Source organism: Glycine max, chromosome 7 (assembly GCF_000004515.6).
Source record: "Glycine max cultivar Williams 82 chromosome 7, Glycine_max_v4.0, whole genome shotgun sequence".
NCBI classification, from domain to species: domain Eukaryota; kingdom Viridiplantae; phylum Streptophyta; class Magnoliopsida; order Fabales; family Fabaceae; genus Glycine; species Glycine max.
The window spans coordinates 44,276,683-44,418,627 of NC_038243.2; the positions used below are offsets into that span (position 1 = coordinate 44,276,683).

General features: G+C 33.6%; 19 protein-coding genes and 1 pseudogene across 34 annotated transcripts in view; 11 read left to right on the forward strand and 9 right to left on the reverse strand.

The window, feature by feature from the left end:
- The window catches only part of LOC100789233 (E3 ubiquitin-protein ligase UPL5), a 5,737-nt gene extending 3,614 nt beyond the window's left edge, over positions 1-2,123 (reverse strand). The window contains exon 1 of one of the 2 annotated variants that reach the window (XM_006584028.4): positions 178-2,123. In XM_006584028.4, the coding sequence (XP_006584091.1) occupies positions 178-1,927 (1,750 nt within the window). In that variant the 5' untranslated portion in view covers positions 1,928-2,123. The remainder of the gene's footprint in view (positions 1-177) is intronic. The other variant, XM_003529614.5, reaches the window with a different exon arrangement.
- A 4,027-nt stretch (positions 2,124-6,150) lies between these two features.
- LOC100801584 (E3 ubiquitin-protein ligase UPL5) lies at positions 6,151-10,336 on the reverse strand. Its single transcript, XM_003528656.5, has 2 exons — positions 8,622-10,336; positions 6,151-6,793 (listed from the first exon to the last, which is right to left on the reverse strand). The coding sequence occupies exons 1-2, from the start codon at positions 10,192-10,194 to the stop codon at positions 6,273-6,275; spliced, it is 2,094 nt and encodes a 697-aa protein (XP_003528704.3). The 5' UTR covers positions 10,195-10,336; the 3' UTR covers positions 6,151-6,272.
- A 1,410-nt stretch (positions 10,337-11,746) lies between these two features.
- Positions 11,747-16,653, reverse strand: LOC100789763 (F-box protein CPR1). Of its 2 annotated transcripts, XM_003529615.4 has the most exons (3): positions 12,866-16,653; positions 12,257-12,319; positions 11,747-12,065 (listed from the first exon to the last, which is right to left on the reverse strand). In XM_003529615.4, exons 1-2 carry the CDS (start codon positions 13,981-13,983, stop codon positions 12,280-12,282), a joined length of 1,158 nt encoding a protein of 385 aa, XP_003529663.1. In that variant the 5' UTR covers positions 13,984-16,653; the 3' UTR covers positions 11,747-12,065; positions 12,257-12,279. The 2 variants fall into 2 exon arrangements, with proteins under 2 accessions (XP_003529663.1, XP_014633755.1); XM_014778269.2 differs by having other exon boundaries at positions 11,747-12,319.
- Positions 16,654-17,809: 1,156 nt separating this feature from the next.
- Positions 17,810-19,163, forward strand: LOC100802110 (tonoplast dicarboxylate transporter). The gene is given in 5 exon segments (XM_041017554.1): positions 17,810-17,981; positions 18,069-18,113; positions 18,116-18,243; positions 18,326-18,839; positions 18,937-19,163. Coding segments are annotated over 5 exon segments (933 nt in total). The 3' UTR covers positions 19,011-19,163.
- Positions 19,164-19,903: 740 nt separating this feature from the next.
- Positions 19,904-20,393, forward strand: LOC100306670 (cysteine proteinase inhibitor 1). Its single transcript, XM_003529616.5, has one exon. It carries the CDS (start codon positions 19,968-19,970, stop codon positions 20,310-20,312), a length of 345 nt encoding a protein of 114 aa, XP_003529664.1. The 5' UTR covers positions 19,904-19,967; the 3' UTR covers positions 20,313-20,393.
- A 5,850-nt stretch (positions 20,394-26,243) lies between these two features.
- LOC102663402 (putative MO25-like protein At5g47540) lies at positions 26,244-28,462 on the forward strand. Its single transcript, XM_041017555.1, is given in 6 exon segments — positions 26,244-26,351; positions 27,015-27,083; positions 27,368-27,463; positions 27,817-27,861; positions 27,961-28,063; positions 28,162-28,462. Coding segments are annotated over 6 exon segments (498 nt in total). The 3' UTR covers positions 28,239-28,462.
- Positions 28,463-30,026: 1,564 nt separating this feature from the next.
- On the forward strand, positions 30,027-33,571 carry LOC100790820 (inositol monophosphatase). Of its 2 annotated transcripts, none has more exons than XM_014777349.3 (12): positions 30,027-30,372; positions 30,465-30,515; positions 30,597-30,647; positions 30,737-30,817; positions 30,907-31,010; positions 31,095-31,179; positions 31,522-31,576; positions 31,659-31,702; positions 32,567-32,635; positions 32,721-32,821; positions 32,915-32,971; positions 33,224-33,571. In XM_014777349.3, the coding sequence occupies exons 1-12, from the start codon at positions 30,370-30,372 to the stop codon at positions 33,318-33,320; spliced, it is 798 nt and encodes a 265-aa protein (XP_014632835.1). In that variant the 5' UTR covers positions 30,027-30,369; the 3' UTR covers positions 33,321-33,571. The 2 variants fall into 2 exon arrangements, with proteins under 2 accessions (XP_014632835.1, NP_001242017.2); NM_001255088.3 differs by having other exon boundaries at positions 30,131-30,372; positions 30,465-30,520; positions 33,224-33,515.
- A 936-nt stretch (positions 33,572-34,507) lies between these two features.
- LOC100791878 (cytochrome b561 and DOMON domain-containing protein At5g47530) lies at positions 34,508-36,674 on the reverse strand. The gene is made up of 3 exons (XM_003529619.5): positions 35,862-36,674; positions 35,230-35,484; positions 34,508-35,112 (listed from the first exon to the last, which is right to left on the reverse strand). Exons 1-3 carry the CDS (start codon positions 36,486-36,488, stop codon positions 34,786-34,788), a joined length of 1,209 nt encoding a protein of 402 aa, XP_003529667.1. The 5' UTR covers positions 36,489-36,674; the 3' UTR covers positions 34,508-34,785.
- A 14,158-nt stretch (positions 36,675-50,832) lies between these two features.
- Positions 50,833-53,261, forward strand: LOC100792402 (U-box domain-containing protein 4). 2 transcript variants are annotated; one of them, XM_003529620.5, is made up of 2 exons: positions 50,833-52,239; positions 52,991-53,261. In XM_003529620.5, exons 1-2 carry the CDS (start codon positions 51,016-51,018, stop codon positions 53,051-53,053), a joined length of 1,287 nt encoding a protein of 428 aa, XP_003529668.1. In that variant the 5' UTR covers positions 50,833-51,015; the 3' UTR covers positions 53,054-53,261. The 2 variants fall into 2 exon arrangements, with proteins under 2 accessions (XP_003529668.1, XP_006584093.1); XM_006584030.4 differs by having other exon boundaries at positions 50,886-52,239; positions 52,805-53,261.
- A 7,709-nt stretch (positions 53,262-60,970) lies between these two features.
- LOC100792931 (scarecrow-like protein 13-like) lies at positions 60,971-64,577 on the reverse strand. 2 transcript variants are annotated; one of them, XM_014777351.3, is made up of 2 exons: positions 63,903-64,577; positions 60,971-63,142 (listed from the first exon to the last, which is right to left on the reverse strand). In XM_014777351.3, the coding sequence occupies exon 2, from the start codon at positions 62,911-62,913 to the stop codon at positions 61,285-61,287; it is 1,629 nt and encodes a 542-aa protein (XP_014632837.1). In that variant the 5' UTR covers positions 62,914-63,142; positions 63,903-64,577; the 3' UTR covers positions 60,971-61,284.
- A 15,656-nt stretch (positions 64,578-80,233) lies between these two features.
- On the forward strand, positions 80,234-81,363 carry LOC100802644 (PLASMODESMATA CALLOSE-BINDING PROTEIN 5). The gene is made up of 3 exons (XM_006584031.4): positions 80,234-80,395; positions 80,584-80,832; positions 81,105-81,363. The coding sequence occupies exons 1-3, from the start codon at positions 80,329-80,331 to the stop codon at positions 81,137-81,139; spliced, it is 351 nt and encodes a 116-aa protein (XP_006584094.1). The 5' UTR covers positions 80,234-80,328; the 3' UTR covers positions 81,140-81,363.
- Positions 81,364-83,312: 1,949 nt separating this feature from the next.
- LOC100793447 (CASP-like protein 2B1) lies at positions 83,313-86,043 on the forward strand. Its single transcript, XM_003529622.5, has 3 exons — positions 83,313-84,014; positions 84,095-84,227; positions 85,629-86,043. The coding sequence occupies exons 1-3, from the start codon at positions 83,791-83,793 to the stop codon at positions 85,875-85,877; spliced, it is 606 nt and encodes a 201-aa protein (XP_003529670.1). The 5' UTR covers positions 83,313-83,790; the 3' UTR covers positions 85,878-86,043.
- A 1,916-nt stretch (positions 86,044-87,959) lies between these two features.
- LOC100793974 (protein NAR1) lies at positions 87,960-93,916 on the forward strand. 2 transcript variants are annotated; one of them, XM_006584032.4, is made up of 11 exons: positions 87,960-88,442; positions 88,525-88,595; positions 88,828-88,981; positions 90,026-90,212; positions 90,678-90,804; positions 90,995-91,175; positions 91,271-91,320; positions 91,404-91,575; positions 92,544-92,670; positions 92,796-92,887; positions 93,338-93,916. In XM_006584032.4, exons 1-11 carry the CDS (start codon positions 88,329-88,331, stop codon positions 93,488-93,490), a joined length of 1,428 nt encoding a protein of 475 aa, XP_006584095.1. In that variant the 5' UTR covers positions 87,960-88,328; the 3' UTR covers positions 93,491-93,916. The 2 variants fall into 2 exon arrangements, with proteins under 2 accessions (XP_006584095.1, XP_003529671.1); XM_003529623.5 differs by having other exon boundaries at positions 87,962-88,442; positions 90,998-91,175.
- Positions 93,917-94,400: 484 nt separating this feature from the next.
- LOC100803698 (cytochrome P450 71D8-like) lies at positions 94,401-97,072 on the reverse strand (annotated as a pseudogene).
- Positions 97,073-97,624: 552 nt separating this feature from the next.
- LOC100794503 (cytochrome P450 71D8-like) lies at positions 97,625-99,804 on the reverse strand. Its single transcript, XM_003529624.5, has 2 exons — positions 98,685-99,804; positions 97,625-98,520 (listed from the first exon to the last, which is right to left on the reverse strand). The coding sequence occupies exons 1-2, from the start codon at positions 99,615-99,617 to the stop codon at positions 97,885-97,887; spliced, it is 1,569 nt and encodes a 522-aa protein (XP_003529672.2). The 5' UTR covers positions 99,618-99,804; the 3' UTR covers positions 97,625-97,884.
- Positions 99,805-101,331: 1,527 nt separating this feature from the next.
- On the forward strand, positions 101,332-102,571 carry LOC100795024 (uncharacterized). The gene has a single exon (XM_003529625.5). The coding sequence runs from the start codon at positions 101,351-101,353 to the stop codon at positions 101,933-101,935; it is 585 nt and encodes a 194-aa protein (XP_003529673.4). The 5' UTR covers positions 101,332-101,350; the 3' UTR covers positions 101,936-102,571.
- Positions 102,572-113,349: 10,778 nt separating this feature from the next.
- LOC100804225 (microtubule-associated protein 70-5) lies at positions 113,350-118,125 on the forward strand. 5 transcript variants are annotated; one of them, XM_041017448.1, is made up of 11 exons: positions 113,350-113,505; positions 114,157-114,361; positions 114,815-114,900; positions 115,353-115,418; positions 115,524-115,694; positions 115,807-115,977; positions 116,064-116,219; positions 116,315-116,461; positions 116,787-116,858; positions 116,944-117,540; positions 117,617-118,125. In XM_041017448.1, exons 2-11 carry the CDS (start codon positions 114,265-114,267, stop codon positions 117,833-117,835), a joined length of 1,782 nt encoding a protein of 593 aa, XP_040873382.1. In that variant the 5' UTR covers positions 113,350-113,505; positions 114,157-114,264; the 3' UTR covers positions 117,836-118,125. The 5 variants fall into 5 exon arrangements, with proteins under 5 accessions (XP_040873382.1, XP_040873383.1, XP_006584097.1 ...); XM_041017449.1 differs by having other exon boundaries at positions 113,489-113,505; positions 114,160-114,361; XM_006584034.4 differs by lacking the exon at positions 113,350-113,505 and having other exon boundaries at positions 113,970-114,361; positions 117,617-117,765; positions 117,871-118,125.
- An 883-nt stretch (positions 118,126-119,008) lies between these two features.
- On the reverse strand, positions 119,009-121,299 carry LOC100795559 (pentatricopeptide repeat-containing protein At4g16390, chloroplastic). The gene has a single exon (XM_006584036.4). It carries the CDS (start codon positions 121,220-121,222, stop codon positions 119,165-119,167), a length of 2,058 nt encoding a protein of 685 aa, XP_006584099.1. The 5' UTR covers positions 121,223-121,299; the 3' UTR covers positions 119,009-119,164.
- A 2,881-nt stretch (positions 121,300-124,180) lies between these two features.
- Positions 124,181-125,639, reverse strand: LOC102666282 (protein PYRICULARIA ORYZAE RESISTANCE 21). Of its 2 annotated transcripts, none has more exons than XR_005892415.1 (3): positions 125,295-125,639; positions 125,019-125,100; positions 124,181-124,806 (listed from the first exon to the last, which is right to left on the reverse strand). XR_005892415.1 is itself a non-coding variant. In XM_006584037.4 (3 exons), the coding sequence occupies exons 1-3, from the start codon at positions 125,304-125,306 to the stop codon at positions 124,671-124,673; spliced, it is 234 nt and encodes a 77-aa protein (XP_006584100.1). In that variant the 5' UTR covers positions 125,307-125,639; the 3' UTR covers positions 124,181-124,670. The 2 variants fall into 2 exon arrangements, 1 of the variants encoding a protein (XP_006584100.1); XM_006584037.4 differs by having other exon boundaries at positions 125,015-125,100.
- A 5,385-nt stretch (positions 125,640-131,024) lies between these two features.
- On the forward strand, positions 131,025-135,966 carry LOC100796083 (heavy metal-associated isoprenylated plant protein 7). 5 transcript variants are annotated; one of them, XR_001389290.2, is made up of 6 exons: positions 131,025-131,359; positions 131,505-131,658; positions 132,016-132,215; positions 133,413-133,503; positions 134,273-135,069; positions 135,348-135,480. XR_001389290.2 is itself a non-coding variant. In XM_041017475.1 (5 exons), the coding sequence occupies exons 1-5, from the start codon at positions 131,351-131,353 to the stop codon at positions 135,665-135,667; spliced, it is 792 nt and encodes a 263-aa protein (XP_040873409.1). In that variant the 5' UTR covers positions 131,025-131,350; the 3' UTR covers positions 135,668-135,966. The 5 variants fall into 5 exon arrangements, 4 of the variants coding, with proteins under 4 accessions (XP_040873409.1, XP_003529675.1, XP_040873410.1 ...); XM_041017475.1 differs by lacking the exon at positions 134,273-135,069 and having other exon boundaries at positions 135,330-135,966; XM_003529627.5 differs by lacking the exon at positions 134,273-135,069 and having other exon boundaries at positions 135,348-135,966.
- Positions 135,967-141,945: the final 5,979 nt, after the last annotated feature.

Here is a 141,945-nt window from a genome sequence, read left to right on the forward strand (position 1 = left end):
CAACATGTTTTATAATCCTAATGAAGATTATTTTGTAAATATTGTACAAGTATTTTCATATAAGAAAAATGCAAGCCTTGGTCAAACATTTTCCACTCAATAGCATTCCAAATACATAGCAAACAGCAGAGGTATTGAAAAAAAAAAAAATCAATCAGAATTCCAGGAGAAACTTACCAGGATTAGGGAAAAATCTCCTTCGATCATTTGGGCAAGCGACGAAAAGAGCATTTTGTGGATTGAATATTGCTTGGCATACCAGAAGAAACCACTCCCTTAATACACCTGGGCCAGTAGCTTCCTCATTTTTGAATTCCATAAACAGGCCAGCATGCAGGGAGTCAGGCTCAGCACGTGCGATGTATTCAAAAGACTCAGTCAATAACTGAGACCTGTCAATAAGCATCTCATGTAACTCCTCATAGTCCTCTTTTACCTCTGGGAACATCATCATGGCCAAATGCCTTCTAGACTCAAAATTGGTTACATACCTATGCTCCAGAATCCACTGATGCTCATCAGTTCTCTTCGCATATCGAACTATCAGCAGACATAGCACACTTCTTTGCCGCGTCAAAACACCCCAAAGCTTTTCTTCAGCACCATCATAAAGCTTTGAAATTTGATACAACTCCTTCAAGATGGAAAGATAATGAGACCAAGCAGGATAAAGATTATCCCCCTCCATCATTTCCTGGCCAGCCAAACTCTGGTCCATTTTTTGAAGGCACTGATCAATTTTGTTCAACAACTGAACGTACAAACCATGAAGATATTCAATCTCTTCTGTGAGCTTGTGGTGTTTGTCTTGAGCCATAGAATCCTTGACAGCCTGTTGCTCCTTAATTCCAGTCCTCAAAGGCAGTAAGAATGCAGAAAAATCCCCAACATCGTTTGACAAAGGCCCTGCGGCCGAGGGGGACACAATACTCAAGTCCAGATCCCTCAACAAGCTGTTAGCAAGCTCACAAACAAAGGGGAAAATATCCTGAATCAAAACCAGCCCCTTAACATTATCCGAACCGGAACCATAGGAAACTCCAGCAGTTTCCAACAAGGACCCAAAAGTACTACGACAAAAGAGATACAAAGGGTCGTGAGACCCCACTCTCCTAAGCAATTTACAAAACTCCAACACCACACGCGCACACTGGCCGTGCAATGCCTTGGACAAAATATTGCGACAGGAACTCAAAAAGTGTCTAACAGAGGAATCAGCACAGTCCTTGTTACCTGCGTAAGGGGACACATAGAGCATAACAAGCACAGCGGGGGCAGAAGAAGACATGAAAATCTGAAAGTAGCCAGAGGCAGAGTCGTTGTCAATTCTGGGAGTCATGTTCAAGTAACTGGTCATCAAACCCTTGACGGTTTTCAAGGCATCGTGAACCGTCTCGCCGCGGCAAAGACGGTAAACGAGAGAAACCATGTCGTTGATAACTTGCCAGGCTTGAGGGTGTTCGGTACTGCGCATACGGCCAACTAATTGAAGGTTGGCGTCGTTTTGAATGAAACACTCGGCAAGAGTCTGTTCCCACTGGAGCTGTTTCCCGCGATAAATTAACCTCTGCTCGAACAATGGGATTCCCTTCATGCTTTGGATACGCTCGTGAATCGATTTGACCGTGTCTTCGGGGAAGGCTTGCATCACAATCGTGTTTCCGGCAGACATCATTCGCACGAAGAACTGGATGTGCGATCGCTGCTGCTGCTGCAAGGAGGAGCAGCCGCCGGCGTCGGAGGAGGAGGAGGAGGAGGAGGCGGACCAGGAATTCACCGCCTTGGCCTCGTCTTTCCGCATCCTCACGCAGACTAAGTCCGAGAAATCCTCGTCGTCTTCATCGTCGAATTTGCGCTTGGACGGGTGACGGTGATCGGTGGCGCCCCCGCTGCGGTGGTGAACGGCGGGGGTGTCGATGACAGACATTTAGGAGGCGCCGTGGGCGCGGCGAGTGGATCAGAGAAGAGGCGAAGAAGGCATCGGAAGGGTGTGCGCGTGGTGCTGTGAAGCTGAGGCGAGCCCCGAGAGAGAGTTTGGGTTTTTGTTTAGGCGTGTTCTAATTCCCTTGTAGTTGTTGCTTTATTACATACGAGTGTGTGTGTTTTTTTAATTCCCTGCGAAACGGTGTCGTGTTCCGCTGTGCCGAGGCGCAAATGGTTGGAACTATCCAACGGTGAGTCTCACGCTTCTCCTTTCACGAATAAGGTGATGGTGGGGCCTTCTGCCTTTCGGAAGCAGCGGATGCTTATTTGGAATTTTTGCAGGAAAAAGGTTATATCATAAAGATTATAACATTAATATATTATATTTATTCACTCGAGGAGAGAGAATGCCTATGCTCCATACAGTATTCTTAGCATAGAAGCTGTCAGACTTTCTCTATTTTATTTTATTCTTAGGTTAAAAGAATAAAATAAACAAATAATCTTTTTACTAAAGCCGTTCAAACGTTTCCTTTCACTTTTTTCTATCTTAACACTTCTTTTATACTATATTTGGTTGCGGTGTAAGGGTGAGAAAAAAAAATTAAATATGTGAAAAGAAACTCAAATACAAGTAAAAATATAAAAGTAAAATTATTTGATGAAAATAAAATCGATTTAAAAGTTTTTTTAAATATAAAAATATAAATGTATCAATTATTACAATTTTATTTAAATTATAATAATTAATTATAATTTATTATAAATAAAAATAAGTATATCTCATATATATTAGGACTATTGAGTCGTCAAGATATGAAAAAGTAAAATATGATACATGTTTATTTTTTATTTGTAGTAGATTGTAATTAATTATTATAATTTGTATAAATTTGTAATAATTAGTACAATGTTATCATGTTTATTTTGGTAAATTGGTAGAATATTTATCTTAGATAATTTCTATTGTGACACACAAATTATGGTTGTTAATCAATATTATGTTTATTATTATGTTTGTCAAAATATTTTTTTAAGTTATTATTGTAATGTTATGCATGTAACGATAAAAAATAATGAAAATTTATCTTAAAATTATATTTTACTCTTAAATGAAACAAATTTTGGAGTCTGACAAATTATTTCGATAGAAACATACTGATATTTAGATTTGAAATGAAATGGAAAATTACTGATATTTTGGTCCAATAATAGTAATTTATTAACATTTTGATCTAATGTAAACGCATTGACATTTTGATCCAAAAAAAAGTTACTGGCATTTTTCTCCAAAAAAATTACTGTCATTTTCGTGCAATAAAAAATTATTGACATTTAGGTTTAATAATGGTAACTTACTGACACTTTCGTCTAATATATTCAGTATAGTCATGTTGACAATCAGTTATGTGACAAATTCGTCTTTCTATTCTACTTAGGCTAGACAAACATTAACAGTCAAATCAATTTATCGCATTTGTATATTTCATGGATTAAATTTTGATTTTAATCTTTTAAGGATAAACTTATCTACAAATTGCATATTTAGAGATAAAAAAGAATTATTTATCCTAAAAAATTATAATTTTACAAAACAATAAATATAGTACAAATGAGATGAAATGTACATAAAGAAATAACAATGAAGTAATTTTTGGATAAAAGTCAACTTTTATTATTTTTATCTATCAACCAACTTTAATATAAATATTTTTTTATTTTATATTTTATTTCACTTCAACTAAATAACTTTTTTTATTCTCTTGTACTTTATTTCACTTTTTCATTCATTTCTTTTTATCCCTGGTAATCAAACACAATATTAAAGCAGTGAAATCTCAAGAAAATATAGCGAAAAGAGATGAAAAAAGTGAAAAAATAAAATGAAATATGCTGTTAAAAGAAGAATAATAGAGGAAAGAAATAAAAAAGTGTAAATTTTACACTTTTTTATTTATTGGCACAACCAAATGAAAATAAATAATAATAATTTTTTTAAAAAAGAATGATCGATTAAGAAATAATAAAATTGTACATGATACATGATATACGAGTATATGACTTTTAATTTTTTACATTATATGTAAAAAAACTTATAAAAAGAATTTCACATAATTATAGGCATTAAGTTATTTTGTCGCACTTATGTCCTTCAAATCAACATAACTTACATGTTTATATTTATTTTAAGCTCGTTTTTGCATTTCATTATATATATAAATTTTAATTTGAGATCTTACCTTGAAAGAATCGAGTCAGGTACACAAAGTGAATATGAATGGTATCTTTTTTCTCTTCTAATGAAATTTTCGTATAACACCTAGGATAACACTTAGGATGATTATGGGGTTAGGGACTTAAGCGAGAAAGTCTTTGGAACTAGGCCAAGTACCTGAAATTATGGGCATGTTAGATCAAAACACTATTATCATTCCTTGACTGCTTCTCGCACGCACTTATCCACAGCAATCTTTGACAAATAAAACATGAAACAATGCATCTTTCTTTTTTAACTCTTTTGCTTTTTTATTATCTTTTCTATTTTTTCAGTATTATTTTTACTTGTTTTTTTTTTCCAGTATTTGAAACACAAATTTATATTTTGTCGTATATTTATCCCAAACTTAAAATCGTTGTTTGTCTTGGAGCAAACACACAACCCCGTCTTAGAATCTGGACACAAATGTTTCGTAAGAAGAGAAAATTCCTTAATCCTTGATTCCAATAAAGAGAGATAATTATGTAGGGTGCTCAATGACTCATTGTTTGGCCCTGGCTTGAAAAAAAAAAAGAATGTGCAATGAAGGAACACACTGAAGCAAACAACTCTGCTCTGCTTAAATTTTTAGTATTCATTTACATCTAATATTGTGTATTATACCCTTTAATATTTCTATATTTGAAGTTTGCTGCCACTGAAAATATAAGATGTGCAGTATGTATAGGTTGGTTACTAGGTTTAAAAAAGGAAAGGATGTGTAATGGGTGCACACTCCAACGACAAGGAGCATTATTCGGAAAGGAAAGCAGTGTCGGTAATATTATGAAGAAAAGAATGGATTGAATTTTGAAGAAAAAAAAATGATGAGGAATTCGAATTCTTCTCACTTATCACTTGTCAGATCGAGAGCACATTCATTCCGTCGGTGTTTCTTCATAAACTCGGTTCTGCACTTTTTTTCTCCAACGCGCGTACGCCACCTTCCGGTTCGGTCCCAGTGGTTACGCGTTCACACTCTCATCTCATCTCACCTAATAATAGCCTTTATTCATAGCTGTATAATTGTAATTTTTTTTTATACGTCTGAATCAAAGAGAAATGTCAGTAGTTTATATCGACTCATGTATTGTTGTTTGAATGACGGTCCCTTGTTTGTTGTTATAAATAATCATCATTTATCATTTGCTTGACCAAAGAAAAAGTAAAATAAGGATAAATTACATTAAATTAAAATCAGAGAATACAAAAACAAAAAAAATAGATAAACTTTTTCTCTCTCTTTCTTTTATATCATCAACTACATATATAAGTAAAATTCTACTTTTCTCCTTTGTTTCTTTTTCTCTATTTAATTTCAACTTATTTTCTCATACACTTCTATATAATTATCTTCCATATAACATTTTTCATATATTATTTTATAAAACTCATGGATCATATACTAAGCATTAACATGCCACTAAAATTAGATTTTCCATGAAAATTAATCATCAATAGTGAATATTTCACATTGATGATAAAAAATATTAAAAATTGATATATTATTTTCCTAAATTATTTTTAATTTAATATTTTAAAGCCTAAAGATTAAATTTATAAATTCTGTTTCTAAAGGTTGAAATCTTTATTCATTTTACATCATGTTAAATTCTTAGTAAGGAATGACAATAAATACAACCAAAAATGACTAAACAAAAAGATTTTGTATAGTTGAGAAGAAATATTGGGATGCTTTGAAATATTTAGGGATCAAAATGTTTGGCTTATACAATTTTGATGACTATGTTAAGAGTTTACGCATCTAGAAAACTTTTGTTCATATGTGTAAGAATCAAATCTCGATTAATATACCTAAGATACTGAATCATTTGCCAATTGTGATTGAATTTAATTGGTTCCTATACTCACCTGCAAGTGGGTCATTCATAAATTTTTAAGTTATTGCTAACACTGGCAACAAAACTCAAAAAATCTACCATTTCCTAACCTATAAGCTAAAATTATTGTTATTCTCAAACCCCTTAAGTTAGGTAACGGCTTAAGGTCTTCTAACGGTCCAATAGTTAATAAATCAGCATTAAAAAGAAAGAGAACACGTGTGAAGCAAAAAAGAAGATCGAGAAATATCCTACAACGAAAACATGGCAACACTCCCATGCAACATCGTATCAAGGTCTTCAAGGTCTAAACTTTGGAAGAAGTACTGCTGGAGCTTTGAGTTTGAGAGAATATCTGCAAAACCTTTCGCAAAATGTGATACCTGCTCAGATATGGATGTTACGAAGTGATCCTGTATAAGAAGATCAACATACTTGTCCCTGTTCTTACTATTAACTGCAAGATTTTTTCCACCAGGGCAGAGCTCAACCACTTTCCTCTGTCCTAATTCCTCCACCTCCCTAACAAATGTCAGTCCTAATGCATCTGAATCAATCAAATCAGCATCCATATCCAATATTTGCTTGCAGCTAGTATACAGATAAGGATCTGCATCCCTTATATCTTTTATAGCAATATAGTTTCCCGCCAATTGCAAGAAAAACGCACGATCAAAAGCAATACCAACTTGCACCTTATGCATCAAAGCTAATGCAATAACTCGACCAGCGAAGCTGAAGTACTCAAGGTGCAGAGGATGTACCTTAGATGCTACAAACAAGTACACAAAGTATAAGCTAAAATCAATTATCCAGACATGCTATAATAATGATTGCAACTAATACAGGATATACAGAAACATAAAAAAATATTTAACACCAACCATGCAACTAGCTGGGAACACAGGTTTAGAACTAAAGCATTCATGGTTGGACAGGTTACATAATGTAAATTTGAATATGTTAGTTTGAAAACCCTTTGACCTATGTATTTACATGTGATAATCAAATATGTGAATTTTTGAGTAATAGGCAAGCAAAGAGCGATTGCATCATACTCCCAAAGGTGATAAAAGGAAGCATAGATACTACAACAATAGCAACACCTTATTGCACTAGATGAGATCGATTACATGGATCACACAACATCATCTAGTTTGGTTAAAGACCAAGGTTTCAAAGATATTATTTACCATAAGATCCCTCTCAAAAACTTCCGAGTTCCAATGTTCTTCTTGGTCTCCTTCTCCTCTTCATAGGACTAAGACTCATGCAATCTACTTCCAAGTTCCAATGTTCCTCCGATGCCTCCTTTCTACATGTCCAAACCACCTTAATCAATTTTTTGTCATTTTTCCTTCAATTGGGGCTACACCAAGCTCTAACTTCGTACATAATCATTTCATAGGTTGTCTTTTCGTGTATGACCACACATTCATCTTAACATTCTCATTTTTGCCATAAAGTCTAACATTCACTACCAAGTTAATTGTATAGATGTATGATAAAATTTGCCTTTAAGTTTAACCCCCAATGCATTTCTACATTTTAACCATCTTGCTTGTATCCTACGTGTGGCATTCTCATTAATTTCTCCATCATTTTGTAGTATTATCCCAAATACTTAAACTTAGAAACACATGACATCTTCTCTCATTTATACCTCCAAGTCATATTTCTCATCTCTTACTATAATTGAATGCATATACTCCATCTTACTCCTACTTAAGTGAAAACCCTTTGTTTTCAATGTCTGTCTCCAAAGTTTAAGATTGACTACTCCCCTTGATTCCTCAAGAAAAACTATATCATCCACAAAAAACATGCAATTAGGGATAGTCTTTTTTATGTCCCTAGTAAAAGCACATGCAAGACCAGATTAAACAATTAAAGACTTAAGGCTAAGCCTTGATGTAGTTCTATCCCTAAAGGAAAATCATTAGTCTTGCCTCTTAGACTCACACTAGTAGTTACCCCATAATACATGTCTTGTATAGCCCAAATATAATTCATGTGAACACCTTGTTTTCCAAAGTCTTCCACAACACTTGTGTTGGCACTCAATCATAAGATTTTTCCAAGTCAATATATGTAAAGTTTCTTTCTTTGCTTCAGTACCTTTGTCTGTGTTGTATGTGTGCTGTCCTGTCCTATATTTTTTTAAGACATTAGCTATGTTGTGTCATGTTTAGTGTCTACGTCAATGTCCACACTAAAGTATAGTCCCCTGCAAAGCCAAATAAATTGAAGCATAGTGGGCCTACATTACAAGCCAATGGAAATCATCCAAGGATTTTGAAAATAGCAGAATATTTAATTTATGAAAAACTAATAAGATTCATAAATAAATAACATGAACTTAATCTAAACTGTGTGGGTGTTAACACTAGGATCATTTTGGAAAAACAAGATCATATTAAGCCTCAACATGTTTTATAATCCTAATGAAGATTATTTTGTAAATATTGTACAAGTATTTTCATATAAGAAAAATGCAAGCCTTGGTCAAACATTTTCCACTCAATAGCATTCCAAATACATAGCAAACAGCAGAGGTATTGAAAAAAAAAAAATCAATCAGAATTCCAGGAGAAACTTACCAGGATTAGGGAAAAATCTCCTTCGATCATTTGGGCAAGCTACGAAAAGAGCATTTTGTGGATTGAATATTGCTTGGCATACCAGAAGAAACCACTCCCTTAATACACCTGGGCCAGTAGCTTCCTCGTTTTTGAATTCCATAAACAGGCCAGCATGCAGGGAGTCAGGCTCAGCACGTGCGATGTATTCAAAAGACTCAGTCAATAACTGAGACCTGTCAATAAGCATCTCATGTAACTCCTCATAGTCCTCTTTTACCTCTGGGAACATCATCATGGCCAAATGCCTTCTAGACTCAAAATTGGTTACATACCTATGCTCCAGAATCCACTGATGCTCATCAGTTCTCTTCGCATATCGAACTATCAGCAGACATAGCACACTTCTTTGCCGCGTCAAAACACCCCAAAGCTTTTCTTCAGCACCATCATAAAGCTTTGAAATTTGATACAACTCCTTCAAGATGGAAAGATAATGAGACCAGGCAGGATAAAGATTATCCCCCTCCATCATTTCCTGGCCAGCCAAACTCTGGTCCATTTTTTGAAGGCACTGATCAATTTTGTTCAACAACTGAACGTACAAACCATGAAGATATTCAATCTCTTCTGCGAGCTTGTGGTGTTTGTCTTGAGCCATAGAATCCTTGACAGCCTGTTGCTCCTTAATTCCAGTCCTCAAAGGCAGTAAGAATGCAGAAAAATCCCCAACATCGTTTGACAAAGGCCCTGCGGCCGAGGGGGACACAATACTCAAGTCCAGATCCCTCAACAAGCTGTTAGCAAGCTCACAAACAAAGGGGAAAATATCCTGAATCAAAACCAGCCCCTTAACATTATCCGAACCGGAACCATAGGAAACTCCAGCAGTTTCCAACAAGGACCCAAAAGTACTACGACAAAAGAGATACAAAGGGTCGTGAGACCCCACTCTCCTAAGCAATTTACAAAACTCCAACACCACACGCGCACACTGGCCGTGCAATGCCTTGGACAAAATATTGCGACAGGAACTCAAAAAGTGTCTAACAGAGGAATCAGCACAGTCCTTGTTACCTGCGTAAGGGGACACATAGAGCATAACAAGCACAGCGGGGGCAGAAGAAGACATGAAAATCTGAAAGTAGCCAGAGGCAGAGTCGTTGTCAATTCTGGGAGTCATGTTCAAGTAACTGGTCATCAAACCCTTGACGGTTTTCAAGGCATCGTGAACCGTCTCGCCGCGGCAAAGACGGTAAACGAGAGAAACCATGTCGTTGATAACTTGCCAGGCTTGAGGGTGTTCGGTACTGCGCATACGGCCAACTAATTGAAGGTTGGCGTCGTTTTGAATGAAACACTCGGCAAGAGTCTGTTCCCACTGGAGCTGTTTCCCGCGATAAATTAACCTCTGCTCGAACAATGGGATTCCCTTCATGCTTTGGATACGCTCGTGAATCGATTTGACCGTGTCTTCGGGGAAGGCTTGCATCACAATCGTGTTTCCGGCAGACATCATTCGCACGAAGAACTGGATGTGCGATCGCTGCTGCTGCGGCATGGCGCCGGGGGCCTTGGCTTCGTCCTTACGCATTCTCGTCGAATTTACGCTTAAACCTCCGCTGTGTGAGAAACTGTTTGGGTTTTGGTTCAGGGCAATTACACTAAACAAACTTATCGATTGGAGGAAGAAGGGAAGAAAATAAATATGAAAATTAGTTGCACGATCGGGGCGATGCATACACAACTCACAAGACTATTTATCGTCTATTAATGTTTTTGGAATAAAATGAAACATATGTATTAGATGAAAATTTTAAAAGATTTTTTTAACATATAAAATTATGGATTTTTAAAATATTTTTTGAAAGTATAACAACTTTTAATTTATTTTTTTAAAAAAATTGATTTAAATTTTGTAATTTAGATTTTAATAGATTTATAAAACATAAATTTTTGAGATTTAAAATGATCGTATGGACTTACAAAATTTTAAATGACTTCATAAATTTTTAAAATATATTTAAAATTAGGTTTAATTATTTATTTAGTTTTTCTGATTTTTAAACTTATCTCTTTTATTTCTTATATTTAATACATGAATTTTTTAGTTTATAAAAAAATTAAAGACTAAATGGATAATTAAACTTTAAAATTATAAGAATTTATAAATAAAATAATTATTCATATGCAAATTCTTCTTTCACTCTAAAAAAAACTTATGAACCTTTAATAACTTAATTTTTCCATGAAAAATAAATAAATGAGTCATGTAACATTTTTTTTACTCTATGTAATTCAACTCTTCAATATAATAAATTCTATTTATGTCATTTAAAAGTCAATATTTTTCTTCCTTAACCTATGCACATGTCATTTCCTTCTACACCTAACATATTTTTTATAATTCCAACATTGTCCTTACCTATTTTGTTATTAGCACATCATCCTAACCAATTATACTAATAGGTAAATTATGTTAAACAATAAATAATATCATTATATGTAACAATAAATTTTCTAATGATACTTAATACACATATAAATTTACATAATAAATTTTGTAACAATTAATACATATATAACCTGTGATTTTCTAATATATTTTGTTTTACATATATAAATTTTAAATAAAAATCATAAGTTTAAGAAAAAATTATATATATATATATATAAAATATATTATTAAATCAAAATTAATTATGTAAACTTATATCGTGTTATATTTCACGATATTAATTGTTGTAAACTAGAAATTTTCACTAGTGTATACCAACAACAATATAACAACATTAATTGTTGCAACTTCTAATCTTCAAAATTGAAAGTAATGACAAAGTTATGCGTACAACAGAATATTGAATACTCCGTTATTGATCAACGATCACCCAATTCAACGCTCCACTAGAACGAACTCAAATCACTTTTATTCATTTCCCATCCCTCCACCTATGACTCTCATCCAATTCAAAATATCCTTAACATCATGCACACGTCTGCTGTTAACAGTTCTTGATATGCCAAAGGGTGATTTGCGAAGAAACTAAATTTGAAGTCTATCACGGTGGTGTGTCCGCAGACGATATACTTTCTTCCATTTATCAATCGAGAGCGAATAGAACTTACTTTCTTTCAACAGATAACCATTCATGTAAAACTGTATAGATTCACCTATTCCAATGGCTTGTATAAGGGTGGCTACAACCATAAAATATAAAGATGCATAAACCACCCCGATGGGGCAAAGAACTCAAGTTTGTAGCAGCCTATAGGAGTATAAAATATAAATACAAATTTATTACAAACAAAACGGGAGATGGCGCATTAGTTTTCTCCTTGTTGGGATGAACAGCTTCTAACGTAAGGAAAAGAATCAAGCAGCATCCACCCGGGATCTTTTATCATCGTTTTCTTGGTATTGAAAATTGTGAACTGTAGCACTTTGGTTCCCCTTCAAATTCAATCCTGAGAAAAACATGAGCAAACTCAAGCCAGTAAAGGGTGGGGTAATTGAAAGTCCCCAAAATTTAACAATAAAAAGAGTGGTTTTGTAACTGATGATTCCAATTCCAACTGTTTCCCATGAACCAGGGCGTCCAATTTCAGAACAAGATCACAACTCAATTCACAGGATAAACCAGTTTCAGCTTATATACCATTTCCTCTTGTTTTGCTCGCTTTACAAGGTCAATTTGAACCCCTGAGAGAGGAAGTCATCCCTGCCAAAAAAGCTAGAGTAAGCACAACAACATCACACAAAGATAAGGAGCGTTGAACAATCAAGATTGGCCCACTAATCCAAATAGGAATTAGATTAAATTTGGGGTAATTATTAAAGTAAAAGAGCTCAAGAGACTGGGTATTTTACTTACTTTATATTAATTAAGAAGATAAAATACCAACCAAAAAATGCTTACCTTAGAAAAATTAATTCTAACAAAGAGAACACAACACTAGCATGCATGCTGGGATTTAATTAAAATTGAACAACACAGTGACACAGCCTACATTGACTTGACATTGACTTGTCATTAACATAAAATCTGCCGCTAACCCTTTACTTTATCAATCATTTCACTTGCCAGTAGAGAGGGGTGGACTTGGTTCAAGTTTATGGTCAACTCACAACTAGACAGAGCCAGAGCCACACGGTATACTAAAATCAAAATTAGAAAAATTCGAGTACGACCATGAAACTCCATCGTCCCTCATTTATTTAAGGTGACAAGAGAGAAGAGAAACAATCAACATTGCATAATTGGTACCTTTTCTTCCCATTTTTCTCCTGGCTCTGGCTCTCATCACGCAGATTCAGTAAAGTTGGCGGAACAAGGCTTTCTACACAAACCGTGCCTTCAATCGTGTTTCCAATTGCAGCAGTTATTTTAACGCAACTCACGTCACCAGTTTTGAGGTTATACCAACAGAGCTTGCTACGGTTGTGTTCGAACAAAACCCTGTCCCCATCCAAAGCCAAAGGCCTCACATATTTCAATTTCCCTGATCCCATCATCTCATGATGGTCGTTGTTCTCTAATAGCGTAAACAGTTTCTCCCATGAATTTCTAGATCCGTACACTCTCATGACCCAAACATCAAATCCAGTTCCCCTATGCTCCACCACGCAGAGACATCCTCCTAATAAAGCAACTTGCATGTCGAAATCTCCGTTGACGGTTACAGGGAGAGGCACTTCATGGAATGTCTCGCGCGTGAGGTCAAAGGAGACGATGAGATCGGGTTCGTGGGGTTGGAGTTTTCTGGTGACGAGCCAGTGGAGGGAGCCGGAGACGAAGACGCCCATGGTGCGGGCGCAGCAGAGGGCGTAGGGCATGCTGGGGAGGTTCTTCCAGGAGTCGGATTTGAGGGTGTAGAGCTGGACCTGGGAATCGAAGGTGCGTTTCTGGAGATCCACGAAGTAGGTAATGCTCAGGAGCTTGTAGTCGTTGGAGGGGGAGTGGTGGCCGAAGCCGTAGACGCGGGCGGCGAAGAGGGAGGATTGGGGGCGGTGGAAGCGGTCGGCGGGGAGAATACGGTGCTTGCGGAGGAAAGGGTTCCAGAGGGCGATGTCGTCAGCAACGTTGGAGATGCAGAGGAGGCCGTTGGAGGAGCCGAGGACCTTGATGCTGTTGCTGTAGCACATCAGGGGGTGGCTCAGTTCCACGGGATTCTGTTCCGGAGATTTGAGGTCCAAGGAGTAGAGGTGGGAGCGGTGGCGGAGAATGAGGCTGGAGTGGGATTTGTTGAGGTGGAAGAGGACGAAGTGCCTGCTGTCGATGATGGACCGCCACCACTTGCAGGTAGACCGCAGCCGGATCACCGACTTCACCGGTAGACGGGACAGGATTTCGGTCACTACTTCCACCGGAAGGTTTGCCATCATCACTACTGTGATTCGATTTCTGATTGATTCTATTCCTCCCACTTCCTCCTGCAGATTCCCATTGATTTCGTTTTTTTTTTCTGCTAGGGTTTGCTTCCGGAGAAATCCAGATTGTGAGTATTACCAACTGCAACTCGCCTTTCGACAAACTGGTACCACATTTTTTACTTTTAATTTCTTTAACTTTTTTTTATTGAATTATCTCTATATTAGACCACTCTTCAGACCATAATTTATTAAATTATAAGTATATGGTAATATTAGTTATTAAAAAATATTAAATGATAAAAATAATAAAATTATAATTTATTTAAAATAATAATAAAAAATTAAATAAATATAAAAAGAAAAAGAAAAATTTAATATTTTTTAAAAAATTATTAATCTAATAATAAAACAAATTTTTTGGTTAATATAAAAAAGTTAAAACTAACGGAAAAAAATAACCTATGTTAATTCCAAGAAAGTTTTGTTTACCAAATTGTTATTCTCTCCCCGATGAATTTTCCCAGTTTATATTTTAATTATATATTTTATTCCAACATTAATTATTTTATATATAATTTTTTCTTACTTTTTGCTTTTTATGTAACTAAATTAGAAAAAAGAAATTTGAATATTTTTATTTGATTTTCTCTTATACAAATCACTTAAGAAATATAAAAATATAAAAATATAAAAATTAAGAATTAGAAATTAACATTAAAAAAATCTTATTAACTTAATAATCAAATAATTTTTTCAGGTATTAAATAAAGTTAAAAATTACCTGCAATACGCTGTGAAAGATATAACCTATGTTCATTTCAAGTAATTTTTTCTTACTTTTTACTTTCTATATAACTAAATTAGAAAAAAAAATTAATATTTTTATTTGATTTTCTCTTCTACAAAATCACTTGAGAAATTAGATAAAATCAGCTTTTTTTTCTTTTCTTTCAACTTTTTTTTCGCTCTCTCTAAACCAATCATATCTTAAAAGGAGGGTATTTTATTTTTGCATGCCAATTGCGTGTAGTTTAATTAACTAGACTCGACGGTGGGAATCATGCAAGTAAAACTAGTGAAGACATGCAAAATCAACTCCTCGAAATCATCGAAAGGCTTTTTCCACTTGTTGAAGAAATCTTCACGGGGCAGAAGAACGTATCTTTCTGTTTCTGGTGTAAAAGTTTGGGTTCTGATTCCTAGGTTTTACATTTTCCATTTTTCTAAAAGGTATTTGGACTGGATCAGCAAAAGCAGTTTACAAAGAGAACATGGTAGGTGCACCTAGCAAATGCATTTAATAATTAGGTAAATGAGTAAAATTGCTCTTATGTTAAAAAAATAATTTTTTTTTAAAAGAAGGTTTTTTTGATAGAACAATTTATATTATCAGAGAAATTTGTTCTATCAGAAGAATTTTCTTCCCCTAATTTTTTCAAAAAAAGATTCTTCTGATAGAAAGAAGAAATTATTTTTTTTTAATACAAGAGAGCAATTTTACTTATTCTGCTGGGTGCACCTGCACCCATAGCATGTCCCTTTACAGAGACTCATGTGGGCTCGAAGAGGTCAGTCTAAGGCTCAATTCAGTTGAGCTGCTAAGCTTGAGCTCTTTATCAACCTGGGCCTGCAAAAAATGCTAAAGCTCTTTGGACCCCAGATTCTCTCGCTCAAAATAAAATAAAGCACACCCTAGAAGTTCTGGACAATGCTTAGGAATGGCAAAATGGTACAAAAATCAAGCTATTAATTACCTACTGAGTCACAAAAAGTAAACAACAAAAACAACAGCTTATCTCTTATGTATTTGTTGTAATGAAATCCCATATTCTTATAATTGAATCGGAAATCCATTTGATTACTTTTGAGAAGGCATGCTAGTGGCAGTTGTAGTGATGTTGTTTGCATGGTTGCTACAAAATAATTAGTCATTTTCTATTCTTGTTTCCTGATTTGAGGACCACCGCTGTCCACTGGGTAGTACTTTAAAACCAACATGAAATTAACCTAGAGGCCACCTCACCATTTTTCATTTTCTGTCTCCAAGTGGATGATTATATTTTGAACGAATCAAAAGTGCAATAAACGATTGTCTCTTCACCGTATCCATTTGCACATAACAATAGTTACGCAAACATGAGCAAGAGTATTTTCAATTTACTTCATGGTCCCCAATTCATCAAAATAATTTATAAGAAAACATATTTTTTGTCCACCGCATAAACAATTTAATTTGTTCCTCTTATTATCAGCATAACAATATTGCAAGTAGCATTTGTGTTTTGGCAGACCTGCACTTTTTATCATTATGACGCAGACCTGCACTTTTGTGGGTTAGACAAAGTTTATTTGCTTACAAGATCACTAGATACGAACCAGTCACGGATAAGAAAATGCTGAGTAATCAGGTATGCAAACCTTATCCAAGGTGACACCGACCCTGCATGCCTCCAAATTACAAACAGTTAGGTGGAATAACCACAATTAGTTTTTAAAAAGAACTTAGCAAAGCGAATACGATGCCATTTCATGGTAATTTGCCAAAGACAAAAACATCATGATTTTTCAGTTCAATTTCTACATTATTGATTTGCATAAGGGAATATTTTCTTGTAACGAGGGATGTTTCTTCAAATATGTATATTTGAATTTTGAGTTCGTTATGTTAATGTTTTTTGTTGTGTTGTTAATTGTTTCTTAAATTTATTTATGTATAATACATTTAAGTGATGTGGAATACTCTCTTAATGTATATGATTACATGTATTTTTCATTTTATTTTACGTATACTTTATTCAGTTTTTTTCCTGATCATGCTCCTTTGTTCAGCTTTTATATAAACAAAGAAAAATCCTTCAAAAATTAGTTCTTGAATTTAAAAGTATATATATATATATATATATATATATATATATATATATATATATATCATGCACCAACTATTTGTTAGATTTTAGTAAACCCTCGCCGTATGATTGATAACTAATGACATTGAACATCCTATATCTTAGCTAATAGTAAGAAAAACTAATATGATAATCTGAATAGTGTGTTCAATTTTGTGTTGGGAATTTCCTTTTAGGAGCCGAGCCAGTTCAGACTCAAACTTATCGTCAATTTTTGTCGTTGTCTTTGATTGCGCATTTTTTGTTGGCCAATTGCAAACTTGTTCAGTTTTTCTATTTGCCTGCGAAAAACAGTCTTTGCGGTTTTGAAGAGCCATTTTCACTATACGTTCACCCCCTATATATATATATATATATATTGCTGGATACGTAATCATTATAAAAAAAAATTCAAAGAAGAAAATATTAGTAGACACTTTTTGAGTGTAGATTTTGGTGATATATCTGGTTAGGGAGGAACAAAATAAAGAAGAAAGAATTTACGGACGATGATATAATTTTTCTTCCTTGGTTAGAGAGAAAATGGAAAAAAAAGACAAATTATTACTTAAACTAAAAATTTTAAAGTTTTTAATTTTATTTTTTTAACTCAAAATTTAATTTTCTTCTTTCATCCAATCAAACAGACCCTCGTGCTCTGTTTGGTAGTAGTGAAGTGAGAGAGTGAATTGCTAGATTTTGTCGATTTGATAGAAACAAATGAATATATATAAAGAAGCAAGTTTGGGCACTCCTTCTGGTGTTTTAGTTTATGGAAAAAAAATCATCGATAAAAGGGCAGCACTCAGTCTTTACTTCTTCCAGCCTAAAGTCCCCCCTTCTTCCAATTCACCAACAAACACAGAGCTCCTCCCCCTTCACCCTGAAATCCCTTTTGTATGTGATCATAGGACCCTTCTTGTCCCTCGTAATATGTCTCTTTGTCAACCTCGATGCTTGCCGTGATTGCTTGGGTCTATTCTTGGTGGGTCACCGCCGCCGTGCCTCTTCCGGTGACCTCCATGTGTCCCAAGTTCAACAGAGCGGTGGTTCTGACGGTGGTGTACGCCACCCCCATTGGAGGGATCAGCACTTCACAATTTGCTCTGATACAATTTTTAGAATGTAAGTTTAGGCCTAATTCAACCCAAAAGCTAGCTCTAAGTATTCTAACTTGGCTTTACTTTTAGCGGATGTGACTTGGGTTTTTCTCAACATGGTTCTTCTTCGGTTTTCCTGTTGCCATTCTCTTCCTCTTCTCTTTTGGTGCATCGTCTGTTTCCTCTATGTTCCAAAGGACTCCTCTCGGGCCTTGTCTTCTTTATCATTTGACATTCCCGGATGGGGAGCTTGCTTCCATGGTCTTGTTGGTGATGGAAGTGTTAGTGTGAGTATTGCATCCCCTTTGAGGTTTTATGGTTATTACTGTCTCCAATCAGAGCAAGAATTAATCCTTTTATATGATGTAGGTTATGGTGGCTGTGTTATTGTTCATAATCCCAAACAAGAAACAAGAGGGGGAGAAGCTAATGGATTGGAATGAACGCAAGAAGTTACCTTGGAACCTTATTTTGCTTCTTGGAGCAGGGTTTGCTTTAGCTGATGGAGTCCAATCTAGTGGCCTAGCAGACGTGCTTTCCAGAGCCTTGGATTTCTTGGAAGATACACCATACTGGGCCATTGCTCCTGCTGTTAGTCTTATGAGTAGCATTATTACAGAGTTCATCACATCTAACGATGCCACTGCCACTGCCACACTTCTAATCCCACTTCTATATAACATAGCCAAGACTATGCATGTGCATCCTCTTCTTCTTATGGTACCTGGAGCAGTGGCAACTGCTTTCTTACTTCCAACTTCAACTCCATCAAATGTAGTGGGATTTGCCACTGGCCATATTGAAATCCTAGACATGCTCAAAATTGGCGTGCCACTTAAGGTTGCAGGGATAGCTGTGCTCTCAATTTTCATGCCAACTCTAGGTAATTAATTTAGTGTCTATAATCTGGCAGATATTTGTTTAGAGAAAATCAATCTGATTGAAAAAGGGTCCTAACGTATTAAGTTTTGGTGTTGCAGGAGCTATTGTTTTTGGAACAGATGACTATATTCAATGGATGCCAAACATAAACTCTCCTTGGTTGAGAAATTGATTTCTTCTCCAAATTCCACCCTGCTTTACAAATTCCTGGTGTTCTCTATCATTGACAATCCACACGACCTCCCTTATTACTATGTAGATCAATACATGGCAATTGTGGAAACCCATAATATATATAATAATATAAGCAAAATTGTAAATTTCATCAGTCATCTTATCTTTAATTTCAGATTTTATCTTCCGATCAACCACCTTCTTTTGTAACGATCAACGTCCGCTTGTACACTGGGACAATCCGTAATTGAAAACAAAATAAAAGATAAAAATACAATTTTATCAATAATATATGGATATCAACAGGCAAAGGAGGAGGAGATAGAAATATCTCCCTGTTTACTGGCGGAAAAGATTTTATCAATTTTCTGTTGTAATCTTTTCTTCCACCAATTATTGAAGGAAAAATGGATTGGAGATTTTGTTGCTAATTAGTTAGTTTCCGTGCGAAATTGTCTATAATTTATTAGTTTTTACGTTTTAGCTACAGTTTTGCAAGCGCTCACGCTTTCACGTTTTTCAATCTTGATTACTTTTTCGAATGATCATTGTAATCTTCTTAATTTTAGTAGCAGATCTAATAATTATCTAAAAAAGTTGTAAATTGGTATAAATAAATTATTTATTTGTTTTATTACTATATTTGTTGCATGGTACTTCTTTTCTAAATGTGGATTAACAAAAACAAAAATTATGCCTAATTATTATATTAGAAAAGAAGAATGATGTTGATATATATATATATATATTATTTTAAATAAATAGTTACTTTTTTTTTTATTTCCTTAGGGGGAGAAAGAATAAAAAAGAAAAAAACTTCCCACCGACAGTGAATAATGAATACTCTAACATGCGTTTATATGTTTGTGGCCCAAGCCCATCCACTGAACTATAAATTAGAAGCAGTAGCATGCACAAGTCATAACTGAGGAGGAAAAAAGACCAGCGGTTGACGATGAAACAGAAGTGTCTTGTTGTTCTGGTCTTTGTTGTTCTCTTGGCTTGTGCGGTTGGTTGGGATGAGGGTATACCCGGCGGATGGAACCCCATCAAGAACATTAACGATCCTCACGTGACGGAGATCGCGAATTTCGCCGTGACGGAATACGATAAGCAATCCGGTGAGAAGCTAAAGTTGGTGAAGGTTATCAAAGGCGACCTTCAGGTAGTAGCAGGCCTCAACTACCGCCTCAGCCTCACCGCCAGCGACTCCAACAATTACCAAGCAATTGTCTATGAGAAGGCGTGGGCCCGGGAGCATTACAGAAACCTTACCTCCTTTACCCCTCTTCATGCTTAACCTCTTTTGTCTTATCTTCTCTACTGTATTATTTTAACCAATAAAAAGGTTAAGTGAATGAGAATGGCCTCTTTATCTTAATTTATTTTTATTAATTATGCGTGTACCAATAGTAGGCAGAAAGGATGGTTGATTGACTGAACGAGAAAACGATCAAACTTGAAGATGTCAAATAAGCAACAAGGCGTAATGCATTTAATCGGTTTTGTTTTTGTTTGTTTTTTTCTCTTGTCCATCGTAACGTGTGCATTTCACCTCTGAGAGTGGCCGCGAATTTCGTTTTGTTTTTATTTCTGGGAGTAAATATTTACCCCATTTTGCAAGTGAATGACCAACAGTCTTGTAATTAATTGATAGCATCAAAAGGTCAAATCAAATTTTGGCTCCTTTGAACCATGTTCTGGTTTGTCCGTTCATTTCCATAAAAGCTCTTTGCCTAGGAATGATGGGGGTTTGGCATTAACATTAGTCTCTTGTCAAGATGTATTGTCACCCATCCCAATGGTGGAGAGATATACAACATATCTCAAACTACTACAGTGCAAGATACGGCTGGTTCGAGGATCTTGTAACAAGGAAAGTCAGAGGAGGTCAACAAACCACATTCTGGGTCTCACAGATGAAGACTCACTCCCGACTTTCATGGTCAAAAACATCGCAGATCTGGTATTATGTCTTTAGGTGGATGGTGGTTTTGCCGCAGAGGAACCAAGTCTCGTAGATGGAAATGCCTGCGGTAGTATGTGGCTTTGGAGGAACAACATTGTCTTTAAAGATCAACCTTTTATTCGTAGTGATAGTTCATTGTTTCACATTTTTTGAAAGGTATCTAGCCTGAGATTTCTGTGGCCAGACTCAATCTCTTTTTGAATGTAAGCATTACCTGTACTACTTGTACAGCTGTATATTTTATAAAAAATAATCTTAAAAAAGGGTCATATCATATACAGTATGATATTTGAGACTAAATAAATTATTAAAAACGTTTATACCACAAAAATAAAATAAAAAAGGTATTACTGTGCGCGTGTCAATTAGCATTATCATCCCAAATTATTTACGATTATTGTGTGGAGTGTGGACTGCGGAAATTTTAATTTCTAAAGTAAGTACAGTATATAATTATTAAATGTTTGATTTTTAATGTTTTTTATATGTTAAAATAATTATTAAATAAACTTAATTGTTATTAAATTTAATAATTAAATTTATATATGTATTAAAATATACATTAATTTTTTAATTTAAAAATGACATATAAAATATGTTTCAAAATATTTTATTTTAAGATTATATATAGATAAATTCATAAATATATAAGTACACAATAATTCGTGTCTTAATATTTTATAATGCGGTATGTTTATGAGTTAATTATACTTTTTGTTCCTGTTTTGACTATTTTAAGTTTTTTATTTCTCCATCAATATCAGTTCACAAAATTTAATCTCTTAAAAACTAATATCGATGAATAAAATTAAATGAAGGATTAAAAATATTGAAAAAATTTATAATTACTAAAAATAAAAATCTAAAGTTTAAGAGAAACTAAAAATTTAGTTAACCTTATGAAATTATTATAAATTTTAATACCTGAATATCCATATATATATAGTTTGAAAAATTTGTTTATAAAATTTGTTTTAACATACAATTATTTTACTTTATATTAATATTATATATACATTGATAAAAATGTATATATAACAAACCATTGTGTTTAAATAATTTTTTGTTCATTGAATCAGTCAAAGTTCTGGTTAAAAGATTAATCAAGTTTGATTTTTTTTAAAATTAGGACTTTTCTATTGTATTTTTAGTTACTTTTATTTATTTATTTTCTTATATAATTCTTGAACTCCCATAAGATTTGGTCCTTATCAATTCCATCCGTGTTTTTTTTTTTCAAAAATATACTTTATGAATTAATTTAAAATTAATGGCCAAACAAGAGTTAAACATGTGACTTTTAGGTTATTAACACGATACTCTAACCAATGAGTTAATAGGTTAATTATGTTATAAAATAAATAATGTTACTATATATAACACTAAATTTTTTAATATATATTTAATGCACATGTAAATTAAAATAATAAATTTTGTAATAATTAATTTTGATATAACTCATACGGATTATTTAATTTGTATATTTTTTTTTATAAATAAAAAACATTTACTATTAAAAAATTAATAAATTAAAAAATCATATGAATTAGGTAATCATATGAGTTATATTAAAATTAATTATTACAAAATTTGTTATTTAAATTTACATAAGCATTAAATATACATTAAAAAAATTAGTATTAAATATAACAATATTATTTATTTTATAACATAATTAACTTCATAGATTCGACTCTACTCCTAAGTATAGGAGGCTTACAACAACAACAACAACAACAACAACGCCTTATCCCACTAGGTGGGGTCGGCTACATGGATCAACTTCCGCCATAATGTTCTATCAAGTACCATACTTCTATCCAAACCATTAATTTCGAGATCCTTTTTTATAACCTCTCTTATAGTCTTTTTGGGTCTTCCTCTGCCTCGAATTGTTTGTCTTCTCTCCATCTGGTCTACTCTCCTCACTACAGAGTCTACCGGTCTTCTCTCTACATGCCCAAACCACCTAAGTCTATTTTCCACCATCTTCTCTACAATAGGCGCTACTCCAACCCTCTCTCTAATAGCTTCGTTTCTAATTTTATCCTGTCGAGTCTTACCACACATCCACCGCAACATCCTTATCTCCGCTACACCGACTTTATTCTCATGTTGGCTCTTGACCGCCCAACATTCTGTTCCGTACAAAATCGCCGGTCTTACCGCAGTCCGATAAAACTTTCCCTTTAGCTTGATCGGTACCTTTGCATCACATAACACCCCCGATGCTTTTCTCCATTTCATCCATCCTGCTTGAATGCGATGATTCACATCCCCTTCAATTTCCCCATCATCCTGTATTACAGACCCAAGATATTTAAACCGTGTGACTTGAGGGATAATATGGTCTCCTATTTTCACCTCTGAGTTAGAAACCCTCCTTCTTTTGTTGAACTTACATTCCATATACTCCGATTTGCTTCTGCTTAGGCGAAAGCCATGTGTTTCTAGAGCTCGTCTCCAAGTTTCCAACCTCTCATTCAACTCCTCCCTCGACTCTCCAAGGAGGACTATGTCATCTGCAAAAAGCATGCATCTCGGCACTATCTCTTGGATTTGTTCCGTGAGGACATCCAGAATTAAGGTAAAAAGGTAGGGGCTAAGGGTTGACCCTTGATGTAAACCAATTGTGATGGGAAAATCATCTGACTCTCCATCCTGTGTCCTAACACTAGTCGATACCCTATCATACATATCTTGGATAGCTCGAATATATGCAACCCTAACCCCTTTCTTCTCTAGAGCTTTCCACAAAATCTCTCTAGGCACTCTATCATACGCTTTCTCCAAGTCAATAAAAATCAAGTGCAAGTCTTGTTGGGCCATGCGATATTGCTCCATCACCCGCCGTAATAAATAAATCACTTCCATGGTCGACCTTCCCGGCATGAAACCAAATTGATTCTCAGTAACTTGAGTCTCCTTTCTTAATCTCCGTTCGATCACTCTTTCCCATAATTTCATGGTATGACTCATGAGCTTGATTCCCCTATAATTTGCACAATTTTGTATATCCCCCTTGTTCTTATAGATTGGCACTAACGTGCTTCTCCTCCATTCCTCCGGCATGCGTTTTGACCTCATAATTTCGTTAAAGAGTTCGGTGAGCCACTCAAGACCTCTATCTCCAAGAGTTTTCCACACTTCAATAGGTATGTTGTCTGGCCCCACCGCCTTACCATTACTCATTCTTTTCAACGCTTCCTTTACTTCCTGTTTCTGAATCCGACGATAGTACTTATAGTTCCGGTCCTCTTCTCTTGTGTCTAGACTGCTAGAGTCATATCCATATCCATCATTAAATAAGTTGTGGAAATACGCCTTCCACCTTTCCTTGATATCTTTTTCATGCACTAAGACTTTGCCTTCTTCATCCTTAACACACTTTACTTGATCCAAATCTCTAGTCTTCCTCTCTCTACCCTTAGCAAGCCTATATATAGATCTTTCTCCGTCCCTGGTTCCTAGAGCTTGGTATAGTCCGTCAAAAGCTTGGGCTCTTGCCTCACTCACCGCCTTTTTGGTTTCATTTCTAGCTATCTTATACTTATCCCAAGTTTCAGAATTTCTACACCTAGACCACTCCTTGAAACACTCCTTTTTTACTCTAACTTTGCTCTGAACATTTTCATTCCACCACCACGATTCTTTACCCCTAGGTCCAAAACCTCTAGATTCACCCAACGTCTCTTTAGCCACTTTAATAATCTCTTGGGACATCTTGTTCCACATATCATTTGCACTTCCTTGTGATTGTCCACACCAACCCTCCCATATCTTTTGTTGGAAGATTCCTTGTTTCTCACCCTTCAAGTGCCACCATTTGATCCTTGGTGCTACCAGAGGACTTCTTCTTTTTGTCCTATCTCTAATTCTTACATCCATAACCAAAACTCTATGTTGGGTAGTCAAGCTCTCTCCCGGGATAACTTTACAGTTCAAGCAATACTTCCTATCAGACTTCCTGATAAGGAAGAAATCTATCTGAGAACATGTCCCTCCACTTTTGTAAGTGATAAGATGTTCCTCTCTTTTCTTAAACCATGTATTGGCTATAGAAAGATCCAAAGCCTCCGAAAACTCCAAGATGGATTTACCCTCCCCATTCATCTCCCCTAGGCCAAAACCCTCATGCACCCCCTCAAAACCTCTAGCCACGCTACCTACATGTCCATTGAGATCCCCTCCTAGGAAAACTTTCTCTCCTTGGGGTATATCCTGAAGTACCCCTTCTAGATCCTCCCAAAATTTTACCTTAAAGTGTTCTGCTAACCCAACCTGAGGTGCGTACCCACTAATAACATTAAAGGTGTCCTGTCCCACTACCAATTTTAAGACTATGATACGATCTCCTACTCTTCTTACATCCACGACATCCTTCTTCCACTCCTTGTCCACAATAATCCCTACCCCATTTCTTGATCTGATTTTTCCCGTATACCACAGCTTAAATCCCGAGTTGTCTAATTCTTTCGCATTTTCTCCTGTCCACTTAGTTTCTTGTAGGCACATAAAATTGATCTTCCTCCTCACCATAACATCCACTATTTCCATAGATTTTCCAGTAAGTGTGCCTATATTCCATGTACCAAAGCGAATCCTCCTGTCATGAACTAGCTTCTTTACCCACACCCGTTCACGAAAATGTGGGAACCCTTGCTTACTTTTCACTACATCCGGGCGGCGATGCAGCGGCTCTTGCTCTTTTGACACTGTACTCGAGCCATACAGCGCGTTGCTTCCGGGCAACGACCTAGCATTCACATTATTACGTAATTGATCCATGTCATAGAGATTCGACAAAGTTTAACGTTGGCTGTCGAAAGCCTAACACAACCCTCTCCTTTTATCCGGGCTTGGGACCGGCTAAGAATAGCAAAGCTACCCTAGGCAGGATTGTATAGGAGGCTTACGGATTAACTAATTAATACCTATTCCTTTTAGCACTTAGTAATGTCGATCTATTACGCATGCTTTAGGCCCATTTTTTTCATAAGCTCGTTTATTAGGACCCTTTTTCAAAAAGTTAAAAACAATAATACACAAACACATTATCATATCTACGTATTGCAATTATCTCTTTTCTCTCCCTTTGTTGCTCAAAGGGTTAAATAACATGTCGTATCTATGCATCTTTATCCAAAAAATAATTTCACTCCAACTTAAACTATAAATTGAAAGCCAACAATAGAAACATAACTCATATCTTGTCACAAGTTAGAATAAGAAAAAAGAGGTAAATTAGTGGTTACAAGCAAAATGAAATTGGAGTGCATTCTTCTGGTCTTTGTTCTATTTGGTTTTGCGATTGATCAGGGTGAAGTTAAAATGAATGATCCCCACGTGATAGAGATCGCGAATTTTGCTGTGACAGAGTTTAATAAGGAAGCCGGTGAGGGGTTAAACTGTTCAAGTTGCAAAAGGTGATAAGGGGTGACATTCAGGGAAAAATAGTATCAGGGGTGGCGGAATTTCAAGAACCTCATTTCCTTTATGCCTGATAATAATGCTTAATGTTTCCATTCTTATTAGTTGATATTTTATAAATAGATATATCTCTTTTTGTTTCTTTGCTTTCATAGATTAAAACATTGCACTTAGTGCTTGTTTGATTCAACTTATTTTGTAGAAATAATGACTTATTTTTGTTAGTTTTCTTAGAGGGATTTTGAAAAAAAGTGATTATTTCTTCAAATTTAAGTTGTACCAAACTCAATTTTAGAAAAAATAATTCTTAAAATATGGTGGAATAAAATTTTTTTCCAGGATAATGTGGATGGGCACATTTTCTGTTTAGTACAGCTGTAGTTGCATAATCACATTTTTTAGTGATTATTAACCTAAGTGTGTTTACCCATTTAAGACAATCGCTTTTTTACGGTTTTTTTTTTTTGGGGGGGGGGGGGTACTTTGTGTTGCATATATTTTATTAGTGAGCCTATCAATTTATCTTGTCGTACGTTATTTTTTATTGGGTTTATCTCATTATAGTTGGTTACCATCCATTACTCATTGTCTTTGTCTTTTCAGTTTTTTGATGAATATAACTCTAAACTGTTGGAATCTTCCAACTATATTACAAGGCGCCAAGCTGTCAAGGTATGATTTAAGTTTTGGTATTTATCTTAACTGTAAGATTATTGGATGATGCAAAAATGGAGAAGTCTGGGCTTCTGAGATTGTCCTCTTGAAAATGTTTTCATAAATCTTTGCTTGTTTGTTTAAAGTAGATTTGGATTTATTTGACTTAAAAATAAACAAGCCATCCCAAGCAGTCTTTGCAATAATATGTCCATGCGCTATTATTGCTACTTTTATTATAGTTCTATAGTTGAATTAATGCATGCATATTTGTTGAGTGGTTTTTGGTCCCTTTTTTACAGTTGCTGGGAGATATGTTACTTGATCTCAAATTCAGCCGTAATGACAAATATGTCAGCTCATGAGACAACTTAAGGATTTTAATGAATCTTCTACGAGTATGGTCCTTTCTGTAAAACTTAATGGCATGTTTTCTCACCTGCCTTTCTCGTGTCCTCCCCCACACAAAAACTAAAAATGGGGGGAGGGGGGGTGGGAAATGATATGAACTTTGATAATGTTGAACTATTCAGTTGTTGTTTTTGTGCTGGAAAATGTATTAGCTTTGCTAAAATACTTAAGCGCCTTGTTATTGTTCCCCACCCGTTTAAACATACGGAATTGCTGAACACTGATATGTTCAATGTTGAGTTTCTGATGAGCATACATTTTAATGTTGAACAGAAAACTCAGAAGTTAGAGTTATGTTGATACAAGCATTTGATGGGTCATTGCTGATATTTTTCTGCAGGAGTCAAGCAAGAGCATACAGATAGAAGCATTTCATGTTTTCGAGGTATTATAGTTACATAATGGCCCACATTTTAAAATGTTATTCTTAACCTTATACATCCCAAACTTTGCTTCTTTATATTGATTTTATCTTGTCATGCAGCCGTTTGCTGCTAACCAAAAGAAAGCAGCTGATATCATCAGCATATTTGTTGCAAACAGAAGCAAGCTTCTTAGACTTTTGGGTGACTTAAAAATCGATAAAGGTAGGGAGGTGATGCTATTTCTTAAGAATTTGTACTTGGTTTTTTTTTTTTTTCCTGGTATTATGTTCCCATGATCTCATTTTGTTGGGATCGTGCAGAGGATGAACAGTTCGAAGCTGATAAAGCTCAAGTTATAAAAGAAATTGCTGCTCTTGAACCTAGGGACATCGCTTGAGCTTCTTCAGACTCTGTCAGGTAGCAAGTTGCATTGTGGTATTTTACATTATTTAATTGTCTATTGTTATAGTTCTTTTAGTCTTAATCAAAATGAGACTAACCTTCAACACAAATTCCAATGTTTCCTTACTGAAATTTCATTTCGGTTCTGTAATTCCCAGATGAATAAATTGCTGAAAAGAGCTATAACATGCAGTGGCAGTATTCGGCTTTCCTTGTGTTAGAAAGCTTTGCTTGCCTAGCAGCTAGTTTATAAATTATACGATGCCATGTTATATTCTTACTGTCTAGAATTTGTATGTCAATTTTTTTTCTATTACTTCTTCATGATGGCTAACATGACTGGTGTGTTTTAATTTTTACCCGTGTTCTGAAAAATTAACTAAATTCGCCAGTTGGACTAGAAAATCAGTAAACTAATCAAATGTTCGGTTCAAATAAACCACATAATCAACCCGGAGAAGAACTGGACAAAGACCTGGAAAATTGGTAAAAACCGGCAACATATCAATCTATAGCGAAACAATGAAAAACGCTTAATACGTCATTTTGAATTTTTTTTGTTAGGAAAACGAATGTTTTACTGTTAATGAATATTGTTGTGTATTATTAAAACTTAGACCTAAGTATTATGATATTTGATTTAAACTTGTGTAAATACTTTGAATGTTAAAAGCTTATAAACTTATGTTTTATTTTTAGTTTTTAGTGTTACAAAGTCATGATTTTTAGTATCACAAAGTTATGATATGTATTATTATTATTATTGGTTCGAAAACGGCTGAACTATTGAATTTCGAACAGTTGCCTTGATCGGTCATTTGGTCTTAAAAACATTGATTTTTACTATTTTCACTATTATAAATAAAAAAACGGACTAATTTTGAACCCATACATAAAGACTCCTTCGCTACAATTTGCACAAGAATTCTTCAAGGTGGCACGCCTCTTCTCCTTTGCAACGTATAATCAAACAGACATTTCACGCTATAAAAGAAAAATACAAAAATAACATTAATGAGTCTTATACAAATAATAGTGAGTCTTTTTTGTTTTTGGTAAAAGTGAGTGAGTCTTGTTATAATTAGTTGAGTAAATAATTTATATACTGAAAATGAAAAAGTATTTACATTGTTATTTAATAACAAATTATTATATATGATAAGTTTATTAATTTTTATAATTATTAAATTAAGATATATATTAATGATGATTTTTTGTTAGTATAATTTTTTTTATAATTATGATATAATATATAGAAATTAAACTCTAATTAATTAGTTTTGTGTTTTTCTATTGTGACATGCTTTTCTTATTCTTACCTAACATTGACAGAATTCAAATCTTCTTTTTACACACCCTTGTTAAGATGGAATTCCTGACTATGGGCCCCTAAATGGATAACTTTTTTGTTTCGTTCGTTTGAAACAGTAGGCTTTGGACTTCCGGTTCTACTAACATTTGGATTGAGAGAGAAAATAAAGCGGCAATTTCATTTTTTGTCTTTAACTATTTTAAAAAACTTATAGTCTTTCACTCAACTAAAACTGTTTTTGTCTGGTAATGGACAATAAAATGAGAAAGAAAATAAAAAAAAAGTAAGTAGTTTTTATGTTATTTAGTGCAAGAGATAAAGAAAAGAAAATGGAGAAAAATAAATTTCCAATTTTCTCGTATTCATTTGATTATTATGTAGAAAAATGAGTTTCAACATTTGTCTCTAATTTCCCCGAAACTCTTGTTTCCTAATTGAGGAGGCATTTTTGTAATTAAAAAAGGGATTTCCTTCTTGATTTATGTTGTGTTGCTGACAGGAAGCTTCGTTAGAGAGAAAGTTGGTATATGCTGGAAGCATTATTCCTGAACGAACCCAGCCAAATGTGGAGTAGAGTAGAAATTACATAAGAGAGAATGGGGTTCGGGAAGGACTTGTACTAGTAATGCACATTGCACAAGCATCTTTGTCTCCGCATATTCCAATTCCATGCACAAACCCAAGGACTTGTATTCTATTCAACTCGTGTTACACGGTATATAAGTTGACTTCTGAACCCTGATTTGAGAGTGAGAGCAGGGTGCGCTTCAAGTTGAAGTTCTCAATCTGATTGCAAAGGAGAAAATGGGTGATAATGGTAGGAGTAGGATCCAATCATTTCATTTCAATAATGTTTTTGCTATTGTTAAATGGTATTCTACTTGTTTTTGGTTTTGATCACAAACACAGATTCGCTCTCCGAATTCCTCGCATCTGCAGTCGACGCTGCTTGCAAGGCTGGTGAGGTTGTGTCCCCACTCCACTCTCTCTCTCTCTCTCTTTTCTTTTGTTTTGAACGTAAAATATATTTTTTCATTGCAGATTATTCGGAAAGGTTTCTATCAGACCAAGAACGTGCAGCACAAAGGACTGGTATCCATTCATTCTTTCTCTCCTCTTTTCTGCTTCATTTCTTTCCAATAACTCTCTTCACCTTCATTGGTATGCACATACATGCACAGGTTGATTTGGTCACTGAAACTGATCAAGCATGTGAAGATCTCATATTTACTCATCTCAAGCAACTTTACTCCACTCATAAGGTTCATTCACCTCTCCCTTAACTTTACACACAATTAATATTGAGTTGGTTGGCCATTGTAAGGTCATTTTATGTTGGTTTTCTTTTTAGTTCATTGGGGAGGAAACCACAGCTGCTGGTGGCAATGCAGAACTTACAGATGAACCCACGTGGATAGTTGATCCTCTCGATGGAACTACTAATTTTGTGCATGGGTAAATCAAATATCCATCTAATGTTTTCATTGATACATTCATATTTTCATATCATATGGATTGACTATTGGTCTGCCTTCTTAGGTTCCCCTTTGTTTGTGTCTCCATCGGTCTTACAATTGGGAAAGTTCCTACAGTTGGCGTTGTTTACAATCCAATAATTAATGAGGTGAGAATCTTTCCTTTTGCATGACTGGGTGACCCCCAAACTATTCCAAATTCCCTGACGTTTTAATTATTTTTGGTTACCATGCAAATTCAGATTGTTTGTGAAAGCGGTCAATTGATTTATTCTCTTCTTTTATCAACATTATTTTCAGTGACCTTGAGTATTTGTAATGGTTTGTTGAGGACTACATACAGACATTGAAGTAATTAATTTAGGACTATGACAGTCTATAATTTAATTTTCTATTAGCAATATTGGTATGAAGACGTGGATTGTTTTGATTTATTTTCCTCCCTTGCTTATCTTAGTATGCAAACTGAAATTTTAGATTGCCATGTGTAGCTTTTCACTGGAATTCGTGGGAAAGGTGCTTTTCTAAATGGGAACCCTATAAAAGGTGGGTCTTTTGTTCTCTGTCTTTTGATTGTTATTGTTAATTGAGTTTGGTCACCTCATGGATATGCCTTGAAATTTTGCAGTATCATCACAAACTGAACTAATGAGCGCTCTTCTTGTGACTGAGGTATGTCCCCTCCTCTTATTGTGCATTAGTGAAGCATTAAGTTGCGAGAATAAGTTGCTCCAGAGTATCAATGACAAATATCAATGTAATGGTGAAGTAGCAACCCTCTGACCTATGTGAAGAGTTCCTGATTTAAAAAATAATTAGTATACTCATAAAATTCACACGGCAAAGATGCTCAAATCTTGTACATTTGTAACTTGATCATTTTGGATTTATAAATTTTGTATGCTCAGTTTTTTTTTATATGCTTTGGAAGCATGCTCTGGTTATGTTTTATTTTGCTACTTGCCTCTCAAGGATTCCAACTTCTAAACACATGCCTGATATATTTGAAACCTTTGTATTCATGAGCTTGTGCAAACTTAGAAGGTACAAAATCTAAACATTTTCCTTTTCTTCAGGTAATAACTGTGACATGTTGAAGAAAATATAAGAAAGTAATAAATGAATTAAAGTTTGTCTTTTCTGGGAGACAGATTATACCTTAATTGCAAATATGATCACTTAACAGATTGTGACGCCAATGTCATTGCTAAGTTTGCTTTAAATTGTATCCCCGGTAATCCACTAGTGTAGGCCTAGTGGGATGGGCGTAGGGGTACAGGTAGTTTGCATGATGTGTTAAATTCAAATTTCATTGCTGCCTATTGTACAAAAATAAATAAAAAATTGCATGCCCAATGACTTGCCTCTTTTGTTCCTGCACTATTGTATTTTCTGGAATACTAACTTGAGATGGGATGACCCAAACTCATCAATTCACATTCATGAGTACTTGGGTCAGTTTCACTGTAAATGTTTTAAATAAAGATTGATTTGAAATTCATCAAGGCTTTTCATTTTTAATTTCTGAAAGAGCAGGTTGGAACAAAACGTGACAAGTTAACAATAGATGCCTGTACAAATAGGATCAATAGCTTGCTTTTCAAGGTAAAACTAGGTCTTCTTCCTATTGGAATCAATCGGACTAAAGTTTGATATGGTTGTGCCATAACCATGCCTTTAATATGATTAGGTGAGATCCCTTCGAATGACTGGCTCCTGTGCTTTAAACCTTTGCGGAATTGCATGTGGAAGGCTGGATGTATGCTTTGAACTTGGCTTTGGAGGTCCTTGGTAGGAATTTAACATCCCTCTAAATGGTGGGCATTATGATAATATGATACGTTCCTAGATTGACATTTGACACAGTCTCTTCCTTTTTATCAGGGATGTGGCAGGCGGTGCTGTCATTGTTAGAGAAGCCGGAGGTGTTATATTTGATCCGTAAGTGACTTGAATTAGATGCTCTACAAGATAATATGTTATGCTGTTCTAGAGTGTTTGAATTGTTAGGTAGTAGGTATGCTATTTTTTTACCTGCATGGATCTTCATCTTGTGGGCATTTATGTAGATATCGTTGTATAAACATGCAATGTGGGAAGAAATTTATGCCCTATTGGCAGTCCTTTTTATTCATTATGCATATGCTTCAAAGATTTATACGTCAAAATCTAATGTTTGTTCGTCTGCTTCAGGTCTGGTGCAGATTTTGACATCACATCTCAGCGGGTGGCAGCTTCCAACCCTTTCTTGAAGGATGCCCTTGTTGATGTTCTGCACCAAATCGTGTGAGAAGCTTACTATTAATCAATGACAAGGAGAAATTGAGTCAGCCTTATGTTAATTCATTTCCCTTTTGTTAAAATGCTTTGAATTGTGGGATTCATGGCGTCAATTATTTTTCTAATTCTCTTGTGACCTTACCAAAATATTAGTATTTATTCTTTATTTTTTTTCTCCAAAAATCTCACATAGGTAACGATGCAACTTGCTTTAAAATAATTCCATCGCATAGCCTATGAGCTGCTGCTTCAACTTGTCAATGCTCTGTTTATTCTCATCCGTAACTCCTTTTTGAATTTCATGTTATTTAATTATTAGATGGCTGAGTCTTTTGTGGTTGGTATTTTTTGGGTAGTTGGTACTTGGTATGATCTTACAAATAAAAAAAATTGTCAGAAATATGAGAATATTACAAGCGATAAATTATAAACTATTATAAAGGGAGTTGGCGTGCGTGTCTGCTTCCCGGTGGACCGTGTTTGGTTTACAATTTCATAATATATGAACACCGATGATTATATAATACAAAATAATTGGTTTGGTACAGAGAAAAGACAAGTTTGAAGAGAATTATGTTGAGAGAAGAAAGAATTACAAAAATCCAGTTTTCTTGATGGACGGGGAGGGGAAATAGGATAAAAGAACTCAATGCTCTGCTTTAGTCTGACCAAGTCTATTCTAATTGAGGATGGGTCAATCATTGTGCCCCTAAATGTGCCATGTTCAAGGAATCTGAGCTGTATGCTATAACGTTTGAACTTTTTTTTACAGCTATAATTAAATTTAAAGCTTAAGCAACTTTTAGTAAAATTGGGTCAGAAGAGTTGTTTCAATCAGTTAGTTACATCTTTATATTTTTTGCTTCGGCCATTTCTTATTATGTTGTTCGGTTATTTCTGACGCTTTATCAAAGTGAGTTGAACCAATAAATTTATAGCCTGAGTTTTTATGATTTGATGAGTCCCTGACTTAGTTTTTAATATTCGAGTCCATGTTCCGGGGGAAATAATTTTAAATTACTGCAATTTATTAGTAGTTTGCAGAAATACTTTAATACCAAATTCATGGTCAGATTTCCTTCATTTGCTTAGCCACAAGCTGAAAAAAGAAAGAGAAAGGTTGTTCCCCTAGTAGAACGTAAAAGATATTTGAAACTCAAGATATCTAGAAAAAGTAATATATAAGTAAAAAAATAATTAATAATAAATACAAATATTCTTCAAACAGAAACCAATACAATGTATAACCTGAACCTGAAGTAACAGTATGGATTAAACCAGACTCTGAGTCACTTCCCTAAGAAAGAATTGCCTCAAAACTGAGACTCTGAGCAGCTGGAGTATCCTTAAATTAAATACCCTCAACATTATACAAAGGAGAGCAACAATAAAATGCACACGTATAGGAGTAAAAATGCATAAAATTACAAAAGAAACCAATATATCTATCTGGCTACACGTCATATATTCATATCCTACACCTGTTGTGGCCTAGAACCGTAGCCATTAACACCATTTGCTCCGTGTGGAATTTTGTTCTCTGACTTCCTCCTCTTGAAGACAATGATCCATGTGAAAGCTTCCAAAAAGACAGCAATGCCACCCAATGCTCCAATAATGCCAATGTACGCATGCTTCCAGCTATTGTAGCGATCCCCTACGTAAATTTCTATGGTGTCGAACCCTTTGAAAACGTTGACGACACTGATGATTATGGTGGCGTATCCGACCAAGTGGTGGTACACATTCCAGTACACTCTGTATCTGTGGTCCTTGTTGGGCCTCAAGAACAGCGCAAACACCTGAATGAACCCAATCACATACATAGGTTTCTGTCAGTACCATCACACTAGTAGAGCATAACATTAATTAAGAAAACAGAAAATGGCATAACTAAACAAAACACGAAAACCTCGTACCTGAAGAGTTCCAAGGCAGACGAGGACAATACCAAGTGCTCTGTGAGTGTCATACTCAACACCCTCGGAGTCACTGCCGAGTTTGAGACCGGTGCCGAATCCAGAAACACCAACTATGTAGGCAGAGGCTTGGCAGGTGATGTGAAGATAAAACCAAGCAGGGTCTGCAGATTTGAACACCTTCAAGTACCTTGCGATTATGGCACCCGTTGGCATCAATATGCCCCAGCTCACCGCATTTAGCACTCCATGGGTCTGAAATTAATAATCTCCACACTCAATCTATCTCTTCAATCTTAACTTAAACAACAAAATACAATACTATAGGAGCTTGTTTGATTCCCTCGCACAAAAAAAAGTGCTTTCTAACAATCTATTACAAATTGTAAATTGTTTCCAAAATTGAAAGATGCTTTCATCAACCTCTTCTTCTGATTTCTTTAAGCGTTCTGTTAAAATGCTCATGAGCAAAATTTTAGAAAACAGAATGTGCCCAGAAGACGTTTACTTTTAAAATTTAAAAAACAGAAAGGTGCCATGTATGTTATGATGGAAAGCATGAAGCAAAGAGAGGCATAGTTATAGATATTGACGTTGAAGGAAAGCATAAGAAAAGATTAATTGGTGCTTACGTTTCTTCTTTTCTGGCGTGAATTTCCGGTTGCCTGAGTGGAGGAACCAGAGAGAAGGTCCAAGATTTCTTTGGAGTTTTGGTGGGAAGTCTCGTGGCTATGCTCTTGAGGGGTAGTGCCAGAGAGAGGACCATCTTGCCAGACGTGGACCAAGGAGGAGGTCCCGTTTGGAAGTGTGAGAGTGGCGAAAATGGTGACCTGGTTGCTCTCAAACGTGGCACTCAACCCGGACACCGGATAACTGATAGCTCCCTCTTCCAACGTTGTGCTGGTGCTGGCTATGGACGAGGTATAAGCCCGTGGGCTTCCATTTGACTGAGGAATAGCCACCAGGGCCTGGGCACCGATCATGGCTGGGTCGAGGGTGTTTCTGGGATTGATGGCCCATGCAACCCACCTGTTGGTCGAGGTGATTCCGGCGTGTTTGAATGCTATGTCCAACCTGCCACTCGCCTGGTCGTACGTCCAGTGCAGGTAAGCTGTCAACTGTGGAAGATCACGACATGTGGCAAACACCCTGTTTGAGAATGTTTGGTTTCTGCACGTTTGAGCTGAGGATGTCACTAGCACACAACTCAAAACAGACAAGCCCAACACTACCCTCAACATGCTGCTGCTGCCCATCATATCCCTTGCTGCTGCTGTGCTTGAGAATCTGTATTGGCTTGGGATTTCAAAACTCAAAAGAATAGTTTAGCGTAGCCTTGTTTCTTGTGATGTAAACAATAGCTTTTAGTTGAAGAATGGAGCAGGTGGTAGAGGGAATGAGAGGGATTGAGAGGGACGGAGAAGGGAGGATTAGTTTACTTATAAGAAGATAAGAGTTGGTGGGTTTTGGTGGGCGAGTTGTTGATGTGAAAGGATGAGATTAGAAAATTCTTCCAATTTCTTTTTTATAGCTTTTAATTCACAAAGAAAATGTTTATTAAACAACCATCGTGAGTGCGAGAAAGGAAGAAAATAATAATAAATAATTAATTTGATCGATGACTTAGTGTAATGAAAAAATAATTTTTTTTGCTAAAATATAATCAGTTGTTAACCGATTAAACACTTAATAAATTTAATGAGTTATGAAATCTTGGACGCCAATCATAAGAATTAACTATCCCCGCCCAGCGTGCGGAAGCTTCCGTTTGGTTTGATTTTTTCCAAGGAGAATCTGTATTCCTACTTCCCCTGGTTGACAACGTTTGTCTATCATTTTTTAAAACCAACCAGTGCTTCTAAATAAATAATAATTGATTTGGCAAAGTAAATGGAGTATTATGCAACTTTTACGTCATTTTAACATGCTTGATTTTTATGAGTGGAGCCTTTTGACGACCAGAGTTTTTAGCCGCTTTACCCAAACGTTTGAGCGTAAAGTGCACGACGTGCCTCCATAATCTGAACCTCAAGACAAATACGAATTAATGCCTTTTATTTCTCTTCATTGAATTTCATTAGAAAATTTGCTTGCAAAATATTAAACTTTCCTCTTATAGTCTACTCTTAATTAAATTTTTCTTCTTATAGTCAACTCTTAGGGACGTTTGTTACAATTTTCATGGTTGAAAATTGTATTTCTGGAAATCATTTCATATATTTTAGAAATAACTAAAATCTGTTTAGTTTGAAAAAAATATTCTCAAGATATTTAGATAAGTCTAGGAAGTCAAAGAGTACTTATTTATCCCATTCAATAATCTAATAAAAGAATAATGTAATATTTTATTATAATAACTTTTTTTTTCAAACTCGTGAAAGATAAATTCTCAAATTTTCATGAAAATAATTTTGTAAAAAAATAGATAAAAAAATTCATAATAAATATTATTTAATGGAAATGTTATCTTTTACAAAGCAACCAAAGCATGAGAAACTCTTTATTTCCCAACATCAAAATTTTGGAAAAATAAATGTTTTCCTTGTATCAAACAACCCCTTAGTTAAAACTTTTGAAAACTTAGTGGATTAGAGATAAGGTCTATGATTTTGTAATTACTCTTTTTGAGTTCAAGAGTTTTTCCTACTTTAAACTGGGACTTCCTTTCCTTCCTCTAATTTTTTTTAAACCATAAATAAAAAATCTTTTGATCAATAATATAAAAGTAGATAACTGTTAGTATTGTTCAATGAATACATATTATCTTTGGTTAATGGGAAATGAAAGCAATGGTGGATAAATAAATTTGTAAAAATTGACAAATAATGAAAAATAAAATAAAAATAATAAAAACACCAATAATATAAAGGTTTAATACATTAGTAGGTCACTGACTTTTTAAATTAAGTTCTTAAATTAAAAAATTGTAATTGAGTCATTGATTTTTTACAATATTTTAGTTAGGTCCTTGAAATTATTTATGATAGCTTGAAACTGCCACAAGAATAATAATTTGTTGTGATTTTACTAACACTCATTCAAAAATAAATTCTAAAGATTCTCTTATTCAGTAATGAGATCGAATCCAGATTTATAATATAGGAATAAATTTAATTGTTAACATGTTTTAATGCAAAATAAGATAATTAGTGAACAATTAACAAGAATAAGTAAACTAAAAATGACGTGGAAAAGTTCGGTAGTGTTTTCCTCAAAGTTTAGTCTTATGTTGTGAATTTAAATTAACTCATTTTTCTTAAGAACATTTTTAGAAATTATTCTTGAATGAGTGGATTTTAGTTAGTTATTCCTAAACAACAACATTTTAAAGAGTTATTCTTACTTTCTTAAATAATGTTTCAATATTTAATGAAAGTAAGAATAACTCTTTTTAAAACATTATTGTTGTATTCGACAACATGTTGTATCCTAATTTTATATATTGAACATTTAGTTATTTATTTATTTTTAAATATTTATTAATTTTGATTTTAGATTTAATTTGATTTAATAATTAGTCAAAAATATTTTTCAATTATCTTAAACCACTCTGTTGTAATATTTTTATGGCATACTTGATTTTCTCAATTGCTTATATGTTTGAATCTACCTTTTCATTTTTTTATAAATTGAATTTCAATAATTTTTAAAATAAAATGCAATGATTAAAAAAATATTGTATCAAAATATAAATTTTTTATTGGAAATTTAAAATATAATTTATATATTTAAGAATATTTATTTATTATGAAATTTAATTATAACATAACTTATGTATTTAAAAATATTGATATATTATAAATTCTAATTATATATAAAATAAATATTTATCTTATATATAAGCTAAAATGCTTGTTAGATGATATATAAATATCTCAATCATTATTTTGAGTTTTCAAATATACATTTTATATTTTTTTAGATGATGTAATTATTGTATGCGTTATTGGCTTTATGATATAGCCAGCATAGCTGGCTAGGTACCCCGATGCAAAAGACTCCAGTCGCGTATCGGTATGCTTAGAGACCAAGGGATTGAAATTTTTTCTTTCGATCATTGATGTCATATACGGTGTGGTAGTGGAAGTTTATCACTTATGTTAAAAATCAGTGATCTAATATATATGATTATTTTGTTGAAAAGTAGGAGCATTATTACTTATTAGCTTATGCTTCAGTTTCAAGTCTCAGTTCAAATCATATACAGTTTATGGGAGGTAATGCTTGTATTTTTCAAATGAACAACCACGATAAAAGTGAAGTGGACCTCAATAAAAGTAATCTCTTAAGAATAAGTCTGCGGAACAATGGCAAATAACCAATGATTACATGGTTTTAAAAAATGGATAGTTATATCCATACATCTCGTTTTCTTGTAATTCACTTCTATCTCATTTTTTTTTATATTTTTTTATCACGTCACATGTTATATCTATCTTTTTTTTTTCTTCCTATTTTTTTTTTATTCCTCTATCCCAATTCACCTTAAAGTTAACCCACCCTAAAGTGGGGTGGACATTTATAACTTTCCTAAAATATTACTCTATTTGAATTTGGTATTTTGGTCGCTCAGAGAGTGTCAAGAATCATCCAATGCTATACCATCCTTACACCTAAAATTTTTCTATTTGATCCACATGTTGTATTCCTGTTATTTTAGTGTTATTATGTTGCTGCCAAAACTTAAGTAACATATGATTTTTTTTTTAATGGGTAGACTTGAGTAGCATGAAATATTGGTAGTTTGATGTTGGGAGGACCAAATGCCTAATATAAATGAATGTTAAGATGAACATGCAAGAACACGAGGAATAAAAGACGAAACGAGGTGTGTTTGATGCATGTTGGGTGTGCGTGCGACGTGTGTGGGAACATGTTAGTAAATTATTTTGTTTTCTAAGTAATAAACATGGAAGAATATCTCCAAAAAAATGGAAGAATGAGAATACAAATGTATTAGAATAATTATTATAAATAATTAAGCTACTTTTATGAATAAAAAATGCGGTCTCAATTTATTTTGTGAACTAATAAATTAGTTGTACATGAAAAATTCAAGTAAGGACCCTCCTAGATCTCAATCACGTTTTTATAAAAATAAAGAAGCTAAATTCTATTTCTTTCTTGATAAATATCACGGTTAATTATAAATAATATAGATTAAATATTTTCAAGTAATTAGTTAGTTTAGTTAGTGATTATTTCTCTTAAAAATCATTATTTTATATGAAATGTTTATTAATCGTTAAAGAGAGGGTCAAAACTCGAAACACGCTGGCGTACGTGTGGAATAGGATCCACCCTGAGTCAAACTGGTTGATCTTTTCGTTGTGGGACCCAGGTACACACTCGCCACCAGTCGTTACGCTGCCGTTTCTTCTTATTTTTTCATTACTACTTATATTTCACACGTGAGCTTAAATTATGAAGAAGTCATTTGTGGTGTACAGTTTTGATACATTTTTAAATATATTTTTATTATTTGATGAACACCGTATAAAATAAATATTATATTAATCATAAAATATAATTTATTGCACCTCATTCCAAATTTCCAATCCCAACAACACGAATTACATTTATATTAATATACAACAACGCATGTTAGTTAGTAAAGAAAACAAAATGACAGCAAATATGTATAAATCGGTGAATATGTCTTAAAATAACTAAACTTACAAAAAAAAATTATAAAAAAATGCTCCTTGCTGGTGTTATTTTTAAATATAATTACTATAAGAATTTTAAACAAGTAATAATAAAAAGTTATAGTAACTCAATTGATTTTTTTTATTATTATATGAAGTGTAAACACACGGTGTGGTCTTCAATAGAAAAAATGCAATGCCTTCATAAAGAGATGCTGAAGAAATATAAATGCAATGCAGAATGAAGAAGAAACATATTTATGTTTTTTAAAATAAAAAAACAATTCACACCAAATGAGAAATGTACGGTTTAATAAAGATGTGACGGGGCATCTTATAATCTTATTATATATTTATAACGTGTTAATATATACAAGATCAAGTAACATCATATGTTAAATTTAGTAAAATAGTATTTTCAATATTTTTTATTAAAAGTAAATTTATCAATAAAATAATTTAAATGTTTGTAAATATGCAATTGAATAAAAACAGCTATATTTTAAATCACATGTAATACTTTTAAACAAAATGAAATAATAGCATATCGATTATTTTTTTATTTATGTGAAATTTTGTGAACTTAATTTGTTTCATGCAATTTCGAATTCAATAGATTGAGAAAACTTCCTTTTAATAAAAATTTATTGAATGTGTGTGATTTTACTAAGTTTGATACTTAGTATCATTTGATTCTCTCTCCCAGGCACACACTTATGCAGAATTTGTTAGTGTATATCCCCTTTTTTTTCTTAAGATTACTTTAACAACTTATACCGAAGTGTATTTTAAGAAAATTAAAATCATGACTTATGAACATATTGTTTTTAGAAAGAAAAGATAGAGGAGAGAAAAAGAAAGTGAGGGAAGAGCAATGGCAAGAAGAGAAAGATGAAGTTGCATACTTACATCATTAGACTATTAATTTAACATTATTTTTAGTCCGCAAATTGGTTACTGAATCAGTTACTTTGGTTCCTAAAAATACAATGGTACAATTACCGAAAATCATTGTGAAAGCATCCTGAAATCTTCATTTTGATTATTGTGAATATGTCTACCGGAGTTTTGTTTTTTTAAAAATAAAAAATAAAAAAAACATGTTTATACTGGGCAACCATGTTGCTGCCAAAGTTGCAGAGCTCAAGACATATGATACAGTTGCTAATGGAAAAAGTGAATTGTTAACGACAAAAACTAACTTATTAATGAAGTTCAGATTTAAGAATTTGTTGGTCATTTTTTTATATTTTAAAAACTACTAGATAACAGGACAAGCTATAGAAGGGATTGCAAAACAATCAAAGGCGGAAGAAAAAATATAAGATATTGTGTCACAATTTCAAGGATCAAATTAAAATAAAACAATGATTTATACAAAGAAAAAATAAATATCGAATTATGCTAGTTTAAGTTATATTCAATTTTACACTATTTATTAATTCTTCAGTGAACAAATTTTTATCTCAAAACCCAATAGTGTAAAAATAGTTATAACGCATTGTAATTTTTTATATTTGTAGATTAATCATTAATCTTTCATCACACACATATTAGTGTAAATTGATATCTCACTCTCATCACCCACATTTATTGATGTAGCACATTTAAAGGTTAAAAATTTATAATATGTTTAAAAATCATGTGAAAAATGACCTTTGAAAAAAAAATACTTTTATAAAAGAATCAAAATTCTTGTTTCTATTTTTATTTTATTTCTATTCATTAGATTTGTGTTTAATATGCTTTGTAATAGTTTCAATTACAAACCAAAATCAAACATGCCATTAGTACTTGAGGCTTTGGCAGGTGCAGCCATGTAGGGTAGTGTACAAGTTTGACTGCTTAAGAAGGTTTTGTACTCGCTCGACACTGGTGGTAGGATAGTACAAGTCTGAGGAAAATCTTTTAAAATAATATGCTTACAGCATACTAGTAATATTCTTTTATAAATAATACAAACAATTAAAAGCCCTCGTTGCAGTCAAGTCACCAGTTTTTTTTTTTCACATGTATTTTTATTCCGAGATAATTCTATTCAAGTTATTATTGAATATTAAATGTGAAAATCTCTTTTTAGTAAAAATTTAAACCTTAATTCATCGTAATATATGGAAGACTAATTCATTTTCTTAAGTTTTATTTTTATATAATTAAAATTTATAATAAATATATATATATATATATATTTAAATAATAATTAGATATATAATTTGAAAAGTGAGGTTTTCATACTTTTAAATTTTCACTTTCTTAATCAAATGTTTTTAATATTTTCCCCTTTCTAGTACGAATCACATATTATCTCCACCACTAGTAAAATTTATGTTATTGTTTCATTCTCCTCAAACTACTCTTTTTTATCTACATATATGATTTGTACCAAAAAAAAAATCTACATAAAAAAATCTACATATTTGATCTTCTTAATTATTTTCTTTGAATGTACCATGTTTTATCTCCATCCTAAATTAAATTTATATATTAAAATATGTTTATATAATATAAACTTGAATTATAAAATAATATCAAACCCAAATAAAAATCTCATACTCTCCTCTCTTTTTTTTCGTTTGAACTGCGAATTTCAAATCAGGTGTTCCGTTGCAAAGTATCGTATGGGTTCAAGGTTCGCCTAACATCTTCATCTATCCATTTCCATAGTTGTTGCCCGATTGCTAATCATATTTGAAACAGTCAAGGCCTTTTTTTTAATCACTAATAGTTTTTTTCTGTTAAAAGAGTTTTGTAAGGGAAAGATAAAGAAGGGTAGAATTTTTGTTTTAAACTAATATTTACTAATTTGATTATTCTTTTACTTATAAAAATAAAATAATAGATCAATATAAATTTAACATTCCAATATTTTGTTTATTTTTATAAATAAATTCCCCTCCCCTCTTTTTCCTATATAAGTTTTAGTTTTAATCAGTATCCTTGTTTCCTAGAGGTTTCAATCCACAATTTAGAAAAATGCATTATACTTTTATAAGAACTTGATTTACGTTTCCTATTCAATTTATTAACAATTTTTATTGTTAAAACATTATTGGGCCTATATGTAGGTGCATATGGGTTACAATTTACATTACGGGCTAAGTCAATAAAAAGAAAACAAGTATCCTAAAAAAAAAATATAAAACAAGTAATTAGCATGATAAAAAAAAACGCAACACCATTGTGATTTGGACTCGTTCACGCTAAGACTTGGCATGAGAGGCACTCTGCATGAAGTTTTCAAAGAGGTCTGATAAACACAACATTCACAACTTACAAGCAAGCTTTTCGGCTTATTACTTCAATCGATCGTGTAAGCAACGAAAGCTTCGCATTCTTTTATCAGTACACAGACAATGCTGACTTCATTTTGTTTTGTTAAAACTGGGATATATACATGATTAATTAAAAGTTATAAGATTTGTTTGATGATTCAAAAGTGTCAAGGAGATCTAAGGGTTGAAAGGAAAAGTTGGAGAGAATTTCACATTAACATTCTAATAAAAACTAACAATTAATGTTGACTATTGATTAAAAAATAATTTATTAAAAATAATATTATTTATAGGCTTTGTCGATATTATAGGATGCAAATTTTTTGTGTGAGATTTGTTTTAAATAATCTTGTTTCATAAGTTATACCAGCTGATTCACAAAAATTATATTTCAATTATGGATAATAGTTGGACAACCTCACTAAATCTTGCAACAACTCAAAAAAGAAGAAAAACGAGAGGCAAGTAGAAGAAGTGAGAAGACAAAGAGACAACTAGGTTTTATAATTCTCGAAAAATCCAAGCAAAATCTATTGATTTCCCACCATGAGCTATGACCTTGAAGGTTATGAACCCATCATGAGAGTCGCAAACACCGAAATGATGTGAAGAACGAAACATTGCCCTTGGGGTTTAACTCTGCCACTCTTTGGGGTTTTATGACCAGACATGAAAAGACACGTGTATTCCCTCCACACATGACTTACCATGAGGCATTGTCCAAATTTTTCTTTTTAGGATCCCACAACCTAAATGAAAAGTCATATTTCATCTTGTGGAAAAAACAATGACCTCGTCTGACCACATGCATTACATTAATTGATTGAAATCGTAACCCTAAGGTCTAACTTTTCGCACACCTTGTTCATAAAGACAAGTTGATCATGACACTCATTTCTATAAAATCACATCAGTAATAAAATCAAGTCAACTACAACAAAACGCGCTTCAATGAGACAAATTGGAACACCTCTCAAGAGCTTATCCATAACTTATGTTTGATGTGAAGCTCTTTTGTCCATTTTTGACTTAGTACTTGAAGGGCTTGTGTATTGTAAAGGTCCTACTACAAGTCAGTTACAAGTAGACCCCCGATCATCACTGTCATCGTGGCAATCGACCACCAATATCTAATATTGGCCTTAGTGGGTTATGTGGATAACTATCAACTTGGTAATGGTCCTGAACTATTAATAGGTGCATGGCAACAAAGACAAGTAAGTTACATTCATTATCTCACTAGAACTCATAAAATATACACTAACTTGAACGTTAAAGTCATTTTTCAGATATTCACTCTCACCATAAGAAAATAAGCTTACACTAGGGCGAGGAAGACATCGGTCAAATCAAAACCACCTGAAAAGTGGTTAGAACACATTTTAATAAAAACTCAATTAACATTGATTGCTGATGAAATAAATGATTAATTAACAAAATATTACTTTTTTATAGACTTTGTCAATATTGTAATAAATAATTTGTGTTAGACTTATTTTAAATAATCTTGCTCTCTGATATATATATATATATATATATATATATTTGTTATATATTTGTGTTTGTGTTAGACTTATTTTAAATAATTTTGCTCTCTGATGCGTGTGTGTGTGTTTTTCAAACCATGTATTTATATTTTGTATAATGATTAGTACTTTACTAGTAGTACTCTCGACCCTAACTTAGTCCAGCTTGATTGATTTCTCTTTTTGTACTTCTTCCTCTGCTTCCTCTCATCCATGATGTTACCCTGATCCATGGCTTAAGAGCTCAAGATGGTCCATAACAGCCCGACCTGGAGATTTTCCTAAAATGTGATTTGCTTACTTAAATCCTGCCTAGGGTAGCTTTGCTATTCTTAGCCGGTCCCAAGCCCGGATAAAAGGAGAGGGTTGTGTTAGGCTTTCGACAGCCAACGTTAAACTTTGTCGAATCTCTATGACATGGATCAATTACGTAATAATGTGAATGCTAGGTCGTTGCCCGGAAGCAACGCGCTGTATGGCTCGAGTACAGTGTTAAAAGAGTAAGGGCCGCTGCATCGCCGCCCGGATGTAGTGAAAAGTAAGCAAGGGTTCCCACATTTTCGTGAACGGGTGTGGGTAAAGAAGCTAGTTCATGACAGGAGGATTCGCTTTGGTACATGGAATATAGGCACACTTACTGGAAAATCTATGGAAATAGTGGATGTTATGGTGAGGAGGAAGATCAATTTTATGTGTCTACAAGAAACTAAGTGGACAGGTGAAAAAGCGAAAGAATTAGACAACTCGGGATTTAAGCTGTGGTATACGGGAAAAATCAGATCAAGAAATGGGGTAGGGATTATTGTGGACAAGGAGTGGAAGAAGGATGTCGTGGATGTAAGAAGAGTAGGAGATCGTATCATAGTCTTAAAATTGGTAGTGGGACAGGACACCTTTAATGTTATTAGTGGGTACGCACCTCAGGTTGGGTTAGCAGAACACTTTAAGGTAAAATTTTGGGAGGATCTAGAAGGGGTACTTCAGGATATACCCCAAGGAGAGAAAGTTTTCCTAGGAGGGGATCTCAATGGACATGTAGGTAGCGTGGCTAGAGGTTTTGAGGGGGTGCATGGGGGTTTTGGCCTAGGGGAGATGAATGGGGAGGGTAAATCCATCTTGGAGTTTTCGGAGGCTTTGGATCTTTCTATAGCCAATACATGGTTTAAGAAAAGAGAGGAACATCTTATCACTTACAAAAGTGGAGGGACATGTTCTCAGATAGATTTCTTCCTTATCAGGAAGTCTGATAGGAAGTATTGCTTGAACTGTAAAGTTATCCCGGGAGAGAGCTTGACTATCCAACATAGAGTTTTGGTTATGGATGTAAGAATTAGAGATAGGGCAAAGAGAAGAAGTCCTCTGGTAGCACCAAGGATCAAATGGTGGCACTTGAAGGGTGAGAAACAAGGAATCTTCCAACAAAAGATATGGGAGAGTTGGTGTGGACAATCACAAGGAAGTGCAAATGATATGTGGAACAAGATGTCCCAAGAGATTATTAAAGTGGCTAAAGAGACGTTGGGTGAATCTAGAGGTTTTGGACCTAGGGGTAAAGAATCGTGGTGGTGGAATGAAAATGTTCAGAGCAAAATTAGAGTAAAAAATGAGTGTTTCAAGGAGTGGTCTAGGTGTAGAAATTCTGAAACTTGGGATAAGTATAGGATAGCTAGAAATGAAACCAAAAAGGCGGTGAGTGAGGCAAGAACCCAAGCTTTTGACGGACTATACCAAGCTCTAGGAACCAGGGACGGAGAAAGATCTATATATAGGCTTGCTAAGGGTAGAGAGAGGAAGACTAGAGATTTGGATCAAGTAAAGTGTGTTAAGGATGAAGAAGGCAAAGTCTTAGTGCATGAAAAAGATATCAAGGAAAGGTGGAAGGCGTATTTCCACAACTTATTTAATGATGGATATGGATATGACTCTAGCAATCTAGACACAAGAGAAGAGGACCGGAACTATAAGTACTATCGTCGGATTCAGAAACAGGAAGTAAAGGAAGCGTTGAAAAGAATGAGTAATGGTAAGGCGGTGGGGCCAGACAACATACCTATTGAAGTGTGGAAAACTCTTGGAGATAGAGGTCTTGAGTGGCTCACCGAACTCTTTAACGAAATTATGAAGTCAAAACGCATGCCGGAGGAATGGAGGAGAAGCACGTTAGTGCCAATCTATAAGAACAAGGGGGATATACAAAATTGTGCAAATTATAGGGGAATCAAGCTCATGAGTCATACCATGAAATTATGGGAAAGAGTGATCGAACGGAGATTAAGAAAGGAGACTCAAGTTACTGAGAATCAATTTGGTTTCATGCCGGGAAGGTCGACCATGGAAGCGATTTATTTATTACGGCGGGTGATGGAGCAATATCGCATGGCCCAACAAGACTTGCACTTGATTTTTATTGACTTGGAGAAAGCGTATGATAGAGTGCCTAGAGAGATTTTGTGGAAAGCTCTAGAGAAGAAAGGGGTTAGGGTTGCATATATTCGAGCTATCCAAGATATGTATGATAGGGTATCGACTAGTGTTAGGACACAGGGTGGAGAGTCAGACGATTTTTCCATCACAATTGGTTTACATCAAGGGTCAACCCTTAGCCCATACCTTTTTACCTTAATTCTGGATGTCCTCACGGAACAAATCCAAGAGATAGCGCCGAGATGCATGCTTTTTGCAGATGACATAGTCCTCCTTGGAGAGTCGAGGGAGGAGTTGAATGAGAGGTTGGAAACTTGGAGACGAGCTCTAGAAACACATGGCTTTCGCCTAAGCAGAAGCAAATCGGAGTATATGGAATGTAAGTTCAACAAAAGAAGGAGGGTTTCTAACTCAGAGGTGAAAATAGGAGACCATATTATCCCTCAAGTCACACGGTTTAAATATCTTGGGTCTGTAATACAGGATGATGGGGAAATTGAAGGGGATGTGAATCATCGCATTCAAGCAGGATGGATGAAATGGAGAAAAGCATCGGGGGTGTTATGTGATGCAAAGGTACCGATCAAGCTAAAGGGAAAGTTTTATCGGACTGCGGTAAGACCGACGATTTTGTACGGAACAGAATGTTGGGCGGTCAAGAGCCAACATGAGAATAAAGTAGGTGTAGCGGAGATGAGGATGTTGCGGTGGATATGTGGTAAGACTCGACAGGATAAAATTAGAAACGAAGCTATTAGAGAGAGGGTTGGAGTAGCGCCTATTGTAGAGAAGATGGTGGAAAATAGACTTAGGTGGTTTGGGCATGTAGAGAGAAGACCGGTAGACTCTGTAGTAAGGAGAGTAGACCAGATGGAGAGAAGACAAACAATTCGAGGCAGAGGAAGACCCAAAAAGACTATAAGAGAGGTTATCAAAAAGGATCTCGAAATTAATGGTTTGGATAGAAGTATGGTACTTGATAGAACATTATGGCGGAAGTTGATCCATGTAGCCGACCCCACCTAGTGGAATAAGGCGTTGTTGTTGTTGTTGTGATTTGCTTACTTAATTATTGGCATTAGACTTGAGAGTTGAGATTAACCCAAATGTTAAACACTCTATCAAAGGTTGGGATTCAAACCATAATAAGCTGAAATTAAATATCCAATCTAGAGTCTAAACATGGTTTAATGATAAAACTGGAATCAGCTATGCACATCCCGATTAACAGAACATATACCGCATTCCTTGACAAGATGTTGTTAGTCTTGTCTCGCACTCCCAATGCTCCGCACTTGATTTAATCATAATTTCCTTTTCGTCAAATGTTATTCTTTTGTGTTCAAATTGACATCTAATTAGATATTAATTTCTTTAATCTGTAACGTAAAGATATAAATCTATTCACCCAATAAAAAAAGAAGAGAGTATAGATATAAATCTTTTTTTAAAAAAAAAGTGAGAAGAGACAAGATACATGCAAGTAGGAACATACCCAATCTTTAAGAGACCTATATATAATTATATAGCTAATAGCGGTGCTGTTGGGGCTGTGTACAGCTCATAATGTTATAGACTGTTATATCGTTACACAACATAATAATTAAATTATTGCATTTTAGTCAACAGAAATGTCAATTACACATTACAAATAAGTTTGTATATGGTGCAAGATCTTTCTTATCCACTAAAATTAGACTCTATAATATTATTATATATTTATTTTGATGGTAGTATATATTAATTGTACATGCAAATCATCAACGTTGTAACTCGATCAACTACGTAATGCGAAAGCAGTACTCTATGGCCTTTTTTTTAATTAATCTTTTGGTCTTTGTATCTTTTGTAAATTTCTTGTTTTAGTTTCCAAGTATAATTTTTTTACCTTTTATTCTTTACATAAACATTTATTTTGTATTTTTATCATTATTTCTTCAATTTATAGCAGTTTCATACACCAGAATATAAAAAATTATTCGTATACGAATTAAAACTTAAACTTTTTAATTATAAAGACCAAAAAAATGGTATAAATATTATAAAGACCAGAAGATTAATTGATTCAACCTTTTTATTTTAGACTTTTAATGTAAAATATGTTTGTCTAGAAAACTACCTACTACTTTCATATAATAATAAATACCAACCTCCGCCTAACCCGACCAAGTAAAATCCGTTAGCTATAAGAGCACCCAGACACAACAAATTCAATTTAATATTTCTGCATTCTTTTGTTGAGCACGTTTCGAAACTTACTGCACTTAATAATAATCCATTAACTGTTAATGCAAAGCTACATTCTTTCTACTTACTGTATTTTTTATAATTAAGTGAACTATGTATGAAATTTATTAAATAGGAAATGAAACAAAAATATCTAGCAAACCGCTAAAATTTACAACCAATTATTTCAACTAGTATTCCTTGGCATTAAGTTTTGCATAGACAGAACTCGCTACGCAGTGATGCACATGCATGGTGTGCTACTGACTTGAAGAAAATTTATAAAAAGAATTATTAGTCATAATTAATTACGCTTTAAATCTTATTACCTTAAAAATAATAGAACTACTCCAACTACAAAGTAATGTAGTAGATGTTTTGGGTGAGAAAGGTAACGGGATAGTGGACGACGGGTCATTTTCGACCTGTGTGATTCATAAACGCTATTTTGACTTTCTATAATAAAAAATAATAGAGATAGATAGGGTACGGCAACACGTGGCTCTCACTCAAATCTGAACCAGACTTTATTCATTCATTTTGAATTAAATTATTGGCTTCTATAAAACCATTCGCTCTTCTTCTTCTTCACCCTCTTTCTCTTTCTCTGCGTGCGTGCCTGCACATATCAAATATCAGTTCAAGTATTAAAGAGGCTCATCCATAAAATCTACTCTCTCATCCGTGAGAATGGTTTCTGCGGAGAAAGATTCCAATGAAACAACCAATACTCATCCAACCATCATCGGGAAGTCCATGCGAACGGTGCGCTCCAAACTATTCCAACACGACCGCGCTGCGTGCGTCTCCGACAACTTAACCGGTTCGCTAATGGAGCTCGCCTCGCGAAACAACAAATCCGTTAAATCTTCCATTACGGAGGAGCAACTCCTCGAGCTCTCTCAAGCTCTGAGCGATTTCTCCGCCTGTAGTAGCGATATCTCCGGCGAGCTCCAGAGGCTCGCCACCGTTTCCTCCTCCCAACCTCCTCCTGCTGCTCCTCACGTCGACGGCCAACCCCAACCTGAGCACGAGCCCTGCCTAGGGTTTCTCCAGAGGGAGAGCTTCTCCACCGAGATCATAGAGAGCATCTCGCCGGAGGATCTTCAGCCGACGGTCAAGATCTGCGTCGACGGACTGCACTCGCCGTCTGTGGCCGTGAAGCGATCGGCGGCGGCCAAGCTGAGGCTGTTGGCGAAGAACCGAGCCGACAACCGCGCTCTGATCGGCGAGTCCGGCGCGGTGGCTGCTCTGGTTCCGCTGCTCCGGTGCAGCGATCCGTGGACGCAAGAACACGCGGTGACGGCGTTGCTGAACCTGTCTCTTCTGGAAGAGAACAAGGCGCTTATAACGAATGCCGGTGCGGTGAAGGCGCTGATTTACGTGCTGAAAACAGGCACAGAGACTTCAAAGCAGAACGCGGCGTGCGCGCTAATGAGTTTGGCGTTGGTGGAGGAGAACAAGAGCTCAATCGGGGCTTGCGGGGCAATACCGCCGCTGGTAGCGCTGCTGCTGAGTGGGTCCCAGAGAGGGAAGAAGGACGCGCTGACGACGCTGTACAAGCTGTGTTCGGTGAGGCAGAACAAGGAGAGGGCGGTGAGTGCCGGGGCGGTGAGGCCGCTGGTGGAGCTGGTGGCGGAGGAGGGGAGCGGAATGGCGGAGAAGGCGATGGTGGTGCTGAACAGCTTGGCGGGCATTGAGGAGGGGAAGGAGGCCATTGTGGAAGAAGGTGGGATTGGTGCGCTTCTGGAGGCGATTGAGGATGGGTCGGTGAAGGGGAAGGAGTTCGCTGTTTTGACTCTTGTTCAGCTCTGTGCTCACAGCGTTGCCAACAGAGCCTTGCTTGTCAGGGAGGGAGGGATTCCGCCTCTCGTTGCTCTTTCCCAGAACGCCTCTGTTCGAGCTAAGCTCAAGGTATATCTATATATCTTGCTTCCTAAATCTCAATGCTTATTGTTGTATATACATAATGGTTAAATGCTTTTAGAATGCAAATTGGCAAAGGTCTAGGAGAACATTTCGGAGGGGCTGCTTGGTGTCATAAAAAGAAGAAGAAGAGGGGATTGAGGGAGTCATCACTTCCTTTGTTTGGCGACATGCATTGCTTAAGAAGTGTCGCTCCCTCCCCTTTTTTTGTTTGGTTTGATCTACCATTAAAATGATCTGATTGCCCTTTATCTAGTAGAGTAGATTTATCTGAAATATTTACATTATGGGTATGTAAATTGGGGGGAAATGTAGGACGCATGAACCATTTTATCCCCTCCCGATACTTCCTATAAGGGAGTCATGCAAAATATGTGCTTTCCACAGAAAATGTATCCTACCTTCCAACTCTTCCAAGGGATGATGAATGCAGTCCTTTTCCCGTTCCTTTTATTTTCACCCAAAACAAAGTACAATAAACAGACTATTAGGCATTATTATACATGTTTTTTTTTTATCTATTTATAGATGCCTTTGTTTGCTTCAAATGTAGGTTTTACATTCATCGACAGTAGACATGCTGTTGGATTAAGGAAAATCAATTTTAATTCTAGCAACTCCAGGAAGCTCAAACATTTGCTGTTTACAAGATTGCATTCTCTGCTGTTTTTTTTCCTCAAACACTGTAGTATTTTCTTGGTTGACTACCTTTTATTGAAGTTTCTTGTTGGTTTTGCAGGCCGAGACACTCCTTGGATATTTGAGAGAATCAAGACATGAAGCATCATGTTCAAGTCCTTAGATAAGTAATTTATACTTAACTAGGTAATTATATAATGTAATTGGTTGTTGTACATATAGTGTTTTTTTGGTTTGTAACTTTGTACAGTGTGGATTTTTTAAATTAGAAGCTAGCCAGCACAGCTGTAGTCTGACCCTTGATGATTAGTCTTTTTAAGCTAGGTTCAGCGATTTTGCTTTTCCTTGTTCAATGTGTTATGTTTCCAGGAGTTGTGTTGTAGTGTTAGTTTCTGTTTATTTGTCTTTTTTTTTTTTTTTTCTTTCTCTTAATCTATTTGTTTTGAAAACTTCCAGTTTTTGTAGAAAAGCCTTGCTGAGTTTTTTGTGGTTTTGCCTCTCTTGTAGTGACTGTGAAAGTAGAGGTTGTACTGCACTACCACTCGGAATATGTTAGGTCATAATTTTTTATTTTGGTCTTGGAATTTTGATTTGGTTACTTTGATACTGTTAAATGTATTGCATTGGCCATAGGCCGTTAAACCACTTCATCTGTTTCCATTGAAATACCCTTTCGGAGTCTAGCACCCGCCAACCGGGACATAACTGTCGACCGAGATGACTTTCACATAACTTTTGTACCTTAGAATTCTTAGATTACTTCTTGTTCTTTACCAGCAAATCTTAAAAAGTACATTGTCTTAGCTAAAAAAAAGAAGTATCTTTTCGTTCTAAGATTGACATGTTATTTCCGTGGAATTTTTTATATATTGCTTGCTTACCGGCAAATCCTGAAAGTACATATTGTATCTTTTCTTTCTAAGACATGCTATTGGCTGGAATGAAGTTGCGGAAAAGATATAATATCCGTTCTTGCTAAGATTTGATGCATGTTGGTTATTCGTTTGGGATTCAAGTTTTGTGCAAAATTATACATAACAGATAAGCAGTACGCAGTTTTGGGAAACCAAAGACACTATTAAAATAGATGTGTATTGTATACCATTGATAATTCTGTGTAAAGACCAAGGTGGTGATCATTGGTAATATTCAAAGAAATTATCAGATGTAGCAGAAAATTGGAAGATTTTTTTTTTCTTTCTAAAATATAATGTTTGGTTTAATTATAATTGGGTCCATTTAAAATGGAAGCTTAAAAAATATACGTGAGTTTTATGTCTTTACACTTTATTTTAATTCAAATATTTCACTTTTTTTTTTTACTTCAGTTCACTGAGACCTCTTTGATTGTTTTAAATCAAACGGATACAGTATGCTAGAAAACTGATCTGATCCCCCATACCTTTTTCCTGAGAAGAGTAGAGCACGTATCTCGATAAATTAAATTAAGATAGGCATTGTAATTTGTAAGATGCATTTATCTTTATATTTTTCCCCAGTTGTTTAATGGCTGTTTAGATTGTTCTTAAGGCATAAAATGGCAGATATAGAGGAATGTTGGGTGGGTGTGAATTTATGTGCATAGGAATTAGGATGAGTTAGAAGGGGGTTGGTTCATTTGAATAAAATGTGATGATGGTGTGGGCCCGTGAAGCTGCTTCTCCTTGTTGCAAAGCGGCTCGCCGGTCTCATGCTTTCATGTGCGGTATCAAGTTGCATCAGTGTGCCCCACAGCCACAGGCTCCTACATCTCTGTGGTACCAATTTTCCTCAAATATCTTCATTTTTATTTTTTCTTCCTTTTCAAATCATCTTGTTGCCTATAATAAATTAATAATCGCCAATTAGCTGGCACAGCAGGTATTTTCCGTGTCTCTGTTTATTTGGATAATTTGAAGTTTGGAATAATCAGCTGTCGGTGTTCTCATCTTAAGTTCACTCATAACCATTAACCAAAGGTTTTGTACACATTAGGTTGATTCTTGAATCCAAAGGTGAAGAGCTGTTTGGTGTGAGGGACAGTGCTTTCTCTCACACAAAAGTATGAGTTGCTGAGATGTACAGAAACCTACAAAAGCTAGTGGTTGAATTTTCTCTTCTTCCATGTACTAGGCTGTGCGATTAAACAAATTTCTACTAAACATTCAAACTGATTTTTCTTTTTCTTTTTTAATATACACGATCAGAAGGAAAGAGGGGCAGCGGTTTAAATTTGGTTTAACTTTTATTGTATGATATATAGATTTGATCAAATACGATGTGTGATTATCTTATCACCACAGTATATTTTTAGTAAATTAAATGCATTTAAAGTTACACAAGAACTCTGCTATGTTTTTTTTTATATAGTTTATCTCAAAAATCAATTGTTTTTTTTTATTACAATCCCTAATGCTCATTTTTTTAAAGGCAAAGGCAATTTTATTGCATTCCCTAATGCTCATTAAATACGAAAACAACACAGATAATCAATCATGTCCTAGAATAATCTAGTATTTGCCAAGATTTATCAATTTACGTGGCATGATCAACCAATTATGCATAATATTTATTTTTTATTGATCACAGCAATCAATATCAAGAATTTTAACATATTATTATTTACATGGAATAAAGAGAGAATAATGGGCAATATTTATCTAATTTAATTATTGCATGATCATGATATTGTTAAATAATCTTAATTTGTCCTGTAAAAAAAATCTTAATTTGACACATTACAATTAAGTAGCCAAGCAGCACAATCAACCAACCAAGCAGTACGATCAAATAATCTTAATTTACCAAACCACAATATATGATCAATGAAGGATGTGATAAATATGAAAATATTTAAGTCATAATTATTGTGCAATGTTGGGCCATAAACCGTGTTAGCAAGAAATTCAACCAAGTTTTTTAACCTTTATTTTAGAAAAAAACGTAGGATTTTTTGTTGATGAATTAATTATACCAATGCAACCTAAATGCAAATTCCCTAAAAACATGATTACTTAAGAATGATTATTCTAATGTGAGTGATTTTCAGATGGGGCACACAGGTAGAAATAATTTGAAAAGGATAGAAAAAAATCATCTAATAAGAATTTTCAAATATGAAGTGAATCCTAGTCAAAAGTATAGTCAAGCTGTGAATTTCAAGGGTTAGTATAACAGTTAATCTAATTAGAGATTTAAGTCCCTTAAAAATTAATTTCATTACCAATTAGATACTCATCTTTCTTTTCTCTCAAAGTATTTAAGGGTTAAATTTGAGAAACTCCCAATTTTTTGTTAGCAAACGTCTTACCATAAACTTGAAAGGTAACATAATTTATACTATTTATTGAATACCTACAAGGTCTTTTCTATTGGACGAACAATTTAGAATGTCATTTTAAAGCATTAATGGAAAAGTGAAGTTTATAACAAAATAGACAAATTCACTTCTCTCTTTTGTTTTTTTCTATTCTTTTTATTTTCCTTTTTCATTCTTTTGCTTTCCATTTTTTTCTTCATCCTTTTTTTGGTCATTTCCTTTTGGTTTCTTTTTCCCTTAATAACTTTCTTTTCCTTTTTCAGCGGCATTTCACAATATCATAAACAGAGAAACTAAACCATTTACAGTACCATAAAAAATATAATTAAAATAAATATAATAATGTAGTTTCATTTATTATGTGCAGCAGAGAAGAAGAGAAGAAATGATGTTTTTTCTTGAAGAAGAAGAAAAAAGCCTGTAGCATTAATGCTATTCTTGATCTTCTTACTTGGTGTCATCGTCCTTATTCTTCTTGTTAAATGGGAAAGGTCAGAAGGCCTTTGGTTCACTAATAAAAAGATTGTTACGAGTGCCAGCAAAGAGGAGGAATGTGCCAGCCGCGCCTAAAGACTCTGTCATGCTTAAGAATGAGATCAGCTATACCTCCACCAAAACCGAGGGTGTCCTGCTTACTAATACCATGCATTAAATATGTTGTTTGATTTTATGTTAAAAAATTGATTTTAGATCTAAAATGATTTTAGATCAATTTTTATATGTTTGATTTCACCACAGTTTTGCTTGAGAAAAATAAATTATCATTGAGGAATATGTTGTGTAAGTTGCAGAATGTATGTATGCATGCATTGCATTGAGTAACGTGACATAAGTGACAGCTGTTAATTCCACTAGACACAGATTCTATCCATTGAGATTTCAAATGTAAGCGTAAATTGAATTGATGTCATCCAATCCATCCATGATTTATAAACATTAGTTTATAATATCTTTATACAAAATGGAGTTTACAATCAATGTTTATATTCTAAGCTGCAATATCCCCCCTAAGAAAAACTATTGTAAGCTACGAGATAATTTTCCATTTTGTATAAAGATGTAACGCCCAACATTAGCTTATATTATGAGGCTGCATCGTTGGGTTGCTTGTAACTCCTATAACAATTATCTCAAATTACCATTTTTATATATTTATTTTCTTAATAATTTTTTTTTCTTTCAATCAGGGACAAAACTAAAGTTACATTATATAAAAAGCTAATTATAAAAACTAAAGTTTATCAAACAAATATATAAGTATCAATTTGATACAATATATTTATAGTCATATACTCATATATTTTCTAAAACAATTAACAAATATATTTACACAATATACACAAATTAAATATTTTTTGTTTGTGTTTATGTGAACTAAAGATATCACTCAATTGATAGTGGGAGAATAATTCCTTTTAAGATATTAAGAACATGTTAATTTTAAAATGTTAGGTAAAAAAACATTAATCTATTGTGTCTTTTTTTCACTAGAAACAAGGTATTTCCATAATCGGAAGTTATAGATAGGACTAACCCTCAATACACAGATAGTAGGAAAGTAAGTTTTGTATTTTTCAACAAAATCTTCTTTACACACTATAAAAAATTCGAACTCTTATTAATATACTTAAGAAAAAAGTTTGATTCTACGGGACGATGTTAAGTGATAATTCTATATTCATTTTTTTAAAATAATTTAATTAATTAATGTATATTTTATATTTATTGTATTTTATTTTATTAGGTTGATTTAATTATTCCATTAAATCTTAAATTAATTGATAATATATATATATATATATATATATATATATATATATATATATATATATATATTAACTGCTATATATTACTATGATTTATGTTTATGATTGCATGCTAATAAATTAAAAATTCATTCTGTTTTTTTTTTACAGCAAACAATTCGTTTTGTTATTTTATTATTGTAACAGCATTAAAAAAAACAGAATGAATTTGGGTTGATTTTGTAAATTCTAGATAAATAATCCACAATTAATTGTAAGTTTAAACAAATTAAATTAGTCCTGTATAACTTTTGTTCTTTCTATTTCTAATGAGGCAAAAAACTATAATAATGCATATAATGTGTTTTAAAAAAAAGTATAAATTATAGTAATAATATTTTTTAAATTAAAAAATAATTAAAAATGCAATATAAAGTATAATATTATAAAAATTATAAATTTAATATCATTGCAGGACTTTATTAAGGTAATACATATAAAATAATATTTTATTTTATGAGATGATATCACCTGATATCTCATAATCATTCTTTTCAAATAATTTAATTAATCTAAATTTTATGTTTATTTTATTTCTAATAAAATCTTAAATTAATTGTGAAATTTTAAATCAATTCTGAGATGTATGTGAATAAAATATATTTAAATATTTATTTGCTATCTACTATTACTAACATGTTTATTAAAATTTAAACTGAATAAAATATATTAAAAATTCAAATAATATAAAAAAATTACTCCTATAAACTGAATTTAATATTTTTGCAAAACCGGGTAACTAAGCTAGTTTAATTATAATGTACGTATAATGTAATATCTTTTATATTAACGCTCACATAATATAATTAAACAAAGAGAAAAATAAATAATACTTTTATCTATAATTTTACTAATTCAGAGTCCTCATGAAAACACGTGTAAAAAAATCATGAATCACATTTCCTGCTATGCTCTGCACTTTCATATATATGAAGGCATTACCAGATGAATGCAATTAACCTACCTTCTTTCATATATATATACGTGTAATGATGTATGTAATACTAATGTGATGATGATGAGAAGGAGCAAAAAGGTTATGAAATCAGATATTGAATTTCTTACTAATTAAGGAGGAGAAGCGGAACTTTCTTATGTAGTTAATTATGTTTTTTGTTTCCTCTTCTCACCGCTGATGCTTGAATTGACTTGGGTTTACTTCCCAAAACTCATTATTTTTTCTCCGCTTCCATTCTTTAATAAATATAATTAATTGGTTGCGTTTGGGACACAATTAACTCGCTAAGGCATCACATAGCTAGTTGCCTTTGTGGAATTCTAACTAGTAACCACAGATACAGTTTTAAAACTAATTTGAATATTCATCAAATCAGTATAAATATTGCCAGATTTTTTAATTTGAATTTGCTATAAATTTAAACTAATTTGAATATTCAAATCTTGAAAATCACACTGATCATCATAATTAATTACCAACTTTTTATATTTTAATAAAATAAATAAATAAAAGCATTTACATTTTGGCAAAACAAAAATAAATGAAATAATGTCACTTGATATTTGCTCACGTGTATATTTTAAGATAATCTCTGATTTATTAGTTTGGCACTGTAACAAAAAAATGAATTGAATAAGGACATTAGAACGAAAGAGGTTAACAACAAAAAGATAAACCAAGTAAAATGAAAGAAAAATAAATAATGTATTGCATGCTTTTTTTAGCGTTTGTGTTGATTTTTAGCTTTTAGGATTTTGGACACTTGGTTGGGCCAACGGAACATTGTATTTATTAATAGAAGGCATTTGCATTCTGCACCTTCCAAATATGAATTCCACACCTCCCAAAAAGCCTTAATGGTAAAAAATTATCTTAAGCCTTAACACTTCCTCTCCCTCTTCCATGTGCCGCCCAAGTATCTGATGGCACCCTCATCCAAATCAGCAACTTCAACAACAACTAAAAGGAAATCTGCACCTTCTTCCCCTACCCCACCACCGCGGCCACATGCGACTGGCTCAAACTCCCCTTCGCCCACCGTTGGTACTCCACCAACCACCTCCTCCTCAATGGCTGCCAAATCATCATCGGGCTTCCCTACCATTCCACGTGGCGACCCCAGGTTGATGTGAGAAGGTAGTGCATGATGACACAATGACTTAGCGACATAAGTTCGAGTTTGAAAAAGACAAAGAGGGTTTGGTGCCTATTCTAGAACGATTATTCTGGAATATATGTTTCCAAAATAACTATTCTAAAATATGGAAATCTACATTCAAAAATAGTTATTTCAAAATATGAAAACTATATTCCGAAAGAACTATTCTAGAAATATATCTTATTATGGAATAGTTATTCCAAAATAGAATCACTTCGAAAACCTATCCTAGAATAGGTATTTTGGAATATGAAAAATTATATTCTGGAATAGTTATTTCGGAAGGGTATCCTATCCTCAAACAGTCATTTAATGGGGGAGCCTGATAAAGGGGTATTTTTGTTCGCTGAAGTCTTGGGGGAGGTACAGAATGTAAAATAGAAGGTGCAGAATATAAATGCCTTAATTGAATGGTCAGCATGAGAGGGTTGATTTCAGCCATCAGATCCATAAAATCGTGTTTTCGGTTTCTTCCCACTGTCACAGTTGAACAACGTGTCTGCTACGTGACTTTAAAGTCCAACTTTAGGGGTATCTAAGTAAGCGCATTTCAAGAGACTAAATTAAATAGACAAGTCAGGACTTCAAAACTTGTCGCTTGGTGAAGGAGATTAATTAACTCTAAGTTTTGAACTATGTTAGAGTTAAGCAATTTCCTTTGCCGCTGTAACTACTTCATGCTTAATTATATGAACAGTCTTTCGAATTCACGACTTACACAATACGTTCAGGTAAATGTTACTTCTACAAAGCAAATAAACTCAAGAAGAAGTAAATTCATTATGCATGCGTAGAATTATGTATCTATTATGACTACAGGGTGATATATAGTAGAGTAGTAGACCAACAAAACCTTGAGCTTAATGTAAATCTGTAGTGTAAGGTTTCTCATTTGAGTCAGTACAAGGAACTAAACGAGTATCCAACTCATATCACATTAGTTAAAATAACACTACAGCCAGCGGAAGAGGGCAGGAAAATAATGCTAGAGTCATAACAGACGTTTCTTTTCTTTCGTTTCAGTATTAGCATTTACAACGAGCTTTGAGATTCTACAGAAAGCATTTTAGAACAGAGGTAAATCTCAAGTCCTATGGAGAGACTACTACGGATATATGGTGAATTATGCTCAATTAAAGGTCAAAAAGGAGGCAAACTCTCGAATCAGTGAGTTTCACCTCCAAGCAGAAGAGGTGGCCATATGTCTGTTCATCCAACCAAGATAAAGAGCACCATCTCTATGTTCAAGCCTATAATTTTGACTGAACTCCTTTAGGAGATTTTGTATAGCAACCATCACTGAAGAACTCAATTGACACTGTTTAAATCCAGCCATGGAAAGTCTTGACCTCCACTTTCCCAAAAGTTCATGCCTCTCCACCCTCTCAACCCCCTCACAAGCTATCATGTTGACGATGTCTCGTGCCACGCAATGCTGCTCTGCGCTAATCCGCTTCTTGTCATCTCTGGGGCAAGCCACATCTATAGATTCAAACATTGCAGTATAATAATCCAGGGTCTCAACAAACCTGTGAAAGAATGGGGACGTGTTGGTGTTGGATTCTTGCTCAACAATGGTAACAACCTTGGGAGACAACCTCTTAACCAACCTCAGCAATCTATCTCTGTGATTCTCAGTGCTCACACTCTCATCAGGCATGTGGTGCAAAACATAGGGAAAACTTACAGCCAGAGCTTCTCCGGGTAGAACTTCAATATTTCCTCGTACAACCTCACAGCCAGATATTGCAGCACTGCGGAATTCAAATGGAACTCCACAAGACCTGGCAAAATCTGAAAGCCTTTCTCCTACAATCTGAAGTCCTCCACCACGTGCATGAATCGACTGCGAATCATCAACACCTGTCACACGAAGGGAGGGGGGTCCCCCAGGCCTATGTGCAAGAGCCTGGATAAGTAAATGCCACTGCGTGCCCTGCGCAATTTGGAAATCAATTATGTGAATCCTGGACTCATTTGCCATTGCTTCTTCAATGACAGCATTTGCAGATATGTATGCAAACTTCCAGTACGGGCAAATCTGGTACAAAATGTGCATGTAACTCATTAGTTCTTTGCTTGTTGGTTGTTCACAATTCAAGGATTTGTAGATGAGATTCCCTGATGATTCCAACCTTGCTCTAAGCCCCTCCAATAAGTAAGCACCCAGCCTCTGGATTGGATCACCAGAGACTGATACCATTTTCCCCAATACATTATCCATCCAGCCTCTTGCTGTTGGAACATCATCATCAGACACAGCCTGTGCACATACCCTGAGGACTCCTTTCAAGTCAAATTGTGCAACGTTCTCTGCAATCTGATCCCAGTTATGTTTAGCCAACTGAGATGATCCCTGGAGGCCACCCTTGACGACGCAGCAGCCGCAACTGTCTGATTGTTCAGGCCCCAACAATGAAATCTCCAGTTCTCTAAGCTTGTGCTTCAGTTCATGCCCGTCATCAACACTGGACAAGCCGCTTATTGGCGAACCGTAGGTGTTGTCAGAGGACTGCTGGTGATCTGAATAGCATGACTGAGAACCCTGTGGAGAAAATGGAGTCCTTTTAGATGATACACTGGCATAGGAAGGAGAATCATCACAATCCACGAAACAAGTAGTGGGTGCTGGGCATGATTCTAGAGTAAAGTATTGCTCCTTGCAGGTTTCAAAAGAAACACTTGTTCCCTGGCTGCTGCTATCATGGCATAGATTGCTTTGCAACATTTGGTAAATGCCTTGCACAGGCTGGTGATAGAAATGGACACCAGCTGAACTTGGGTGTTTCTGAGACGTTTGCATCTACAAAATAACTATTAACTCCACCAATGAGAATAACAAGTAGTCAATCTTTGTAATTCGGAAGGTTCTTTCCAACCGCACCGGATCACTTGATGGTCATTCAGAGACACAGAGTATAGCATTAAAATTTTGCAGATTACTCATAGTCACCGTCTTTATGGGTTGCTAGATGCAATAATTATCTGCCAAGTGCCAACAACAGTTCATAGATGTTTTAAAGACACACAACCTGCATATTAAAATAAGATAGAATTATTAAGAACAGTTAACGTTGATTAAACAAAGCAAAGAAATACGTTCAAACGGGTTGACAGATGAAGATCTAAAAATAATTAAGATGAGCTAAACAAAAGTAAATTCAAACTTCAAATGTCTATCAAAGGAAAAAAAAAGGCTACTGAAGAGATTCTCGCATGAATCCATGTAATTAAAAATATTTGATTAGTACGAATCCTGAGAGCTATACACCTTCTCCAGAGTCATGAGATGCAAACTCACTCTCATATGGAAATAGGATTTCTTTTAAGGTGGAAGGAGGTGGTGTTAATTTTTAGAATCTGACTGATCAATCAAGGAGCTTAAATAAATCTCCCAATACTTATAGATAGGCATCAATAGATTCAATACACTTTAAATTACCATCCACTAGTATTTAGTTAAATTTCCCAACTGAGACTTCATCAAATAATAAAAGATCATAGAAGAAATCCTGACAATAATAAGGCAACCAGAAACCACAGAAAAAAAAAGTATATATTTACTCGTGTCATGTTCCCGAGGAAAAGAACTTTTGATCGGATACGCTAGCAGTAGCGCGTAATTTAAAATTGCGGAAACATACACACAAATTATACATAACCGAAAGGCTCTGTTCTGTAAAAATAGAAAGCATTTGACTCAACGATTCAACAAGGGAAGAAGAATAAATGCACAAGGAAAGACCACTGCTGACACTCGAGGAAGGAAAAAATAAATAAAATCAACCATACATGCCAGGAAATTCAACCCCTTGGGTGCCAAAACCGAAAATCGTCAACCTCTGAGGAAAGTTAGAGGCTTTGAGATCACCACAAGACTGACTAGTAACAGAAGAGAGACTTAGACGTAAAAAAGAAAGTAGTTTTCTTCATTTTTTTGGGGGGGGGTTCTCTTAACTAATAAAAAAAGTGGAAGTCGTTGCTGAAACCCGACGAAATTGAATGGTAAGGAGGTCGGTTGGCCAACGGGTATTCTATGTGGGGATTGTCGATAAAACCGGAAAATTGAAAATGAGACAGAAGTGGGAGTTTGAGCTGAATGATCCAACAGATGAGACAGCAATTAGAGGCATTCCCCACAAGGCATGAACACATGTAGTTGAAAACTAGGAAGTGTCCAGCGAGAGCATACCTGTGTCTGTGACTGCTCAGTTTGAGTTGTGGGGTGCAGTGCAGAGAGGAGAGAGAAACCAGATTGCTTGCCAATGCCAGCAACTAACCTAAAAAACTATGGATTTGTAGCCACTGAGTTATGATTTTATAATTAAAAGTTGGGTAGTGAATACTAGTATTTATTAAGAAGTGAAAATTACACGTTGTTTGTAGATTGATTCACTATCCTATCACTCGGTCGGGTTGAGTTGAACACTGCTAAGGAAGGAACTAGGAAAGTCAGCTTTGCTGGGAATACCGAGTAGTGCAATGTACGGTACAATTCAACATATAGAATCTTCTTCTCCACCGTTAAAGTTTAAACCAACCTCTCTCTCTCATCCATGTGCCCTCTGACAAACCAGAAATTATTATTTACTCCTTCATTGCCACCTCAGGGGTTCTCTTAACCAATATGCCTTTGACACGTAAAGCATTTTCTTTACTCACTAATTCTTTAATTGTTTGGTTAGAAATATAGTGAAAAGAAAAACATATAAAATAAAAAATACAAATATAAGGAATAGGGAAACGAGCACTCAAACATTTTAAGGTTACTATTATTTTAAAAAAATCTTGAATTTCAATTTATCTCTTTTATTCACCGACATAAAAACGGATCAGACCAGTTAGTTATACTGGTTGAATTCCCACTCGATATAGGATGGTTCAGTTAAGCTGTAGGACCGAAAATATAATTGATTTTTTTTCTTCTTAATAATCAAATCAATTTTATAACTCCTATTAACATAATATTAATAAATAATGATAAAACGATCTCAACTATTTATTTATCTTAATTCTCAACAATTTTGATATGTCAAGAGTGTCCTGAGCCTTCAATCCAATCTGAAATGTAATAGCAATCCATTTGAAACGGATTGAATTGGAATTGCATGAAGAACAAGGTATCATTAACAAAAAAAAATAGCAATGGAGATTCCCTCCACACAATTGGGTTAAATGCAATGGTTCAATTAGACATGGAGGGCAACATGCTAGTTGTGCTAGTGTTTTAAGGGATGCCTCGGGGAGATTGGGTGTGAGGATTCTGTTGAAAGTTGGAAAATTGTAGTACTATGGGAGGTTTTCACCAATTTTCTAGTATAACCTATCTACAAATACCTCTGAGGTTGCAGAAAAAATTCCTATTCATTTACTGGAATTTTACGGTAGAAGAGAAAAAAACACAAAGAACTTGTGGGAAAGTCCTTTGTTTGTTTCTCTCTTGTACTAGAAAATCCATTAATCCAAGAGAATCCAAACCCATGTGTGGTACCAATTGTGCTCCAACTTCACATTATCTTGTATGGCACTTTATTGCTTCAATCCACATAAATGATTCAACAACAATCTATATAAATTGTTTAAGCTGACTTAAAAGGTGCTGACATTGTGCTAAGCAAGGATGGGCGTTTGTGGAATGGGTTGGGAAATGTTTACTTATGTCTTAAGATCTAAAATTTTGATAAGATTATTTGTTTGAACTTGATAAGGTTTTGTTGGTAATGGAAATAAAAAAAAATATTTTGATGGAGAAAATGCGAATAAGTTGGTTAAGATTATGATAAAAGTCTATATCAATGAGTAACGACATCATAAGTATTAAAAGAAAAAAATCATGATTAAATCATAATTTGATAGGAGGATGTATCACAACTTTATAAAATGTTCATTAACTTTAAGATGTAATAAGATTTATTAGTTTATAAATAAGTATTGCATTTTAAATTTTAAATAAATCAGTCCAATACAAATCTATTTTACTTAATATTTTATCTTTTTGTCTTTTATGTCTTTACATTACTTTATTATTTTCATTTATAAGCTTTCATTTACAATCTTTCATTATTTTTTACCTTTATTTTCATTCAAATCTTCTCCTTCATTTTATTTTTCTTTATTTATCTACACTATAAACACTATTTAGAAAAGCTTAAGAACACATTATCAACGAACATATTATTTTTCTTGATATACATTATTTGATCATTATTGGAGATCACATTAAAATAAGACTCACCCAAACATATTATGGTTAATTTTACAATTTATTTATAAATCAACAAACGTAAATTAACATTTCACCCGTCCAATAACTAATTCAATTTTTAAAATTGATAAATTTATAAAACTGCTTTTAGTCACCTCACCTTATCTCTGCAGGTGCAAACTTTAATATATAGTAATGAAACAATGGCCCACTTAATCACTACTATATAGATTCAGAGATTAACAAGGATGTTCATGAAAAGAATGTGGGGAAAGTAGCGAATCTTGGTACCTTCTTTCATGCTTCCAAGAAAGAACTAGTTATGTCACTTTTTTTTTTTTTAATAATCAAATCCATCATCACCCCTTAATTAGTGTTAGTTTTTTTTCTTTGGAAAATTAGTGTTCGTTTAACAAAAAATTTAAATAATTCCTCTTATATATATTATGACCCATAATATAATATAAAATTTATAATTAAAATTATGATAAAATTTGTTTGGTTTGTGTGAAAATAAAATATATCTTTGTTTGTTTTCACTAGCCAGTAATCTAAAGTGGTTAACTGACTTTGATCATAAATTAATCAAATAATTTGTGGTGGTTAAAATTTTTCAAAATGAATTTAAAATTTTCACCCAAAAAATTATAATTTTTTGTCACTTTTTATATGATTTTCTCATTTTGGTGAGATTTGGAGAAAGATCAGGCAACAATAAATTTTAATATTTTCTAAGTATACTTAAAAAGATATAGAAAGATAATAATTAAGTTTTAGCTATGTCAAAAAATTATTTAATAGAATAACCACTAATAACCAATAAAAATATATTTTACTTTATTTTATTTGTATAGGATCAAATTAACACAATTTTTTTATATGAACAAAATTAATAATTTTTAAATTTTACAAAAAACCAAACATAGTTTACCCTTGAAATTAACTTGAGCATATATTTAAATTATACATATTATTCTGAATACAAATTTATTAGAATAGATTTTGTTTAAATATAAAATAAATGTATCCTTAATAATGCCACCCAATTAGTAATTAGTAATTACTATCACTAAAACAAAACTCATGGAATGATTGAATCAATTGTTGTGGATAATACATGTGTTCTCTATGAAAGAAAAGTTGATTATAGTATATCTAAATCTAGATGAACATTAAAAGTGAGATTACATGAAAAAAAAATCTAGACCAACACTACTCCAACCGATCAAGTCGTTCTGTCATTTACATATCATTATGTATGTGTGTGTGTGTGTTTTTTTTTTTACTTACAAATTACAACAGCATGAATCCCAAGACTACTTGGCTGCAAAAGTATTAAAATGTTGTTGTCTTTCCAACCTCCATTTCGGATTTTCTCACCGACGATCCAAACACAGGCTACAACCATCAAACAGAAGCAGCGTAGGCAGTAGAATTGTGCGATTCTATTGCACGTTACATCCACCAATCTAAAATGAACAGAAAAAGAAAAAGAAAATATTATCGCACGTCACACAAAAGGTGGGTCGGGCCAAACAACGTCAGCAAGGACTGGGACATCACGTGGGGGAGACCAAATCAACATTTCTTTCTTTATGTAGCATTTTTTACCCTAATCATAATGATCGTTAACCAGACATGGAAAAATATATAGTATAGTCAAATGGAAAGAAAAATTGTTATAATAAGTGACATGATAAAAGAGAAAAAAATATGAAAATAAAATAAAAATAAGATATAAAGAGAAAATAAATACTCTATATTTATAAAAAAAAAAAAAAAGTTGGGAGTGATTTATTAAAGGACAGAGAGTGGGACAATACATTGATAAAAAAAGATTTGTGGTAAAAAGAAAGATTTGTGGTGATCTTATCCTTCCCAACTAAACAAAAGAGACTTTTCTATTGGGCCCGTGGTTGCAAAATATTAGTATTTGTCTCACTCTCAATCTCCGGCTTCACCGACTTTGATCTTTCCCTGTACCTTCAGTGCTTTGTGGAATCACCTTTCCCTTTTTCTTTCATCGAATGAAACACATTCTATTCCAATTCCAACTCGGACAAGCTGATATTGGTGTGGCTATCTCTTCCCTGCTTTCTTTCTTCTTTCCTATTTCTACGAAACATTCTTCAATTCGCTTTTCTCACCAAAACTATTTTTTCTACGAATAAATTTAGTAGTGTAAAAGTATATATTAGAGGTGTACGTATTGTATTTCTGTGCAATGCAGTTACACAATATAATATTGAATCATATTGCTGAAAAATCTCACATATTGTCTGCCTCAATTACTGGGATGCAATGTTTTGTGAAAGACCTTAACATTGTTTCAGAATATATAGTTGATTAGAAAAAGTTTATAGTGATACAAGAAGAGTTGTCCTAAAAGTAACGGTGTAAAATTATGGTTGGGTACTGAATTTACACGGTCATTTAATAATAAAAGTTTATAGTGATACAAGAAGTATTGTCCTAAAAGTTTATAGTTTCAGAATTTAGACGGTGATTTGATAATGAATTATTATGTATAATATGATAATTAAATCTATTGATTTTTATAATATTTATGTTAAAAGTTTATATTAATAATAAATTATGATTAGTTAATCATGTAAAATTACTTAAAAAAATGTTTTAAAATTATAATTTTACAATAAATGATTTCTTATTTTAATTCCGCACTAACCTCTTTTTATGACTGGATTGGAAAGGTCTTAGACGCACTGATTCCAGTGAAAATGAATGTAGTTTATCAGAAAGTTTTCAAACAGCAGAACGCACTAAGCAATTCTCTCTATCTTGTGTGAGACAAAAAGGAAAAGCAGAAGTTACGGTAATGGCTGAGAAGGAAGGACATTTTTATTTAATTATTTTAGTTTTATCCCTCAATTCAAGTCGCTTGCACGTTGACATGAGTCATGAGTGTACAAAAGCTTGACATAATTAAAATGAATGTGATTCTACTTCTGTTTACATTAATTTGCCAAGGAATTGTAGTTCTGATTTTGATCTCCTCTCATTTTACATTTTAGGATTGCAAGTTACAAGGGCCGGTCAATAGTTTAAATCATCCAAAGAAGGAAAAAATACATTTAAATTGAAAATTTATTTATTTTAGTTGAGATTAATTAATCCTCTGGATTCGTGACATGGCGTGTAAATATAGTATAGATAAAGTAAGTTTAAAATGGAAAAATTGTTGCTGTCAATCGTGCAACTCAAGCTACTAATTAATTAAACCTCACATGGATCACTCTTTAGTTGCAATTGTTGGACCATACGAATATGAAATTGAAAGAATAATGTATTTGTTGAGGTCGTCCACTTGAGTCCACACCCCGGGGAAAGAGTGGTTTCTACATTCTACAGTTTCATCCAGGGAGACGGGCATATAGATACATAGTTGAAAAATGTAAGGAGTCGGGTCGATATTTCCTTAGTTTTACCCTTTCATGTAAGATGAGTGATAAAGTTTAAGATAGAGAGATGAAAATAAAAGAAAATAGAGATTGAATATTATTTTAGATAATACTCAAAATAAGTAAATCAATTTTTACACGAGTACATTGAGTTTTATCTAACTAAACTAAATGGTAACTAACTAAACTAACTTATAACTAACTAAACTAATAACTAATTTGTAACCAATTAAATTAATTTTTATCTCTAATACGCCCGCAAGCTAGAAGGTGTGAAAAACATTTTTAGCTTGAAGAAGACAATACATCTATATCAAAGAAAATGAAAATAAAGTCTGGAAAATTGGAATATAGCTAAACATGACGGAAATACATCGGCCAAAACAAAAATTTAAAAACAAATCAAAATGTAAGTGCGGCCAAAGTGCATATCTTCTAGAAATCTTCGACCATCATCCACTTTCTCAATCTTTTTCCAAGAATCCAAAGAAAGTATCAAAGTTTAACCATCAAACGAAATCAACAGCAAGGACATTTGACAAAAGCTTAAATCATCAATCTAGAAAATTATCAAAGCTTAACCACCAACCAAAAACTATACCTCAAAGTTTAACTACTTGGCAAAAGCAACAAGGCTTAACTATCAAGAGAAGAAACTAAATCAATGCTTAACCACTCAAGACAGAAACAAAATAATAATTCAATGTTTAACCATCACACATGACACAACTAAAATCATCAAAACAAGCCTAAAAAGCTAAAAACCATAAGCCAAAATCTTCATAAACATTTAATCAAACACCTTGTAGGAAAACTGAAAGAATTCGTATTTGATCCATTCCATGACATATTTTCAAATTCAAGGCCATCATCTTCCTTATTACCGGTGGGTGCTTCAATCACGCTAAGAGCATTCCTTTGTAGCTGCACTTCAATACCATTTGTAAGAACCAACCAATGCTATCCACCTAGCATTTTCCAATCCCAATTGACCAACAAAGTCATGAAAGAATTCAACACAAAGTACATTAACAAGTTGAATTGATCTTCCAGCCCAACAAGGAAGTAGAAGACTAGACTCAAAGAAATGGAGATGAGAAAAAGAAATGGGATGCTGGATAGGTGTTGCACGAGTAAAAAAAAAACTAATGTGATGAAGTGCTGGTTTGATTCTTCACAGACATATATTTTGATTTCTTTCATAAGTGCAAACACCCTGACAATGTTTAGAAGGGAACAGACTAATACAAATACAAAAATTGCTCCAACTCTTGTCACAACAAAAGACAGAGAATTCCCCATACCAGAAAATACAATACCAAATCACAGTGTGAGAAGCATGTAAAGAATAAGATGCAGCCAGTAATATTTCCATTCCCTTGACACAACTAATAATGATCTCCATGTCAAAACTGCTATCCGAGTGGCATTGTTAACTTTACCTTTGCTTTTGAGAACTGGACCTTCCATGATAAAGTTCAAGGATGCTTTAAAGTCTCCAAAAGTTAACATCCAACACTAACTGCCTTCTAAAGCAGTAGAGCAGATCAAAATAAAGCCTGAAACAAATTTCTAAGTAGGCTATCTGGTAGGAATCTTCAGTTTAGGAAGAAAAGAAAAGTAAAATAGAAAAAAAGATGGATATGTTTTATTGAAAGGATAGGGAACACACAAAGGAGCAATCCTCCTTTCACACAAGGGAAAGTCCATGTTCAACTATGGATACAATTTGATTAGATCCATCGTTAAAAAAAAATGAATGAAGCAGCGGAAAAAAGATATGGGTGGAGGTCGATATTGCTCTGATACCATGATAAAGTTCAAGGTAGAGAGATGGAAAGAAGAGAAAAGAGAGATTGAATATTATTTTGGATAATGCTCAAAATGAGCAAATCAATTTTTACATGAATACATTGAGTCTTATATAGCTAAACTTGTGACTAACTAAACTAAATGGTAACTAACTAAACTAACTTGTAACTAACTAAACTAATAATTAACTTGTAACCAACTAAACTAATCTTTATCTCTAATAATGAGGTTCATCCATTGGTGGCAGTTCAAGTGGATTTCTACAAACTCTTTGTTGGATATTAAATGTAGTTAATGAATTAATAAGGACATTTCCCCAAACAGAAGAAAGCCTAATAATTAAGAGAATTAATGCACAACTATAGATATACTCTCACCATCCCATTCCAAAACAGGTCAATGTTATGTTGAACCTGATAATTGCTATTCAAGAGTACAAAATGCATTAAAAAGTAGATAAAAAGTAGAAATGTGTCTCTAATTTTATGGTTTCTTGTGTGAGAGTTATAAATAACTGATTTTGTTTGAGTTTTACATAGTAGAGACTTCATTTTGATGATTGATATTGTTATTATTTGGATTTTCAGGTTTAAGAAAGGAAGATTTGGAAGTGCTACTGAAGAGCTCGCTCAGCGAGTCAGATTAGCCAAGTGAGGCTAATACGCTTAGCGAGGAAGCCAACTCCCCCAGCGAGAGAAGAACCCTAGAGAATGTAAAGTCAAAGAGCAGCGCGCTAAGCGTGCAACTAACCCGCCCAGGGAAGCCTTTGTTGCTTCTTGCGCTTAGTGCATCCACATCTGCTAAGCGCTCAGTCACTAACTCTCACTCAGCGAAACATGCTCGCTGAGTGTGCATTCGTAATCTGAGAAGCCCAAAAGTCTTTAAAGTTGGAAGAAAAAGGGAAACCAAGAGACATGTAGCATGGGGGTGAGAAGAAAAACAGAGCATCAAAGCTGAAGGAAAGAAAGGAAGTTGCTTTCTTCATACTTTCACTTCATCATTCCATTTCTATCTTGTTTCTAGCCTTGTAATGAGCTCTCCATGCTAATGGAGGGCTAAACACTTCATTGTTGGGGAGTTTTTCCACTGAGCACTCTTGATGTAAAAAATCTAACTATCTATTTAATATTATTTGTTAGTGTTCTCTGCTTTTATCTGTGGTTATTTTTCATATTTGTGGCTTGATCTTCCATTTATATGCTTTGTTAGGATTTAAGTGTTGGGAAATGCTTTTAGTCCTTATAACTTGATAGAGCAGGTAGAAGCCTTCATTTCTAGGAATAGTGTGAAGTAATCTAGTAGAAATAATATCTAATTCGTAATGCGGCTCACTTAGACTAATTTTGTTGAGGGATCAAGAATGAAACTAGGAGAGCTAGGCTCTTTCATGTGAGGGATTGCAGTTAGAGTTAATTTGACAATGCAAAGAACATTAGGATAATGTTAAATAGAGAAAAACTTCATTAATCACATCAAGAGAAAGTTCAATAGAATACTCCTCGACATATTCACCTTGATATTTGTTTCATCTCACAACTCAGCGTATATTTCTAGCATTTGTTCTTAAGTTGAGAAAAATTGTTACAATTTACTTGATGACATGAATGAGTGGCTTCATTTCACTTTACTGCCATTAAACATTGTTTACAAATTGAATATGCATCATTGAAGTACAAAACATTTCTTGTGGATAAGATACTTGGTCTTACCGTTTTAATTACTACTTGAACGAATTAGTACACTTATCAATCTTCTAATAGAACCTAAAGCAATAATACCTGCTACAATTTTGAACTAGACATGTCTTCTATCCTAAATAAAGGGGAGAAATTAAACACAAACAATGTTTCAACTTGCAGAGAGAAATATTTGTAACTGAAGTGTCAAGTTACCCATTAAAAAATGAGCATTGGTAACTAGGATAAACCACTCAGCAGAACCAACTTAAAATTATGCTAGAAGCCTTATTGCAGAAAAATGAATTTATAATGGTTTTCAAATGCCATTGTCAGATAAAAAGAGAAGCGAGATCCAACCAAAGGTACAATTATAGGTATTAGAAAATACCATAAGACATTATGAGCAGAGAGAGAAGCTAATTAATAATCAATTGCTTTTACTAGCAAGAAGCAGATCCTCATTCCTCAATAAGCTAGGCCAGAGCTGAACGAGGTCTCAACTGTAGAATTCTTTAATCAAAATTTCCTAAAAACTGATCTCTTTTTTATGCGACTGTATTTTTTAAACAAACAGAATTCAGAAGTGCTTTTATCTTAACGAACTATGATGCATTCCTCTCCACGAATACAGGATTCATTTTGTACCCTCCAAAATTGCAACGTTCGCATCCTCCAATGTGATTGATAATTCTGAATTTTCAAAGAGTGAAATTGAGCTTGGAAATTTAGATGAGCTAATGACACAACAAAGAGAAGTATCAAGATTTTCAAAATCTGTTTTTAGTTTTTAAAAATTATTACATGTGGCAGTTATTAAATTTTTTTTTATAAATTAAAAAATATGGTTATATGTCACATGGAGGTTGATAGAACGAACCACATAATCATGAACAATGTAATAATTTCTCACTTGTAAGAGCATCCGGTGCGAAGGGCATAGTCCTAATAAGCTCTTGATGATGCCCTGCTGGTGCCAATATGGCAATATGTCAACCATATTCTCGTAGTGTTCAATCTTTGAAGTAACTTCGTAAACATAAAGACTACTAATTGATATGATTAATGATCATTCGAAGCATTGGCATCCCATGTCAACCAAAAATCCAATATGGCTGCATACATGCAGTACTTATATAAATCATTCATATATAGCCATGACATGACCAATGGTGTTCCCAGAAAAACAATTCTCTCTCAGGCATACTACTGTTGAACATTCAAACACACTCAACTCAACCATCAGCACATGGGTATGTATCTTTCTGTCATTTTCCCAAATCCAAAAATCTCTTTCCCGCGTGCCTGAAAAACCAATGAGAGGCCGAAACGTTATCATTACGGAAGAAAAGGGTGACGGATCCTCGTGGCTTTTGAGCATTTGCGTGAACGTGTCGGGCAGGGAATGAAAAACTACCAAGTATATATAGAGTGGATCAATGGATTGGTGGACATGAACGTTAACGTGCCTAATAGCTTGGCTTGGAGGAACTTGTTATGTCAAACAAATTTTGATATAAAAGTCGAGGAGTATCCCAAGCTTGTGAAAAATTATTATATAGTTCAGGATAATAATAATAATCTGTCAATATTAACGTGACATATAATTGAGTTTAATTAACTCTTTCTAATAAAATAATTAAAATCTGACTATACATTATATGAATTTCGATTGGCATCATGAACACAGTAATTTTAGTAGTTGCCATTTTGATGCGTTGTTAGGCACACATCCTCGTCCTAAGCACGTTGGAATTTGGGTGTAGCAGAGTTGGATATTGTTACGAATAAAGGACCTTGTGAGTCTTGTTTCGAGGACAAGGGACCTCCTTCTACTCTAAAGCATTCAGACTCAAATTCATTCCCCTATTGCCTTATTGTTGCATCCTTATATAGGCTATTACCTTCACACATTACCACTAACAGAATTGCAAGTGACACTACTAACAGCTAAGACCACTACTAACAAACTTTGGCATTTAGTGAAACTTAAAAGCACTATTAACAGACTGATATTCTTCTACCCCGCGTCCCTAAGGTAAACTAGTTTGCTTGTGTTCCTAATTCCTAACAGATATAATAGATAGAATTAATTTTTGAAAAAGTTGAGAAAGATCAATTTTGTATTGAAATGAATGTTCAAGTTCTACTCAATTTTAGTCATAATTTTTGTATTTGAATCTATGTATACGTGAGAAGAATTAATTTTAGAAATGAAAAAAAAACACGCCCTTAATGTCGGTCTCATGCTTGTGTTGTGTGACTGCACATTATGTTGGCACAAGTATGTCTTTACAACTCATCCCATTTCCTCAAACCATCTTTAATATCAAAATGACAAAGTTTGGCACCTTGACCAAAACTCATTCAAGCAAGTTCTCTGGGCGATTTATCCCATTATCAATAATTTTAAAATCTGGCATGTTATTGAAGCCATGAACATTGAAGTGTTAGGTTTAATAGTTTAATTATGATTGTATTGAGAAGATTTTGTAAGACTAGTATACGAGGTCACATTCGTAAACTAGTGGGAAACAATCAAACTGAGTCAAGTAAATATTTGTTCTTTGTTAATTATTTCGAATAGTCAGTATTGGTTGTTTCACCAAGTGATAAATACAGCAAAATTTTATTTACTAATGTGCATTTATGACATGAAAATGAGTCTGCTATAATTAAAACAATGTAAAAATTGATGTAAATAAAAAAGACAGCTGCAAAGAATGACAACACTTTTCTATGATCATTATCATTTGAAATGAAACACACATATCTGACAATGTAACTAATCATTGGATTCAGAACAGTGAACTGGCGGTAACACATTTGACTGCATGTGTGGACATGAACTAAAAGAGACACATTCCAATGATGCACTAAAATGTGCATCATGAGCTGTGGAAACTTTGAATAACTGGTTGTTTGACTGCAAGTGTAGCATGCTTTTGTTAAACTTATCACATTTTTCTGACAAATTTTGAAGTCATTTAACCTCTTCTGAAGCCGTTACGTTACGTCCATTCAAACTGAGACCCAAGTGCCTTTTGCTTTATTGGCCAGTGACCACAGCGCGGCACTAGTTACAGTAACACACTAGTACTGACTAGCCAGCACTTATTGTTATCGTTATGGCTCATAGCTTTTTTATCCTTGTTTGTTGTTAATTTGGCGTGATTCCTTTCTCCAAACAAAAACTGTTATATTTAACTTAATGGGCAAAGAAATATAATAGGATTTATAGTGCACGCCTTGCCTAATACTAGTATATTTGAGCCTAATATAATCTCAATTGGCCAATACATGTTTCAAACTTCAAGGACTTAAAGACGAAAAATATGATACGGGGCGGGGGGTTATGCTGCATAAAAGAAGCATCAATCCGAGCAATAGTAGCATCTGCAGCTTTCATTTCTGCATGCCATTCGCATCCAACCACTTGAAGACAAAGAAGTTGCATAGAGATGGTTGAGAGAAGAATGTTGGTATGTTTGTCCTTGTCATGTACAATTGTTTGATCAAAGCATGCTATGACCAGACAAGATCATTAATTCCTCCCTCCTAGCTAATAGCCCTTGTCCTTATTGCCCAATTGTTCAATTTCCCCTTCTCCCAACAAAAGGAAAAGGTTAGTAGAGTTACTAGAGTATTACAAAGAAAGAAATAAAATATACATTATATACCAACAAAGCCCACCAAAAAGACTCCACTAACCCCAAAGCACAAACCTGAAGAATAGGGCTTTTGGACATATTGACAAACTGACAAAGCATCAACCGACTTATTATTCCTCCAAACACACCCTTCCATGTGCTAGTTTCGACATTCTCTTGGACTATCTGTGAGTCATTTTCTGCTTTACCAATGCTTTTGCCTCTTTGTACTGAAAACAAAAAGAAGAAAAAGATATGCTTATGCAATTCCCCTACTTAGGCACATTCACAGGCTACAAAAACGGTTATATTGGCCAATCAACATCTTCTTTTTGGATTTTGCAGCTTAGTTGCCGATTCTCATTTCTTATTTAATCATTAAGAATTTTATTGAGGGAATAAAATTGAATACTTTTATTGCATTAGAAAATCCTAACCATGCCATCACTCTATAAATAGTACACACGTAAAGCAATTCATTCCTCCTCACTCTTCAGAGCTCCTTCCTATTGCCGAATAAAAGTGTTGCCACAACCACATACTTCTACATAGCAACCCATAATGAGAAGGAAAATCCATAACCCCACTGTGTTCCGCTCTTCCATTGTTTTGCTACAAGAGAGATTTAGACAGTTGCATAGAGTGAAAGAAATGAGGAAGAAGAAAGAACTGCTGAAAATGCTCACTACTAGTGAACCTAAACCTTTCAATTCTAACCCCACTATGAGGCAGTTTTTCCACCCTGAGTTGATCATCCCATCTAGGTCATCTCCTCCTCATGTTTCTCTTTCTCTAGGGCCTACTTCACAGCCCATGCAAGAGTACACCAAAAGCACTATTGATGCCCCAGTCGCAAACAACATGCTCTCCATAGATTCTACACACAACCAGGTTTCATGCAAGAACATCTATGATTGGGATTCGGGCACTGACTCTATTGTTGATACTTCCCTTCACCTGTAACATTAACATATATATATATATATATACTTCTCTTTTCTTGGCACTTAGTTATTAATTAATAAAGCATATTATCACTATTTTTAATTGTTGTTCTGAAGGAGATAAATACCAGATAAATTTATATCAATGAGCCATGAGTAACATATAAGTACACCTAACATCATACATTAACCCAAAACTTTAAGTCTTAATTAGTTTTATGGATCTTGTCTTCACTTATACGATACTCAACCTTTTCATTCATACTTTAACTCACACTTATATTCCAACACTAACTATGACTAGCTAGTAGATTCCACGGTTAGGTTTCAAATAACATGGTACTTGGTAGTGAGTCCTTGAATATCTATGAACCATCTGTCTCGTTTGCTATGTTGGTTATAGGTTTCTTTGATTCGGTCATTGACATGTTATCAATCTATGAAGCATCCTTGAATATCTATAATCCAGTTTAGTGCACCTTTTAGTTAGCATCAGTCCTTAACATGTGTTATCAATCAGCTTAGTAACCTTTTTTTACAGGGAATCAATATATGTTTAATGTAACAAAAATATGCTTAACTCCAGGAAAGTGGAAATTTTTGCACTAGAGCTAAATGATCATGTACTTGGCTCAAAGGAGGAAATTAGTCGCTGATTATTGTGAATTTGTCATGCCTCGGGAAAATACTGAAGGAACGAGAAGAAAAATAGTGCTTGTGAGTGAATATAATAAATACATACAAGAATGTATCACGCTGAACTAGTAAACGGTTTTCATGCAACCAGGTTTACCAAATTATAACAACAGAAGATAACTTCAAAGTTGAACCAATCGAAATTGTCTTTTCTGTATGTTTGTGACTTTGTGTACCGTATGAGACAAACTCACGATATTGAACTGAATACACTATATAACAGAATCGAATAAACCATGAAATTCATCCTTAAAGCTTTACCTTTTCTCCTAAATAATTCATAAAGTAAATATGTATATTAAATGAGAAATCACGCTAAGTAGTCACTTAAATGTTGATTTTTTTAAAATTAGTCTATCATATATTAATAAAATATGTCAACTCAGAGACTAAACTAATGAATATTCAATACTTTGAAGACTAGTTTTATGATTTTATTATTTTAGGGACTACTTAGGAGAAAGAATAATATTTGAGAGATGAAATTGATTATTTGTTTGTATAGTATCATAATTATCATTAGCATATACTAACTTATGAGATAGATGGTCTTTCTTTTTTGCATATTAACATATATAAATTCATTTTATTATTTTAGACAGGATGTGGTGTACTATTAATCCAATCTCCAATACTGATGCCAGGATTTACTGCAAAAAATGCAGAGTTCTGCTCCAGAAAAATTCGAAAGAAATTCAAACCAAAAAATAAAAATGAAGTAATTAACAAAAAGTTGATATTGGTAAGCAAAAAGTTCCTGTGTTAAAACATAATGGATTGAAATAGGTATTAAGAAATTGAAAATCCTTTCTGACATGAAGAATGCTAATATATATTCATGTTATGTGATGTATTATCAAGTTTCAACTATTGAAAATTCTTTCTTGCTGTTATCCATCTAGTATTATATTTTATTATTGCATTAATTCCATGGCATTTTATCACAAAACAAGAGCAAACATTTGCTGCAACGGTTTGTGCATTATTCAAAAAAGAAATCCCTCCTCGTGGAACTTTATTCCTAATCCTAATCATTTTGGAGTTATTGTTAATCCTTTAGGCAACAAGGGTCCCAGGATGGAAATGAGACAAATAATTGAACTAGATGGAGTGGCTTGGTAAGAACTCTATTGGGTCTATTGAGAAGGCATAAATAATGAAAAGAAACCAGTTCTTTATTTACAATGCCTTTAGGGATCCTGACTTCTGCTTTATGGCCTGATAGCTTGCTTGGAAAATTGGTCATCTAGATTCCTCATTGCAAAAGAAAATATGCTTGGAATGGACCTACTGAACTGTTTGTTCTTCATATTTTGTACAATGAAAGCTGAGAACAGTATCTTAACCAAAACTAGAATTGCATAAGATAATTTTTGTCCTACACCCCAGAATTATTGATCCCTATAAGTACTGCTGTGAAGGTCCTCTTAGTATACTTTCTCTAGCATCTACATTTGTCTACTCTTATAAGGCAAGTTATCAGGGGATTTAAAATATATCAAAATACCATATTTGGAATGTCCATATCTAACATCCCGGCTATAAGAAAAGGGAAAATTTTGTATGACGGTGATAGAGACATTCTAAAGAAAAGAAAAGTTTGAAGATATCGTGACAACGAAGACATGGAAGTAGGACCATATAGCTTGGTGTCTCTGTCGTTGAAGAAAGAGAGTGTATCTATATTATATTCTGAGACTCTGAGCCTTTCCCTCTTCAGAATGAAACTTTATAAAGAGAGTAGCACTTATAAGAATATTTTTCAGCCATTACATGAAACATAAATCAAGGTTAGATAAGAAGCTCCTGAAGAGCAATGACTTCAACAATGCTCAAAATTTTGATGGCTCTGCTCCTTTTGTCTCTATCTTTTCAAGCATATGGTAAAATCAGCATTACCTCTACATGAGTTCTGCTAAGTTTATTGATTTTTGCCTTATTAAAAGGAAAGAATTCATTGTGCCTTATATGTGGCCATTGTTATGGAAACTAAACTAAAACCACTAATTTATTTTTTTGTTAGAAGCCAAAGACTAGTGTAGTGTCTTATTGAGTTATTGGAAAATTTCAGGACAATTTGAGGAATGGTGCATAGCAGATGAGCAGACCCCAGATGACGAGTTACAGAGGGCCATGGAGTGGGCTTGTGGAAAGGGTGGAGCAGATTGCAGCAAGATACAAGTGAATCAACCCTGTTACCTTCCAAATACCTTGAAGGACCATGCCTCTTATGCTTTCAACAACTACTATCAAAGGTTCAAAAACAAAGGAGGCTCTTGCTATTTCAATTCTGCTGCAATCACCACTGATCTTGACCCAAGTAAGATCTCTAAATAACCTCTCATAACTCATGTCGATATAACAGTTATTTAGTATATACAATTGTCTGAATGTCAAAAAAAAAAAATTGTCTGAATGCTTTATCCTTTCATTCATAGTAACAACTACTAAGACATTGAATACCCAATGCCCAATGGGGCATAAGTAGCTTGAATTTGATTATTGGACCATATCAATTGATTTTACAGAATCTTATTTGCATTTTGTAGTACCAATGGTAAATGATATTATCGTATTTTTGTCCAATGGCAGGTCATGGCTCATGCAAGTATGAGATTGTTCCTTGAATAAAGTTTGAAGTAACATATTTTCTTACATCAAAGACAGTAAGACCATATTTTGCGGTTGAACTTTGGAGGGAGTAAAGGAGTCGGTGCTTTTTTCTGTCCACGTTTCTTAAATTCTTATTGTTCCATCTCTTGATGTCAAAGTAAAACTGTACCGTGGCGAAATGACGTTGAATTCTTCTATTTCTGTAGTTTAAATGATCAAATTATAATTTCTCTCTTTTTATAATAATGAGATTTTTTTAATTTTACATTTTTCATCATTCACATAAAATTAAATTATTAAAATTTACTCATTTTATGTCTCATAATAAAGATAAACAGTGTTGTTACTAATGAAATCACACTTGTTCATGATGATGTACAAGGGTGTTATTACAAGATATTTACAATGTTGAGAAGTAACTGTAATAACAGAAAAATGACAGTCAAGTTACAGCTATGTTGAAACTAACAACTAACTAATGAGTCAAGTTAACTAACTAATCTGTCAAGACTTACCTTCTTTTAGAAGAGTGTTCTTACTTGATCGTTGCCCATATTTTATTTGTGTTTGGGTTTTTTTTTTTAATCACTTTGCAACAGCGAGTTACTTTACTACAAGTTCTTTTTTTATTTTTTGTTTTGTCTTAACCTTCTTGTTTATAAGGAAAATAGATTCAATTAATCTAGAGTTTGATCAAGAAGTAAGTAGAGTTTAATCGAGAAATAAATAAAATTTGATTAAAAGTTATTTTCGTCGAGGATCGAATTTGGATATTATATATAAATTCAATTTTAACTTCAAACACTAATGACTTGTGTTTAATTAGTTGGACCTAAGTGGATGGAGTAACCAGTTTTTTTTTTTTTTTAACACAAATTAGCAAATTGGTAAATAGTCAAATTCTGTGGTCCTTTGCTTTGTTACAATTTACAAAAGAAGTTTTTTTTTTTCACAGACAAATATCTCTTTATGAATTATATCCCCGAAGGCTGTATGACCCCACTGCCGAGAGGCACACTCATCATTCATATGTTTTAAATTCCCATAAGAGTAATGCATAGGTAGATAGATATTGAGTAAACAAAATTTAATAATGAAAATTTTGGTGAAAGAGATTATAAAAAGATGTTACTTAAAGAGTCTTCTGTTTTTTTTAGTCATTATAGCTAAATTTATTCTTAAAACAAAAATGGAGCTTAACCAAACATGATCTGAGATTACTACCGATACCATTGTACTAGGGCAAAGAACCAGCCATTAAGTTCTTAAGAATTATAATTTGATCGCTTATATTGATTAAATCATGCTGATAGACTGACTGACATCAGAAGAAACATAAGAGGAAAAATTATGCATTTTGGATTGAAATTATAAAAGACTTGAAATAACTCCTGTTCACACATAGGAGAGCAAACCAACCACTTTTAAAAGTTAGGCTAGAGAGTGCTGTGCTTAGTGGAATGAAGTGTTGCTACCTAGTGGGTCATCTCATTGGACACACATGATTTATCCTCCTTTAATACACTTGGCAATGCGCGTGTGGACTCTCATTTTATGAGCCTAATGATAATGTACAAATTTTGGTGATATGTGAACATGTGAACTCAAAAAAACCACAAACACATACTTGCCAGCACATGGTCCACCATAACATACATACAAATAAATCAATCATCTAGATATCGTTAATGATTGTTTCTTCAACTTCGTGCCTTTTTATGCTCTTAAAATTTCAACAATCAAGTTTACACTCACTCACTTTTACTTCAGCCATTTCCACGAAAGGAGAATTATATTTGGCTTGACACCATTATTTGCAACCTCCAAAACAAACTTTAAAGTAAATTAAATTGTAGTTATGATACATAACTCATTAAAGTATACAAAGTATTGGGAGGCATGTTATTACAATAATGATACATAAACATTCATCTATTTCAAATACTTCATTAACATTCATTATTTTTTTTTATCATATCATATCACTTAGTAATTATTATATTTCCATTTTTTTTCTTTTCTATCCCTTACTTTTACTAGTTTACTAGTATTAAATTAAATTGATTCGTGGTGTCCACAAATTATGTTTGATTCGGTATTCGCTAACCATGTGTTTGTTAAGGGCTAGGCAAAAGAAATGGGACAATGGACACCATAAAACTCAACCATACGGTCCTTAAATGACCAGAATTAAAGGCACTCCTTACCTTACCTTGTCAGACACAAATATTGGGACGAGAAACTGTTGCTCATTTCTAGAAAGGAGAAAAGAGCTCTAAAAACCACATTTTTCTTGACATGTAGTAGTCTATAAATAAATGCAAGAACTAGAAATGACAGACTCCTTAATAAATGACCCCATCTTTTGTATGATAGGATAGCTGAGTTTCCTTTGTGTTTGTGAATACGTGTTCTCTGTCTTCTCAGCTTTGACCAGTTGGCACGCACGCTACGCTACGTTGCGTTTTGTTTTGTTTTTTTTTTTTTCTTTCCATCATCACTCTTTTGGAAATTTAAGGCCAGATTTTGTGTTGTATATAATAGTGGAGACCTCAGGGTTGTTCATCTCTTTTTCTCACTTGTTTGTTTCCTCATATTTCTTGGTGTTTTTTAGGCTTTCTTGTTCTGTTTTGTCCTATCTAAGTGTTGATCTTAAAGGGGGAAAATGAGTTACTTGGGTTTGGGTGTTAGTCCTGGTACAGTTCCAGTGTACCATGGAACAAAACTCAAAGTGTTGGATAGGAGGGTGAGGATAACAGAGCTGGTGTTAAGGTGTGTGAGCCTTGGTCTAGGAGCTGTTGCAATTGTTCTTGTGGTGACTGATTCCCAAGTCAAGGAATTTTTCTCCTTTCAGAAGAAAGCTAAATTTACAGACATGAAGGCTTTAGTGTGAGCTCTTCTTTTTTCTCTTTCAGTCTGAAAATGGTTTTCTTCTCTCCTAATCCTAATCCTAATCCTAAACTTTGCAGGTTCCTGGTAGTTGCCAACGGACTAACTGTTGGGTACTCCTTAATCCAAGGATTGCGCTGTGTTGTGAGTATGATTAGAGGAAATGTACTCTTCAACAAGCCCTTTGCTTGGCTCATTTTCTCTGGTGATCAGGTACCTATATAATCTCACTCTTCTCTCTGCCATAGAATAAGTGTGTGGTTGGTTTCACGGCTAAAAGTATCAGAATTGATTTTCTATTCCATCATTTTTTTTTTGGGTAAGCCTATTCCGTCATATGTAATCTTAAACTTCATAAAAATGCAAATGTTTCGTTATTGGAGGTAAAATTGATTTTGCATTAGATTGAAAAGTTTTACATCAAAGTTACTCTCAAGATAAAAGCATATAAGCATAAATAATTTCAATTCATAATCAATTTTATTCAGTATGTTTAATTGTGCTGTCGTTTAAAGAAAATTGATTCACTTTTCTACATTAATAATGGAACAGCTCTTGAAAATCAATGAAACAAGTCTGTATAGCTTTAACTTTGTCACATTTATTTTTGTGGTTTCAACGTGAAACCATACACATAAACGTTCACTCAAGTACACACTAAGTGTATATATTTCCTCGGCACTGCACCATGCCCAAAAGCCAAGAATGAATACTTTTTGCTTTTTGGGTTCTTGTTCTTGGTAGCTAATTTAGCAACTGCCCAAAGCTGAACCTCGACCATGTGGTACTTCTCATTTTTTTTTCAATGAGTTCATCCCAAGTTCCAAACTTTTTTAAATTAATGCATCAAATTGATCAATGAATGGATATAAAACTAATTAGGCAAATCCACCAAAGGAGGGAGTCATCGACTTTCCATTCAAACATTTGATCCTGTCCTAAGCATTTTGCTCTTCACATAAATACCTGTGTCAGAATCTGAGAGTGGGGTCGGGTTTTTGTTTTGTTGAAGTCGGGGTTCAAATAGCCAAATTTGTATAGCAATTCATAATTATCTCAATTTTGCCCCATGAAGCATGAGAAACTGGTACACTACTGCGGGATCCCATGGAAACCGTCGTACAGGGGAGACACTCACCACATATATCATAGATTCTTACTTAATCCCCTTTGGGATCCCATATGTAGTTGTTGAGAATTAATTTTTTGTCTGAAATCATCCAAGCACTTATAGGACCACGCGTTATAGTATTATTGGAAAAAACTTGTATTGACCTTCTTCTGTTCTTTGGGGGGGACACAAACAGACCTTCCTTAAAGACAGTTTTATTTATTTATTTCAGTTTAAAGAAATGAATTCTGGATCCTAAAGAAACATTAAAAAAAAAAAAAATCATAGTTGATAAGTTTAATAAGGAGTACTTTTACTACACAACATGATAACAATAACATGTTTGGTTTGCCTTCACTTTTACCAAAGTCAATTATGGCTTTTCATGTTGAAGGAAAAACAATACTGAGTTGTTTCCAGTTTTTCATGGTGTCACTGTGCTTCACAGTGAATGTAAACACACTACAGGTGTAGTTGAACGTTGCTACCATCTATTTGTACAGGTGATGGCATATGTGACTGTGGCTGCAGTGGTGGCTGCATTGCAATCTGGGGTGCTTGGAAGGACAGGGCAAGCAGAACTTCAGTGGATGAAGGTGTGCAACATGTATGGGAAATTCTGCAACCAAATGGGAGAAGGGATAGCTAGTGCTTTTGTTGTTAGCCTTAGTATGGTGGTCCTGTCATGTATTTCTGCTTTTAGTCTCTTCCGTTTGTATGGCACCAACAAAAATAAATATGCAGGTTGGTAGGTACTATTGGGAGCTACCATCACCATGGTTTCTTCAAGTTAACGACCAACCTACTCCACTTACCACTCTTTCTTGGTCAATATAGTAGTTTTCTAATTTGTAAGGCTTTTTGTTAATGATCAAACAATGTTATAGTGAATTATGAATTATGATGGCAATATGTGAATTTCGACTGTCGCTGATTTACCTTTTCGATGCTTGTAGATACTAAATACTAGAAGATTTTATAGTGAGACATCGTGCCTTTCTCCTGGACAATCAGATTTATTTCCTTTCTTTTCTTTAATTTAAAGGGAGTCAAACTTTGGATATTAAGAAATTTAAAATAATTCACAAACTGATCACTACTTGAGTTAGATATACACAAAATTAAGGTTAAAATTTAGGAGCAGCCAACAAATATAAATAGATTTTATTTTATAAATATATAAATAATAAATTTTATATAAAATATTCATAATTATGTATTTTTTTTTTATAAAAAAAATTATCTACTATTGCCAAGCTACCAAATGAATCAAATTTGTACATTTTTTTTTCTTATTTTGCTTTTCATTTCTCTTTTGGGGCGTTTCGGTTCTATCAAATGAAGCGAAAAAGAAAAGGCTTTGAAATGTAATAAATAAATAGATGATAAATGATAAAGGATGGGGTAGAAAGCAATAAACACAAAAATAATATCATATAAATTGTTGTATAAATAATATAAAAAATTGTTATATAAATTATTATACATGTATTACATCTCAATATGTAATTATTAATATGATGGAAAAGGATTTTAAAAAAATATCGCTATACACTTTGTTGTACAAATTAAATAAAAATAAAAAGTCCACTGTGAAAATTAGGGTACAATAATTAAATAGCTTAAATATACTTTTAATCATTTATATTTTTATGTATATTTGGTATCCTATACTCTTTCTTACTATCATTGTGTAATATAATTGGCACATTATCTTATCACTTAAGCATATAATGAAAGATTCAATCAAAATTTCTAGCTGCATATGAAATTTTTTTTTGAAAAGAGATCAAACTTTTAAATAAATTTCAATATCTTGATGGATTAGTTTTTAATTTTCATTTGATGAATAATGTGGTTCATCCAAAAATTCAATTTAATTATTTATGGTTTTAAAGTCTGTCAAAATAATTTTTTTTGAAATATTATTGATTTTGGGCTACCATTTTGAACCTTTTAAACCAATTCAAAAGGTGAAACTTGTTTGTTCAGATTCATTATCAATCATGAAACTCAATTGATGTTTAAATCAAAAATAGACTATCAGTGAAAATCATGTAAAAAATAAGTATAAAAAATAAACAAAAAGAATTTGATATTAAATTTTTATTTTTTTACACATGTTTGATTTGCTTTTTACTTATTTTTGTCATGTTTATGACTTTTTTCGATTGCTCATTAGATTTACTCTAATGAGACAGTTTTCAAAATATAAAATATTTAATTGAATTGCCAAATTAAATATAATAAAAAATACTAAAAAGTGTATTTTAACTTATTTAAATTATACATTTCATCCTTTCAATAAGACATTGTTTTAAAATTTCTTTGTCCTTTATTATAAGTTTGCTTTTTAACTGTCTTTTGTATTGATAAAATATTCTTAATTATTTTATTCAATAAAAATTAAATGCTATGAATTGCATTTTTCTCATATTGAAAAATGAAAGAGTTTAGTTTTAAAAATTAGAACTCCACTATTCTACTCCTGTTATTCTCTCTCCATAATAAAATATTTAGGGGCAGTTTTGAAAAAAATACAATTATAAATAAATTAATAATAATAATTAAATTAATTATTTTCTTAATATGCATGAATAATTAACAATGTTTTATATTAGAGACAAACAAAGTACATATTTTTTTGAGAGTACATATTTTATACTTTATATGGTCGATAAACCGAGGAGGTCTAGCTAGAGCAGAATGAATATATGAATGTTTGTAAATCTCTTTGTATCTGTTTTTTATTGTCATATATAAAAAAAATTTAAAAAAATAAATTATAAAATTTATTCTAGAACTAGACCTAGAGAGTACTAGTAGAATATAGATAGATTTTGGAAATTCAACAACAACAAAAAAAAAAGAGATAGAATTTAGACAGGGCAAATATTCAGAACACGACCTCCGTTCGTAATCGCAATTCGCAATACACCCTAAACACAGATTCACTGTTCACAGAGTAGCATTTTCCGTTGTTTGTTTTGTTGCTTCATTGATCTCTCTTCTGTGCTCTTCCTTCCTTTGACTTAACGACGGAACCGAACAAACACTATTTGTATTTGTGGCTATGGCTGTGGCCTAATTTCCTTCCCTTCCCCCAATCAAAAACCCTAAATTAATCCTTCGATTGATTCTTTGTTCATTCATTTACTAGTGTACTGCTGCTACTGCTAGCTATTAAATTGTGAGAGTCAGAGATGTCGGAGAAATTCTCGGCAGCACTTCGTATTGGAGATCTCAACGATTACATCGCACCATCGCAGGCATGCATAGTCTCCCTCAAAGGATTAAAAAAGAATGATAAACCGGAGGTATTTTCATTTCCTTCTATTCTTCGGAATAATCACAATATCTTTGTCAAACCCTTCTTGCTCACATGTAATTTCTCTCTAGGTATCAATTGCTAACAAGCAGGTCAACTTTGAACCTGTTAAAATTTCGCTTAAGGATTGTTTGGCATGCAGGTTAGTCTCTCTCTCTCTCTCTCTGCTTAGTACCCCTAGTTTTTGGGGTAAGCTCTATTAACAAGTCAACGGATGTATTTTGCTGCTGTACTTGTTTCTGTGTTTAGTAAATGCTTAATGACATCACATTAAAAATTTTACATTGATTGTGTTTCTTAAGTCTATGGTGTTGTTGATAATGTCAAAGTGCAACTTTTATTTGGAATCATAATTTATTTGTCTGGTAATGCAGTGGATGCGTCACATCAGCAGAGACAGTTATGCTGGAGAAGCAAAGTTTGGATGAGTTTCTGAACAATATTAATTCAGGAAAGGCCGTGATTGTGTCTCTTTCTCCCCAGTCAAGGGCTTCTATTGCTGTTCATTTTGGCATTTCTCCAATTCAGGTGACACTTTAGATGTTGCTTTGCTCATTATAATTTTTTGGGTTAAATATGTTTTTGTTTTTGGTACCTCTAAAATGAAAAAAATAAAAATTGAGAGGGCAATCTCTGGTGCAGCAGTAAAGTTGCGCACTGGTGACTAATTGGTCATTGGTTCGAATTCAGAAACAGTGTCTTTGCATATGCAAGGGTAAGGCTGCATACAGTGACCTTCCCTCATACCTTTGCATAGCAAGGAGCTTTCTGGTACTGGGGTACATTAGTGTTTTTTTATAATCCCTCCTAAATCTAAAATCACCTCATTTAGTCCTTGTTGCTAATATTAAGCCCTGATGTGGCTAACAGAAGTCCACATAGGCATTTCACTTGGCATATAGTAATGCGCACATATAACGCGCTTGCCACTTCACCAAATTTTTTTCTGAACCAAAAAATTATTCCACACACAACGGTGGGCTTTCCTTCTCCATTTGCACTCCAAGTTTTAATCATAAGAAAGCCTCCCCATGTCTCACCTTCTATAGTGTCATGCTAACCATAGTTGCCACCGTCTCTGCTCTGCGCCACCGTCTCACCTCTGTTGCCATTACCTAAAAACCAATGTCACCATCTCATTCTCCCCTTCTATCTTGGCCGACTGGCCGTTGTCTGATGAGATAATGTTTTCTGGCTAATTTACAAAGTCTATGCATTTGTTTTCATGATTTGAGGAAAATTTTGGAAAAGTCAATTTGAGGTGGAAAGTGAGTGGACACATGCCAATTGCCAATTGGGATGTCTCTGGATTTCCATTAGCCATGCCAACATTTAATAGAATCTTGTTAATGGTAGGGACTAAATATGGTGATTTCAAATTCGAGAGGGATGAAAACCTTCAAAGAAATTATAGGGACCAAAACCAATATGTGTTAATTTAACAGAGACTAAAATTATATTTAACCCTTTCAAAATATTTTTACAAGGTTCTCACTTGAAATACATCTTGGAAGAAAAATCCAACTTTCTTCTTGTTTCCCCTGGCTGAAAGTCAAACTCTTGCCATTGCAGGCTTTCAAAAAGCTGACAAGATTTTTTAAATCCTTGGGAGTGAAGGCAGTTTTTGATACAAGTTGTAGTAGAGATTTGACCCTTGTCGAATCTTGTGTGGAGTTCATCACAAGGTATAGACAGAATCAGTTGGTTGATGATGAGAGGAGTAAATCAAGCCTACCTATGATTGCATCAGCTTGCCCAGGTATAGAAGTTAAACATATCAAGATCATAGTATTGGCAAATTTGGCAAATTGTGTCTGTGAAGCACATAGACTTGGATGCTGGACATGACTTGACACATGAATAATGACTCGGCAAAATCCAAAATATAAGAACACAACAAAGTTAAGTGTATTAAAAATTATATAATATATTAAGTTGTCAATAAGCACACATGTTTAGGGGTTATATATGACGTGTTAAATGAACTTGTGTAGAAGATCTTGAAAAAATGTTAGATGAAGTTTTTTAATTCTGACTTTTGAAGTAGAAATGTAAGCTGAAATTTAAGGATGTTGTGTTGACTATGGTCTGTGTTTCTCCTTGTTTCTGTTGTGACTTGTGATTGCCTCATACTATTTCATTGTGTTAGAAATATAGGGTTGTGGGCCAGAACTACTTTTCAATGTGCATAATAATGGTTGTTGATATGAACATCTATGTGCAGGTTGGATATGCTATGCTGAAAAGCAACTTGGATCCTTTGTTCTACCTTATATTTCATCAGTAAAGAGTCCACAGCAAACAGTTGGAGCTATCATAAAGAACTATGTGTGCCAAGAATTAGGACTCAGGTTGCATATTAGTTCCAAATTATAATTTGAGATGGAAAGCAACATGCATTTACCTTGAAGATGAGGGAGGCCACTTAATCTTTTGATGATTATGATGCCTCAGTCGTTATTCATATACTCATGACATATTTTGCCATGATGCAATTTCCAGAGTTATATGCATAGTAAAACACTTGAATGATTGTTTTAGCAGGCCAGAAGAAGTTTACCATGTCACCGTGATGCCTTGTTATGACAAAAAGCTTGAGGCTGCTAGGGATGACTTTGTTTTCCAATTTGAGTCCCATGTTGAAGGGCTTGAGAGTGAAATTAACATGATTTCAGAGGTAGATTCAGTATTGACAACTGGAGAAGTTTTGGAATTGATTCAGGTTATATAAATTTGCTGCATTCCATCTTTTTTTGTGATTTTTTTTTCTTTTAACGTAACTTATGATACTAATGCACATTTGGTTCAATCTTACAGTCAAAAGAAGTTGATTTTAAAAGCCTAGAAGAGACTCCTCTGGACAAAATGTATGAAACTAACTTTTGCTTCCATTATTTAATTTCATGTGTTTATCGAACAATGGTGTTCAGATGTAGTATGGTGCTTGCAGACTAACAAATATTAATGAAGAAGGATACCTTTATGGGGTCCATGGAAGCTCTGGAGGTTATGCGGAAACAATATTCCGATATGCTGCTAAAACACTTTTTGGAAGACAGATTGATGACCCTTTGACCTTCAGAAACATCAGGAATTCAGATTTTCAGGAAGTTACTCTGGAGGCAAGTTCTTTTGAACTTTATAATATTATTATTATGCTCGTGAAGAAGGTTGTTATCCGGAAGGTGGTTATCAGTATCTTTTGTGTGCGGTATCTAACTATAAAATATTGAGTATTCATGCATTATAACAAATTGGACAATAAGTAGTTTTTAAGAGCCATTTCTTGATGATATAAATTTCCAACGCAGTTTCTGGCTGTGATGTGTTTTATTTAATTTCTCTCATTATTTCTTTGAAATATCATCATTCTTTCATAATAAGAGTCCATGATTATTCCTTCACCAGCAACCTTTGCTGCTATCATTTTTTCATCCTGCAGTTGCAATTTATGTTGCTTTGGTCCCTGAATGAATGTTTTCATTTGCACAAATTAGTTCTCTGAGGGATGAAATTATTTACAAGTTGACAATTTTGTAAGATAGACTTTTAGCAAGTATAGAGCCTCTTCAAGGAACAAACCAACATAAATTATCACTTTTTGACAAAATTATGTATTAACTTGAAGATAATTTGGGGGTTTGTTGTGCCTTGTATAGCTAGAGCTTGTTTATCTGGGTATATATGATATAATGCCATGCTATATCATGTTGTAGATAGAATAGGCTATTAGTTTTCGATATGTCATCTAGATTTATTTTTCAAATTGGGTTTTTTGATTTGGGATTATTTATTGTTATTTGTTATTTTGGATTATCTCATTCTGGCTCAAAATAGGATTATTTGATTAGGATGTATCACAATGTTAGGTCTATAAATAAACCATAGTATAAACAGTTTATTCACTTTTTGCTTAGTCTTGATATTTTGTTTCCTTTGGAGAGTTTGTGAATCCTAATTAAAGGGAGTACCCTGCCAAAGCCAAGAGGACTTGGAGGAGTACTCTTGCTTACTGTTCTAGAGTACCCTGCCAAAGCTAAGAGGACTTAGAAGAGTACTCTTGCTTACCGTTTTACATCTGTCTGTGCAGGTGGAGGGAAAAACAGTGTTGAAATTTGCTCTCTGTTATGGTTTCCGGAACCTGCAGAACATTGTACGAAAACTTAAAAATGGGAAATGTGATTATCATTTCCTAGAAATTATGGCATGCCCTTCAGGTACCGTGTTTTTCCTTCATCATAAATTTTATTTATTTGTTGGTTTTTGTTTGTTATCAATATTTTTTCACGAGGCCCATAAAATTGGTAGGTATTGAACTGAAAGAGAATGTTCATTGGTGCAGGTTGCTTAAATGGGGGAGGTCAAATTAAACCAAATTCAGGGCAATCTCCTAAAGAACTAAGTCAGTTGTTAGAATCAGTTTACATGGAAAATGTAAGTAGTATTATCTCAGAGAAGCTAGTATTTTAATTTGGACTCTTCTTTAAAAGTTTGACTTGCATAAGGATGCATAAGTGTTTGTCTGCATCTGCATTAGTGGGAGCATCGAAAGTCTGAACATTGCATGGATTCTTGTAGGACAAAATTACGAACAATTGTTAGTCTGTATCCCTATTGATGCTCTACCATATTTGCTTCATTGTCTCTAGGCGCTACAAATAATTTGTCATCGGTGATTTGACCCTTTTTTTTTTGTTAATTGTGGAACAGCTTTTGAATATTGAAAACTTTTTTTCCTGTTTAACTGTATTAGTAATTAATTATTTCTTGCGTCAAACATGTTAGTTTGTGAGTAGCGTCAGTGGAGTTTGTTGTACTGTTTTGCTCTTTTCTGCTATCAAAATTTTAATTAGGGACTGATTATGTTTCTTCTATATATGATAGGTTTTGGTAGCATCACCATTTGACAATCCCATCATTAAAGGCTTATATGACAAGTGGCTTGAACAGCCTGGTTCTGTGAAAGCTAGGAGATACATGCACACACAATATCATCCTGTTGAAAAAAGCATTACTTCTCAGTTGCATAATTGGTGAGGTGTTGAAACTGAACTTTTCATATTGTTTATTCTCAAGGTCATTTTGTGGTATTACTATTAGGCGGAAGAGTACTTTAATCCTTTTGCTATGGCTCCTTGTGGATATGTTTGCATATTGGAGTCGTCCAATTTTGGTATTGAACAGATTTTTTTGATGTATATAGATCCTTGATCTGCACCCATTTAGATAGAAAGAATTATGCATTTTGTAATTTACCATCTGGACCTCGGCTTTGTTGTTCCTGCGGGTCCTCTATTATTTTTAGGATCTAGGTTCTCAATAAAATATTCCTTGATTACGTGTTGGTGTGAGTGACTGATTAGACGAGAGGACTAGAGTGACAGTGCAGTTGTCGGAGCACAAATTGTATGCTTTACATTTATGTACTCTTAAATTTGAATGAAGCAACAAATATTTCTCTGATTTCCTTTGTTGTGGTTAATGCATGGTATGCGGCTAAATTGAGCGATGGTAACAACTAGCTGAGATAAAAAATTTGAACAAGGAACAAATCATTGATGTTATTTACGCAAGTTGATGTTTTATTCTTCCATCATTTACTGATTTCGCTGCATCAGAACTTTATCTGGTTTTGTTCATACGATTCATTGCTGTTGCTCCGTTTTGGCAACCGTCAGAATTTCTGGATAACTATAGATCGCAAGAGCTAAAATCCATTAACTTGGAGATTAAAACTCACCATCCGAGTTCTTTTCTTCTTTCCATCTTTGACTGAAGTCTAGATACTAAAGCGCTGTTGTACTTACAAGATTCTTTTACTGATTTGTGGAAAATTAAACTAGCTGTATATGCTTTCAGTATAGAATTTCTTAAACAAGGATGCAAAAGTATTTATCTGGTAAGAGGTTATACCACTTCAAAATCCAAAACCCAACAAATATTTTAATTGAAACTCCTCAATGCCAGCAAACTTCATAATAATTGTTGAGTAAAAAAGATGTCAAACGTTCGGTCTCCGAAAGGCAGAAAAGCATTTCCTCAATAATAATAATAATAATAATACGGGCTCACATGAAATTAAAAGCACTGACTTTGCAAGCACTGATTTAAATGAAGGTGCCTCATTTGCAATTATCATGATGAATTGAAGGGTTGTAAGGAATGGGAATCAAGTGAAGGTTATTTTTCCTTCCAGCCTCAGCTCCAAATGCTTCCTCCATGTCAAGCTCCTCTGGTTTCATTCCTTGTGGGGGAGTTTCCAGTGGTAGAGCAATTTGGCTAGAGCAAACTCAACGCTGGCCATACCGAATGAAATACCCGGACACATTCTCCTTCCTGCCCCAAAAGGAATGTACTCAAAGTCTGTTCCTTTGAAATCAATAGATGCACCATGAAACCTTTCTGGTATAAAACTCTCTGCATCATGCTAGTGCTCAGGATCTCTTCCAATTGCCCATGCGTTCACTATGACTTTAGTCTTGATGGGTATATCGTATCCATAGATCCTGCATGCTTCTCTGCATTCTCTTGGAAGCAACAAAGGAGCTGGTGGGTGTAACCTTAAGGTCTCTCTTATTAATCCTTCAGGTAGTTAAGTTCTCCCATGTTGCTCTCACTGATTGCTTCTTTTCCTCAGAACGTTTGTCTGATCTCAGCTTGTGCCTTCTCCCTTCCTCCTGGATTTCTCATCATTTCTGACATTGCCCACTCTATTACTTTTGCTGAAGTATCGGTTCCAGCTGCAAATATGTCCTGCATAATTAATGTTGAATGTAGTTTCATATATATTTCACATTATAACAAGGACAGAAAAATGACATTGATCCATTAGCATACTTGTTTGAATAATACATGTGGATTCAACAAGATTTTCGTTCTTTTCTTCTCCCATGCCTTTATTTGCTTGATTCTCCTTTATGATCTTATCTAAGATCTTGTCAACCTTGTTATGCATCTTATCCAATTTGGCTTTCAACCCGGTTATGAAATGCATAGGTTTGAAAGAAGGAAACATATCCGCAAGATCGAAGCCATCTGCCACTTCTATTGTTTCCTTTACAATCGACAAAAATCCTTCACAATTTTCAGTAGTTATGTTACCAAACACTTCTACAAACAAAAGTACTTATGAAAGAGTTAATCATGCCGGTGAGATTGATTGGTGCACCTGCAGATGACTGAATTCTTTCTGAGTTTAGCTACCTCTTCTCTATTGGGGGAAAAAGACTGAACCTTCGTTGCACTTCCAACGTACATATTTTCTTCATTTGTCTCTAGTAATCACCATATGGAGCAAAAATGTCTACTAATCCATAGCCAATAATATCAGAAGCAAGAAATTTTGGCCTCTGAGCAAAAGCTAGATCATGTGTTTTCATTATTTCCATAGCAATGGGGATGATACAATCACTGCAGAAATCTCACCTAGTTGTAGGTGCATCAAGGGTCCATATTTTTGGGCTAATTCTCTGAAAGCACGATGAGGAAGTGAACTTGCTGCTTCTACTTGAAGCAGGTTCCCTATGATAGGTAACTTCCATGGCCCTGGTGGCAGTTTATGGAGACCCTTTTGCTTGTAGTTCTTTGCAAGCAAAAGCACTAAGAGTGAAAGGAAGAACTTTATGACTGCCAAGAAAAATTGGGCTTCCATGGTGTGAAGGGCATATCCAAATCCAATTGTTTGGGCATACAACCGACCCTCGTTCTTGACATCATCTACTTGAATATAATTAAATACAAAAAGAAAACTGACTCTGTTCAATGCTTGACAGAACCAGTTTTCTTGTGCAAGGAATCGATCGATCCATATAAGGACGAACTTAGCTAACACGATAAAAAAATTTACTAATATTTTTTTTATCCATAGAAATAAAAAAATTTATAATAACTCACACACACCCAATTCAACCAATCCATTGACTCTACCATACATAGTTGTGATTTGTGTGTATGCGTGTTTGTTGTGCTACGTTGATTAAGCTATACACAGACAACGAACAGCTGGCTTAATTTTAAGAATTTCTCAACTACGTTGCCTTACCAATGGTATATACAAAGATCCTCACCGACCGGCAAAAAATACTGGAGCGGTGAGTTTTGTTTGCGGTGAGTTTTGTTTTGTTTGTTAACAAACGAAAACAATAAAAACGACTTACATTATTTATATAACGATTTTTAGACTTAAATATAATTTTAATCTAATAATTTTTATATTCATGTTTGGTTACTTTCTAATTGAGTAATTTAGTTTTTAAATTTTATTATATGTTAAATTGGGGTCCTTCTTCTTCTGTTGGTTTGGCAATCAAAATTATCGACATTAGTCATCTTTTACTTGGCTGCCAAACTGATGTATATATGTAACCAACGACTTATAAAACATTTAACATATCAAAATATTTTTTAAAAAATAACACGTGATTCTAGTATATTAAAATACGTAGATTCTAATATGGATTTAATTTTTTTAAAAAAATATTTTAACATCTATTTTAAAAAAAAATTGACATGTGAAATGATTTCCACATCATTAATTAGTTATTTTAGTGATTAGTGCATGAAGTTAAGTTTTATCAAGAGTGACAACTTTTAACATCTAAAATTTACTGTCAAAATACTCCCTGGTGTTTGGTCATACTATTCACAACAGGTAATGTAGCATTATGCTAAGACATTTTGTAGAGTTTGGTCAATACTTTGTGGTTATAAATAACCTTTTAATACCTTTCTCCACATCAACCAAACAACTTGTATTGCGGTACCTTCTCTCATTTTTAACTCTAAAGCATTTTGCTCTTATTTGTTGTTAAAATTACAACGTATATATTTTGTCTTAATCTTACTTAAACTAAAAAGAACTTTAATTTTTAAATGTTTCTAAAACTCAACTTTAGAGTTAATTAATTCCTTTCTTGTTCCCAATCAAAACTATATCATCCACAAATAATATACATTTAGGAATAATCTCTTGTACGTTCCTGAATAGCACACTCAAGACTAACTAGTAAAGACCCGATAATGAATCTTGATGTAAACTTATAATTATATTGTAGATCTCCATGACATAAAACTAAATTATTTATCTGCAATTTCAATTTTTGTTCTTAATCTATGCTTAAATCACTTTTATTTTTATAATTATAAATAGAAACTTCAGAAACAGTACATATATATGTGGATAAGGGTATAAATTCATTTGATATTTTCATAAAACGACTTATGAGTTATGAGTGTGTACACTACTACAAATTTACCATGAGCAACTAATTAAGCTGTTCAAGCAAGATCCATGAGTTCATTGAGCACAAATGTGGCCGAGCCTTTTGGGTCACCATTTTCTACATTATGAGTTATTAATTCGACAAACTGACTGGAAGAAAATAAAAAAAGAAGAAGAAAGAAGATAGATATAATGAGGAGAATTAAGAGAGTCAATTGACAATGAAATGATTAAGGGAATGATCATATGGAGAAGGCATCAAATACAGGTTGTTTTTCCTTCCCACTGCAGCTCCAAAGCCTTCAGTCATATCCAAGTCCTCTGGTTTCATTCCATTGGGGAGTTCCCAGTCAAAGTGATAGAGCAATGCAACAAGAGGAAGCTCAACATTAGCTATGCCAAGTAAAATGCCAGGACACATTCTCCTCCCTGCCCCAAAAGGAATGTACTCAAAATTACTCCCTTTAAAATCATTACTTGTGCCATCAAACCTCTCGGGTATAAACTTCTCCGCATCATACCAATGCTTGGGATCTCTTCCAAGTGCCCATGCATTTACAATCACTTTAGTCTTGATTGGTATTTCATATCCACCTATTTTGCATGGTTCCCTGCACTCTCTTGGAAGCAACAAGGGAACAGGAGGATGTAACCTCATTGTTTCTTTGATCACCGACTTCAAGTAGCTAAGTTCATATACATCACTCTCCCGAATTGTTTTCTTTCCCCTAAAGGCTTCTCTTATTTCGGCCTGTGCCTTTTTCATCACTCTTGGGTTTTTCATCAGCTCTGACATAGCCCATTCTAGTACTGTTGCTGAAGTATCAGTCCCAGCCCCGAATATGTCCTGCAATATATGTAGTAAATTATAATAAATGACTAGTCATACCATATGTTATCAGTTTTATCACATAAATCATATAAGTATATAACACAGTTCATGCCCATGTGTTTTTAGAATTAATAATGATATAACTAAGAATTTTATAATAGGTTTAGTGATTTGCTAACCCATATCACGGCTTTGATGTTGTTTATTGTGACTTGGATCTCGAGGCTTCCACTTTTTTGCACTCGCAAAAGAACATCAACAAGATTTTCTTCTGCTTCACCCTTGCCATGGTTTGATTGATGCTGGTTGATAATGTTTTCTAGAATCTTGTCCAGCTCTTTTTGCATGTCCTCCAATTTAGCTTTCATCCGAGTAATGAGATGAATAGGTTTCATAGAAGGGAACAAATCAGCAAGATCAAACCCTCCGGTGAGTTCCACTGCTTTCTTGAGCAAGGCCAAAAGTTTATCTTCATACTCAGATTTTTTACCAAAGGCCGCCCTTGAAATAAGGGTACTTAGCAAAAAGAAAACACTTTTAGAAACATTGACTGGTGAACCTGCACATGCACATAATTGAATGGATTGTATGAGCTTAGCCACCTCTTCTTCGCGAATGAAGGAGAAAGACTGAACCCTCTTGGCACTGAGAAGCTCTAGCGTACATATTTTCCTCATCTGTCTCCAGTAATCACCGTATGGAGCAAAGGCAATATCCGTTGAATCATAGGCCATGATTTTAGGACAAAGGAGTTCTGGCCTCTGCACAAAATTAAGATCATGAGTCTTCATTATCTCCTTGGCCATGTCAGAGGATGACACAACCACTGCAGAAATTTCACCAAGTTGAAGGTGCATCAGAGGCCCATATTTGCGTGATAGATTTTGAAGGGTGTGGTGTGGAAGTGTGCCTGCCCCTGCCAGTTGATGCAGGTTCCCTATTAGAGGCAACTTCCATGGCCCTGGGGGAAGCTTATGAACCACACTCCTTACTTTGATTTTCTGCTTGTAAATTCTTGCAAGCCAAAGCAGCAACAAGAGGAATGAAGTAAGAACCAGGAAGGAAGGTCTGAGTTCCATGGTATGAATGAAAGAGTAGAGTTTGAAACTCATGTTTCTGTATTCCAGTCTGCTCCCACAGCTTCCAGGAATATATCATCGATATAAAAAGAGATCAAGAAGATCGGGAAAGTAATTGATTAGTTACATTAAAAAAAAAAAAAAAAGTTGCCATGCAGTAAACTTAATAATTATATAATAATGAGATGCTTTCAATTTTTCTATCCAAGATACCTCAACATTAGAAACAAAATCCTAGTGGGTTGGACAATTAATGCTTACACTGAACCACTATGATGACGATTTTTTAAATGAACACGTGATGACTTGATCAACATCAACATGATATAATGAGTTGGTCTTATGTTATATCAAAGTAAGTTATAAATTACAATTGCTATTAGTTCATTATAATATAATCGAAATAGAAAGAAAATAAAGTATGATTTTCTCATACAGGACAATGTTGACGTTGAAATTCTGCTTATAGGTGTATAGATCCTCTGCAGTCGTGCTGCCTCTGCAACAACTATCTCAGCCATTGGATTTAAATTAATGGTTATTAAAATTAAGAGTATAAAAAATATACTTAATATTTAATTATGAAGGGTTGAGATGCTGCTGCAGGGGCTACAGACTATATAGATCGAGAATCTAAGTCCTTATATATAGGTGTAGAGGTACTATCTTCAATAAAACTTTGGTTAAATTAATTTGTAGTTTCATGAAGTATTTGAGAATTTTTAGTTAGGTCTTTTAGCTTAAATATTAATTATCACATTATCTACTTAATGGAAGATGATAATCATAGTTACAATTTTAGCGGGCAACAAACATTAAATGTTTGAACTAAATTACAAATTTTATACAATTGAAATACTAAAATCATGAAATTAAAATTTGGAAGATCAAAAGTATGAATTGTGAATTATAGGAGTACAAAAGTGTAATTTAGAAGAAAAAAAAGGTTAAATTATAATTTTAACTCCTCTTTAATTCTTATCTGCAATTTTATTTTTAAATTTTTCATGTGATTTAGTCCCTAAATTTTAAAAGTCTACAATTTTAATCAAATTTTTATCATTATATATGTTTTTTTATTTTTTATATGTTTTAGTTAATTCAATTATGATTAATAATTAAATGTTAATTTCTACCTTATCATAATACTAGCACATGATTAATCAACTGTTAAGTTAAAATGTCAACCTTATACGAAATCAAGAATTAGACAAAAAAATACATTTTTCTAAGAACTGAAGACTAAAATTGCAGGAAAAAAAATAATATCATAAATTAAGAATTAAAAAAATTATAGTTTAAAAAATACTTAAATTTACTTTTAGTTCCTATAACTTTATAAATATGGAATTTTGGTTCTTATAAAAATTCAATTACTCAATTGGTTCTCGATGTTTTTAAAATTGAATAATTTTAGTCCAATATTAGTCGGTCATTCAAAGTTAGACAGAAAATATTGGTGTGGTCGTTATTAATAATATGTGTCATTAATTTATCCATGCAAGAAATTAATAATATTAAAAATAAAAAATGAAATTTTCTTAAATACATTTTAAAATTTGAAAGAAAGAACATCATGTATGCGTGTATCTTAATAAAAAAAAATAAACAACTTTGTGACTTGACAAATATTAATGGTTAAATCTACCAAATTTTCTTTCTTTTTAACCATTCAAAGTTGGAGACTTGCGAGGGTCCCACGGTGGACTGGGGCATGTAAACACCACACGCTTGGAAGATAAGGTATCAAATCAAAATATCAAAAAATGAAGATATATAGAGTCGTATTGGTATCGCATCGAATAGACTTAGTTGAGTGTGGGAAGATGAGAAGTGTGAGCCTGAGACCAGAGCTTCACATTCCAATTTGTTCTTCAAACCCTCCATCATGTGTCAAACCCATCAAATTAGTGGTAGCATCATCGTATGGGAAAAATTTGAAAAATCCACCTTCCAAATTTGCAATCACTCTTAGAGAGCACAGAACAACTTTGGAGCATGCGGCGAGGTTGCCATTACTGAAACATGATTCCGGTATTGTGGTAATGGGAGCGGTGTGTGTGGTGGGGATATTGGCGGTGGTTCTGAGCGAGGAAAAGGCCTTGGCTTTGGGCCCAGAAGGCCCACTTGTGGAAGAGTTTTGGGACAACGTGAGGAGATATGGACTCTACGCTCTCACCGTCAGCACAGGTGCCCTTTACACCATCTTCCGCCCTATAGCAGAACTTCTCAAGAATCCCATTTCCGCAATTTTCATCCTTGCTCTTTTCGGGGGTTCAATCTTCATTGTTTCTCAAGTCCTCTCTGCCATGGTTGGTGTTTCTGAATTTTCTTACGACTTTGGATACTAGACTACCTCCAATTATATTATATGCAAAATAAACCCCTTTATTTATACGTTCTCATCTTATTATTACCGCTTGCTCCACTGCTTCCGGCTAGTCGGTAAAACCCAAAATAGTAGGGATTAGAAACTTTCTTTTACATGTTTTGTTTAGGCTGTTTAAGCATGGCAACGGGCTTGAACCCGTGGAGCTCAATGTCCCCATTTTAACAGAAAATCCGAAGGGTCGAGTTTGGGTTTTTCCCACGGTGTTCGAAGTCCGATCAGGAGTCACTCTCAAATCCACCCATATATATTGAAGCCCTGAAACGGATTTCTCAATTTTCACTCTCACTCACCAATACTACTCCGCCGCTTCTCCGTTCTCACTCCCCAAGACCTCAAGCCAGAACCCTCTCGCACCTCCCAGGCCAACATTATCGCACCTCCACGACCAACAACAACAACCTTCTCGTACTTTTCACTCCTCCAATGAACATCGTCAGCCTCGATCTCACATTTTTTTCCCGTTTCACGCTCATAGCTTAGTTTCTCCTTCTGTTATTTTTTCTTTAGGGTTGGGATTGATTTCGAATTTGGGGGTGTAGGATTGTTGGTATTTTCTTTCAAATTTTGTTAATTTAAGTTGTGATGATTCTTGTTATGCACTTGGATTTGGATTGATTTCTTCAATTTGTCAATCCTATTTGGTTGGGGTTTTTGTGTTTTTGTTTTTAAATCTTTTCTTAGTACTGTTTAGTTTATGTTGTCATGAAAAATTACATTGTTAACAAAATTTTATAAATATGTTGGGAGAGGGCATGGAGTAAATCTGTAATCTCGGGGGCGGGCAAAAACTGATCCCACCCGTCCCATCCGTTGTCATGCCTAGTTTTGTTAATGCCAAACCAAAATTTTCTCATGGATTAAAAAATCAGAACCGTGAATTCGTATGCATTTGTATCTAAAACTTTCATGCTAAATACAATTGCTCTTTTGATCAGTAACTTCTTATTATAAAATATAGATACAAGAAACATGATTTATTTAAAGACCAATCCTATGCGGTTTGTGCACGAAGCAAAATTAGGCGGGTAAATTTTGTATTGGTTCTTCAATAAAAATAAAGAGAGAAAAAACTACGAAATGAAGTAGGAATCACGCACGTGTCATTTGTGTACAGTTACGTCATAATCTTTGTAGTTTTTACTATTTTCATGTGTTTTAACGGAAACTGGAAATTCCAAAATAGATTACAATCATAACAAAATTAAAGAACAGTTATGCATGTAAATACTATATTCACGAAAGAATTACTAAATGTTCCATTGCTAAGTAGATATGAAAGAGTAACCAGTAATTTGATTTAGAAAAGAATGCTATTACAATAAAAGGAAAGAGTCCCGATTATGTTTTCATAGCAACAACATTATTTGATAACTGAACCAAGAAGATATTTTAGTTGTGATGGATATTTTTAGAAAACTAGATTTTTGATAAATCAGGAACCCTGACAGAAGCTGATCTAAAATATTATGAACCATCTTAACCATAAACTTACCTAGTACGTCATGATTTTCAATATACATTTTAAACCTTGTCATCTGTATCATCTTTTATACACTGTTTGAGGTATTTCAAAGTGTTCCTGTAGGAACTATACTCTGTGTAAGCTACAAGGATATATGATGTTAGCCGCGTACACACATTACGGAGCATATCACGTGAGAGATGAAAGCGTGAGAGAGGAACGAACCTCAGCCACGTAACTATTATGAAGTCCGTGTCTTATGACTTATCCTATCCACTCTGTCTCAATTTTCATCTTAGAATATAGCTGTATTTAATATTAGCCTCTTCTCTCAACTTGTGTTTAAGAAAATTCATTCAATTTGCAAGTTCATAATTCTTAAAACTAATTCAGACAACTTTTTTCCCTGCTATACCTTGTTTCTAAAAGAATGGCTACATTACTCAATTGTCATTATATATCAATATCAACTTAAATTCTTAAGTGGATGAAATTTATGACCTAATTAAAATCTAGGAAAGCATTGGAAGGTGCATCTTGTAAGAGTGATGATATATATAGCCCGGCTTAAAAAGCACCGGAGTGCCACATTTTGAATAAAAGAATTTCTTATACTTGAAATGGAATAAAAATTTAAAATCCAAAAATCGTTTCAAAGGAAAATTCCTCGAGCAAAACAACATTTCCCATTTTCAAATACAAATAAAGATGACGATATAATAGATTCCAAGAAAAAAAACTAAGGGCAACAAGAAGCTGTTTTCTAAGTTGATCAAAGTTAATTTTAGTTCATAATCGTATACATTTCACTATTTCTGCCAAAGCAGGCATAAGATATGCAGATAAATATCAAATAAAGACACTAATCATTTCCGGATGTTTATACTTTTATTTACGTTCATACTGCTGATTCATTATACAGAATTGATACAATTGTCATTTGGGCATTAATCTAGATATCATTGATCGTTGTTTTGGACATAAAAGGATTCTACCTTATGAAAACAAAGCTTGAAATTTGAACACCCTTCATGCACTTAGAAGTTTCGAGCCTCCTCAGTATGTTCTGGCATGCCTGTTACATAATCCAAGAGCCCTTCACCAGCTTTTTCACCATGTCCATGACCTTCAGTAGAGAATTTGGATACCCCTCCAAAAGCTATTATTGCAACTAAAAACACTGTAGTGGAAGCTAACAAAGGCCAAAAATACGTCAGAATGGTCATAATTCGTGGTGCTGCATATAACAGCAAGGAAAGGGACAGTGAAAATGCCATTGCTATTGTGATATGGTATCTATACTGCTCAAGCATTTTTGGTACATCCATGACCCCTTGAATGAATGCTATGAATCAAAGGGAGAGAGAATTGAGGGATGGAGGAAGCAGGGTAGAAAGAGAGAGAGGGAACAAAAGTATGGTTATATCTTCAATCCATTAACGAGTTTGCTGTTTATATTCTGAAGAGATTCTCTACGGGAAATGATTCTGAGAGCTTGCTTGTCCCATCTGCCACTTATTCTTCTAAAAGCCAATGTTTCTTAAAGTGTCCTCTGACGAATAAAATGATAATTATATGGAAGTGTTCTCTCAACACTTGCAACTGATACATTAGAATCTATTTTACATTCAAACTATATAACAATAATAGGTAGAAAAAAAAATAGATTTATGTATCCAGATATGCATTGTTTAAGCAACAAGATTTTTCTTTAAGAATAAAAAGATGGAGATATATATTATTAACTCTTTGATGAGTGAAATTCTAAATAATAAATTCTCTTGCCTACTTTTTAAGTCTAAAATTAAACTTATTTTTCTAGTTTGTCTAAGGTAGATACTTCTATTTACACCATTAAAGATAATATGGTTTGGGTCTTTTCTAAAAAAAAGATTTTATTAAAATAATTTTTTTGTTAAAATAAAAATTATCTCATAAGACAAAGATAATTCATGATTAATCATATGATTAATTACGATCATTAATCACGAACAATAAAATATTATTCTTATTTTATGTACACATTTATAAAATAATACTCCCTTTTTTAATAGTGGAAGGTTAACTCTAGAGTATAATATTATTATCAAATTCTAACAAGCTAACACATTTAATCAATGAATGACTTAAGAAACTCTTTTCTTCTCTCATTTAATTGTTCTCGCCAAGTTTTTAATTATATCATAGAACTTGAACTCATTACCTAGAGTTTGATAGATTCATTCTTGATAATATTTAATCATATCAAATATTCATTCAACTATTGTCTTAATGCATTAGGTGTTCAAAATTAAAATATAACAAATAACTTGTTAATTATTATAATAATCTCAAATTAAAGGAAATTATTATATTTCTTTTTAGAGCTTCCTACATATCAATGTAATATTAATCATTAGAAATTCTCAATTAAGTCAGTTCAATGATGACATTCACGTATACATTGTTGGTTAAATTTGAAAATCGAGATAATCCTGGATAAATCTAAAGTCGTGTATAAACACTTTCAGATTGAATCAAATTTCGGGGTTCAACCAAAATTGTTCAATCGGATAAAATCAGAAGATTATAATTCAAGAGTTTTGTTTTGGTCTTGTGAGTTTTTCACATGTTATGCTTTCTGAACCAGGATGATTATTTATAATCAAAGAACAGGTGGTTATTGGCGGTTGATGGAAGTTATTTATTTTTAAAAATTGTCGTTGATGGAAGTTTTAGTAACTTCCATGTAACTTCCAACCGTTGATGGAAGTTTTAGTAACTTCCATGTAACTTCCAACCTTTGCCTAAACCGAACATCTCGTTATTACATTAAAACAAGCGTGCACTCTTATTTTAACATAATAAAGAGATCAATTACACTAAAATGTCCAACAAACCTCCCCCATTTTAGTGTAATTACCGATCAAATCACCAAAGTCATAACATACCACAAACTACTGCATAGATGAAATATCGTGACGATTGAATTTCATCTTAGCAAATTACACGTTTCAAATATTCGAATATCAGGGTGTCACTAAGGATTGAACCCTTTCTATTCATAATGAATACATGAAGATAATCTGCACAATAGTTTATAACATTACTCTTGCTCGACACTAGTTTTACTAGCCTGTGTCCCTATCCTTCATAAGCATATCAAAGCCAAGTCCCAGCTTCTTGAAGCGGCTAAACTTCATGCTTATATAGGTAGTCCTTTTCTTTCTTGCACCTGCAAATGCAATTTTTCAAAAGAACCATTGAGAAGTTATACTTCAACCTCCTTAACTTGCAGAACCGAACACATACCTTTTGGGATACTTTCGATGATGTGTTCCAATCTCTACATGTTAAGCTTTCCACATTGAATTCAGCACCTAATGTCATATTAGATGTGAATTGGGTATCTTAACATAAGAGATTTCAGATGGACTTTAATCCTAATCCCACAGCCGACCTTTTCATGAGATCTCTACTTAACCCTTTGGTTAAATGATCGGCCAAATTATGCTGAGTTCTCACAGCCCTACATCCCCAAATTTTGAGATAACTCAAATTTGGTGTCTTTTTGTGCCAAAGTTCATATGGGGTAACCTTATTCCTTTTGTTAGGAATTCGGTTCAACAAGTAACAGGCTGTCAACATAGCCTCACCCCAAAATCCTTCACTTAAACCCGAATAGGATAACATGGAATTCACCATTTCTTTCAAGGTTCTATTCTTCCTTTCAGCTACACCATTCTGTTGTGGTGTATAGGGAGCTGTAGTTTGATGTATTATTCTAGTAGATTGAAAATAAACCGGATCATAATACTCACCTCCCCTATCTGTACGAAGAGTTTTGATTAGCCCATTTTGATGAAGTTCTACCTCTTTCTTATAAATTTTAAATTTATCAAGAGCTTCATCTTTTGTATTTAATAAATATACATAACAATACCTTGATGCATCATCAATAAAAGTAACAAGATATTTTTTATGACCTAATGATGGAGTAGCATGCAAATCACACAAATCACTATGAATAAGGTCTAAGACTTTAGTCTCACTTTTAACATCCTTAAAAGGTTTCCTAGTGATCTTGGTCAACATGCAAGTTTTGCATTTTTCAATGTTCATATCAAAAGGAGGAATCATATTTGTTTTTGACATATCTTTTAATCTTTTGTAATGAACATGTCCTAATCTAGCATGCCAAATTTCTGATTTTGTCATATTAGTTATAGAACTACACGAGGCCATACAAACAGATTCATGAACAAAAGGAACATCAATGTTTAATTTAAACATTCCATTACAACGATAACCAAATCCAACAAACGAACCATGTCTTGACAAGATGTACTTGTCACTTTCAAGTACTTGCTTGAAACCACAATTATTTAAAACCATACCAGACAATAAGTTCTTACGAATACCAGGTACAAATAAGACATTATCCAAATACAAACTTTTTCCGGAAGTAAAAACTAAATTCACACAACCTAATCCTAGGATTGGTTCAGTTGCAACATTGCCCATCTTCACAATAGAGCCATCATCGATTGGTCTAAATTCCTTGAACCAACGACGATCTTTGCACACATGGCTTGTTGCTCCCGAATCAAACCACCAAGCAACGTCATCATCCTGCACATAGAATGCATCAGATATTAGTGATACATAATTTGAATTCGTATTCGAATTAAAATTATTCACTACAATCTGACCTTGTTGCTTTTCAGGATCACTAGACCCACTTGGACCAGCCTTGTTCTTTCCTTTGAACACCCGGCAATCCCTCTTTAAATGACCAGGTTTCCCACACTTCCAACATGATAATTTTGTCTGTTTGTTTGGACCTTTGTTCTTATTTCCTTGAAATTTTCGTTTGTTACCTTTAGCATTGTAATTTTGCTTAACTGTTCCACTTTCCTCTACCATATTAACGGAAGAGGAACCTGCTATGGTTTTATCATTGACTTTGTCAATTTCCTGAGCCCTCAGCGACTCCTCAATCATGAAATTACTACCGAGTTGAACCAGAGTCAACTCTTCCTTCTTATGTTTCAAGGTATGCTTGAAGTCTTTCCAAGAAGAAGGCAGTTTATCAATTATAGATGAAACTGCAATGGATTCATCCATTTTCAAATCATGTTGAGTAAACTGACCCAAAATCCGCAGCAGTTCATTATATTGCTCCATAACAGGCCTCGAATCAATCATTTTGTAATTAAAGAAATTACTAACTAAGAATTTGTTACTTGAGACATCTTCTGCCATATACTTGGATTCAAGAGAGTCCCATAATTCCTTAGCAGACTCAACATTTTGATAAATATCAAAGAGAGAGTCAGACATACCGTTCAGAATGTGTCCACGACAAATGTAATCGTCGTTCTCCCATTTCGAACGCTTCCTTGTTTGATCCAGAGTTTCGCCTTCCATATACACCGGCATCGGTGTACTCAGCACATACACCACATTCAATGTTGTCAAGAGAAAGTGCATCTTCTTCTGCCATCTTCTGAAATCCTGCCCTTCAAACTTGTCCAACTTCGCAAACTTGCTTATCATCTTCGAACTATCGTTCGTCATCTCGAAAAATTTGATTCAATCTTTTGTTGGTTAAATTTGAAAATCGAGATAATCCTGGATAAATCTAAAGTCGTGTATAAACACTTTCAGATTGAATCAAATTTCGGGGTTCAACCAAAATTGTTCAATCGGATAAAATCAGAAGATTATAATTCAAGAGTTTTGTTTTGGTCTTGTGAGTTTTTCACATGTTATGCTTTCTGAACCAGGATGATTATTTATAATCAAAGAACAGGTGGTTATTGGCGGTTGATGGAAGTTATTTATTTTTAAAAATTATCGTTGATGGAAGTTTTAGTAACTTCCATGTAACTTCCAACCGTTGATGGAAGTTTTAGTAACTTCCATGTAACTTCCAACCTTTGCCTAAACCGAACATCTCGTTATTACATTAAAACAAGCGTGCACTCTTATTTTAACATAATAAAGATATCAATTACACTAAAATGTCCAACATACATAATCTATATATGCAACTTAATAAATAAGATTTATTAATCTTTATCCAATAAAGACATAAATATATATTAATTTATCTTGATTATTGATGTCATATCCACAATAATAATCCTACAATCAATAACAATCTAGATTAAAATTATAAAGGACTTATTTCTCATTATCATAATTTCTATCATGATAACAAGTCTCTAATTTTAATCAAGGACTTATCAAATTAACAATTTAATAAAATAATAAAGATGATAATAAAATAATGAACAATTTTTTACTAACAATGATAACATGATGAATTGAACTTTAGACATAGATATTTATCCCCAAGATAAAATAGGTGGTCATGATAAATATTTATTTTTGGCACAGTTTAAATAAAATACATTTGAGTTACAGAATATAATTTTAGACATTCAAAGTTACCTAAATATAGAACCAGTGTAATTGAAAAATTCTTCCTTCGATGACCATAATTCCACCACAATATTTACCTCAAATGTGATACTTATAACAATATTAAGCTTTTAACACCTATGATGAGGAGCATGTTAGTAATTAAAACAAACTGACATAAAGTTTCTGGTATAGATTCTTTGTCTACTTCCTTGAAAGGTCGATTGGTGATGCTATTTTGAAATCGGAAATGTCGGCTTATTGGAAATATGGAATGAAGACTAAATGCACAGGAAACGAACAGATTCTTATTCTTCTTTGTGGTGATGAGTATCATCAACAAGACAAGAAAAACACGAATTAATCAATGACCGTTTGAGATTTGTTATGGGCTAAACTTATTCTTCCTTTGGAATTAAGGTTTCTTTAAACCACACACGGATACTTTCTTCCTCCACGTGGCCAACTCTAGCCTTGACATCGTTTTTTAATGAAAGAAACAGGGTCGGCCCAAGGCTTAATAATAAGTCCATGTCTTGTTGCTCCATGTTCTTAGAAAAACAGTCATTTGACATTAGTATTTATATGTTATTTCCTTCTCATAATAATCTTGTGTAAAAAAATAAATCTTAAAATATTTTTTATTTTAATATAACATGAATTATTTATTTTATGTTTATATCTCTTATAAGATTAATGATAGACAACAAAAAATAAAAATGAATTAATGGTGATTAGATTAATTTAATATAATTTTTTTATCTATTTATTAATTTTTCTTATTATTTGTAGAACAACCTTGGGTAACAATTATAATGAAATGGAAGGAGTAAATTTTAGTCTTAATTATATTTTTTACCTCCAACTTTTAAATTTTTAGAAAATTTTACCTTCAACAAATTAATTTAGTGCATTGTACCCTATATTTTTTAAAAACTTGTGAATATTATTCTCCATTATTTGTCCATTAATAAACACAAAAGGTGGAGGCAAAATCTGTCAAAAATAAAAAAGTTGGATGTAAAATTTGTCAAAAAAAGTCGAGGATAAAAAATACAATTATGTTGGGATGATTAAAATGGGTAAAAGTTGTAAGTTTTTTTAAAAAATAAGAATAAAATATGTCAAATTAATTTATTAGGAATAAAATTTACCAAAAACTAAAAGTTGTGGATAAAAAAAAATACAATCAAGCCAAATAGTAATATGTTCAATGTAGTCATAATTAAGGTGTTTTACTCTAGATAAATACGGTTTGTTGGAGAAAAAAGGAATTTGCTTCCATGTAATGATTCTAACTCATGAATGCATTAATACTCTAGACAAATAGTAATATGTTCAATGTAATGATTCTAACTCATGAATGCATTAATACAGGAATCTATTTCCATCCTCACGAGTCGATCAGCTGGATGCAGAGACTTGGTAAGTAAGGTTGAGAACAACATATAACAAGTCGTAAATGTTTCAAAAATTACTTTTCAGTCCTTTGTGTAATTTACGTGACTATATATCTATATATAGAGAATTATTAATGCACCCACCCAGTATTTTTTATTTAAATTATTTATGTCATTTTATACTCATTTTTTTCTTTCTCCTCACATTAACAAAACAAAAGAAAAATGTTATATTTCTTTTCTTTTTTACTAAACAGTCTGTAAAATCATCTTTTTTTTTTTTGTTTCACTTTCTTGATATTGGACCAATAACATGCCAGTTTAGCTAACAATAAACAAGTATTGAAAGGGAAATGTGAAGTAGTTATTACTAATTACCATATTACCACAATAGGGTAGTGGAAGGTATTCTAGGCATAACATTTAATGTAAAAGGACAGAAGGCATCACCAAGAAGCTTCTATTATTTATCATCTTGAATCAATCCTATTAAATTATCTTTGTTGTGTTATATAGTATTACATCCTTATCCTTTTCTGTATTGAGTATGTAAAATTATTATGTTCATTCATAAAATTATGAATTCGCTACTTATTAATTTAGTCCATCGTACATTGGACACGCATTTTAAAAGGCAATATAGAAAGATTGTAATCAAATTGGGTGAAACGTCGTCAAATAAGTAAACATTTACAGGGATTTTTTTTATAATCATTAAATATCTGTAGTCGCATGGACATATATATGAAAGAAAAATACATATATGTACTAGTAAAAGAATAAATTATATACATAAAATAGTGTTTGTTGTATTTGATAATAATTAGTCTAAGCAATTAGGCCAGAATATATTCTATAAATACGATCTATATACGCGTGCATTTCAACCTCCTGATTGACCAACACGTAGAGGACCCAGGCTCACGCCACCACCATCTATAAAATACTGTATCTCATATGTCATGAATAATTTCATTTCTGTTTTTTTCTTTTTCTTTTCTGAGTTAGATTGGAACATTATATTTAAAAAAAAAAAACTACCAACTCGAACCAACATAAAATATAGACCACAAAGAGGACCACCTGAAGCTTAGCTTGATCCCACTTTCATTACATCACTATCAAACAGCGGTTAGTAATAGCAAAATTCTATTATGAAATCATCAGGCTTAATCATACTTCATCGGAAAACTCTTTTGATGGCTTTGCACATTGGTAAAGCCTTCCAATTGGTAAAAAACAGGGCCTACATACCAAGGATTGCCATTTGGCTTTGGCCTTCTGCTGTGTACACAAACAGCTGGAGCTCTGAACAATGAACATTTAATATATATATTACTTTTAAGTTTTAAGCAATGATGATAAGTTGTCTAAATATTGATCCAAATTTATTTGTTCTTCAAAGTCACTTTAGTTTGTCGTTTTCAAATTTGATAACGATCGTGAGGACACTTGTTTCGTTTGTTATAGTCGCAATCTTATCCGATTGACTTCCATCAAGTAAAAAGACAAATTATCCCAGAACTGTTATTGCAATTAAGCAATTCACTAGACCAAAGTGATATATTTGCCACTAAAGTTGGTGAATAGTTTAGTTTCCCCATAAAAAAAAATGATGAATGAATTACTGAATAGTGAGCTTGTTAAAAAAAAAATCACATCAAATCATGAACGTAAATAATAATTTTGTCCTTTCAAGAGTTAAATGATATCTATCCTTAACCCAACAGGCCCAAGAGGACACTAGGGAGGCCTACCCATCTTAAGGACTTTGTGTGACACAAGCTAAAGATAAGGACACGAGTTGCTGAAGATTCCCTCATGCCTTGTTCGCAATTTTTGTTATGACAACCTAGGATTTATTTATCAATTCCATTACTTTTATTCTCTGAATATAGTGCATGTACAGCTGGCCAATGATTGGCAGCCATATTCCTCAGCTGTATTATGAATGAAATGAATCAGAGAATTATTATCCTATCATTTAGTTTCTAAAAGCACAGTAGTAGCACCTATCACCTTGGAATTATGTTCAATTTACATTTATCCTAAAACCTGATTGGTAAGTAAGGATGTTGTGTATCTCAACACTGATTAATGTTGAACATTGAAGCAAACGGTGTCAACAGATTCAAAGGAAGTTTTGCAACCTCTGTCATCATCAGCTAATGCAGTAATGCATTATTTGGTTACTTTGCAAGAGCAATATGATTGATGCTGAACTTTATTGTTCCCCGGCGCAATGGAAAGATGTATTAGGTAGGGCAAAATTATTGTTATTATTGTTTTCAGAAACCAAATTAAAGTAACTTTAAAATTAACCTTATTGTGTTAAATCAAGTACAAATTATGGCATTCTTCAAAAAAAAAAAAAAAAAAGTACAAATTATACTTTGTTTGTTTTGCCTCGAGAGGGAAGGAAACAGTTCTGGGGTGGTTACGGGTTTAACCGACCAATGAAGTCATTGTGAGTCCCATTAGTTTGGGACATTTGTTTGGAAGTAGTTTCCTATAAGGGTTCAACGGCACGTAACATCCTTTATCTGTTTCCCTTATATCGGCCTACATTACAGGATCTAATCTAATAAAAAACAAAGGTCATTATTTCATTATCATAACAGCTAAGACTGGAATTTAAAGATTTTGGAAAAAAGAAAATAACAGGGAGAAAGTGACCGTTTTAGTCCAGTACAAGGTAGAACTTAAAAGAGTAGCCGGCTAAGAGGGCCTGTTACTGTTACGCATTTCATTTCATTTGCTTCACCAAAGGAGAAGGGTCAATTCCTTATACGAAACGAATACAATCTTTCATTCTCTGCCTTTGAATATCTCTCTAATTATTATATATGCTTTCATGAGAGCCTCCATTTGTTGTTGATGCTTTTGGACTCATCCTACTTTGTCATGTAGTAGCACCTAAAAAGGAAAGGAACCGAACCAATTCCAAAGCGTCGTGTAGAGATATAAGCCACTGGGTCCTCCTCCCATCTGTTTGCATTTCCCAACGCCAAAGGAGAAATGGTGAGCTGTGAAGACCAATATGGAGAAAAGCTTCCACTTGTCCAACCAGACCCGGTGGTGTTGGAGATTAATCGTTTGCAAAACCAACTAAAAGGTTCTTATTCTATTTTGTTCTTCTATATGTTCCTGTCTCATCTTACTCCCTTGGCTTTTAGTTCCTTTCTTTCTTTCCGGAGTGTTGATCAGGTGTGAAACACTATACCAATGGCATTGATGTTCTTAGTTCTATAGAAACTGAAATTTTGTGGGGACCTCTTAAATGAATTGTGCTATATATTTGGTTAGCAAGTGGTTTGAAGTTTTGGTTAGTTTGTAACAGGTGGTGTCCGTGTTTGATTTCAATTGTTTCTGTGTCATATTGATATGTTTTTTTTTTTCATAGTTTGCATGTAATACCTCGTTCTCAAGAAACCATAGGTTTCTTCTTGCACACCAAAATGAATAAGTTGAATACAGTTTGAGAGCGTCCAATTTTAGTATCTTCAATTCTTCATATCAGTGCTTCGTCTTTAGACCTTGTAATAACTCAACTTGATCATCATTGCAGAAAAAGAAAAGGAACTAGCGACTTGTCAGGGTGAAATCAAAGCTTTAAGGTCAACTGAAGCTCTAAAGGATAAGGCCATAGAAGAGGTAATTCTTTTGAATGCAGTTATACAAACTCTCCCTATGATACGAGAAATCATTAGGTAGTTCAGGACTACCACTTGTTCATGTTCCTCACCAATATCTATGTGACACATTTAAGTTTTTCAATGTATGAGACAAAGTTAATAACACTCAACTAGGTGTCCTATAAAAATTAATAGGAATCATATAGTCTTGGACCATTAGTAATTTCTCATACGATACACACCACCCACCTAGTACTGTGCTTGGAATTCAAAATGGAAAACTGATTATCTAAAATAATGCATATGGCATAATATCATAAGAAGCTTGATGATGCCTTACGACCATTTTGCCATTCATGTCACCATAGAAAATTATGCAATTATATATTTAGTTGCCTTAAATGACAAAGTATATAAATTTCTCCATAGTCGGTACTAACATTAGCTGTAATTCTCTTTCTCCACTTTCAGTTGAGAAATGGAGTCAGTAAACTGGACGAAAGACTTAGAATTACAGAGGATCATCTTAAACAAAAGGTGCACTGTTCTGGTACTAGTATTTCTTAGAAGTTGAAAGTTGCAACCATGTCCAACAATGCTTGACTCTAAATGCCTTTTTTTAAAAAATCTATTCATATGCAGAATCTAGAAATCAAGAAACTGACAGATGAAAAGAAAAATGCATTGGCTTCGCAATATGCTGCAGAAGCAACACTTAGAAGGGTACATGCAAATCAAAAGGATGAAGATTTTGTTCCAATTGAGAGAGCCATTGCTCCTCTTGAAGCTGAGATCAAAATGTATAAGAATGAGGTACAAATGGTTCGATTTCCAACAAGGATGTATTTACAAGGAAATAACAAAATCTAAGTGAATTTTGCATACTGACAATACTAACAAATAACATTCCAATTTGGCTTCATAGATCACTGCACTTCAAGAAGATAAGAAAGCTTTGGAACGACTCACAAAATTGAAAGAGTCAGCATTGCTAGAAGCAGAGAGGATTCTGAGAAGTGCTCTAGATAGGGCTCTAGTTGTTGAGGAGGTTCGAAATCAGAACATTGACTTGAAGAGACAGATTGAGATCTGCCAGGCATGACTTTCTATGTTTGCTATTTCATAATTGGTTTCGATAGTGAAGTGTAAGTTGTTCAGCCAATTTACAACTACCATAAACAGGAGGAGAACAAACTCTTAGAGAAAAACCATCGTCAAAAGATTTTGGAAGTTGAAAAGCTTAGTCAAACCATTCAAGAACTTGAGGAAGTCATCTTAGCTAGTGGAGCTACTGCTAATGCTGTTCGTGATTATCAGCAACAGATTTCTGAATTGCAAGTAGGCATATCTTAATGAGTTATTGGCATTCTGAAGTTATTGTTATCCATAATGACTTGTTGATTATTGTTATCTGATTTTGCATAATTTTTCAGGAAGAGAAGAGGACATTAGAGAGGGAGCTAGCAAGGGTAAAAGTTTCAACCAACAGAATTGCAAATGCCGTGGCTAATGAGTGGAAGGACGAAAATCATAAGGTCATGCCTGTCAGGCAATGGCTGGAAGAAAGAAGGATTATGCAGGTATATCTTCCTTTGAAAATCTTTGGAGATCATATGGTCCTTTTTTCACGCCCAAAATACTACTATTCTATTCTATTAGTCATATATAGTTTTACACCAGATAACTACAATAACCATGTATTCGAAGAGGAAATCTCAGTTTAAGAGGGTGTAAACTGATACTTATCCTATTTTAGGAGTCCAATCAAGAGAAGCTATTACTCTTGTCCTTACTGTTGTGAGAAAAATTCACAAAAACAATTCAAATACCTTTTCTCTCCTTATACTTATTTAAAATATTGAGCAAGAACTTTCTATCATCAAGTGTACGTCCTTGCATATGTAGGCAGAGATTCAACGGTTGAAAGACAAGCAAGCTATATCAGAGAGAACAGCTAAGGCAGAGTCCCAATTGAAGGTATTCATCCTACTTTTTTGTCCTCCGTGTAAGCATCTAAATCAATTTTTAACTTATTACTAATGTTACCTGGTGTTTATTCCAGGATAAACTGAAGCTGAGGCTTAAAACACTGGAGGAAGGCTTAAAGCATTTCTCCAATAACCCAATCACTTCGAATGTGTCTTATGCATCTCAAAAAGCAGAAAAGTCTAACATACTAGGTTTCCTAACAACCAGTGCTGGACTGAGAAAGAGATCCACATCACAACCAAGGGCATGTACGGTTGGAAGCTCATTGTTCCAGACACCAAATATAAAAAACAACAGAGGAGACATCGTAGCTGGGAATTTGAAGCTGGGGAGCCCTACAAAAAAATATGGTTCTACAGAAAATATGTTAACGAAAGGGATATGGGCATCAAGAAGTAAAGTTGCTGATAATGGTGAAAAGGAAAATGAAATGCAGGTGAACAGAGACATGACTTTAAACAGATGCAATGATGAAAGTGAAGCAACAGAAATTAAAACCATTGTTGATGTGGAAGAAGACCCTCCTGAAAGCAAGAAACCAAAAGGTTCAAGCAGGGATGATGTGGTCTCAGGTTTTCTATATGATAAGCTGCAAAAAGAGGTCATCAATTTGAGGAAGTCTTGTGAAATTAAAGACAGTAGTTTACAAGCTAAAGATGAAGAAATTAAGGTAATAGTAACAAGTAACAACTATTCCCTACCCTACCCCTTCTCACATTAAAGTAAAGATGAATTTGTTTTTTCAGATGCTTATAAAGAAAGTCGGTGTACTGACAAAGGCCATGGAAGTAGAGTGGAAGAAAATGAAAAGAGAGGCAGCTGCTAGAGAGAAGGAGGCTTCATCAACAAAGTCAGATGATAACAGGAAAAACAGAAGCGCAAACTCCTCTAAAAGGTTCTTTAGCTTCACTTTCTGTAGTGCGGCTAATAACTGTCAATTGTCAAGTTTCTTCAGTCCGTTTTAAGACTAACGTAACAATTTCATAAAAAATTACTACAGGGCGATATAAATTTATTACATGGCGGTGAAAGAGCGCTGTGAATTCTTTATTTGGAGATAGTTGAAGACAATTTATTTATCAATGGCATCTTGTGTGATTTTTCTTTGTAAATACAAAACATTTGGTGAGGTAATATCCTGAAATAAATTTCCATTGGGGAAAGGAAGTTTGAGAATCAGTTTCCGTACAATCATTAGTGTTCAACATCTTCCTCTATATTTGGATAAATGACATGTTTTGTGATGTGAGTTTTACACACTAGCCAAGTTTGTCACATGCTTCAGGGACATGAAACATGAGGAACACTTGTGAAACTAGTGGTATAGTCCTCATTAAGTAGTAAAAGATTTAGTGCTTATTTGATTCCCTTCTCATTTTTTGGTTATAAATATTAAAAATTGTTTTCCAAAACAATCTCACAGTACGTAGCAATATATTTAGTCCTTTTTCTCTCTAAAAAAAAAAGCAATCTATTTCTCATTCAAAATCCATTAAATTTTAAAATTATTTCCAAAACAAGTATTTTAAAAACCAAAAAACATAAACAACTGAAAAATATTCTCTTTTTTTATTTATAAATTCTCATTTTCTTTTGTTTTCATCTTATTCTACCTCTCCCGTAATTCCACACTCTACTTTGTGCCTTGCATCATCTTCCACAAGTTATCTAAGGACCTTTATTTAGTTACATTTTGAAAACTAAAAACAGTTTTTGAAAATAGAAATCAATTTTCTAAAGAAAAGAAGAAAGAGTTTGCCCAAGTTGAACACAGAATTTGACACTTCCACTTGCCTGTTTACCCAATCAACGCTTCTAATTGCCTTCAATAGGAATTTGACAATTCTGCCGTGCCAACAAGTTTTTTACATTTATCCATTTCTGTGGACATTCACTTTCACACATTTTGCATAATAAAGTTAAACCCATCAATAGCCTTTATTTTCCTAACGCATGCGGCAACTTCTAAAGAGCGGACGCCCGATGTGGCTTGTATCATACCTTAAAAAGTTAAGATTTGGAAAGAGTCGTGGACATATATATATATATTTAGAAGAAATTCACAATTTCCTACATCACTCAAACAAAGAACCTAGCCAGTAGCCACATACTAGATAACCTTCATTTACTCTATAAGATATCCAAAAAAATAATTATATATATGATCTATTACAAAAAAATCCTCAAAAGACAAAGGAAAATGCATAAAAACTGCATGGCATATCATTCCCTGAAATTACATTATCAATGGAGAAAAGCTGTTGGAATACCTAAAACCATAAAGAGATAAGAAATTATGCTGTTACCAATTCCCGAGACTCCAGCCATGACTTGGCTGCTACCTGTGTAGTCAAAAACCAGCCAGCCTTATCCGGAGCCTCATGGAATGGAGCATTGAGTTCGTTCAAATGTGATTCAACTACACTTGCCAAACCTTTGTCCGAATACCTGTGTTTCCCATGACCAGTATTAATTCCAAGCAGCGGTGGAAGATCCTCTCCTGATTCCAAAGTCTTGGACAAGTCATTTATCCAAGCATGTAATGCAGTCAGCGAAGCTCCAAGCGAGAGACTCTTTAGATGTAGAGACCACTGAGTTTGAGACTTGGACTGTACATCCGTATATATTTCAAGGGTCAACCCCAGGTCTAGAAGCTCACATGCTTTGTCCAACAAATTCAGGTTGACACAAAGATCAATCAGAGAATTGCAAAAGGGCTTCTTTACTTCATCAGCAATTGAATTAAAGAGTTCAGATGCTTCTTTCTTAAACTCCCCACCACCCTCCTCCAGCCCTTCCACCAAATATCTTACCACGGACCCAAGCTTTGGATTAGCCTTCTTCACACAATCGTTTAGCTTACCAAGCTCTTCTTTTGGTGTTTGGGTCATAACATTCAGAAGACAACCACAGAAACGGTCGTCTGGACTGATGCCCAAATCCAAGAGTTGATTAAATGTTTTCACAACATCATCAGTACGCCCAACCTTCCCATAGCACTGGACAAGTGATGTCAGAACAAAAATAGTAGGCTGAGAGCCAGACTCAATCATTTCATTCAACATTCTTTCAGCTTCCGAAACATTCCCAGTGCAGGAATATATGGTAATCAAGGATGAGAACGTCCAACTGTCACAGAGGCAAGTTGCGGAAGTTTTCATGTCTTCAAAAATCTCAAATGCTTCATTGGCTAGGCCTAGATCTGCACACATGGCCAGAAGAGTATTATAAAGATGAGTGTTCATCTCCATTCCCTTTTCCTTCATTTCCTTATAAACAAAGAGAGCATCTTCGCTGTAGCGTCCTCTACCATAGGCCCTTAAGAGAGACGCGTAAGTCACCCAATTCGGTGAAAATCCATTATTAGTCATCTCCGTATATATGCTCTTGGCCTGCCAGGGCCTCTTAGCTCTCCCCATGGCATCCAACAGAGTGTTATAAATAACCATGTTAGGCTTAACACCAAGAACCTTCATCTCTTGGTAGACATTCAAGCATCCATCATAATTACCCGCCAAACCATACATCTTAATCAGGGTGGAGAAGGTAACGGTATCAAGTCGCCACTTCTCGGTCCTGGCACGATCATACAGGCGCAAAGCCATGTCAATATTACCAGCCCTGCCATAAGCATCAATCATAGCCGAGTAGGTAACATCATCAGGCTCACACCCGAATGATGACATCTTTTCAAACCACTCCACGGCCTTATTGGGTAAAGAACAAATCCTAGCACAGCTAATTATAGTGGAGAAAGTGACATTGTCAGGCCTCACCCCTCTCTGGAGCATTTCATCAAACAGCTTCTCCATTGCATCCAAATCCTTGCTCTTCCTAAACACCTTGAGGGTGACGTTGTAGAGAATGACCTCTCTGGTGGGTCTAATCCTACGCTGAAAGTAATTGAGAACAAAGGGTACAACACGGGAATTGGACATGTTGTTGATGACAATTACAGCGTCTTGCTCTATAACCCTATCCCCTAAGTCCTTCAAAACTAGAGAGACGTCCTCTTGAGAGGGATTGCAAGAGTCCAAGGAGTGGGCGAGATTTACAAGAGAAGTGTACCTGGCATCGTAGGATCTACTCTCGAGTTGTTTGGCCCTGGGGCTTCGGGGGTTGACCCAGATGTAATTACTTTTCGACGAAGACGAGGATTTTGCGTCGGGTGGTAGGTGTTCGGGAATGGGTTCGTGTTCGTGCAAGGAGACATGGAGAAGGGTTTTGGAATGAGGAGTGAGAGAAGAAGAGGACAAGTTTCGAAGTTTGAATTTGCGGGAAGAAGAAGAAGAAGAAATGGAGGGAAGGTCATGGAAGAGAGAGGAAGGGGAAGAGCAAAGATTGTAAGCCATTTTACTTTACCACTCTCTGCTCAGCCTCGCCTTATCGCGCACATCAACAAATATCCAAAGGACAGAGATATCGCAGACAAAATGTTTCAAATAATATTTATTGAATTTTTAAAATAAATCCGGGAAACAAAAAAGGACGATAAGATCATAAGTTGTTTCTTTTAATCTTATGAAGTATTTTTTTTACATAGAAATGATAAAATTAATAAATGTTAATTATTTGGTGCTTAAATAATAAACTTATTTTAGCAAAAGGACATTTTATTACCTTTGACATTCAACACTAACGTAAATAATTATATTTTGGGTTATTGAGATTGAAATGAGATTTTGAAGTTCATATTGAGGTTTATAAAGATATTATAATTTATCTGACCTTATTGCTTGATAAGGTCAAAGTTGACATTAAGGATGTGTTTGTTTAAAGGAAAAATTAGAAGAAAAAAATTAAATTAAAATAAAGTTTAAGAGATGAAAATCTCACGTAATAAAATACAACTTTTATTTAATATATCATTTCTTTCTTTTTTATCAAATACAACCAAAATTACATGCATTTTGGATTTTTGGTAATGGTAGGTAATTATAATTATAGTGTATGTTCACGAAGGTGACAAAAATTGCAATGGAATCATAGTAAATTGCAAATAATTTTAAGATGATTGTGCTGTCATTGCTGTGGTCATCATCATCTTCACCTTATAAGGTTCGTTTCCTTCCCACGGCTGCATACATTAATAATTAATTATATATTATCAACTGAGTTTTTTTTAGTTCTTTTCAGAATGAGTTGATATTATTATTAATTTTAGATAATTTATAATTAAATAATGACAACCTTTTAAAATATGTTAATAAGTTTTCTAAGATACGCATTAACAAGTAAAAATAAAATACTGATAAATAATATTTAATATATTAAATGAGAAACTAAAAATTAAATCTCTATTTACTATTTAAAATTTTAAAAAAATATATTCGAAAAACACTCTTTATCAATTTTGTTGGTATGTAGCATTAATTAATTAAGATATCTATTTTTCTTATTGATAAAAGAAAATATTTTTTTCATTGCCGTTGGGCCTGTGCTAAATACTAGCGCTCCACATTTCACGTGCATGCTTGTCGTTTGCCAATTTGCTGTCTCCTTTAATAATTTAATGAGAAATTATTAGATTTATGGTAAGTTTGGATGGAAGGAAAGAAAATAAAGAAAAAAAATAGAGTAGCAATATATTTTATTTTATTTGATTGAAGAAAAAAAAAAAGAAATAGAAGAGAAAATATTTTGTAGAGACAAAAATTTAAACTTTTCTTTTTTTTTTTCAATTCAAATTTGAAAATTTTCTTTTCTTTTTCATTTTATTTCCTTCAGGGAGGTTAAGTCTTCACCCTTAAGGAAGAAGAAGATCGAGCAGGTTACCTCACAATTGTGTAAAATTATTAATCATGCTGCACAGGATAAACCGTACCAATTAAAAAGCTTTTATAATTCTTCTGCTTTGCTTTTTGGCGAAGGTCCAAAAGCCAAAAAGCTATCGTTATGTGGAATATTTTATCAGTGTTTTAAAAAAGGGAGAAATAAAACTACAAAAGGAAAAAGACTTTCACTTACAAAGAATGCTTTTGGAAAGGAAAAAAAAAGGCTTTTGCCTACATTAAAATAAGATATTAGAGTTGTTTCTTTTATGGATATAAAATTCATAAAAATAAGTAATAGAAAATTTATATATAGTATTGTATATGATCTTAATTATTTGAATTTTTTTTGTTTCTTTCATATATTTTTTTTTGTCAGAAACAACCTTGTACTATTGAATATTAAATGTAAATATTTTTCAATGTAAACATTTTTCTTGATAGATATTTGAACGTTAGTTTGTTACATTGTGTGAAACTATCCATTTTTACTAGATTCAAACACCCACTACTAGTTTAATTATTTGATGTTTAAATAATAAAATTATTTGAAAAAAACACATTTGTTTCCTTTTACCTTCAACACTAAATAATCATATTTTGTAAAGATATTCTAATGTATTGATCTAACGACATTACTTGAAACGTTGAAAGTTGGCACCAATTAGGACAGAAGAACGGGGAAAGGAAATGATATGCATTTTGGTAGCTAATAACTTAATGCCGATTGATTTCCTTTGAATTATATGAACTACGTAGTGAATAACAAAAACTAAACATTATCATCAAATGAAACAACTTCTATCTCTGGATGGAGATTGGCAAGTCATTTTCACTTCTGCCATAAGAAACCATTTCTTCAAGTTTTACTTTTCTTCGTCTCTGTTTGAAGAGGCAAAATTAAAGTGAATGTCGGCTGGATCTTTCCGGCTATAATATTCTCTTGTAACTTCATGTATATTAATGAACGTAATAAAAACTCGATCATATATATATATATGCAGTTCTGAATTCTGATAGACAGCAACCGAATCTTTCTTTTCAAACGAAGCCTATTCAAACACAAATATTCAACTTTGTCCAAAGGAAAGTACGCAATAAGGGTCATTTAATTGTCACCTTCCTAACCGAAAATTCCCTCAGCAAAATACTTACAAGTGAATAAATTAGTGTCTATCCATCTTTTATTCATTAAGTGCAAAATTTCTACACCCAATTAAATCAAGTAATCATATACGGAAAGGAACTTTGTAGAAACAAAAAATTGGGAGTCCTTATCATGACACTGACCTAATTAAACAATATTAATTGGTGGTGTGATTGAAGTTAATTAGAAAAGTTATTAGTTTTGCCAACAAAATAATTCAACGAGGAGTCGTTGTTATATAGGGACTAACTGCCCACTTCAAGTCCCCACCCGCTCCAAAGCAAACAAATCCACTTTACTTAGAAGCAAATATTGCAGTGCGCAAAAAATTAGTTAGAGGTCGCTCGTAACTAATTCGTACACAAATTAAGAAACTTTATTAACTTGTGAAAAGTGTAAGATATCACGGTATATAGTATTAGTTGCGTGCATTATAGTAAAACATTTATGCTTTAGCTACTTTCTGGCATCATATCATCATATTATTCCACGTACGAAACATTGTAATTAATTTGTACTCACAAAAAACAAAGACTATTATTCCTTGGATTATTAAAGACACGGTCAATTGATGAGGTTGAGGGTGATGATGGAAGAACGCGCCGTTGACACAACTTGCATGCATGGCCGGCACAAGTGATAGATTCGATGACTGAAGGTATTAATAATGTGATGTGATCGATCACATAATTGTGCAAGCAGAGGTGTTTTCTTCACGTAACAAGGCCTGCTCCCACCGCCGTAACTATCATAATAAGCGTCATAACAGGGGGGAGGGCACCGTACCCATCAAAGCATGGAACACAGCACAACCCAATCGGAACCGAAACCGGTGGCGGCGGCGGCGGCTTGGGCTTCAGACGTGGTTTGAGCTTGGGAGGTTCAACAAATTTCAATGCTTTTGATAGTACCGTAACCTTTGCAGCAAATTTTGTCCCTGAGCTTCTCAGGGTTACAGCAAACCACCGCGATGGTCACGATGTTATTCTTCTCGTCGTACACCTGGTCTCGGATTTTTCTTGTTCACAAAGATTTCAACACCCCAACAAAATCAACTCAATTTGATTCTCTTTTCATTTAGCACTATACTTACATATATTATATTAGTAGTTTAATTTTTGTGAAGTTATATGTTATATATATATCGCATGCAATTAAGTTTCCGGCACCAGAGCAATTGATAAAACTAAAGTTGCAATTGAAAAAAGATAGAATTGATTGAGAACTCACGTGGGAATTTGCAGAGAATCTTCTTTACCTTCTTGTAGCATTTGTGGCACCCCAGATCAACCTTGAGCCTCATTATGTTGACCTGATCAATCAACGTGATCGATGATCAAAATTTCAAGATTGTGCATATATATCAAACTGATCATCGAATTCAATTGCATGTGATAGAAGCAGCAGCACATAATATAATGACCACAAAAAATAAATATTTATGAAAGTGAATTAATTTGGAGACGAGAATATGATGATTAAGAATCAACGGATCCTAGCTGGTACCTTTTTGGCCATGGCTGGGGAATATACGAGAGCTCAGATCTGAGGTAGAGATGAAAACGTCAGAGAAAGTGTATCTGGTCAATTTGCTTTAAGATTATTACACAAGAATTAAAGTGATCAAGTTCCACTTCTCATTCAGGAGTATGGACCAAATTTAAAGTTGTTTTAAGTTTAGCGGATGAGATTGATTATTAATCACTTCCACGAGGGCACGACCTAACAATATGTATGGATTTATCTCATACGTAGCAACAGAGAATAGTCCAAATCTGTGGGCTCGAGAACGTGTATGTGTTTTTTCATTCATTCGCCATGAAAGCTTGGAAACCATTCCTTAACCGTTTGTCCTCGTTAGAGACAAAAAAGAAAGGACTATGATAGCTGATTTTTCTTTATTGACTATCGTAGTCCGTTCTTTTTTGGTCTCTAACGAGAACAACCGGTTAAGGAATGGTTTTCAAGATAGAAATTGTTTCTTAGAGAGGATTCGTGTTTAGTGCGAAAAAAATGTGCTGATTTTTTACATCAATTTTATTTTTTCAGACAAGTTTTTAGGTAAACGTATATTTTTACATCAATTCGATGGCTTGGTTTAAGACAATTCATTGGTTGTACAACACGCCAGCCGAGACTAGATTGGGCTCACACTTAGTGAACCCAAGATAGGATAAGCTGAACATGACTACTAAGATGTACGGTTATCTATTTCCGAACCAAAAAAGAGATAAATATTGGCACTTTCTACTTGACTTTTTACACTCCCCTTTTCCTTTTTATTCATGATTATTCCAAAAATACCCTATTCATCTTCAAATTATTTTTTCTTCCTAAACATCAGTAACATGCACTCCCCCTTCGTCCTTCATACACCTTCACTCACACTCCCTTTTCTTCATCTTCTAAAAACGTTACAATTAGTGTAAAACATTTTGGATGTTATTCGACAACAAATTGATTAGGATATTTTCATTTCATACCTACCCTAATTCCTAAATCTTTTTATCTAAAAACCTTTTTTCAGATTTAGTTCACATTCTGGAAAAAATCAGTAGTATAAAATTTCTAGAAAAAGATGTATTGGGTTCTTCCTTGTCAAGTCATCACTTCCTTCAACTACTCCATTTTCTATATTTTTATCAAGTTAGATCAAATGGTTGGAGTATTGTTCGTCGTGATCATTAGGTTCTAATTCACAAGTGAACTTCGAGTTTTTGTGGCAAAGGAACTAGAAGATTGTTCATATTGATCATTAGGTACTGGTTTGATTTTGATTATTTATGAATTCATTAATATTAATTTATTAGGGTGTAAATTGGGTTATATGTACACATACATTTGTAATTTGTGATGACTTTATGGAAGATTTTAAATTGGTGCGGGTTCAAATGCTTGGTGTATCAATTGGGGTAGGTTGTAAGTAGGGGAGGATGCACATTGGTGACTATGGGAATAATTATCCCCACAAAGAAAAAATATTTGTACTTGTTTATATTAAATAATTATTGTTTATGCCCATAAAAAATGAGAGCTGCCCCCATAAAATGATTTTTCAAAAGAAAAAATGTAAAAATAAAATAATTAAAAAAAAATAAAATAATTTGATATTAATTTTACCAGCATTATCTCATTAAATTTGTAAAATTTTAAGTATTTTAGTTTTTTATCATGAAATTGTATATTTTACAAAATTTTATAATATTTTTCGTTTGTAAGAATATCATAGACATTTTTATGCCCCCATTAAAAGAATTTTTTAAATCCATCACTGGTTGTAAGCCTGAGGATTTATAGGTGTTGACATTAGTATTGAAGGCAAGACTATATATTGTCAAGTGAGTGCGTGTGAAGGCGTGAGAGGAGGGAGGGTGACGTGATGACTGATATTTAGAGAGATGAAAAGAATTGAAGAAGAAAAGGGTACTTTTGAAATAAATTTTAAAAAACTGGGAGCATAAAAAGTAAAGAGTAGACGTGTATTTAGCAATTTCCTATATGCTTCTCAATTCAATTTTAATGGACCGAAATAGAAAATCGAGCCCATGAGTTTCCAACTTTGCTTCATCTGGGCATGAAGATTTTTCATGACCGAAGAAATGCAGCAGGAGTTTTACAATAATTATCAAGTATTTATGCATTACACGTGTATTTTAATTTAACAACAATAAAATATATTTTAAAAAATATAAAATATGTATGCATTATTAACTCAGATGAAATGTAAACAACAGTTAAATCACATACCATATAAAAGTAACAAGAAATTATCTTATTCTTTAAAGTTATGTTTCTCTCTTTCAAATATAATACATGTCTAATATTTGAAAGAGATAAATACTTGAGTTCCCATAGCCATAGGGATATAATGTCACATTGATTGTCATCAGATGCTTGCGAATCAAAAAATACAAAAGAGAAGATGGTAGTATATATAAAAGGTGGCTACGTGAGTGACACTGACAATAGATTGGCGCAGCGAGTGCATTTGTACATTAATATTTCATTTTGTACCTACGTGTATGGCTTCATTCGGATTCTTTAAGTGGGACTAGGAGGGGGCTTCACCTAGTTTACGTTAAGGACAGAAACTTTATTTTTATTTTTCTCGTACCATAACCATGCCATACCATTAGCTCATCATGTATGTAAACGATTTTATTTTCCACAATAGGTAGTTTTATGGGTTCTTTGGGTACAAGCTTATCTAGAAATACTTGTATGAAAAAAAATATAAAAAAAAATGCAATGAGATTTTCTTTAAACTAAAATTAATTCTTCATTAATTAATCTATAAAAAAATTAGTATAACTTCTCTAAAAAATAAAAATAAAAAATCATCTACAAAAGAATTAATTTTACCTTATAAAAAATCATTTAATTTTATTTTAATTGCGTTTCTGTAGAAGTTTACCTAAACAATCCTATACTGATATTAATGGAGAGTCTGTTGAGTGAATGGTATTGGCTGCCACTCGACATTCTATAACCTTTTGTCATGATCATATATTTAACTTAAGGCAAGCGTCAGCATCCTTTGCATTCGCGGAAAATCATCACCTCACATCTCAAACTGTGCCCTGCATTATCTTTCTTAATAAAAATCCTTACTAGCAAATCGCAATCATACACAACCAACTCAACATGCACCATTCCGTATGGCGTATGTTACATTAAATCTTTCTTGTTTTTTTACATGTTTAGTGGCGTAATCGTTTATTAAAAAATTTAATGTTTCATTTAGATTATGATGAAATATATATATATATAATGTAAAACCAAATTAACATTTAAGCAACCTATCACTGTTGGAGAAAAAACTACCAAAAGTTCTCAAGTGTGAAGTGGTTGGTTGGTATGACTCATTAAAAAGTTACTTAAGCAACTCCGTTAGCAACCGAGTGTTGAGTTGCTCAATAGCGTTATTAGCGTGCACAGTTAGATTTAACAGCAAAATACTAATATTTATCTCTCTCTGGTCACAAATCACAATCAGATAGGATGGGTCCAAAGAGGACCAAAAGGAAGAAAGTTAAATACCCATTACGTACAGCAGGGTATACTATACATTTACAAAGCAAATCATTTAATGCGTTAAAGTTAAAGGTGGAATCGTTTGATAATATTTGAGTTTCATTTTTAATAAAAAATAATTTTTTATCCTCACACATGGAAATTTAAATTAGTCAAACTTATTTTTCCTAAAGAATCAAAAGGTTAAAGAAAAAAAAAAAACTCTGCATTTACATTTTACAGTCACTGGCATGCCTTGCAAGCTTTCACTCTATAGTCTACATCAATTCAACACTTTTATTGAATCCTTAACTGAAGTCAACCTGAAATTAAATCTTCAAGGTATTTTATAGTTTGGAGTCCATGCCAAACATTTTAGCAGCCCCCAACATGCTTTTTGGCTTGCAGGCATTACCATATCATTTGATATTAGAACAATGCCATAATTGGTGTGTGGGCATGAAATTACCATACAAACAAACGAACAATACAATTAAATTCAGCTAAGCAATCATTTATTAACAAACAAAAATTACATTTAACGATGTAATTACCTTTTAGTTTTTTTTTTATCAACAAACGAAAAAACATTTAATTCAAATAAGCACAAGACGTGCAGAAAATTACAAAGAAACAAGTAGAGCTTCCATGAAGACCAACAGAAGCTCAAATTCCTCAAATGCACATGAAGGTATTCAACCCCAACCAACAGAAAGAAATGAATTCCATGTATCTTAACGTATACATCCGAAATGGTGCATATGAAAAGATACACAACAATGTAAAGTCTATAACCCAATACCAAAAACATATGTAAAAGAACTCCCAAAGAACCATCCGTAGCACATGTATCTTTAGTTTTTGTAGTGTATGAAAATATAAGACAAATTATTTGTTAAAGTTCTACTAATTGACTACTTTTGTAAGTCATATGATAGAATCATAAATGCTAGCAAGTAGTAACATTTTTTTTATACACCTTTTTGAACACAGTTAAAATTTGTTAAAAAGGATAAAATTTTGTGGATCTTACATTATATTTAATATTCTCTTGATTTTTTTAATTTTAATAAATTTTAATCAATTAAGAAGAGTATGTTTAAATTAATATGTTACTGGCATTCCTAGTGAATATGTCTTAAATTACATGGTCTGGGATTCATTTTCTACAAAAATTTTAATATATTTATTTCAATTGAATTAAGTAAAAATTTATTAAAAAAGTCTCGTGAATAAGGAAGGAAAAAAATTACAAAATTTCAATATGCTATATAAAAAAATATCAGTACATTTATATAAACACTATACTAATAAAATTAATTAAAATACTATCTTAATACTTGTGTTATCACTCCTCTCATTAAAATTAAAATTCAACTTATTCTTATTATAATTTTTGTATTTTAATTTTTCACAATTAAAATATAAAATTATAATTTTTTAGTTATAACCTATAAGGTACTCTAAGTATGATGTTAACAAATCTCACGAGCTTTGTTAATTTACACACCACACTACACATACACTTGTTTTCTTTATTTTGATTACGTTAGCAAAATTACACTGTAAGTATATTTTAAGATAATATCAAGTTATAATGTATTTCAACTAAAAAAAATAGTTTATCTAAACAAATTCCTAATTTATATATACATTTAAGTTTTTTATTTTAAATATGTTTTATAAATTAATTTTCAAGAAATAATAAAAAAATTATATATATACACATTAAATTTTGTTATAATTACTTTTATTATTTAATAATAAATTCTTAATATATGTAAATTCAATTAAAAAATATACGTTTAATATGCATCTCTTATCGTTACATTTATTAAATTCAAAAAGTATATTATATTTAATAAATATGATAAAAAAAGGATGGTTTTTTTTACTATTTCCGATTAATGTTAGTAGTTTTTTTAGCGGTTCTATGGGTGAAGGAGAGAAATAAAAAGACTTGAGTTCTAGTCTCATCTCTATCATTTTGTCATCATCCATTGGACATGCATGACCAGTTGTTATAAATTTTTTTAATTCAATTTTTATGAAAAAAACTACTCTTACAAGAACGTTTAAAGATAATGGTCTTAATTTATGTTATTATATGCAACACATAAGTTAATAACACACATGAGATTATGGAAAAAAAAACAAAGCTTGTGGACACAATTCAGTAATAAACATACATGATGTGAGTATAATGTATTCAATCATGTTTTATCGGTGCGCTACCTGCATCTGCATGGTAGTTCACCCTGGCCAAACCGAAAAATGAGTTAATAAGTAAAAATATGTTTTTTTTTTATAAAAAAACTTTCCGGTAGATTGTGCAGGAAAGTGTCCACGTCAGATTTGCAGAATCCCTACACGTTAAATTTTCTCCTCCGGGGGAGTGTGTGCGTGTTGCCTTCTGTTGTGTTGTGTGTGCATAAACAAAACAAAAACAAAGAGCGTTTCAATTGCTATCTCCCACAAACATCTTTAGTTAAGATCTGCGTTAACCACTAAGATCTCTGAAGCAGAGGGCATTGTCTACTGTCACAGGCATGGGTGAAGTAAGACTTCTCTCTCTCTCTCCCCTCTTACCAGCTATTACGCCCATCTTCTCAACTCTGCTGCTTCCAAGTTTTTTTTCTTTCTTAAGTACTCTATGATTGTGTTGAGTTTTCTTCTTATTTAAATATTATGTTTTTTGCAAAGGAAAAGAAAGACGAAGGAAACAAAGAAGAAGCCAAGGAGGAAAAGAAGGAAGAAGAGAAGAAGGAGGAGCCACCACCGGAGATAGTGCTCAAAGTTGATATGCATTGTGAGGCCTGTGCAAGGAAAGTTGCAAAAGCATTGAAAGGATTCCAAGGTCACCTTTCATGCATTCTGTTTCTTAATTACTTCATTTCTAACTATGAATCCGAGAAATCTTATGTTGATAGATACTATAGCTAGTTTTCTGGTTTAGCTTCAGCTAGTACTACAACTTTTAGCTTCCCTCTCTTTTTCCCCCTTGTTAGAGGGATCAATTAGTTATCCACATGACTTGCTTTTGGATTTCACAAAACAATAATGATGAAATAAATTTGTTTTAGATGTCCATTATTCATGTAGAGACAAATGATCATCATTGCATCCATAAGGTAAAGGTGTGTGTTTAGGAGGTGGAAAAGATTGATAAAGAGGTATTAATGTTTCTAATCTAATCTGTCTTTTTGTAAAATAGGAGTGGAAGAGGTGAGTGCGGATAGCAGGACAAGCAAAGTGGTAGTGAAAGGAAAGGCAGCTGACCCCATAAAGGTGTGTGAGAGGCTACAAAAGAAAAGTGGTAAGAAAGTGGAGCTAATTTCACCCTTGCCAAAACCTCCAGAGGAGAAAAAAGAAGAAACCAAAGAAGAACCACCCAAAGAGGAGAAAAAAGATGAGGTAAATCATTCTCTTCTTGCTTGCTTCTATCTGTTGCTGTGCAGATGCAATGAATATTCAGCAAGCACGATAAGATACTGCAGTCAATCATTCTCATTGACTAACGTTCGTTAAAAAAACTTTCAAACCTCTCGGCCAAAGAAATAAGAACATAGTCTTAAAGTTACAAATACCAAAAAAGTTTGGGTAATTATTTAATTTAACTTGGAGATTAAGAGGCACGTTGCCTGCTTGCAGTGAGTGTAATGTCCAATTTCCATGGTGAGAGATTTTTGCAATTTTGGTGTATTGTATTGTGCGGTGCAGTTTTGCAATCCAATTTCAGGGTGAGAGTGCTGAAATGAAAGTAACGAAACAAAGTGATGTCCCTCCGAAAGGCACACGTAACGAGGGGAACGGCGGTGACAAATGAGAGGGGGTTTGACCCCACCCCCATTTGCAAACTGCAACTTGACACTGCAAAAATGGGGTCACGGGTGCAGTACACCTGGTTTTACCATGTCCCACTTTCATGACATTCACTTCCACACACATGACACATCGGTAAACCATGTGATGTACTCATGTTTGCTAAGGAGGTTAAAAGTTAAAACTACAGGCGCTCTTCATTTCATTTATTATTTATTATTACAATGGATGAGATTCACAAGGTAACACTAACTTGTCTGATCCAATTAATACTACTCTGCCAATGATAATAAGTGGTGATGGCGTGGGAAAAGAATTTCAAATACTCGTGCATTAAAGTAATAAATAATTCACACATTCTTAATAATATATCAAGATCAATATTATGCGAGAATTTTCATATTGGGGTTGGTCGGGAGAATGGCCATACATAGCCCATAGGTTGCTAATATTTGCTTTTAGGTTTTTTAATTAACACTTGAAATGGAAGTGGGAAACCCCATGCCATGGCCGTTTTCTGAATCGACAAATTATAAGATAGTGGGCTCATACAGGTGCCTCTTTCATAGTCTATTCTATTGTGTGACAACATGGCTCAGACATAAAATTCAAGGGAAGATCTATTAATTTTTTTGTACTGGATGTTTGTTGTGTTGTGTTTTCCTGCTTCTAATTTTACACTGCTTAAGATATTCTCGACCATTAAGTAAAATAATCAATTTGAAACCAAAGTTATGTTGATAGTAATCTAATTCCTATCTTGTGGTTGTTTGAAATGCTGCTCGTCAGCCTCCTCCTGTGGTAACAGTTGTCCTTAAAGTTCGAATGCATTGTGAACCATGTGCTCAAGTTATCCAGAAGCGAATCCGCAAGATTAAGGGTAAGTCTGTTTAAATTTATTTATTGAAATAAGTATTTATTTTAATAAAATAATTTTTTATTTTTTCAGCTTGTTTATCTAAATTATTTCTACTTCAAAAAATAATTTGTTGCTTAATTTAAGAAACAAATACTATCTGCTCATTAAAACAACACTTATATAAAAAATGTTTATTTAAAAAAAATAAAATTTAAACATATTCATCCCATACGCCCATTCATCTTCTTTCTCTATTTCACTCCGGCACTTACAAGTACAACAAACCCGGTTTGGATCAATTCTGCTAAATCCCAGGCCCTACATGAGTTTGTGTCCTCCAATCATTATTTATTATCATGACTACTAATTACTAATGACTAACGAGAATCCCAAAAAACAGCGTTTAATCGCCCTTTATTTGATTTACACCTTTTCTCTGCTCAAGTTTACCATGGAATCTTATAATCACAAGAAAATGCTGACAATATACTTTTCGATACTTTATTTTTTATTTGATAGAATCTCATGATACTGCCTTAATACAGAGTGAGCCCACGTTATTTAGTAAGGCTGCAATAATCTTATCCAAAAATAAAGTATTGAAAAAAAAGTGTTGTCGATGTTATGTATAATTATGAAGTTTATGCTTAGTTTATATTTATATTTTTTCATGCATGTTTTCAAACTGCATCGAAGCCATTACAGCCCTCTTAGGGATGTGATACACAAACGGAATATTTTTTTAATGATAGGTTCACGTGCATCTGATGTTCTGTTTTTCTTTTCCTAGGGCATAAGAATCTTATCCTGTGGCGCTAATCACGTTCCTTTTGCAAACGAGGAAGCTTAGAAGGTTTTTGACTCATTCAAAAGGAATTCGTGATCTTGTTATTATCAGGATATCAATAATTATGTCAATCTCAGCCGAATTAGTATATTTTAACTACTATATAAAATTAGTATTTTTAGCTCACAAAAAATTATACATAAAATTAATATTCCCTCCATTCTCAAATAAGTGTCACTTTATTTAATAATTTTTTATTTTAAATTATCTGTCTGATGTAATATATATTATCTTTTCTTCGACTTTTTTCTTCTCTCTTAAAGAAAACATTTATTAACATATATACTCTGTAGTTTATTGTCATTTTTCTAGTATTCTATCTCGATGCTGAAACATTGTACTTAACCGGTATGGTTTCAGCCGCATATTGTATTTTAAAATGCCCTTGCAGCTTATATGGTACTTCATCCTAGAAAAAGTGGGGGGAAAAGACATCTTTGGACATTTATATAAGACGTGTTCCTGTGGTGGACGCTAGGCATAATCAAAGCGTGATTAATCTTATGACTATTTTATTTTATTTTATTCGTGCATTGCATACCCGGTATTAAATTATTCATCTAGGGAAAACAAAATAGTTTACCAAATATAATGTTAATTGAAAGAAAATTGTTTTTAATGTTTCAACTTTCAACTAGCTAGTTATTTTGCCTTGTATTTTAATTTTGGCACCTTTCTCCGGGTTGATGGCCTCTATGGTTTGTTGGGTTGTCATGTGAATAGCACTCTTCTGGTTAGAGGTATTTCAAAGATAACTTCCCTTCCCTTCCACCCTTGATTGATTCCATGAATAGAGGATTCTTTTTGAAAGATAACTTCTTCATGGAAAAGTTTCTGAACTTTGTTAGAAATACTTAATGATTAATACATTCCATGCCCTACTCTTTTAACACTCGAAAAACTGACATTCATAATCCGTAAATGATAAATCAATCATTGCTACGTAATACGAGTCATACTAATAATATTGTGTAGATTCACCCAAAAAAATTATGTGTAGTAATAATTGTATGTGCAGGAGTAGAATCAGTGGAAACAGACTTGGCAAATGATCAAGTTATAGTAAAAGGTGTTGTCGACCCTGCCAAGCTTGTTGATCATGTCTACAAGAGGACCAAAAAGCAAGCCTCTATTGTGAAGGACGAAGAAAAGAAGGAAGAAGAAAAGAAAGAAGAAGAGAAAAGGGAAGAGAAAGAAGAAGAGAAAAAAGAAGGTGAAGAAGATAACAAAACTGAAATCAAACGAAGTGAATACTGGCCATCCAAGAACTACATCGACTATGCTTATGACCCCGAGATTTTCAGCGACGAGAACCCGAATGCCTGCTCTGTTATGTAAACCAGCAAGTAATTCCGTATTTCAGTTGGAACGGTAATTAGCTGAAGTAGTTTTCATTTCAATGCTTTTCTAATTATATCTAGCAGTGTGAGTATGTTAAGGGTATATTCGTTCCTTTCCATAGCGTCCCTCAAAGATAGATGTCTTATTTCTTGTGCTTTTGAGGTTTCAAGTAGTGTATATCCGTTGCCAAAGGGTAGGTAGAGTTGCTTCAGTTTGTGTAAGTGTTAACATGCTTCACTGAATTTTGGCCTAAAATCTCTTTGCCCATGAATGTTGACGTTGAAATTTGCATGCAATGGTCTCTCTTTAAGAATTTTCTGAAATAGTCATGGTTCCCTCTAGCGAGTACCTGTGTTTACAATACAAAATTTCAGTCTTCAAATCATAGGCTTCGTTGGAATTGGAATCACCTTCTCATCTCAGAACTCTTTTCAATCACAATAACTCTTTCATTGGTTGAATAGGGTTCACTCATTAGTGAATATTGCAAAGTGAAGGGTATTGTGTGATTTGTGTCTTCATTAAATAAGGACCACACGGGGGATCAAAAGGGAAGGTTAGGTAGGCTATCCAAAGGCAAGACATGGCTTCTTCACATAATTTTCTAAGTTGACTTCTGCCAAGTTGGTTTGGGTGAGATTTGACTAGACACTTGAGCTATAGACGTTCAAAATGTTGACACATAATTGGCAGAATTTAGTAGGCTTACAACATGTGGCTTGGCTTAGTCCCAATTTCCTAATCATCACATTCCCTTCTCGTTGTGGCCCATTAACTCATACCATTACATGTTAAGACTTGACACAATATGTTAAATGGCTTGCCTTGTTTCTGTCTGTAGCCTGAGATTCCAAATCCACTATCTCACCTAAAGAAATGAGGTTCTTGCATGTTGACCTAGCAACTTAAGTCCTGCTCTAGATTGAGATAATCTCAGGAACTGACTTTTTCAGTCCTTATAGGCAACACTAACACCACCCCTGTAGCTAAACCTAAGTACTCAGTACAAGTGGTGATCCTGTGATCACAATTTGTGACCTGCCTCATTTCAGATTTCATATGCTAGACTGCTTAGCTTACTTAAGATACAGTGCAGAGCCTTGTGTAGTGCCTACAAAGGAATAGATAGGCTGATAACATCAGAGGAAATAATGCAACCTTATCTCTTGGTTTTGGGTAAATGGTTATGGCAGTACATGTACATGTATACTTGGACCACAGGGCAATTGTTGAACTACATTTACATTTTACACAGTAGACAATGAAGTCTGAGACAAGCACAGGCATACAAAAGGAAAAAGGTGAAGGAGACTGGTTCGGTTCGGTTGAGGTCCTAATCACAGATATTGGAGTTGTGGTACCGTGACAGAACAGAATAATGCCAAACGCGACAGAACAGAATAATGCCAAAGGCAGACTAGGTGCTATGCACATCTTAATGGGCTTTACTTTGTGTTCCGACTTGAAGCATTCTCTCACTTGAAGATTTTCCTTTTCCAAAAGAAATTCCCCCACAATCCTTTTCCAATTCCTAGTGCTCTGGGGATGACATATATTTGGGTTCATTAGATCTAACCATTAACCACACATTTTAATGAAGCAGTTGTCTGCATGATACGTGCAATCCTTTTCCCTCTCTGTATACTCACTCAACATTGTGCAGAAGTTATCAATCAAAATGCTCAATGGTCATTGGGGGTAATCCGAGATCAAGATAATCTATCCATCCTATCATGTTTATATACTTTTTTTTATGTGTTTTGCTATGCTAAAAAATCTTACATTGCTTAAAAATTGAGACTAAAGATATTTATAAACACTCTTCTCTTTTATCAAAATTTCTTTTATGAACAAAATTGTGATGGCCCAATCAAAAACTACAGAGGTCAATATTACTTTCATCAAGAAGGGGGAGGGGTTGGTTTAGAAAGAGATGGGGGATGAAAAATCAAAATTGAACTTTATCTTTTTTACTATAGTTGGAGAAACAAATTTAATTATTTTTTTATATAATTTAGTTTTTAACATAGTAAAAAAAATCAATATTCTCAAGCATCCTTGTATTAAGCTAATTCTTATATTACTTTAGTTCGATCAATTTATCAAATTTATCTACCAAGTGAGTTTCAAAACATTATGAATGAATGATGTCTTTTGCCAATACATGAAAACTTCCATAGTATATTTAGATTATGTACTCATTTTTCTAAATAAATAAATCAACATATCCTATACATAAATAAATTTATAGGAATAATAAAAGAAAATGAACTAGTTATCTATGCAAAAAAGACAAAAAATATTTTAAATAAAAACTAGATTTATATGATATGAAATATATCTCAGTACTTTGGATTCAAAAATCTTTAAAATTTGCTGAAAATTTTACAAATAAATGAAAGAAGAAAAAAATACTAACAAAAATTTTTAGAATGTGTATCTCGCCTCCTTTTGGGATTCATATTTCCCAACACACTTTTTGGATGTGATATACAGAGAAATAAAGAAGTTTTTATACTTCCTAGATAGAAAACTAATGTCATGTTTGGTACACATGAGATAAATAGGATAGATGAAAATGAAATAGAAGAGGGAAAATAAGTGAGAAATAAAGTATAAATGAAAAATGTTTAGTTGAAAAAAAATAGAGAAGAGATAAAGAGAGAGGCGTAGAGATGAGTGGAAATATATGAGAAATAATAAAGGTGAGTTACACAATTTTTATAAATGTTTCCACCTTCATCATATCTAATAAACAAACCAACTTATTTTAATCTCTCCCCCTCCTCCTCCGTATTTTTCTTGTACCAAACAAAGCCTAATACTTGCATGAGCTTTGCTTGTTGTGGCTAAAAGTGTTTGCAGAACGTTTCGAATCCATGCACTTAAAAAGGTTATTTAGCTTCATTCTTAATGCATGTAACCCTTGTTGTCGAGCCCACTTCTACAACTAACAGAATAGTAGGAATATCAACTTGATATCAGGCATAGTAAATAGAAAAGGAAGGGGCAAAACTGATGTAGAATTGCGCTTGCGTGTTGATTTTAAGATGTGGGTCTCTTCAATTCGTAGGTGCGAACTCTAAAATCTCTCTTCCCATGTGAATGTGAGACCAAAATTTTAAAAATATTATAAGTGTAGGCCAGTGCTGATCATAAAGTTGTGGATCGTATCTTAGAAATGGGCCAAAGCCAGGATGCCCTAATAGGCCTTCAACCTTCAACCTTCAATAATCTATTCTGGTGGAAATGCATCTAGTAATAACTAGTTTGTTCTTTTGTCCCTTGGCAAATACTACATCGTCCCTCGTAGACTATAGGTGACTCTCATAAATGACCCCTAGAGTTGTAAATTTGTAATATTTTTTACTTTTTGATAGAGATATTTTTATAAGAATTAATCTTGTTCAAACTAGATAGAATTACGGTAAACAATAAAGAATTGGGTAAGTTCAAAATCAAAACAACTAATTAAGTTAAAACAGCTTGTGTCAATTAATTCAAGCACTTGACACTTTAGGGTCACAACATTAGTGAAAGAATAATAACTCAACTTGAGGAATTTAAAACACATATATGGGGAGTAAGATGTAGTCGAACAGCTGGACATAATTAACAACTGTTTAGTCTTGTAAGTTGTGCGTCTGTCCATACGTGCAAGGTCACCAAAACAACCACAGGTTTCATTTTGAAAAGAATAGGCATCTTAGCGTGGATACCCACATCCGTAACATTCATGACTTACTTTGGAACGGGTTTTTTTATGAAATCTATTTGGATAAAATTATATTTTTGGCCTCATATCTAATTTCGATTTTAGTCTTTTTTAAATTTATTTATTAATTTAATCTTTTAATTACGTGTAATCCTATAAATATGATTTTTAAGTTCAGATTTAAACATTAACTATTACAAATGAACGTTGACGATCTCATGTCCTGATTAGATGATGAAAATGTATTGTTATTGTCAACGTCCAATCAAAACGTGACACGTGACAGTAAACATCATGTGATAATGTTCATTTTATAACCGTTAACATTTAAATTTAAACTTGAAAATCATATTTATTAGAGTAAAGAATTAAATCGGTAAATAAATTTAAAAAGAGACTAAAATTGAAATTAGAGAATATTAGAAAAACTAAAAATACAATTTTGCGAATCTATTTATCTTACCTATGTATGCCAAGATTTGCTTCTAAGATAACAATAACAAACTTTGTTTTGCTTCACTTGAAAACAACTTTAAATTATTATATTGTTCTCCGATAATACGACGGAACTTTTACTATCATTTCTTAAATATATGATAACAAGTTAAAAAAATATTTAAAAAATAATTTAAAATATTTCTTATGATGTATTTAAAATTAATTTAATAGTAACATGTACTTCATGGACACATAACAATCATACTTATTATAATGAATTTAGAAAAGTCTAAAAGGGGAACCCGTGAATGAACCCACAAGTTCTCCTTTGGTATGGTTGGTGCAAGGTCACATGCTTTCGGGATTAGGACAGTTTTTGGCCATTGGTGTGAAACCATGGAAATTTTTCATTTCAATCATTGAGCCTAAGAATCTTAATTCACATACGAGACACAATCAAATTTCCAGGGAGGTTTGAGTCAATTACATGCCACATTACACTAGTATCGAGTTCCACACATTCGTCTTCGTTTTATCATTTTCTTTGGTGAATATATGTATCCTTTAACCCGTTTGGTTATTGGAAAACTTTTAGCACTTGATAAACAATTTAGATTTTTGGAATTTTATAATAAGTTCAGTATTATTTGTAACTTATTTACTTAAATTTAGTTTTGATCATTTATTTATTATAATGTTAATTGTTTTCATAAAAATGTATTTTCATGCTCACAATAATATTCATTACTGTTATTGCTGTTATCAGTGCTGCTACCAAATCACACCACTAATAGATGCTATGTAAATCTAATCTCCGCAACCTTTTCCCATCTAACTAAATTGGCTATATATAGATATCTAGGAGGGGGAAAATGACAAATATTCTAATGAATATCCTGTCTAAGTCAAATACATTACAAGAACTTCATAGGTTTTTTATAAAAATAATTAAACATTATTATTTAATGACAACAATTCGAAGATCGGATTCTACCAAAAAAAATCCCGCGAACCAAAAGTACCCAAATCAAATTATTGGAAGTGCAATTTGTGGAAGATATATTGATGTCCATCATCAATTGGTCCTCTACGTGTTGAAACTATTCCAATGTTTGACATGTATAAAAGAAAATTAAAAAATTTCTTTAACCCCACTTGGCTATTAATTATGTTGCGAAGGCATTACTTTGATCTTGACAGAAAAGTAGAGAAGAATCGAATATGACCTCTTATTTTTTTCCCACATAGAATGAAATTTTGTAAGGCATATATTTACAACTCGTTAAAAATAATCCTCATAAAAAAAAAGTCGTTACAAATAATGACGGTAATTTTCTCAAAGTGAGACAATACCATTCATTTGAGTTGGTCGCTGTCTCGCTGATAAAATAAGTTAACCTATGGAAATCCACTCAAATTAATGGCTAAACAAGTTGGCTCACCAAACTCAAAAAATTAAGAAAAATAAAAGTGAAAAAAATGAATTAAAGATTTTTTGTTTCAACTTTTTTTTAAGAAGTTTTAAAAAAAATTATTTCACACGTGATAAGAAAGTTAGAGAGTGAAATTATTTTAAGCTATTTTAAAAAATCCCTTGATTTAATAAACGGACTTGAATCCACGTAAGTGAGTTGAACTAAGTTAATATGAGGTCTTAGGTAAGCTATTTTTTCAACAATCCAACCCCCAGTCAACTCGTGAGTCATGGGATAGTGATTCAATTTGACACTCTTCTCTTAGATTCATTAAATTACTAAAACGAATAAAAAGTTCCTTTAATGAAAACAAATTCATGATGTTTGTCTATATATATCTGCCAAAAGAGAAATTAATTAAGTTAATTATATAACGAATTGTCAGAAGATTCAGCACATATATAAAAGTCCCTTAATTAAATTCAATGTTTCATTTGATATGTTGAGTATAAGAGAAACTAATTAGAAAAACATGTTTTAATATCATTGGAAGAAAATAATTTTTTATCAATAAATGTTATTGATTGGTTAGTATTTTTGTTGGTGGAAAAATTCAAATCCACGATACCTTTCTCTTCTCTTTATCATTGAATCAATTTTATAATCTCGTTCAAAGAAAATAATGATCAACATTAGGATTTAGGGTT

Coding starts and splice junctions, on each gene's coding strand:
- LOC100801584 (XM_003528656.5), bottom strand. CDS start 10,194: ATGCGTAAGGACGAAGCCAAGGCCCCCGGCGCCATGCCGCAGCAGCAG. Junction 6,794..8,621: donor GAGATTTTTCCCTAATCCTG/GTAAGTTTCTCC, acceptor ACTTGTTTGTAG/CATCTAAGGTACATCCTCTG.
- LOC100789763 (XM_003529615.4), bottom strand. CDS start 13,983: ATGATGGCAAACCTTCCGGTGGAAGTAGTGACCGAAATCCTGTCCCGT. Junction 12,320..12,865: donor GAGAAAAATGGGAAGAAAAG/GTACCAATTATG, acceptor CTTTTTTGGCAG/GGATGACTTCCTCTCTCAGG.
- LOC100306670 (XM_003529616.5), top strand. CDS start 19,968: ATGAAACAGAAGTGTCTTGTTGTTCTGGTCTTTGTTGTTCTCTTGGCT.
- LOC100790820 (NM_001255088.3), top strand. Junction 31,577..31,658: donor AAATGGGAACCCTATAAAAG/GTGGGTCTTTTG, acceptor GAAATTTTGCAG/TATCATCACAAACTGAACTA. Junction 32,822..32,914: donor CTTGGCTTTGGAGGTCCTTG/GTAGGAATTTAA, acceptor CCTTTTTATCAG/GGATGTGGCAGGCGGTGCTG.
- LOC100791878 (XM_003529619.5), bottom strand. CDS start 36,488: ATGATGGGCAGCAGCAGCATGTTGAGGGTAGTGTTGGGCTTGTCTGTT. Junction 35,485..35,861: donor CACGCCAGAAAAGAAGAAAC/GTAAGCACCAAT, acceptor TATTAATTTCAG/ACCCATGGAGTGCTAAATGC. Junction 35,113..35,229: donor TCTGCCTTGGAACTCTTCAG/GTACGAGGTTTT, acceptor GGGTTCATTCAG/GTGTTTGCGCTGTTCTTGAG.
- LOC100792402 (XM_003529620.5), top strand. CDS start 51,016: ATGGTTTCTGCGGAGAAAGATTCCAATGAAACAACCAATACTCATCCA. Junction 52,240..52,990: donor CTGTTCGAGCTAAGCTCAAG/GTATATCTATAT, acceptor TTGGTTTTGCAG/GCCGAGACACTCCTTGGATA.
- LOC100792931 (XM_014777351.3), bottom strand. CDS start 62,913: ATGCAAACGTCTCAGAAACACCCAAGTTCAGCTGGTGTCCATTTCTAT.
- LOC100802644 (XM_006584031.4), top strand. CDS start 80,329: ATGACTTCAACAATGCTCAAAATTTTGATGGCTCTGCTCCTTTTGTCT. Junction 80,396..80,583: donor TCTATCTTTTCAAGCATATG/GTAAAATCAGCA, acceptor GGAAAATTTCAG/GACAATTTGAGGAATGGTGC. Junction 80,833..81,104: donor CACCACTGATCTTGACCCAA/GTAAGATCTCTA, acceptor GTCCAATGGCAG/GTCATGGCTCATGCAAGTAT.
- LOC100793447 (XM_003529622.5), top strand. CDS start 83,791: ATGAGTTACTTGGGTTTGGGTGTTAGTCCTGGTACAGTTCCAGTGTAC. Junction 84,015..84,094: donor ACAGACATGAAGGCTTTAGT/GTGAGCTCTTCT, acceptor TAAACTTTGCAG/GTTCCTGGTAGTTGCCAACG. Junction 84,228..85,628: donor TCATTTTCTCTGGTGATCAG/GTACCTATATAA, acceptor CTATTTGTACAG/GTGATGGCATATGTGACTGT.
- LOC100793974 (XM_006584032.4), top strand. CDS start 88,329: ATGTCGGAGAAATTCTCGGCAGCACTTCGTATTGGAGATCTCAACGAT. Junction 88,982..90,025: donor TTGGCATTTCTCCAATTCAG/GTGACACTTTAG, acceptor TTGCCATTGCAG/GCTTTCAAAAAGCTGACAAG. Junction 91,321..91,403: donor GAGACTCCTCTGGACAAAAT/GTATGAAACTAA, acceptor TGGTGCTTGCAG/ACTAACAAATATTAATGAAG.
- LOC100794503 (XM_003529624.5), bottom strand. CDS start 99,617: ATGAGTTTCAAACTCTACTCTTTCATTCATACCATGGAACTCAGACCT. Junction 98,521..98,684: donor ACATCAAAGCCGTGATATGG/GTTAGCAAATCA, acceptor CATATATTGCAG/GACATATTCGGGGCTGGGAC.
- LOC100795024 (XM_003529625.5), top strand. CDS start 101,351: ATGAAGATATATAGAGTCGTATTGGTATCGCATCGAATAGACTTAGTT.
- LOC100804225 (XM_041017448.1), top strand. CDS start 114,265: ATGGTGAGCTGTGAAGACCAATATGGAGAAAAGCTTCCACTTGTCCAA. Junction 115,695..115,806: donor TCAAAATGTATAAGAATGAG/GTACAAATGGTT, acceptor TTGGCTTCATAG/ATCACTGCACTTCAAGAAGA. Junction 116,859..116,943: donor AGGCAGAGTCCCAATTGAAG/GTATTCATCCTA, acceptor TGTTTATTCCAG/GATAAACTGAAGCTGAGGCT.
- LOC100795559 (XM_006584036.4), bottom strand. CDS start 121,222: ATGGCTTACAATCTTTGCTCTTCCCCTTCCTCTCTCTTCCATGACCTT.
- LOC102666282 (XM_006584037.4), bottom strand. Junction 124,807..125,014: donor CTCTGCAAATTCCCACGTGA/GTTCTCAATCAA, acceptor TTTGTGAACAAG/AAAAATCCGAGACCAGGTGT.
- LOC100796083 (XM_041017475.1), top strand. Junction 131,659..132,015: donor AGCATTGAAAGGATTCCAAG/GTCACCTTTCAT, acceptor TTTGTAAAATAG/GAGTGGAAGAGGTGAGTGCG. Junction 133,504..135,329: donor GCGAATCCGCAAGATTAAGG/GTAAGTCTGTTT, acceptor AATTATGTGTAG/TAATAATTGTATGTGCAGGA.